At 41.3% G+C, this 106,489-nt stretch overlaps 7 protein-coding genes, 2 long non-coding RNA genes and 1 pseudogene across 21 annotated transcripts; 5 read left to right on the top strand and 5 right to left on the bottom strand.

The window, feature by feature from the left end:
* Positions 1 to 2,128: 2,128 nt before the first annotated feature.
* On the bottom strand, positions 2,129 to 43,802 carry nup93 (nucleoporin 93). Of its 5 annotated transcripts, none has more exons than XM_046352069.1 (21): positions 43,691 to 43,802; positions 42,356 to 42,542; positions 40,989 to 41,106; positions 29,677 to 29,739; positions 28,750 to 28,878; positions 16,133 to 16,207; positions 15,163 to 15,255; positions 14,898 to 15,037; positions 14,643 to 14,775; positions 14,096 to 14,253; positions 13,693 to 13,858; positions 13,255 to 13,348; positions 11,612 to 11,803; positions 11,243 to 11,369; positions 10,459 to 10,576; positions 10,165 to 10,281; positions 9,904 to 10,022; positions 9,582 to 9,699; positions 8,014 to 8,097; positions 2,630 to 2,758; positions 2,129 to 2,395 (listed from the first exon to the last, which is right to left on the bottom strand). In XM_046352069.1, the coding sequence occupies exons 1-21, from the start codon at positions 43,752 to 43,754 to the stop codon at positions 2,285 to 2,287; spliced, it is 2,535 nt and encodes an 844-aa protein (XP_046208025.1). In that variant the 5' UTR covers positions 43,755 to 43,802; the 3' UTR covers positions 2,129 to 2,284. The 5 variants fall into 5 exon arrangements, with proteins under 5 accessions (XP_046208025.1, XP_046208031.1, XP_046208050.1 ...); XM_046352075.1 differs by having other exon boundaries at positions 2,129 to 2,392; XM_046352094.1 differs by having other exon boundaries at positions 42,356 to 42,557; positions 43,691 to 43,796.
* Positions 43,803 to 45,459: 1,657 nt separating this feature from the next.
* LOC124006964 (metallothionein B) lies at positions 45,460 to 46,651 on the bottom strand. The gene is made up of 3 exons (XM_046317206.1): positions 46,490 to 46,651; positions 46,316 to 46,381; positions 45,460 to 45,677 (listed from the first exon to the last, which is right to left on the bottom strand). Exons 1-3 carry the CDS (start codon positions 46,512 to 46,514, stop codon positions 45,586 to 45,588), a joined length of 183 nt encoding a protein of 60 aa, XP_046173162.1. The 5' UTR covers positions 46,515 to 46,651; the 3' UTR covers positions 45,460 to 45,585.
* Positions 46,652 to 47,818: 1,167 nt separating this feature from the next.
* Positions 47,819 to 52,039, top strand: LOC124006791 (Bardet-Biedl syndrome 2 protein homolog). Of its 3 annotated transcripts, XR_006833847.1 has the most exons (5): positions 47,819 to 48,197; positions 48,461 to 48,548; positions 51,107 to 51,331; positions 51,442 to 51,728; positions 51,901 to 52,039. XR_006833847.1 is itself a non-coding variant. In XM_046316988.1 (4 exons), exons 2-4 carry the CDS (start codon positions 48,510 to 48,512, stop codon positions 51,595 to 51,597), a joined length of 420 nt encoding a protein of 139 aa, XP_046172944.1. In that variant the 5' UTR covers positions 47,819 to 48,197; positions 48,461 to 48,509; the 3' UTR covers positions 51,598 to 51,998. The 3 variants fall into 3 exon arrangements, 2 of the variants coding, with proteins under 2 accessions (XP_046172944.1, XP_046173017.1); XM_046316988.1 differs by having other exon boundaries at positions 51,442 to 51,998; XM_046317061.1 differs by lacking the exon at positions 47,819 to 48,197 and having other exon boundaries at positions 48,359 to 48,548; positions 51,442 to 51,998.
* A 3,303-nt stretch (positions 52,040 to 55,342) lies between these two features.
* Positions 55,343 to 56,516, bottom strand: LOC124006715 (metallothionein B). The gene is made up of 3 exons (XM_046316867.1): positions 56,356 to 56,516; positions 56,182 to 56,247; positions 55,343 to 55,550 (listed from the first exon to the last, which is right to left on the bottom strand). The coding sequence occupies exons 1-3, from the start codon at positions 56,378 to 56,380 to the stop codon at positions 55,459 to 55,461; spliced, it is 183 nt and encodes a 60-aa protein (XP_046172823.1). The 5' UTR covers positions 56,381 to 56,516; the 3' UTR covers positions 55,343 to 55,458.
* A 1,161-nt stretch (positions 56,517 to 57,677) lies between these two features.
* Positions 57,678 to 80,871, top strand: LOC124037338 (annotated as a pseudogene).
* LOC124037328 (metallothionein B) lies at positions 65,212 to 66,384 on the bottom strand. Its single transcript, XM_046352044.1, has 3 exons — positions 66,225 to 66,384; positions 66,051 to 66,116; positions 65,212 to 65,419 (listed from the first exon to the last, which is right to left on the bottom strand). Exons 1-3 carry the CDS (start codon positions 66,247 to 66,249, stop codon positions 65,328 to 65,330), a joined length of 183 nt encoding a protein of 60 aa, XP_046208000.1. The 5' UTR covers positions 66,250 to 66,384; the 3' UTR covers positions 65,212 to 65,327.
* On the top strand, positions 67,820 to 70,888 carry LOC124037354. Its single transcript, XR_006839172.1, has 3 exons — positions 67,820 to 67,904; positions 68,082 to 68,169; positions 70,752 to 70,888. It is a non-coding gene; the product is annotated as an uncharacterized LOC124037354 (long non-coding RNA).
* Positions 71,102 to 71,614, top strand: LOC124037348. The gene is made up of 3 exons (XR_006839171.1): positions 71,102 to 71,213; positions 71,329 to 71,374; positions 71,547 to 71,614. It is a non-coding gene; the product is annotated as an uncharacterized LOC124037348 (long non-coding RNA).
* Positions 80,872 to 80,877: 6 nt separating the features above from the next.
* On the top strand, positions 80,878 to 85,330 carry b3gnt9 (UDP-GlcNAc:betaGal beta-1,3-N-acetylglucosaminyltransferase 9). Of its 3 annotated transcripts, XM_046351976.1 has the most exons (3): positions 80,878 to 81,397; positions 81,946 to 82,003; positions 82,208 to 85,330. In XM_046351976.1, the coding sequence occupies exon 3, from the start codon at positions 82,525 to 82,527 to the stop codon at positions 83,890 to 83,892; it is 1,368 nt and encodes a 455-aa protein (XP_046207932.1). In that variant the 5' UTR covers positions 80,878 to 81,397; positions 81,946 to 82,003; positions 82,208 to 82,524; the 3' UTR covers positions 83,893 to 85,330. The 3 variants fall into 3 exon arrangements, with proteins under 3 accessions (XP_046207932.1, XP_046207940.1, XP_046207946.1); XM_046351984.1 differs by lacking the exon at positions 81,946 to 82,003; XM_046351990.1 differs by lacking the exon at positions 80,878 to 81,397 and having other exon boundaries at positions 81,669 to 82,003.
* Positions 85,331 to 85,851: 521 nt separating this feature from the next.
* On the bottom strand, positions 85,852 to 95,631 carry phaf1 (phagosome assembly factor 1). Of its 5 annotated transcripts, none has more exons than XM_046352010.1 (17): positions 95,291 to 95,631; positions 94,611 to 94,776; positions 94,368 to 94,450; positions 94,172 to 94,255; positions 94,038 to 94,081; positions 93,099 to 93,178; positions 92,913 to 93,007; positions 92,296 to 92,393; positions 91,928 to 92,040; positions 91,174 to 91,307; positions 90,973 to 91,056; positions 90,761 to 90,843; positions 90,509 to 90,552; positions 89,795 to 89,844; positions 89,600 to 89,658; positions 89,409 to 89,481; positions 85,852 to 89,289 (listed from the first exon to the last, which is right to left on the bottom strand). In XM_046352010.1, the coding sequence occupies exons 2-17, from the start codon at positions 94,672 to 94,674 to the stop codon at positions 89,200 to 89,202; spliced, it is 1,278 nt and encodes a 425-aa protein (XP_046207966.1). In that variant the 5' UTR covers positions 94,675 to 94,776; positions 95,291 to 95,631; the 3' UTR covers positions 85,852 to 89,199. The 5 variants fall into 5 exon arrangements, with proteins under 5 accessions (XP_046207966.1, XP_046207975.1, XP_046207958.1 ...); XM_046352019.1 differs by having other exon boundaries at positions 95,499 to 95,625; XM_046352002.1 differs by having other exon boundaries at positions 94,611 to 95,631.
* Positions 95,632 to 106,489: the final 10,858 nt, after the last annotated feature.

Here is a 106,489-nt window from a genome sequence, read left to right as displayed (position 1 = left end):
TTAACCTTCCTCTTATTCCATATTGATTTAAAGGGGCCTCCCAAGGATGGGAGAAATTGAAAATATTTATATTGAATACATGGAAAGGCAACAAGTTTGGGAGACAGCTCCGTCACCTTAAAAACCTACATTTAAACAATTCCTGTCTTCTCCTTTAGCCAGCCATTCAGTATTAAACCAAACAGTATAACATATAAGTATTCAATTATCTTGATAAAGTTGCCACTAAGGAATAACTTTCAGGTGACCTCATTCTTGCTATGTAAAAGCCATCCCCAAAACAGTCATGCTTGGAATGTTTTGGTGTGTGTTTACCACTTCACTGCCTCAGTTAAAGGATGACCTTGGTATCAGTTGGTCATGTTGTGTAAAACAGCATGGTAAATGACTGTTACAGTCTCAGCTGAGCAACCATGTTGTGCCAGCAGCAGTATGTGTTCCCTTTCATTGAGTTTCCATTAAACCGCTGACCCTGGAGACAATTCTTGGTAAAGAAGCCTTACTTTTCAAAACTGTTGATCCCCCTGACTGCATTTGGGCCAAAATGTAACTTTGTTTTATTACTTACTGTATATCCGGAAAATATAACTTTTTAACAAAGCATTTCCTCCTGGAATACAAATAAATTAGTTTATTTGCCTCCTTGGGGCATAATTGTCCTCCATTATTAAATAAATTAAGTAAAAACTCACAATATCATGAAAAAACGTTTAATCAAATGCTTTTACACGACATTGAATTTAAAATCACAGCAGACATTTCATCAGGTGAACCGTAGGAAGTCTTCCGCTCCTCAAAGCTGCTTGTTGCTTGCCCATTGGCATCTCGTTGGCAGTGGTGCAGTGCCACCCTGGTGTTGTGAAATAGCCGGGTTATAGCAGGTGTGTGGCATCGGCCTGATTCACAACACCAGCTGCAGCACACACACCTGAGTGGATCCACCTTGGCAGACGGTCCATGTCTTTTCCACAGAGCTCCAGACTGATCTTCACCAGAGCAGATGTGGTGCGTAGCAAGGGCATTGTCTGCAGAACTCATGATAAGGGCTGTGAGTGAAGTAAAAAAACTGCATTAAAAGAGCCCGCACAGTCAATTTGGTTTTCTCCATAATGAAGACCCCCTGTGGTGACAATGGAATCAGTTTGAGAGGAAAGGCTTCTCGACAATCTAGCGCAGCCAAGCAGACTCCCATCTGTGTTCTCTTAGGGCATTTCCTTCCCTTCTAACCAACTGCCAATAAGTGTAGCAGTGTCATACATGATAGGGCCCATCACAATGTGCTTTCAATACAGTTCCTTTCACCTACTCAAGAGTAGTATTTCTTCAGCTGCTGATAGTGTAGTCATAAAAAGGGGAGATGTTATCCAAAGAAAAAGACCTTTCTAAGCAGATTGGTATATCATCATCATATATCATCATCAATTCCTTATAACCACCAGCAGGGATACACATTTGTATGTGTGGGTGTGCAGTTTGACCAATTTAGATTACACAGTGGGTGCTGAATTGTCGTTCTAGCAACCACAAAATCGTATTAGCTGCCGGTTTCAGTTTGACATGCTACCTTTATAAAATCAATGTATTCTCCAAGTGACATTTTTATCGACTGCAGAGGTGGATTCAATGTAGAACACACATCTTCTGGTGATGACAAAACTTTTTGCAAGATTTAGTTCTTCCTGGACCACTGGATTATGGCTAGTTCAATATGATTCCCAATTTCCTGTTGCTTCTATGACTATAGGCAGGCCATGTCTGAGGAATAGTTGGAGATCCTGGCAATTAAGCAATTCTTTCTATTTACCAAGAGTCAGATTAACTCATAGGTACCATTTTTATGTCTCAGTGTGCAGTTTTAGCAGAAAGAGTTCACCTGAGTCTGGGAAAGTAGAAAAAAGGGCTTAATTGCCAAAATCTTAAAATATGCATTTTACCATATAATAATATCAAAGGGCACAATTGATTTTAAAATCAATAATTCCAAATGATTCTAACAGTACTTCCTTCAGCTTATCCAGGTATGACTCAAACCACTAATAATTGTATAGATGACCATGATGCATAATAATAAAATAAACAAGCAAACTGAAATACTAAATGCAAATTAATCAAATGAATGCGTAAGAAATTAAATTTAACTGACATTTTATTAAATTTTTAGAAAAAAATACAAATATGGAGCAACAAATAAGGACAAAGAAACATAAAATGGGGACGAAGCAAAACTAAATCTGACAGTTGATGAAAAGGGTGGGTATGGCTGGGGCTTGAAGGTATTTTGGGGTCAGTTCATCAGGACCTCCATCTGCACCAGCCGGGCATTGGTGTCGCCTGCCATGCGGTACGGGATAATCCCAGCAAACGTGATCAGTGCACGGGCTTGGCTGCGCAGCTGCTGTTGACACACAGAAAAGACATCTTAGAGCTGACAGAGAAATCAATCATGTGTCAAAACAGATAAAAACAAGACAGCACAGTACTCATTATTCAATGAAATATCACATAATGGAGCAGAGGCATGTCTTTACTGCCCAGTTCATCACAATGCACAGCCCCCAAAAGTCTTGAGAAAGTTCCTCAGGTTTTATCCCAAGGCCAGTATTGCCCTGAGAAATCACCATCTCCTCACCGAGTCTCTGTCCTCGATGGACCTCTGTGGTCGACCTGGGGTTCCTGCTGCGGCCCCCTTCAGGCGCTTGCACTGCGTGAACAGGATATTCATGGTGGCCAGGAGTACCTCCGACAGATTATGCCTGACCTGGAAGAAGATGCAAATGAGAATAAGACAAGAGACCGTAGGAAAAAAAGGGCAAGAGAAGATTACATGTACACTTTGGAAGTGTTGTGTTGCATACTGACTATAATTATATATACACATGAATATATTATATACACACACAACCGGTCAAAAGTTTTAGAACATCTACTCATTCAACGGTTTTTCTTTGTTTATTTTTTAAACTATTTTCTACATTGTAGAATAATAGTTAAGACATCAAAACTATGAAATAACACAAAATATATTTCGATTTGTTTAACACCTTTTGGTTACTTCAAAGTAACCAAAAAGTGTTAAACAAATCGAAATATATTTTATAGTTGAGATTCTTCAAATAGCCACCTTTGCCTTGATGACAGCACACTCTTGGCATTCGCTCAACCAGCTTAATCTAGGTAGTCACCTAGAATTCATTTCAATTAACAGGTATGCCTTGTTAAAAGTTAATTTGTGGAATTTCTTTCCTTCTTAATGAGTTTGAGCCAATCAGTTGTGTTGTGACAAGGCAGGGGGCTATACAAAAGATAGCCCTATTTGGTAAAAGACCAAGTCCATATTATGACAAGAACAGCTCAAATAAGCAAAGAGAAACGACATTCCATCATTACTTTAAGAAATGAAGGTCAGTCAATACAGAACATTTCAAGAACTTTGAAAGTACAGTCGCAAAAACCATGAAGCACTATGGTGAAACTGGCTCTCATGAGGACTGACACAGGAATGGAAGACCCCAGAGTTACCTCTGCTGCAGTGGATAAGTTCCTTAGAGTTACCAGCCTCAGAAAATGCAGGCCAAATAAATGCTTCACAGAGTTCAAGTAACAGACACATTGCTGCAAAGAAACCACTACTAAAGGACACAAATAATAAGAAGAGACTTGCTTGGGCCAAGAAACACGAGCAATGGACATTAGACCAGCGGAAATCTGTCCTTTGGTCGGATGAGTCCAAATTTGAGATTTCTGATTTCAACCGCCGTGTCTTTGTGAGACGCAGAGGAGGTGAACAGATGATCTCTGCATGTGTGGTTCCCACCGTGAAGCATGGAGGAGGTGTGATGGTGCTTTGCTGGTGACACGGTCTGTGATTTATTTATAATTCAACGCACACTTAACCAGCATGGCTAACACAGCATTCTGTAGCGATACACCATCCAATCTGGTTTGAACACTTAGTGGGACAATCATTTGTTTTTCAACAGGATAATGGCACAGCACACCTCCAGGCTGTGTAAAGGCTATTTGACCAAGAAGGAGAGCGATGGAGTGCTTGCATCAGATGACCTGGCCTCCACAATCACCTGACCTCAAACCAATTGAGATGCTTTGGGGTGAGTTGGACCGTAGAGTGAAGGAAAAGCAGCCAACAAGTGCTCAGCAAATGTGGAAACTCCTTCAAGACAGTTGGAAAAACATTCCAGGTGAAGCTGGTTGAGAGAATGCCAAGCGTGTGCAAAGCTGTCATCAAGGCAACGGGTGGCTACTTTGAAGAATCTAAACTATAAAATATATTTGGATTTGTTTAACTTTTTTGGTTATTACAAGATTCTTCAATGTGTTATTTCATAGTTTTGATATCTTCACCATTATTTTACAATGAAGAAAATAGTAAAACAAAGAAAGAAAAACCCTTGAATGAGTAGGTGTTAACATTTTTTACCAGTAGTGGCGGAAGTGTTGCCAACATTTACGATAGCTCATTTCAATTTACAAAAACAACATCAACAAAATCAAGTCTTTTGAGATTCTAGTCATGAAATCTATGCAGCCTACTCAATCACTTTTATAGCTACTGTTTACAGGCCTCCTGGGCCATATACAGTGTTCCCCGAATTCCTTTCGGACCTTGTAGTCATGGCAGATAGAATATTCTAATTTTTGGTGACTTTAATATTCACATGGACAAGTCCACAGACCCACTCCAAAAGGCTTTCGGAACCATCATCGACTCAGTGGGTTTTGTCCAACATGTCTCCGGACCTACTCACTGCCACAGTCATACTCTGGACCTAGTTTTGTCCCGTGGAATGTTTTTCCTCATAATCTTGGACTAATCGGACCACCATTTTATTACGTTTGCAATTGCAACAAATAATCTGCTCAGACCCCAACCAAGGATCATCAAAAGTCGTGCTATAAATTCTCTGACAACCCAAAGCTTCCTAGATGCCCTTCCAGACTCCCTCTACCTACCCAAGGACATCAGAGTACAAAAATCAGTTAACCACCTAACTGATGAACTCAATTTAACCATGCACAATACCCTAGGAAGCAGCTGCACCCCTAAAAACAAAAAACATTTGTCATAAGAAACTAGCTCCTTGGTATACAGAAAATACCTGAGCTTTGAAGCAAGGTTCCAGACAATTGGAACAGAAATGGAGCTCCACCAAACTGGAAGTCTTCTAACTAGCTTGGAAAGACAGTACCATGCAATATCGAAGAGCCCTCACTGCTGCTCGATCAACCTATTTCTCCAACTTAATTGAGGAAAATAAGAACAATCCAAAATGTATTTTTGATACTGTCGCAAAGCTAACTAACTAAAAAGCATAATTCCCCAAGAGAGGATGGCTTTCACTTCAGCAGTGATAAATTCATGAACCTCTGAGGAAAAGATCAAAAAGATCATTAGAAAGCAAATTAAGAACTCTTTAAATCTGCGTATTCCTCCAAAGCTCAGTTGTCCTGAGTCTGCACAACTCTACTGGGACCTAGGATCAAGGGAGATACTCAAGTGTTTTAGTACTACATCTCTTGACACGATGAAAATAATCATGGCCTCTAAACCTTCAAGCTGCATACTGGACCCTATTCCAACTAAACTACTGAAAGACCGCTTCCTGTGCTTGGCCCTCCTATGTTGAACATAATAAATGGCTCCCTATCCACCGGATGTGTACCAAACTCACTAAAACTGGCAGTAATAAAGCCTCTCTAGAAAAAGCCAAACTTTGACCCAGAAAATATAAAAAACTTTCGGCCTATATCGAATCTCACATACCTCTAAAAAAAAATGAAAAGGCTGTTGCGCAGCAACTCACACCCTTCCTGAAGACAAACAATGTATACGAAACGCTTCAATCTGGTTTTAGACCCCATCATTGCACAGACTGCACTTGTGATGGTGGTAAAATACCTTTTAATGGCCCCAGACCGTGGCTCTGCATCTGTCCTCGTGCTCCTAGACCTTAGTGCTGCTTTTGATACCATCGATCACCACATTCTTTTGGAGAGATTGGAAACTCAAATTGGTCTACACGGACAAGTACTGGCCTAGTTTAGGTCTTATCTATCAGAAAGTTATCAGTTTGGCTCTGTGGGTGGTTTGTCCTCTGACAAATCAATTGTACATTTTGGTGTTCATCAAGGCTACGTTTTAGGACCACTATTGTTTTCACTCTACATTTTACCTCTTGGTGATGTCATTCGGAAACATAATGTTAACTTTCACTGAAAAGCGGATGACACACAGCTGTACATTTTGATGAAACATGGTGAAGCCCCAAAATTGCCCTCCCTGGAAGCCTGTGTTTCAGAAGTGGATGGCGGCAAATGTTCTACTTTTAAACTCGGACAAAACAGAGATGCTTGTTCTAGGTCCTAAGATACAAAGAGATCTTCTGTTGAATCTGACAATCTTGATGGTTGTACATTCGACTCAAATAAAGCTGAAGGACCTCGGCGTTATTCTGGACCCTGATCTCTCTATTGATGAACATATCAAGACTGTTTCAAGGAAAGCGTTTTTCCATCTACGTAACATTGCAAAAATCAGAAACTTTCTGTCCAAAGATTATGCAGAAAAATTAATCCATGATTTTGTCACTTCTAGATTAGACTACTGCAATGCTCTACTTTCCGGCTACCCGGATAAAGCACAAAATAAACTTCAGTTCGTGCTAAACACGGCTGATAGAATCTTGACTAGAACACCCCAAAATTTGATCATATTACTCCAGTGCTAGCCTCTCTATACTGGCTTCCTGTTAAGGCAAGGGTTGATTAAGGTTTTACTGCTAACCTACAAACATTACATGGGCTTGCTCCTACTTATTTTTCCGATTTGGTCCTGCCGTACATACCTACACGTACGCTACGGTTACAAGACTCAGACCTCCTTCCTGTCCCTAGAATTTCTAAGCAAACAGCTGGGGGCAGGGCTTCTCCTGTAGAGCTCAATTTTTATGGAATGCTCTGCCTATCCATGTGAGAGACACAGACTCGATCTCAACCTTTAAGTCTTTATTGAAGACATCTCTTCAGTAGGTCCTATGATTGAGTGTAGTCTGTCCCAGGAGTGTGTGAAGGTGAACGGAGAGGCACTGGAGCAACGAACCGCCCTTGCCGCCTCTGCCTGGCCGGTTCCCCTCTCTCCACTGGGATTCTCTGCGTCTAACCCTATTACAGGGGCTGAGACACTGGCTTACTGGTACTCTTCCATGCCGTCCCTAGGAGGGGTGCGTCACTTGAGTGGGTTGAGTCACTGACGTGATCTTCCTGTCCTGGTTGGCGCCCCCCTTGGGTTGTGCCGTGGTGGAGATCTTTGTGGGCTATACTCGGCCTTGTCTCAGGATGGGCTTTCTCCTGTGGTTGAAGATGTCCCTCTAGTTGTGTAGGGGCTGTGCTTTGGCAAAGTGGGTGGGGTTATATCCTGCCTGGTTGGCCCTGTCCGGCGGTATCGTCGGATGGGGCCACAGTGTCTCCTGATCCCTCCTGTCTCAGCCTCCAGTATTTATGCTGCAGTGGTTTATGTGTCAGGGGGCTAGGGTCAGTCTGTTATATCTGGAGTATTTATCCTGTCTTATCCGGTGTCCTGTGTGAATTTAAGTCTCTCTCTATTTGTCTTTTTCTTTCTTTCGCTCTCTCTCGGAGGACCTGAGCCCTAGGACCATGCCTCAGGACTACCTGGCCTGATGAATCCTTGCTGTCCTCAGTCCACCTGGCCGTGCTGCTGCTCCAAGTTTCAACTGTTCTGCCTGCGGCTATGGAACCCTGACCTGTTCACTGGACGTGCTACCTGTCCCAGACCTGCTGTTTTCAACTGTCTAGAGACAGCAAGAGCGGTAGAGATACTCTGAATGATCGGCTATGAAAAGCCAACTGACATTTAATCCTGAGGTGCTTAAGAAGGGCTTTATAAATACATTTGATTGATTGCTTGTGTATATATATACACAGTACCAGTCAAAAGTTTGGACACACCTACTTATAATATATATATATATATCTCACCTCATCACTGAAATTGCGAAATGCAGCAACCCTTTCCTCCACACTGTCTTGACTCAGAGGGACCAGCTTCAGTCTCTCCATCACCTAACAGAGAGACAAAGAGAGAGTTGGAGGGGAGGAGTTAGGGACAGTTAAAGATTTACCCATTTTAAACGTTATATCGTTTTTGTGCATCTAAACACACAAAAACGATATAACATGGAAAAAGGGTGACTTTCCTTTATCTCCTAGAGTCGGTGCTTCAATCGAAGTTACATACCAAAAAATTCTCATCAAAATCCATCAGTTTAAAACTAGAGATTTTTTTTGCATTGGATACGTCTCATTCCACCACTGTCGAACTTCAGCATCTGCAGTGAAATGTGGCAGAGGTAGAACGAACGGTGTTTGTCAGACCATGAGACACGCCGAAAATCAACCTTTTCAGGAAAACGTTCGTAGGGTCCGAATGGTTTGCCTTAAAAACTATTATGGAAAGGGGAGACTCTCACATTGGCATTCTCCGTTTTGGTCTACAACCCCCACAAGTGTCAAGGGACTCATCTGAAGGTAACCGGTACCGTTTTTAAAAACAAATGGAAGTATGAAGGTAGCTTTGTGCTTACCCCAAAAAAGGGGATAAATATGTATTTAAAAAAAAATATATATATATATATTTTTTAAATATCTTCTAGATTTAGGACAGATACATTTTTTGACTGGCCTTTTTGCCATTTATGAATGTGTATGCAATGTGTTTCTATGGGCTTTAGTTGTGAAGGCCAAAATCAATATTTCATCAAATAAAATATGAAAAATCATATATAATTGTTTTCCATTCAAAAAAGTGGGGCAATAGGGAAATTACAGAAATTTTAAAATAGTTCCAATAAAATTATAAACAATTTACTATAAGATTTTAGAATTTCTTATAACTGTAAAATAAAAATGATCAAACTTTTTCAGACAGTACAAAATTGGAATTATTTCATAACTGCAGAAAGAATTTTCTCTTAAAATGTCCACTAAGAGGCGCAGAGACACCATTCAAATGTGTGCAGACTTCTTACAACTTCAAGTACAAAGTGATTTTGTCCGTCTGTGACCAAGATAAAGTGGTCTTAGTTTAATTATACACAATTATTTAGTATATTTTCATGTTGAGCGCTCTAAATCCGGCTGACAATATACTACTGTTGCATCCACTAAATTATCCTGTTTCATGTGCGCTATTGCAAGCACAGATGTGAGTTTCCCCAGACACAGGAAATTGTTCCTTGTCTGGATGGGCAAGAAAATGTGACACGTCACTCCCTATGTAAATGTGGGGTCTGAAACCTGACATTTCAAGTCAGCTCTGCTGGGAGAGTGGGAGCAGAGAGCAGAGATGGGGATTTCTGGCACTGTAAGACACGGACCCTATGATGTTCACAGAGAGCTTTGTACACCAAAATGTTATTCAGAACCAGTCTCCAAATAGGGGTCTTAACATCTAAGAGGAGAGGAGGCTATCATAAATCTTCTCAATGCCATCTGAATAAACAGCATTGCAAGTCATCAGGCAGGAAGCCCTGGGTGATAAGACTCACATCGTAGGCCCGGTCTATGTTTCCAGCATGGTACTCATCAAAGAAGGTCATGAGGTCCAGCAGCAGGTAGAAGGTGCTGTCTGCAGACTTCTCACCAGCAACACCCTGGGTCCGGTACCTGAGTCAGAAAACAAGACCACACACTAAAGTTAGAACTGGGCTTAAATGGTCCACTTTTGATGAGGTCCACTCGTCTTTTTAACAATTGCTTTCAGTAAGCCTATATGATGCAACATCAAACATGATCTAATTTCAGTGGCAATGCAGAATGTAAATGATGCACAGTAAGTATGTGAGTGAGAGTAGATGGCAAGGATAGTACCGCTCAGCGATGGCAACAGCAGTGTTCTTCAGTCTCTCCTTGTTGGACTGGGCAGCGCTGACTTGGGCGATAACAGGACTCAGCAGCCTGTTCATCAGCTCTAAGACCTTGTCTGGATTCTAAAGATCAGAGGAGAAAAACAGAGGAATGTTCAGGAGACATTTCACTATTTCCTACTCTTCCTCTACCCAGCCTGTAGCTCCACCTTCAGTAAACCCACTAGCACAGCTTGACCGCAACCTTTCCCAGAGCCCTGCTCACCTTGGCCAGCTCATACAGTCTTACTGCTTCCTCAAACAGGCCCTTGTTCTCAGCCTCCAGCGCCACTTTTGTGATAATGGCTCGAGTGTCTCCGGCAAATTTATCAATCACTCCAGGCTGGGGGAGAAGCACAACTCACAATCAGCTCTTTGAACGGCCTGAATAGAAATGTTCTGGGGTTCCATGAGTACAATGGAAAAATCAGCAGGACCACAAATGCTTTCACGAAAGGGATCATATTTAACTGAGTTAAATAATAATTAACAAAATTGAAAATGAAGGCGTGACCATTACCTTTCTGCTGCCATCTTTTTCCAGTCTTCCTAGAAGCATGTCAAACTCTCGACTCTCAATCACCAGCTCACTAACACAGCACATGAACATGTTCTCTCCTTGGTTGTTCTTTTCATTCCTGTGTCCAAAAGGAAGAGAGGATACACATTCACATATTTGATTAACAAACTGAATGATTATATACACATGACATCTTTTAAATAATGATAGAGGTCTGAAAGCTCTCATCAAAATGAACCTGAATAGAAAGAGTAAACCAACCAAAGGCATGTGTGAAAGCCTCTGTATCATTCATGGCCCACTGGGTTATTCATATGCATTGGGATTACATATTTTGATATTACTGCAATTTGAAGTTCCAAACATATTGCTAACCATATATCTGCAAGACAAGAGAGAGCATGAGAAAACAAGGCTTTGATCAGTCATGGAAATAAGTGCTGAAAACAAGTTGGCACCCTATTTAAAAAGAAGAGAGAGAACAAGCTTTAGGATGAAAAATACTGGGAGTTTTGGCGCAGGTACAGCAGAGTAATGCTAGATAAAGCTACCTACAGTGGCAATAAATAAATAATCAAATAGATACTTGGGAGTCAAATAGCAAAAGAATACTGAGATATGCAGCTGTATCGACTCCCCCCATGACTAAGCTTAACGTACCGTAGGAAGTCTACAGCCATGCCTCCAATTCCTATTCACATTCAGTGGACTGGTGGAGAGAAGAGGTTCCCTCACCTGAGAACAGCATCTGTTAGAAGGATGGCCGCAACGTAGCGTAACGTACCGTAGGAAGTAGAAGTACTGTAGAGCCTCCCGGGGGTCTGTGGACTCAAACTTGCGCGTGTAGAGCATGAGTAGCCGGATGAAGTTGAGCCGACGCACCATAGGGGGGTCCCCAGCTTCCTGACTCACTGAAAGGTAGAAAACATTCACTAAGTATCGGCTTCAAAACTACAATGATGTTTACCTAGAAATTAAGCCCCCTTTTTAAAAAGGAATCAAGCTTTGCATCCCTAATGATCAAGACCACATACTTCATGCAACAGTAAGTCAAGTCTCCTTCCAATATCTGCGAACTAAGACATCCTTTGTAGAACATGACTGATTGTCAATGTAGAGAAAAGTCACAGGTAGGTATCCTGACAGGACGTACACAGTTGTGCGCTCTGCCCTGATGACTTGAGCAGCAGCCGTAGCTCGTAGAGAACCAGAGCCACGTGAACTGCATGACTGCGTAGACGCTCCACCCGGAACAGGAAGGCCACAGCAGCCTCAAACTGGGCCGTGAGGAACAGCACCTGGAAGTACAGGAACGGCTGTTGGCTGGCTGAGAAGTGGGACTCTCCTGCAGATTGGAAAGGAACAGAAATAAACTAAATCATTAGGATCACATTCACAACAAGAAAATGGAATATAGAACATGTTAATTCAATATAGATAAAGTCAGCAATTTACTGCCAAAACAACTTAATCACTTTCGTAAATGAGGGATAAAAAGTATATTGAAAGCAGGTATATTAAGCAATTAACATCCCATCATGCTTAGGGTCATGTATAAAAATGCTGAGCAGGCCATTATTTTGGCTACCATTGCTATGCCTCCATGGGATGACAATGCCCCTATCCACAGGGCACGACGGTCATCGAATGGTTTGATGAGGATGAAAAAGATGTAAACCATATGCCATGGCCTTCTCAGTCACCAGATCTCAACCCAATTGAAAGACTCCAGTGCGGTGCTTGAGACAGCGTTTTCCACCACCATCAACAAAACACCAAATTATGGAATTACTCGTGGAAGAATGGTGTCGCATCCCTCCAACAAAGTTCCAGACACTGGTAGAATCCATACCACGGTCCATTGAAGCAGTTCTGGCTCGTGGTGGCCCAATGCCCTCTTATGACACTGTATGTTGGGGTTTCCTTTATTTTGGCAGTCACCTGTAGTTGCTCAGTATTACAAATATTAAAACATTTTCAAACACACTATTCCACATCAACTTGCATTAATCCCTCTCAGTGAAGTTCATGTTCAACTGAATAGGAAGAAAACATGAATACCTCAGCCATTTTGAAAGGCAGCAGGCTTATCTATGAGTCACAGTCACCTTTTAATACACTGTGTTAAAATGAGAGAGATAACAAGCCATGACTCATCCTCCAGTTGGGAGAGCTTTGCCTCCCTCTGGGATAAAACTAAAGAAAAGTTGAACCTCTAAGAGTGAACAATGAAGCACTTCTTTATCCGAACAGATCAGATCCCAGGGAGGACTGAGAAGTGGTGCCATTACACAACTCTACTTTAAAAGTCGAGGCTTGGACGGTATACCGTCTATCGGGGTATTTTGAAATACAGACAATATGATTTTCAATACCACGATGCCCCTGCTTATAACTATCTAAAATGTGCCTCATAATGCATCTCCATCTCAGGGCTCCAGCTACGCAGGTATGGTTTGCTAACTTGATAGCTAAGAGGCTAGCTTGGTTACAGCAGAGACAAACAATCCCCTCCTGGATTAAGATCCCTTCTGCCTAATTTGTTATGTGCGTCAAAATAAATCAAATACATGTTTTAACGTTTGGAAAGAAATAGTGCTCGTATGCACTGCTGGTAATATTGTATACCCCAGTACGGTACAGGAACGGTAATAAAGTACTCAAATCTGAATACCGCCCAAACCTAAGAGTCCTCCAGTCCTAGCCAGTATTCTCTCTTAGAACAGAATTAGTATCCAGGTCTATTTTCACTTCAGTAGTCTGGCTGTCATGTATCCTGCAGTGTTCTGAACTCACCGTAGTCCTCTAGAAGCTGTTTCTGTAGCTGGGCCAATGTCAGTCTATCCTGAGGAGCACTGCTGCCGTCGTCATCGAAGCACACCTGGTTGAGCTGTGGGCAGGGTGGACAGAACAGGTCTACATTAATGTCAGGGAGTATTGACAAGAGGCAAACCTATTGTACCTGATCCTCCCTAACTGGGCGGTAGTGCAGCAGTTAAGAGCGTTGGGCCAGCATTTGAAAGGTCGCTGGTTCGAATTCCAGAGCCAACTAGGTGACAAATCTGTCGAGGTGCCCTTGAGCAAGGCACTTAACTCTAATTGTTCCTTTACGTCACTGCATAAGAGCATCTGCTAAATGACTAAAATGTAAATGGAGTATTGCTGTGTTTAAGGCACTATGTATCATGAACACTGGTAATATTAACATATATGCTACAGACTGGTATTCAGCACCTTAAGCCACAGGTAGTCCTCGGTCTTGTCGGCCACCTCTCCATGGTTGTCTGCGATGTCACACTTCCCGATGAGGCAGTAGACAGCCCTCTTGTAGGGGTCAGCACAGTTCCTCAGCACTCTGCGGTAGTGGAGACGCAGCTTGTTCTCTGTGGCGGGGGCCAGGCTGAGGAGAGGACACAGCATAGGTCAAACAGAGCTTAAGACAGAGAGACAAAGGGTTGGAGAGAGGAGTACTAAGCAGATTAGTTTCTATTCATATGAGAAAAGCAAATCACACTGGTGGTTTGGTGTTCTGAGCCATGGTGTTACAGCACTTCAAGTTGCAGGAGAAAGTGAATCAGAGAACCTAGACCAGATGACTACACACAGTGGAGGTACACAGTATGAGTGAGGTTCCTACCGTCTGTCAGGGCTGTTCATGTACTCCTGGAACCAGGTCTTGAAGTCCCCCAGCTGGTGCTGAGCCCGGTTCACCACCTGCATGGCAGCGCCCAGGTCCCCACAGCGCAGGCAGTAGTAGATCAGAGCCCAGACTGGGTGACCCTCCACCTCACCATCCTGTTATAACACACACGGCTGAGTTTAGCTGTGAGTATCGTTTTTTATTTAACTAGGTAAGTCAGTTAAGAACAAATTAATATTTACAATGACGGCCTATCCCGGCCAAACCCTATCCTAGACGAAGCTGGGCCAATTGTGCGCCACCCTATGGGACTCCCAATCACAGTCGGGTGTGATACAGCCTGGAATCGAACCAGGGTCTGTAGTGACACCTCTAGCACTGAGATGCAGTGCCTTAGACTGCTGCAACACTCGGGAGCCCTACACGGATCTACACTACACTTAGTAAAAACACCATCTTGAATAATACAGTGCTATGTAAGGCTGTGCACAGCGCTGATGTTGTCTCTAGCAGGATGTGCTGCAGTGTGGGGGCAGTACAGTACCTGCATGCCTGGCAGAGGCCCTGGCAGTTTGATGTTGAGGAAGCTGCGCACCAGCTGATAGGTGCCAGGGACTCCTCCGAGCTGGGCCTGGTGCAGGTTCCCAAACACCGTCACCATGGTGTAGTTCTTATAGCTACCGTAGTGGAAACACAAAGAGAAATGTTAGTGGGGGGTGGTTAACTACACAAGTGTAGTTTTATAATACATTAAGGGAGTGTTCATTCTAATTTGATGGTTCTGTCCTCCTCCTCCGACCTGTTCTGCAGGAACTGCAGGGCCTGCGTGACGAAAGCCATCTGCATGTCCAAGGCCGTGCGGCTCTTCAGCGTGTCTTTGGCTGGGACCAGCAGCACGTCTGTCATCTGCTTCACCATTAACCACATGTCCGACACATTCTGGAGACACAAATACATTCATAAAAATGCCATAACTAGCCATTGAAGGGGAAGAAGAACCAACTAACGTCTGCAGATGGGGGGATAATAATGTGGAATGGAGACGTGGATCAGCTGGGACTTACCTTGTCATCCAGGCTGTCTGCCACTGAGGCACAGAGGTCTCCCAGGTTGGGCTGGACATGTCCATTCACTATCTTCTCATTAAAAACGTAGATCTGAGGGACAATAAAAGGAGAGAAAACACTGATGGAGCAGAGGAGACTGATCAGTGCTGACAGACTGAATGGCGACTGTTTCAGCACTAATGCCACCCGATCACCACAATCCAGTCACCCGGGGGGGCTACGATCGCATAGTAATGTGATGGATGACGAAAAATAGAACAAAAAGGACAAAAACATTCAGGAGGTCATCAAAGGAGATCACAAAGACCTGTGGAAGATGACACTGCAGGCGATGTGGCGACACATTATTTTCTCTTTTACCAGCAGACGCTTTCCTCTTTCACCCAGAATGTACAGACTGGAGAAGACGAGACAGACTATCCTACACCTGTGCAGTGGGGCAGAGAAATTACCCAGCATGCCCTGGCTCTTTCAGCGAATCAATTTATCTGATCTGTTGCTGCCTTGCTTAGCATGACCCCATTACTATGAAGTGGACTAGAGTGCAGCTGCATCTTGACTGAGGCTGTGCTTCCATTCAGCTCACAAGGTCAAATAAAATACAATTTTATTGGTCACATACACATAGTGTAGCGAAATGCTTGTGCTTCTAGTTCCGACAGTGCAGTAATATCTAACAAGAAATCTAACAATTCCACAACAACTACTTTATACACACAAAAGTAAGGTCCCAGGGAACTTAGCTCCAGGCTGACTGGATGTATTATAGCCTATTGAAGTCTAAAATCATAACATAGGGAAATATGTAAAATACACAAGAGAGGATGGGTTTTGGTGATTCAAATCTTTGAACACTTGAAATTAGATTAATTGAGGACTGCACTTCCCTTTTGGGCCATTTAGGTATCTCAGGCTAATCGTTCTAAGCGGTATTGCAGCGCAATCAGCGTCAAGCCAAATTACTGACCTGTCGTCCATAGGCCACCTCCACGCTGTCAAGAGCACTCCGTCCAGGAACTCCTGCGTCACTCACAAAGCTGGGCTGCAACACAGACACACAGGGAGATAAATAATGACTACCGTATGTACGTGAATGTAAAAATACAGAAGTGATTTCTGACTAAATAGAAAAAGGTAAAGGAAATGAAAAACCTAAGAAGAGTGAAGAGTGTTCGCTTGGTTGCTCATAATTGTAAAGTCATGACCAATGTAGCGTGAAAGCCATTGTGAACAAAGTTCACGCTTGAATGCAGACACATTCTAAATGCGAGCAAGCACACACACAAACAGTTATCCAGATCGACCTTGCATTCTTCAGAACAAAAAGGGACACACCCATACAATGTATGTTCAACGTAGAGGGTTGTCTAGGTAAGGGATAATCAACGAGGGGCATTGCGTTCTATGGAAAGCACGAACGACATGGAAGGTGTGTGAGTGGAACTGACTTTCCACGGAGTTGCATTATTTTCCAGAGAACCCCGAGTTGAGTTGCCAACTAAAATGTGTTCATTTGCCAGTGGAAATGTGTTCATTTGCCAGTGGAAATGTGTTCATTTGCCAGTGGAAATGTGTTAATTTGCCACTGGAAATGTGTTCATTTGCCAACTAGAAATGTGTTCATTTGCCAACTAGAAATTCACTTGCCTGTAGAAATGTGTTCATTTGCTCATTTGCCAGTGGAAATGTGTTCATTTGCCACTAGAAATGTGTTCATTTGCTTCATTTGCCACTAGAAATGTGTTCATTTGCCAACTAGAAATGTGTTCATTTGCCAACTAGAAATGTGTTCATTTGCCAACTAGAAATGTGTTCATTTGCCAACTAGAAATGTGTTCATTTGCCAACTAGAAATGTGTTCATTTGCCAACTAGAAATGTGTTCATTTGCCAGTAGAAATGTGTTCATTTGCCAGTGGAAATGTGTTCATTTGCCAGTGGAAATGTGTTCATTTGCTCATTTGCCACTAGAAATGTGTTCATTTGCCAACTAGAAATATGTTCATTTTCCAACTAGAAATATGTTCATTTGCCAACTAGAAATGTGTTCATTTGCCAACTAGAAATTAATTTGCCTGTAGAAATGTGTTCATTTGCTTATTTGCCACTAGACATGTGTTCACTTGCCTGTAGAAATGTGTTCATTTGCCAGTAGAAATGTGTTCATTTGCTTATTTGCCAACTAGAAATGTGTTCATTTGCCAACTAGAAATGTGTTCATTTGCCAACTAGAAATGTGTTCATTTGCCACTAGAAATGTGTTCATTTGCCACTAGAAATGTGTTCATTTGCCACTAGAAATGTGTTCATTTTGCTAGAAATGTGTTCATTTGCCAACTAGAAATGTGTTCATTTGCTCATTTGCCAACTAGAAATGTGTTCATTTGCCACTAGAAATGTGTTCATTTGCCAACTAGAAATGTGTTCATTTGCCAACTAGAAATGTGTTCATTTGCCAACTAGAAATGTGTTCATTTGCCAACTAGAAATGTGTTCATTTGCCAACTAGAAATGTGTTCATTTGCCAACTAGAAATGTGTTCATTTGCCAACTAGAAATGTGTTCATTTGCCAACTAGAAATGTGTTCATTTGCCACTAGAAATGTGTTCATTTGCCACTAGAAATGTGTTCATTTGCCACTAGAAATGTGTTCATTTGCTCATTTGCCAACTAGGAATGTGTTCATTTGGTCATTTGCCAAGTAGAAATGTGTTCATTTGCCAACTAGAAATGTGTTCATTTGCTGCCACTAGGAATGTGTTCATTTGGTCATTTGCCACTAGAAATGTGTTCATTTGCCAACTAGAAATGTGTTCATTTGTTGCCACTAGAAATGTGTTCATTTGCTGCCACTAGAAATGTGTTCTGCCACTAGAAATGTGTTCATTTGCTGCCACTAGAAATGTGTTCATTTGCTGCCACTAGAAATGTGTTCATTTGCTCATTTGCCAACTAGAAATGTGTTCATTTGCCCATTTGCCAACTAGAAATGTGTTCATTTGCCAACTAGAAATGTGTTCATTTGCCAACTAGAAATGTGTTCATTTGCATATTTGCCAGTGGAATGAAATGTGTTCATTTGCATATTTGCCAGTGGAATGAAATGTGTTCATTTGCATATTTGCCAGTGGAATGAAATGTGTTCATTTGCATATTTGCCAGTGGAATGAAATGTGTTCATTTGCCAGTGGAATGAAATGTGTTCATTTGCCAGTGGAATGAAATGTGTTCATTTGCCAGTGGAATGAAATGTGTTCATTTGCCAGTGGAAATGTGTTCATTTGCCAGTGGAAATGTGTTCATTTGCCAGTGGAAATGTGTTCATTTGCCAGTAGAAATGTGTTCATTTGCCAACTAGAAATGTGTTCATTTGCCAGTAGAAAATAGAAATGTGTTCATTTGCTCATTTGCCAGTGGAAATGTGTTCATTTGCCAGTAGAAATGTGTTCATTTGCTCATTTGCCAACTAGAAATGTGTTCATTTGCCAACTAGAAATGTGTTCATTTGCCAACTAGAAATGTGTTCATTTGCCAACTAGAAATGTGTTCATTTGCCAACTAGAAATGTGTTAATTTGCCAACTAGAAATGTGTTCATTTGCCACAAGTAGAAATGTGTTCATTTGCCAACTAGAAATGTGTTCATTTGCCAACTAGAAATGTGTTCATTTTGCCACTAGAAATGTGTTCATTTTGCCAGTAGAAATGTGTTCATTTGCCACTAGAAATGTGTTCATTTGCCACTAGAAATGTGTTCATTTGCCAACTAGAAATGTGTTCATTTTCCTAGAAACATTTAGAAATATGTTCATTTGCCAACTAGAAATGTGTTCATTTGCCAACTAGAAATTCATTTGCCTGTAGAAATGTGTTCATTTGCCATTTGCCAATAGAAATGTGTTCATTTGCCAGTGTAGAAATGTGTTCATTTGCCAGTAGAAATGTGTTCATTTGCCACTAGAAATGTGTTCATTTGCCACTAGAAATGTGTTCATTTGCCAACTAGAAATGTGTTCATTTGCCACTAGAAATGTGTTCATTTGCCACTAGAAATGTGTTCATTTGCCACTAGAAATGTGTTCATTTGCCACTAGAAATGTGTTCATTTGCTCATTTGCCAACTAGAAATGTGTTCATTTGCCAACTAGAAATGTGTTCATTTGCTTATTTGCCACTAGACATGTGTTCACTTGCCTGTAGAAATGTGTTCATTTGCCATTTGCCAGTGGAAATGTGTTCATAGAAATGTGTTCATTTGCCACTAGAAATGTGTTCACTAGAAATGTGTTCATTTGCCAACTAGAAATGTGTTCATTTGCCACTAGAAATGTGTTCATTTGCCACTAGAAATGTGTTCATTTGCCACTAGAAATGTGTTCATTTGCCTGTAGAAATGTGTTCATTTGCTCATTTGCCAGTGGAAATGTGTTCATTTGCCAACTAGAAATGTGTTCATTTGCCAACTAGAAATGTGTTCATTTGCCAACTAGAAATGTGTTCATTTGCCAGTAGAAATGTGTTCATTTGCTGCCACTAGAAATGTGTTCATTTGCTCATTTGCCAACTAGAAATGTGTTTCATTTGCCAACTAGAAATGTGTTCATTTGCCCATTTGCCAACTAGAAATGTGTTCATTTGCCAACTAGAAATGTGTTCATTTGCATATTTGCCAGTGGAATGAAATGTGTTCATTTGCATATTTGCCAGTGGAATGAAATGTGTTCATTTGCATATTTGCCAGTGGAATGAAATGTGTTCATTTGCATATTTGCCAGTGGAATGAAATGTGTTCATTTGCCAGTGGAATGAAATGTGTTCATTTGCCAGTGGAATGAAATGTGTTCATTTGCCAGTGGAATGAAATGTGTTCATTTGCCAGTGGAATGAAATGTGTTCATTTGCCAGTGGAATGAAATGTGTTCATTTGCCAGTGGAAATGTGTTCATTTGCCAGTGGAAATGTGTTAATTTGCCACTGGAAATGTGTTCATTTGCCACTAGAAATGTGTTCATTTGCCAACTAGAAATGTGTTCATTTGCCAACTAGAAATTCATTTGCCTGTAGAAATGTGTTCATTTGCTCATTTGCCAGTGGAAATGTGTTCATTTGCCAGTAGAAATGTGTTCATTTGCCAGTAGAAATGTGTTCATTTGCCACTAGAAATGTGTTCATTTGCCAACTAGAAATGTGTTCATTTGCCAACTAGAAATGTGTTCATTTGCCAACTAGAAATGTGTTCATTTGCCACTAGAAATGTGTTCATTTGCCAAAGAAATGTGTTCATTTGCCTATTTGCCAGTGGAAATGTGTTCATTTGCCAGTGGAAATGTGTTCATTTGCTCATTTGCCACTAGAAATGTGTTCATTTGCCAACTAGAAATATGTTCATTTGCCAGTAGAAATGTGTTCATTTGCCAGTAGAAATGTGTTCATTTGCCAACTAGAAATTCATTTGCCTGTAGAAATGTGTTCATTTGCTTATTTGCCACTAGAAATGTGTTCATTTGCCTGTAGAAATGTGTTCATTTGCCAGTAGAAATGTGTTCATTTGCTTATTTGCCAACTAGAAATGTGTTCATTTGCCAACTAGAAATGTGTTCATTTGCCAACTAGAAATGTGTTCATTTGCCACTAGAAATGTGTTCATTTGCCACTAGAAATGTGTTCATTTGTTCATTTGCCAACTAGAAATGTGTTCATTTGCCACTAGAAATGTGTTCATTTGCCAGTAGAAATGTGTTCATTTGCCAACTAGAAATGTGTTCATTTGCCAACTAGAAATGTGTTCATTTGCCTAGAAATGTGTTCATTTGCCAACTAGAAATGTGTTCATTTGCCAACTAGAAATGTGTTCATTTGCCAACTAGAAATGTGTTCATTTGCCAACTAGAAATGTGTTCATTTGCCAACTAGAAATGTGTTCATTTGCCACTAGAAATGTGTTCATTTGCCTAGAAATGTGTTCACTAGAAATGTGTTCATTTGCCACTAGAAATGTGTTCATTTGCTCATTTGCCAACTAGGAAATGTGTTCATTTGGTCATTTGCCAGTAGAAATGTGTTCATTTGCCAACTAGAAATGTGTTCATTTTGCCACTAGGAAATGTGTTCATTTGGTTCATTTGCCACTAGAAATGTGTTCATTTGCATTTGCCACTAGAAATGTGTTCATGCCACTAGAAATGTGTTCATTTGCCACTAGAAATGTGTTCATTTGCATTTGCTTATTTGCCAGTGGAAATGTGTTATTTGCCACTAGAAATGTGTTCATTTGCCAGTGCCACTAGAAATGTGTTCATTTGCTGCCACTAGAAATGTGTTCATTTGCCTATTTGCCAACTAGAAATGTGTTCATTTGCCTATTTGCCAACTAGAAATGTGTTCATTTGCCAACTAGAAATGTGTTCATTTGCCAACTAGAAATGTGTTCATTTGCATATTTGCCAGTGGAATGAAATGTGTTCATTTGCATATTTGCCAGTGTTCATTTGAATGAAATGTGTTCATTTGCCACTAGAAATGTGTTCATTTGGAATGAAATGTGTTCATTTGCATATTTGCCAGTGGAAATGTGTTCATTTGCCAGTGGAAATGTGTTCATTTGCCAGTGGAAATGTGTTCATTTGCCAGTGGAAATGTGTTCATTTGCCAGTGGAAATGTGTTCATTTGCCAGTGGAAATGTGTTCATTTGCCAGTGGAAATGTGTTCATTTGCCAGTGGAAATGTGTTCATTTGCCACTAGAAATGTGTTCATTTGCCAACTAGAAATGTGTTCATTTGCCAACTAGAAATGTGTTCATTTGCCTGTAGAAATGTGTTCATTTGCCAGTAGAAATGTGTTCATTTGCCAGTGGAAATGTGTTCATTTGCCAGTAGAAAATTTGCCAGTGAAATGTGTTCATTTCATTTGCCAACTAGAAATGTGTTCATTTGCCACTAGAAATGTGTTCATTTGTGCAACTAGAAATGTGTTCATTTGCCAACTAGAAATGTGTTCATTTGCCAACTAGAAATGTGTTCATTTGCCAACTAGAAATGTGTTCATTTGCCAACTAGAAATGTGTTCATTTGCCACTAGAAATGTGTTCATTTGCCAACTAGAAATGTGTTCATTTGCCAGTGGAAATGTGTTCATTTGCCAGTGGAAATGTGTTCATTTGCTCATTTGCCACTAGAAATGTGTTCATTTGCCAACTAGAAATATGTTCATTTGCCAACTAGAAATGTGTTCATTTGCCAACTAGAAATGTGTTCATTTGCCAACTAGAAATTAATTTGCTGTAGAAATGTGTTCATTTCATTTGCCACTAGAAATGTGTTCATTTGCCTGTAGAAATGTGTTCATTTGCCACTAGAAATGTGTTCATTTGCCAACTAGAAATGTGTTCATTTGCCAACTAGAAATGTGTTCATTTGCCAACTAGAAATGTGTTCATTTGCCAACTAGAAATGTGTTCATTTGCCAACTAGAAATGTGTTCATTTGCCAACTAGAAATGTGTTCATTTGCCAACTAGAAATGTGTTCATTTGCCAACTAGAAATGTGTTCATTTGCCAGTGGAAATGTGTTCATTTGCCAGTGGAAATGTGTTCATTTGCTCATTTGCCACTAGAAATGTGTTCATTTGCCAACTAGAAATGTGTTCATTTGCCAACTAGAAATGTGTTCATTTGCCAACTAGAAATGTGTTCATTTGCTTATTTGCCACTAGAAATGTGTTCATTTGCCTGTAGAAATGTGTTCATTTGCTAGAAATGTGTTCATTTGCCAGTAGAAATGTGTTCATTTGCCAACTAGAAATGTGTTCATTTGCCAACTAGAAATGTGTTCATTTGCCAACTAGAAATGTGTTCATTTCTAGAAATGTGTTCATTTGCCACTAGAAATGTGTTCATTTGCCACTAGAAATGTGTTCATTTGCCACTAGAAATGTGTTCATTTGCCTGTAGAAATGTGTTCATTTGCTCATTTGCCAGTGGAAATGTGTTCATTTGCCAACTAGAAATGTGTTCATTTGCCAACTAGAAATGTGTTCATTTGCCAGTAGAAATGTGTTCATTTGCCAGTAGAAATGTGTTCATTTGCCACTAGAAATGTGTTCATTTTCATTTGCCACTAGAAATGTGTTCATTTCATTTGCCAACTAGAAATGTGTTCATTTGCCAACTAGAAATGTGTTCATTTGCCAAGTAGAAATGTGTTCATTTCATCATTTGCCAGTGGAATGAAATGTGTTCATTTGCATATTTGCCAGTGGAATGAAATGTGTTCATTTGCATATTTGCCAGTGGAATGAAATGTGTTCATTTCATTTGCCAGTGGAAGAAATGTGTTCATTTGCATATTTGCCAGTGGAATGAAATGTGTTCATTTGCATATTTGCCAGTGGAATGAAATGTGTTCATTTGCCAGTGGAATGAAATGTGTTCAGTGGAAATTGTTCATTTGCCAGTGGAATGAAATGTGTTCATTTGCCAGTGGAATGAAATGTGTTCATTTGCCAGTGGAAATGTGTTCATTTGCCAAGTGGAAATGTGTTCATTTGCCAACTAGAAATGTGTTCATTTGCCACTAGAAATGTGCCACTAGAAATGTGTTCATTTCATTTAGAAAACTAGAAATTCATTTGCCTGTAGAAATGTGTTCATTTGCTCATTTGCCAGTGGAAATGTGTTCATTTGCCAGTAGAAATGTGTTCATTTGCTTATTTGCCACTAGAAATGTGTTCATTTGCCAACTAGAAATGTGTTCATTTGCCACTAGAAATGTGTTCATTTGCCACTAGAAATGTGTTCATTTGCCAACTAGAAATGTGTTCATTTGCCAACTAGAAATGTGTTCATTTGCCAACTAGAAATGTGTTCATTTGCCACTAGAAATGTGTTCATTTGCCAACTAGAAATGTGTTCATTTGCCAACTAGAAATGTGTTCATTTGCCAGTGGAAATGTGTTCATGTGGAAATGTGTTCATTTCATGGAGAAATGTGCATTTCATTTGCCACTAGAAATGTGTTCATTTGCCAACTAGAAATATGTTCATTTGCCAACTAGAAATGTGTTCATTTGCCAACTAGAAATGTGTTCATTTGCCAACTAGAAATTCATTTGCCTGTAGAAATGTCATTTCATTTGCCACTAGAAATGTGTTCATTTGCCAACTAGAAATGTGTTCATTTGCCAGTAGAAATGTGTTCATTTGCTTATTTGCCAACTAGAAATGTGTTCATTTGCCAACTAGAAATGTGTTCATTTGCCAACTAGAAATGTGTTCATTTGCCAACTAGAAATGTGTTCATTTGCCAAGTAGAAATGTGTTCATTTGCCACTAGAAATGTGTTCATTTGCCAGTAGAAATGTGTTCATTTGCCATTTGCCACTAGAAATGTGTTCATTTGGTCATTTGCCAAGTAGAAATGTGTTCATTTGCCAAGTAGAAATGTGTTCATTTGCTGCCACTAGAAATGTGTTCATTTGGTCATTTGCCACTAGAAATGTGTTCATTTGCCAACTAGAAATGTGTTCATTTGTTCATTTGCCACTAGAAATGTGTTCATTTTTGCCACTAGAAATGTGTTCATTTGCCATTTGCCAACTAGAAATGTGTTCATTTCATTTGCCAACTAGAAATGTGTTCATTTGCCCATTTGCCAACTAGAAATGTGTTCATTTGCCAACTAGAAATGTGTTCATTTCATTTGCAAATTTGTTCATTTGGAATGAAATGTGTTCATTTCATTTGCCAGTGGAAATGTGTTCATTTGCCAGTGGAAATGTGTTCATTTGCCAGTGGAATGAAATGTGTTCATTTGCCAGTGGAAGAAATGTGTTCATTTGCCAGTGGAAGAAATGTGTTCATTTGCCAGTAGAAATGTGTCATTTGCCAATGTGTTCATTTGCCAGTGAAATGTGTTCATTTGTTCATTTGCCAGTGGTGAAATGTGTTCATTTGCCAGTGGAAAATGAAATGTGTTCATTTGCCAGTGGAATGAAATGTGTTCATTTGCCAGTGGGATGAAATGTGTTCATTTGCCAGTGGGAAGAAATGTGTTCATTTGCCAGTGGAATGAAATGTGTTCATTTGCCAGTGGAATGAAATGTGTTCATTTGCCAACTAGAAATGTGTTCATTTGCCAACTAGAAATGTGTTCATTTGCCAACTAGAAATGTGTTCATTTGCCACTAGAAATGTGTTCATTTGCCACTAGAAATGTGTTCATTTGCTCATTTGCCACTAGAAATGTGTTCATTTGCCAACTAGAAATGTGTTCATTTTGCCACTAGAAATGTGTTCATTTGCTGCCACTAGAAATGTGTTCATTTGGTCATTTGCCAACTAGAAATGTGTTCATTTGGTCATTTGCCAGTGGAATGAAATGTGTTCATTTGCCAGTGGAATGAAATGTGTTCATTTGCCAGTGGAATGAAATGTGTTCATTTGCCAGTGGAATGAAATGTGTTCATTTGCATATTTGCCAGTGGAATGAAATGTGTTCATTTGCCAGTGGAAATGTGTTCATTTGCTCATTTGCCACTAGAAATGTGTTTTCAGTTGCCTATTTGCCACTAGAAATGTGTTCATTTGCCAACTAGAAATGTGTTCATTTGCCAACTAGAAATGTGTTCATTTGCCAACTAGAAATGTGTTCATTTGCCAACTAGAAATGTGTTCATTTGCCAGTGGAAATGTGTTCATTTGCCAACTAGAAATGTGTTCATTTGCCTGTAGAAATGTGTTCATTTGCTTATTTGCCAGTGGAAATGTGTTCATTTGCCAGTGGAAATGTGTTCATTTGCCAGTAGAAATGTGTTCATTTGCCAACTAGAAATTCATTTGCCTGTAGAAATGTGTTCATTTGCTTATTTGCCAGTGGAAATGTGCTTATTTGCCAGTTTGCCAGTGGAAATGTCAGTGGAAATTCATTTGCCAGTAGAAATGTGTTCATTTGCTCATTTGCCACTAGAAATGTGTTCATTTGCCAACTAGAAATATGTTCATTTGCCAGTAGAAATGTGTTCATTTGCCAACTAGAAATGTGTTCATTTGCCAACTAGAAATGTGTTCATTTGCCAACTAGAAATGTGTTCATTTGCCGATAGAAATGTGTTCATTTGCCAGTAGAAATGTGTTCATTTGCCAGTGGAATGAAATGTGTTCATTTGCCACTATGAAATGTGTTCATTTGCCAGTGGAATGAAATGTGTTCATTTGCCAGTGGAATGAAATGTGTTCATTTGCCAGAAATGGAATGAAATGTGTTCATTTGCCAGTGGAATAGAAATGTGTTCATTTGCCAGTGGAATGAAATGTGTTCATTTGTTCATTTCAGTAGAAATGTGTTCATTTGCCACTAGAAATGTGTTCATTTGCCAGTGGATTTGCCAGTGGAAATGTGTTCATTTGCCAGTGTTCATTTGAACTAGAAATGTGTTCATTTGCCAGTATGAAATGTGTTCATTTGCCAGTGACTAGAAATGTGTTCATTTGCCTATTTGCCAGTAGAAATGTGTTCATTTGCCAGTGGAAATGTGTTCATTTGCCAGTGGAAATGTGTTCATTTGCCAACTAGAAATGTGTTCATTTGCCAACTAGAAATGTGTTCATTTGCCAACTAGAAATGTGTTCATTTGCCACTAGAAATGTGTTCATTTGCCACTAGAAATGTGTTCATTTGCTCATTTGCCAGTGGAAATGTGTTCATTTGCCAACTAGAAATGTGTTCATTTGCCACTAGAAATGTGTTCATTTGCCACTAGAAATGTGTTCATTTGCCAGTAGAAATGTGTTCATTTGCCAGTAGAAATGTGTTCATTTGCCAACTAGAAATGTGTTCATTTTCATTTGAAAGTGTTCATTTGCCAGTGGAAATGTGTTCATTTGCCAGTGGAAATGTGTTCATTTGCCAGTGGAAATGTGTTCATTTGCCAGTGGAAATGTGTTCATTTGCCAGTGGAAATTTGCCAGTGCCAATGAAATGTGTTCATTTGCCAGTGGAAATGTGTTCATTTGCCAGTAGAAATGTGTTTTCATTTGCCTAGAAATTTGCCAGTGGAAATGTGTTCATTTGCCAACTAGAAATGTGTTCATTTGCCAACTAGAAATGTGTTCATTTGCCAACTAAAATGTGTTCATTTGCCAGTGGAAATGTGTTCATTTGCCAGTGGAAATTCATTTGCCTGTAGAAATGTGTTCATTTGCTGGATTTGTCATTTGGAAATGTGTTCATTTGCCAGTGGAAATGTGTTCATTTGCCAGTGGAAATGTGTTCATTTGCCAACTAGAAATTCATTTGCCTGTAGAAATGTGTTCATTTGCTTATTTGCCAGTGGAAATGTGGTTCATTTGCCAGTTTGCCAGTGGAAATGTGTTAATTTGCTGCCAGTAGAAATGTGTTCATTTGCCAGTAGAAATGTGTTCATTTGCCAACTAGAAATGTGTTCATTTGCCAACTAGAAATGTGTTCATTTGCCAACTAGAAATGTGTTCATTTGCCAACTTGAAATGTGTTCATTTGCCAGTAGAAATGTGTTCATTTGCCAGTAGAAATGTGTTCATTTGCCAGTAGAAATGTGTTCATTTGCCAGTAGAAATGTGTTCATTTGCTTATTTGCCAGTAGAAATGCGTTCATTTGCTTATTTGACAGTAGAAATCTGTTCATTTGCCAGTAGAAATGTGCATTTTCCACTAAAAATGTGTTCAAAATCCACCGAAGTAGCTGGCAAGTTTGCTAGATAGCTGCAGTAGTTGCCGTGATAACCAAACAGACTTGCTTGTTTAGCTAAACAAACCATCAGTCCTAGCTTGCCATTATGAAAATCTAATTCAACAATGCCAATGTTTTTAATTAGACTTTTGCTTTCAAAAGCAGCTCAAACATAGAACATGTAAGAACTATAGCCATTGAATTCTACCATGCAATATATACAGCACGTTACAAGGAAATAATGCACACTCTAGAATGCCCATCAAGCCAATCAGAAACAAGTATTCAAGAATGCCATGGTATAATGCAGTATAAGGCTGTATGAGACATGGCATTATAAGAGGGGAGCATATGAGCAAGAACTGAACACAGTAGAGGGTGTGTTTCTGACATAGGGAGTGAACAGCAGGTCAGACATGGACAATTGAACTGTTGGATAATAATGGAATAAGCACAGAGAAGGACAAAATCCCCCCAAAATCCAGGTGTCAACTCCACCACACACTGGAGAATGTGCCAGAGCTACAGTTTAGGAAAGCAATGTAGCTACTGTGCTAAATACAGTAGATGGAGCCCTGAAGGTTTTCATAAACAAAGCTGTCTGCATAAAACCAAGCTTGCTTTGGTAAAGACCGATAACATGTTGGAAAACCAAAGCCGCATGTGGCTTTTCTTCATTCATTATTAAAAACAGGAGTACTTTCAATATCTTTTATTTTTTGGAAACGTATCCATTTTTTATGGAAATTCTTGCAAATTGGAGGCGGTTATTGAATTTCGCAACATCCATGTAGGTTAGTATCTGTTTTGGACAAGTGTGTATTTTTCTAAATGTCTACAAATCATATATTAAGTATAAAAATGATATCTGGAGACTAACCTCTATGTCTTGGCTGAAGTCCAGAGCATCTTCCCCTGCTCCCAACAGGGTGTGCAATACTCTCTGCTTCACCTGCTCCCACTGAACCAGCATGGACTCGCGGTGGTACTCCTCTGCCAAGAGGAACGTCTGACAGAAAACAAGAACATGTGAGAGAGAAAAATACAAATGTAACTTGGACAGAACAATTTGAAAGAATTTGAGAGAACCAGGCTAGGTTGCATAAATGGGATAGAGACCGTGTGATTTGTTCAAAATAGCTAACACTGCAAAACCTCTCGTCATGAGAGATATCTATGCACAATAAACACCTCCAATCACCACAGTCACCCATGCAGGTATCCTGGGGCCCCACACAGTGAAAGTGAGATCTGGGACTTGGGCGGGCTCTTCAAACTGGGTCACGCCCTGTGATGCCTGGGTGTGTGGAGGGATGGGATTGTGAAGCTAAATGGGTCTGCATTCATGGCTGGTCCAGATTTAGCCAAGAACAGATTAGACAAGAAATAGACAAGGTCTCTGGATTCTATCTCATTCCCACCGGGACAGAAGATGATAATTGGAACGGTTCCTAATTAAAGCCGCTCTGAAGTCATGCAGAGGAAACCATTTTAGAAAGATAATAGGCTAAGGGTTTAATCGGAACAAGGTGAGCAAATCATGATTGGCAACCGAGGGTATGGGTTTATTATTTTTATTCAAAAGTGTGAGACTGATTGAAAATATAGCGTACGTATTTGAAAATTAGGTATGCCAAGCTGTCAGAGAAAAGTTAGGAGATACAATCTATGACCGAAAGATATCTGTCCCAACTATTCATCGGGTATGTAAAAGAAAATGTAAAACAAATGGGATTATTAGATGTGGACATGGGGTGCAATGAGGGTGTGGTCATGGCAACTAGTCAGAGGAGAGTGCACCACCTACCCTGCGACGTGACTCCTCGATGGCAGAGAGCAGCGCATTGTCCCTCTCATTCTTCAGAAAGCCCTGGAAGGAGAGAAATGGCTGGAGGTTAGACCGAATCTAGCCTACTTTCCACTTGACCACACACACATACACGGCTCCTGCAAGACGCTAGCTGCAAGGGCTCCTAAGGAGAAGAAAGAACTATCATTATCATGATCGCTGTGCTAAAAATGGGAGAAGCTAACAATCAGGGCGTAGCCCGTAGAAGCCTCCTCCAGACCTGACATTCTAAACATTCAGAAATAACTTCTGTTACATATCTTCTCAAGCGTTAAGACATTTTCATGCTCATTCTATACAGCTCCAGCCCATCTACCAATCCCAAACAGTTCAACAGAGCAAAAACCCAGAGCCCATCAAGGCATTTTACAGTTATTTCAACAGCCTGACTGATAAGCACCAGCCGATTAGACTCACAGCACCTGGCCCTTTGTCCCCATATCATCCCATTTTCAATTTCCTTAGGGAATAAACTCCAGTGGGCTGACATTCATCAGCATCTACATTCAACTGGCTAACATCATATACAAGAGATGGAGGATGGATGCATCTTAAAGACTAAAATGTACAATGTCCGTCTGCGGTCAAAATTGTGATATAGCAAGCTTACCATTCAGTACCCCCCAAAAATGGCAGTACTATTGCGGTTACAATACCTACACACCTAAAAGTGACCTCTTGTTTTCTCAAGTTAACAGCATAATGAGGTTAATGAGCAAATATGTAAACTGTAGACTGTGCTCATCCCTTACAGAGTAAGCTAATTAATGTACACTTTGGAGGGCAGAGAAACAGCCTCCGCTCCCTTCGATGCACGAAGAGAAAACATTTTGTACCCAGAACAGGCAGAACCGCCCTCAGAGTAGAGCTGTAGGCTTGCACCAGGCAACCAGAGTGGCAGGGGGAATGAAACTCACACACCCACACATACAGCAAAGATGTAGAACAGGGCGGTGGTGGAGGGGTCAATGCATCTTAAATCAGAGTGGGGTTGGCTATGGGCAAGAATAAGAGCTAGCTTACTGTATGCCAAATGGTGGTGATGAAATCATCCACAGATCCATTGTGGATCGTGAGTAACCAAAGCCAAGCCCATGACTTTGACGCATAGTGGCCACCAGCCTGCCACAATGACACAGATACCCTGATAAGACACTGACAGTCATCACAATGGATGTCACTATCACTAAGCCCATCCTCTGTGATACTGGACAATGTCTTAATATAATCTAGGCTAAACACCGGCCACACCCTTCCAATGTGAGGACACTAACTTGCCCTAAAAATCAGATAATTTAGCCTATAGTTGCTTTCCATATTCCATAAGAGTCGGTTAAATAAGAGACAGTCTCATGCCTTTTAGAGAGGAATGACCTTTTATGCAGACGTGACATTTTCAAAGCCGAATAGGGTAAAGTCATACTTGAGTCTGCGATTAAAGGGGCAATCCAGTGCAAAAAGTGATTTAACTTCTTTAATGTGTTATTTTATTTTCACACTAGGTGGTTGAAATAACACTGAAATTGTAGAAATGATAATTCCCTTTTAGAGTTTTTTGAATAAATAAAAAACGCCTGTTGAGGGGGAATAAAGTTTTTGGCCCAAAGCACATCACAATCTGATCTAATTAGTCTGACCAATGACCAGTAATATTTTATTTGCATATGTGTGCTGCTACTTTGAAAGGGTAAGCAGTGTAGGCTCTAGACGATTAGACGATACTATACTCCAATCAGGGATGAGTATGTAAATATATTTACATGTGTATCAACACGATCAGACTGAGCATTTCAATAGCCAAAGGGAACTCATGAAAATAAATGGTCAAATCTATATTTGGAGCTATTTTCATGAAAAAAGTGATACATTTGACATAGTGATTTTAAAATATGACATGGGGGCTAAGGCCTGCAGGCACACATGTACACTTCCTCGTCTAACATTAGGAGATACTATAGAAATGTGAACATTCAGAAACGGCAGACTAGGCAACAAAAAAAAGAGCAAAACTAAGCCTACAACAGGATATATAATAATATATAGCAGCCTATGCATTCTTTCAGATAATGGGCCTTTTCCTGCAAACCGTCTCGGTCTTGGCGCCAGTCATCTCCAGGACGGACGGAGCAGCATCTCCCTTCCCCCTCACAGCTGCTTCAGCACCACAGCCCTCCCCCTTGCCACAGGCTCAAACCCTCGCCCCTGTCTGTCCACTCCATCGCATCACCAGACATCAGAGTGGCAGCCGTCCGCGTCTTGACTGACAGCTATAAATTATCATTGACTTATTACTTCTTCAGCAGCCGACCGTCAAATGACAAGAGTAAATGCACAGTGCGGAGAGAGCCGAGGGAGGGGGGGGGCTTTTCAATATCACAAGAGCAGTAACTACCCTCTATTCAATAGATAAATCAAAAGGATGATTTCCTGCTGTATCTTGCCAATTACATTTCTTGCTCAGTCATTGTGCTGGGTCCTCCCATCCTCCTGTCGTCTGTGGCAGAGAGGAGCGCCCCCCTCAGGAGATTCTGCTCTCCATATGAAACAGGTTCTACCCAGTTTGCACCCTAGGAGCTGACAATGGAGCTATTTATATACCAGGAGAGCTCAGGTCATGTCTCCACACACAGCAAGACATACAAAGAGGAGAAATCTGAATAAATGTATACATTCCTAATGATGTGGCACTGTGTGAAGAATAAAACGGATAATGCGTTTCAGTCTATGGTTTCCAGGAAGCGAAGGGTCCAAAAGGGAGGGGGAACTTATCCGCATTTTCACCAATTAATGCATTTCCAAATAAACCTTAATTGAAATCATACAATGTAGGCCATCATTTCATATTTAGGCAACAATAGAAGCTGTAAACTCCATGAGTAACACACAAAGAAGCTGTAAACTCCCTGGATCTTATATTAATGGCATTTATCCAGGGAAATATACATATGCAGTATGTAACACAATATAGCCAGCGTGTCTGAATCTCTGGAACCTTCTAGATAATTGCATTGTCCCTCACAATTTGTATAGTGTATACTGCTTAGGTTTTGCAAGAACAGAAAACATTCACTATTGTTTACTAAAGTAGAACTCGAGAAAATAAAAAGGTACTGCATAGGAACAAATACACACGTTACGTTACACATGCTCCATAACACGATGCCGATACGTGTCACATACATGCGCACATACATGGCATGGCGCGGTCAAACGAGCAGTCTAAAGCAATCTACGGGTTCAAAAATGATGCATTTTTAATTCACAAATTATCGTAATTGTACTGTCTGCACATGATTACACCACCACAAACAGAAAGCATTCTATAACATCTTAAAATAAATGATCTGTCATCTGGATTCGTTCAATTCTGTTTCAATATTTTCCCTTAGTGTAATGCTGCTCAGCAGTTCCACAGAGATAATAAAAAAACTACGTGTGACAGGTCAGTAGCTAAAAACCTGCAGCTCATCTTCATTTACTCTGAGACAATGAGTGGAGTACGGGAGGTGAAACCCCACCCTTGTGCCACCACTTCCTGTGTAGAGAATAAGCATTCATTTAAGTGAACACCACCATAATCATCGTTATCATCACCATAGTCACAGACAGAGTGACAGGAAGCAAGGAAAAGTAAAAAGAAGGTGACAGACAGATCTTCACACAGACAGAGCAGATGTATGAGCGCAGTGGGTCTGTGTGTGGAGGTAATACTTACTCATGCTGTGGCTCTGCCTGCTAGGCAGGGAGAGAGAAGAGGCGCAGGTAGCCAGACGTAGACAGACCTTTGCCTGACACTAAACACACTGCCCCATCTCTCCAGCTGAAGAATTGAGCCGGAGCCATTCTGGGGCGTTTTCGGACCCTCCGACGGGCTGGCATCGCAGATGCTGCACCTTCCTCACGCAATGTGGGCCACGGGTGTGAACCCAGATATGTACCACACGAAGTGTTACTGTAGGCTGTTTTATTGTTGGAGGACTGTACCAAGTCATCCCTCAGACACAGGGGGGAGATCAAGGAGGAGTGATCACTCAACCTCACAGGTCTTCCCTCTCCATCAGTAGATCCTTCCCCGCCGCCTGCTTCTTTCCAGCATCCCTGCTGTCCTCTTCTCTCAGTACCACTCATTTCTTCCTTTTATACATATGCATCATACTCTTTTTCCCTCCTCCCCCAGCGCAATGCAATTAATGTAATGGATTTTCTCTCCCTCTGCTGATGGCTTCCGACATCCTGTCCAGAAAGTGGGCTAATAATCCTCTTAAGAGTCATGTTTAGTTAATGAGAAGGGTGCAGTGGCTTCTCAGGGGGGTATACACCGAGTCCACGGCTGCACAGACCAAGACACAGGCTGCACATGTGAAGCTATTTTCCCAAAGTCTGCTATAGCAGCAGCTGCGCTTATCAGACTCTGTCAAGAGAATGAATGCCATCACTATAGCTGTTCTCAGAGAAAGAGGGGGAGGGAGAGACAGGAGGAGCAGAAAAAGATGGAATAGAGAAACAGAGCAGGAGAGAAATACTTCTCTGCCATTTTATCATTCCACTCTTTTTCCTCGCTCTCACCCCTATTCTATTTTCCTTTGGGTTTTATTCTGTCCATCGTTTCTCTTATTTCTTCCTCTTTCTCTCCATCCTTCCCTTGGTTATTTCTATCACCCCTTTCTCACCCTCAAATAGTTTTCTTTTGTCTCCATCCTCACTGATGCGACCCACATCAACACATACAGATATAACAAATGGCCAAAAATGCAGAGTAGGCTACATAAATTATATGCATTCGCAACCATGTATACTACAGACATCATTCACACCTCAATTCCTCTCTCTGAGCCACCCACATAGAGATAGAGGCTACGCCTCATCAGCATCCAGCTTTTCCTTTGTGTTAGCCAAGCTAACCCTTCGGCACATGAACATACAGTAAGTACTACACAGTGCAATCACGCTCAATGTAAAAAACACCACACAATATTATCACCAGTGCCTAGGCTACTGAAGAGACCAAGCCATGGATGCAGTGCAGACAATGGGGAGAATGTCAAATCAGTACCACCTCATATACTACATACAAGTATAATTTCCTGGCCTAATTGTCGTGATCAATGAATAGCTCAAAGGTTGGCCATACATAGGCTAGGTCGACAGATAGATTACTTAGCAATCAAGGAACACACAGGTTGTATTGTAACATAGGCTATTTGAGAAAAGTGAATTTCATTGTCCCCCAGTTTGAGAACAATCAATCTAATAGCTTTTCTGTACCTTGACTAAACTTTACAAAGGCTCCCTGCCCTTGAGGTTAACACATGAGCCACCAGTAATGTGAGAGTAATTGTGGCTTTATACAGTAAGGCCACATAGGTTTCCAAAACGCATGTCCCATTAATTGCCTATGAAAACTATCATGTGTAAAATAGACAGAAATACAACTATGCATAGTGGATAGGGAGTACAGTACAGTAGAAGGCCAGCCACTTCCCACTGTGTCTGGCCCAAGCACTCAACTGAGTCCAGCTAAAAGGGCCTGGTTAAATCCTGCCAAGAGGCTAAGTGCACTTCCAGTAAAACCAAGGCTCCACCCGGCCGGCCCACCACACGTCAGGTTGAAGATTATGGAGAGGGAGCACTGGGGTCATCAGAAAATGAGGAGATCAATACAACACCCCACTCATTCCTCGACTGTCTGTGGCCTTCCCATCCCCGCTCAGAGACCCACTCAGCCCATGTTAAAGGCCTAATTGGAATCATAATTTTCTTATGGTGTGGATGCAACCTCATCTAGAACAGGATAATCAATGCATTTGATTTTGCAATATTATCAACACTGCTAAAATAAATATTGTAGTGTCAATGCCTTTTTACCCAGTTTAGAGCAAGAGAGAACATTGTATGTTATAGTTTGACGGTCTGGGAGTGGCCAGAGGATGGCAGACTCTTCTAGGGCCGGAACGATACCAGTATCGTGATACCCGTTAGTATCCCGGCAAGGAAACAGAATACAAAATTGATTTAACTTCTTTCGGAAAACAGCCCTAATGTTGGAAACAAACATTATGTTGTCATCCAGTCACATGCATTTATTTTCAAAGCTATAACACACAATATTTTACATATAGCAGGTTTTTAAAGGACCAAAGAGTGTTTTCATGGAAAAAACATTGTAATACTAGTATCGTCCCGGCCCTACAATCTGAAGGTCACTAACACAATGGAATAACTGTTTAGTAATGGTGCTAAACATCTTTTTCTTATTATATTTCAACATACTGTATACTGACTGGAGATTATTCCCCTCTTCTATTCCTCATCTGAGACTGTTCCCACTAAATAGCTTCAGATTTGCAGAAACATCATCCGTTGATGTAACACAATTGTCGTCAGGAAATGTACAAGAGACGTTGTACCCACTGCAACTTTTAAACCTACCCAAACCAGAAACTGTGGATAGATGGCAGCATTTGCGGGTAAACTGAAAGCGTGAACCACCGTATTTAACCATGGCAAGGTGACTGGGAATATGGCCAAATACAAACAGTGTAGTTAATACCTCCATAAGGCAATCAAACAGGCAAAACGTCAGTGCAGAGACAAAGTGAAGTCGCAATTCAGCGGCTCAGACACAAGACCTATGTGGCAAAGTCTACAGACGGACGACAAAGGGAAAACCAGACACACTGACATCGTCCTCCCGGACAAACTAAAAACCTACTTTGCCTGCATTGATGATAAAGTGCCACCGATGCGGCCCGCTTCCAAGGACAGTGGGCTCTCCTTCTCCGTGGCCGACGTAAGTAAGACATTTAAGGGTGTTAACCCTCGCAAGGCTGGCAGCCCAGAGGGCATCCCTTGCCCGTCCTCAGAGCATGTGCAGACCAGCTGGCTGGAGTGCTTACAGACATATTCAATCTCTCCCTATCCCAGTGTGCTGTCCCCACATGCTTCAAGATGGCCACCATTGTTCCTGTACTCAAGAAAGAAAAGGTAACTGAACTAAACGACTATCGCCCCGTAGCACTCACTTCTGTCATCATGAAGTGCTTGGAGGGGCTAGTTAAGGATCATATCACCTCTACCTTACCTGACACTTCAATTTGCTTACTGACCCAATAGTCACAGATGATACAATCGCCATTGCACTGCACACTACCCTATCCCATCTGAAAAAGAGGAATACCTATGTAAGAATGCTGATCATTGACTATACCTCAACATTCAACACCATATTATCCTCCAAGCTCATCATTAAGCTTGGGGCCCTGGGTCTGAACCCCACCCTGTGCAACTGGGTCCTGAACTTCCTGACGGGCCGCCCCCAGGTGGTGAAGGTAGGAAACAACACCTCTACTTCGCTGATCCTCAACACAGGGGCTCCACAGGGGTGCGTGCTCAACCCCCTCCTGTACTGTACTCCGTTCACCCATGACTACATGGCCACGCACACTCCCAACTCAATCATCAAGTTTTCAGACTCCACAACGGTAGTAGGCCTGATTACCTACAACAACGAGACAGCCTACAGGGAGGAGGTGATGACCCCGGGAGAGCAGTGCCAGGAAAATAACCTCTCACACAACGTCAACAGAAAAAAGGAGCTGATCGCAGACTTCAGGAAACAGCAGAGGGAGCACGCCCCTATCCACATTGATGGGACCACAGTGGAGAAGTTCCTGACCTCATCCAGAAGGCGAGGTCAGTACAGGTGCATCAAAGCTGGAACCAAGAGACTGAAAAACAGCTTCTATCACAAGGCCATCAGACCATTAAATAGCCATCGCTAGCCGGCTTCCACCAGGTTAACCAACCCTGCACCTTAGAGGCTGCTGCCCTTGGAATCACTGGCCACTTTAATAATGGAACACTAGTCACTAGGTTTGCACATTTTAGGGAATATTCAGAGGTGGAAACTTTCCGTGGGAATTAACAGGAATATATGGGAATTAACGGGATTATATGCAAATTAATATTAATACTACATAAACATAGATGTTTTTGCATTGGATATATTTCCCATATCATCTGGAGACTGAAACATAAACCTTTTACCTTATCTTAAAGTAGACAATTGCAAATGATTAAATCCTTCCAATTGAAAAGAAATACAAATTAGTTACGAATTGAACTTTAATTAAATGAGTTGACTCTTCACATGGGACAATTTCACTCAACAACAAAAGAAAGGGAATATTGAATGATCCCCAATGATCCATCGCATCCCCCAAAAACATTTTCAATATACATCTGTAAAATGATAGTCTAGAAACTAAAGTTAAGGTTGTCTTCCTCTCAGGCTTCCATGTCTTCTCCCTGGACCTCCTCAATGTCTACCCCTTGAACATCAGACTGGGGCCTCATCGTCACTGTCACTGTCACTGTCACTTTCCAACCTCTGAGGATGGCTCATTATAAGGAGCAAAAAGCCAAAAATTTGCCCAGATGGCCACCAATTGTTCCCATCTTGTATTGGTCAGAAACTGTTAACAAGTTAGAAATGATTTAAACACACTTTGCTGTAGGCTACTCTTTACTAGTTAACAACAAATCATGTCATATAAAATATATTCACCCCACCCAGTATTGTAATCATAAATTACCAGAAAGCATGTAAACCTCGGCTCAGACAGTGTAGTAGTGTGGGTTCAATAGCATCTCATTAGTGTGCAAGATCTTGAGAATCAGCTGTACATGTGATGTAAGCGAGCACTGTGCATGCAGAGGGTTACAATTCCATTGAATTGAGAATAGTTTAATCAAAATATGCCAAAAGACCTAGAATTGCCGTATGTGTATCCCACAAAAACATTTCACTGTTATAAGCTAACTTTTTTTGATGAATTTAAGCAAAATTCCCCAAATTCCAGTTCTTAACTTCCCATGGAAAATTTACGGAAAAATTACAGAAATTTACCTGAAAGTTTCTGATCCTTTGCAACCCTACCAGTCACTTTAATAATGTTTACATACTTCTTTTTTTAATCTTATATGTACAGTTTAAGTCTGAAGTTTACATACACCTTAGCCAAATACATTTAAACTCAGTTTTTCACAATTCCTGCCATTTAAAAATTCCCTGTCTTAGGTCAGTTAGGATCACCACTTTATTTTAAGAATGTGAAATGTCAGTAATATTAGAGAATGATTTATTTCAGCTTTTAATTATTTCATCACATTCCCAGTGGGCCAGAAATGTACATAACATACACTCAATTAGTATTTGGTAGCATTGCCTTTAAATTGTTTAACTTGGATCAAACGTTTCAGGTAGCCTTCCACAAGCTTCCCACAGTAAGTTGGGTGGATTTTGGCCCATTCCTCCTGACAGAGCTGGTGTAACTGAGTCAGGTTTGTAGAACTCCTTGCTCGCACACAATTTTTCAGTTCTGCCCACAAATTTCAATAGGATTGAGGTCAGAGCTTTGTGATGGCCACTCCAATACCTTGACTTTGTTGTCCTTGAGCCATTTTGCCACAACTTTGGAAGTACGCTTGGGTTCACTGTCCATTTGGAAGACCCATTTGCGAACAAGCTTTAACTTCCTGACTGATGTCTTGCGATGTTGCTTCAATATATGCACATAATTTTTCTCCCTCATGAAGACATCTATTTTGTGAAGTGCACCATTCCCTCCTGCAGCAAAGCACTCCTACAACATGATGCTGCCACCCCCGTGCTTCATGGTTGATATTCTTCGGCTTGCAAGCCTCCCCCTTTTTCCTCCAAACATAACCATGGCCATGATGGCCAAACAGTTCTATTGTTATTTCATCAGACCAGAGGATCTTTGTCCCCATGTGCAGTTGCAAACTGTAGTCTGTCTTTTTTATGCCGGTTTTGGAGCAGTGGCTTCTTCCTTGCTGAGCGGCCTTTCAGGTCATGTCGACATAGGACTCATTTTACTGTGGATATACAGTGGGGCAAAAAAGAATTTAGTCAGCCACCAATTGTGCAAGTTCTCCCACTTAAAAAGATGAGAGAGGCCTGTAATTTTCATCATAGGTACACTTCAACTATGACAGACAAAATGAGAAAATAATTCCAGAAAATCACATTGTAGGATTTTTTATGAATTTATTTGCAAATTATTGCCCCACTGTAGATACTTTTGTACCCGTTTCCTCCAGCATCCTCACAAGGTCCTTTGCTGTTGTTCTGGGATTGATTTGCACTTTTCGCACCAAAGTACGTTATCTCTAGGAGACAGAACGCGTCTCCTTCCTGAGCAGTTTGACGGCTGTGTGGTCTCATGGTCTCTATAACAGTCACAGATCAAGAGAACACTGGACAGGGTTTGAAACCCACTAATATGCCATGTATTTGGTTCTGAACAGATCACATCAATGGGTAATTCCATAATATGAAACCAGTAAAAGTATGGTTGTTTCTGACCTCTGATTATTATGACAATGTCCACAAATATTTGTCCATGTTTTTTTTGTTGTTTTTTTCAAATCGCTAGTCATGAGTCTGAGGGCTTAGAGCCCAAATTCGTGTGACAGACGGTGGTAAGCAATAACTATCTTTATCCGCAATTTGGAATACCATCATTCCTACTAAAAATGTTCTGAGAAATTAGCCCTATTCACATTTGACCTATTTCAACTCTAAATATATTAACATGTGGTAGTTATGAATCTTATTAATGCTCTATTTAATGAATTTTTTATCAGTTGAGGCAGAGCAATTAATCCAATTCTGATGCAAGCAAAATTCCTCCGTTGGACGATTAAGAATCAGGAATCCTCCAACCAGGATTTCTGGAAATTTTACAACCCTACATCGTCACCAATTTGAATCAAATAGGCAGAAGATAATTAAGATCAAAGGATGTTGTGTTAACTTTTGTGAATGCATTTAAACATCAAACTCAGCATTTCAGGCAGTGGGTTTGATATAGGCTACAGAACGATGAGTAGAGATTTGGACACTATACACGTATCAGACATCTTTCCCCCGACAGAAAACATTTCTAATCCTCCCACCAGCAAGAGACTGCAATGATCCTCCAACAGAATCCATCAGCCATTTGCTTATTAGCATAAAAATCTTTACACAGTAAACCTCAGCTGTGACATTAACAGAACCAGATATGAATCCGCCAGTTTGACTAAAAGCATAATCTAAAAACCATTAATTACCATCACCTGCCTGGCTGCCCTTGACTCTGAAAAACACAAAAGTGAAGGTCCTGACATACAACAGGACAGGTGTGGATGGAAAAAGTAGCCCAAAAGCTCAAACAGCCCCACAATCGTAAAGAGAGTGTGAATACCTGGATGTCAGTGTCCTTCACTGGCTCTAGAGGTTCAAAGGTGGTGGCAGCACTCAGGCTCTCCAGACGCTGGGAGATGTGGAAGATGTCCAGGCCTCTGGACCCAAGGAGGATGGACCTACAGGGAACAGAGGAAACAGAGGCAAATTCCATTTGTTTTAGACTATCCTCTAGAGCCCCCCATACTCAACGGACGAACTGAGGTCTGGTTGGGCTTCGACCCCTGGTATCATATAAACACACATAAGACATGGAAAGATTTGTAGAATTGCAGGAAAGTATCTTAAAACTGCTACATTTTCTCTCCGGCAAAAAGAGGGGTGTGAACAGTTTGGGGTCGCATTGGTTGCGAGGGTTGGGTTCGTTACTACGCCGAGAAATCAATTTCTATCTGAACCTTCGCCATCTAGGACATTTGTGTGACTGGACCTCCTCAAATAGCACTTGAGGACCCCTGCTCTATAGGGCATGAAGTAAGTTGAATGCAATGCAGAACATAACACAGAGCTACACATCTCTAACATAAGATAGCTCCCATAAACTTGATGTCCCAGAGTACAAATACAGATGACAATGTAAGATGAAACATCTGCCCACTATCTCACACAATAGTGACAAGATCACGTAATTGCAAGCAGTCATATGTATTGTCATCTGAATAATAGCCAGTCATAATGATGAGCTTTGTGCAGGTAACATCAAAATCTTACTACCCTCAGACTCATTCGTGACAGGGGAAATCATAAAATAATAAAAGAGACGTTTATTAGAAAAGGACCAAGCTTCAAATCTGATTTGAAATAATATCAGACTATGAAGATCATCTCTACAATGAGTGTGTTTACATGCACATAATTGGATATTAAACTGATTATAGCATTAGTCATGTAAACGCCTTACTCTGCTTATCTTAAATAGTCGTACGGTAATAATCAAAGTAAGCATAAGCCGATTTAAAACACCTGATTTTCTGCACATTCTTTTCGAAATTATTAGGACATGATAACAGTTTAATCTGCGTTCCAGTGGTGTATTTGATCTGCACATGTGCCAGCACCAGGCAGAGCAGGCTTCCTCTTATGCACAAGTGAAGTGAGTTTGGAAAAACTGAAAGTATGCATCTTAGAAATAGTAAACATACAAAGTTTATATGTCCAAACTCAGAATCAAATAGTCTTCACAAAATAACAAGTCCCATTAGTAGCCTGACTTCAGATGTGTCCATATAAAAATGATTATTAGAGAAATTGTGCTTCTTGCAACTTTTAAACAAACTATTATATTAACCTGACTATGCACAATCATTATTGTGTGCATGTAAGTGACCAATAAGAAAATATCAGTGACTGATACCCAAGAGAACTTACGCTTTCACGTCAGCTGCGTCTTGTGATGTTCGAGTTAAGGTGCGGGAGCGTAGCCTCTCTCCAGCCTGCTGGATCTCCTGAAGGTTCCTCTCAACATGAGGAAGCTCAGACACGGCCTCAGTCTCTGCTGCAAGCTGCTCTGCCTGCTGCAGGAGTTCTCCAAAGCCCTCCGCTTCCATGGCAACCACTGGGAGTCAAGAGGCTGGATTAAAACAAATATCACTATAATGGGTTAAATGGCATGCAGTCTTCGTGACTCTAGCCTAACTATTAGAAATACTACCTAGTCAAACCATTACTCTGTTCCAGCTGGCTGATAGGAGTTATTAGATCGGTTCAGTTTGGCATAGCACAGAGAACAATGAGAAAATATTTTAAATAGACAATATGGCAGCCTACACATTGTTGGATGACTTCATGGAGCAATGTTTTGTTTTTTAACTTTATTGACAGAGCGTTTTCTAAAGCATTTGTTGTCTTCTTTCAAGTTGGGAATTGAGGAAGTAGGCTATTGCCAAGTTAAGGTTGGTCGAAAATTCTCTATAATACACCAACAAGTACCTAACCTGTAAGTAAGGCTGAGTTAGCCTGTAACAATCTGACTGCTAGCTATCCTAATCCTAGCTGGGAACATGTCATTTAAAGAAATCAGTGACTGTCTGCTGTTTAGGCCTAATATGACTGATTCCAGATATCAATCATACCAGATACCACAAAACATTCTTGATGAAAACTTTTTTTTACTTAAAAATAATTAAAGGCTGTATGTAATGTGTATGTACTTATGTTGTCCGGACCAGGAGTGATCACTGGACTGGTTCTATATAAATCAGTGTTTATTAATCTGTCACGGGCCACACCATGTACAAACTAATCTTACCCTTTTCCCCAGTCGTCAGAAAATCGAACCCAACGCGCGCATGCCCCCTTAGCACGATTAGCTATTAGGCTAGCTTGCTATCGTGGTGAGCCTCTTACTACGAATAGATTTTGATATGACTGTCTACAAAAACTTAAATACGAATTACACATTTTATGCCATCAACATTAAAATAAGTCATTAATTTAGCTAACGTTAGACAGGTACAACGGAAAGCACGGTAGCAAACTGGCTAGTGTCATGCTTGGCAAGGACAGACCGCGTACTGATGAATGGTGCTAGTATCAGCTTGCAGGATAACTACAATAACTAGTATCATTCCTTGCTAGTTATAAAGCGTATTAGCTGGGAAACTTACAAGAAGCCTATGCAAATGATCCTTTCCCTTGTTCCACAACTAATAGTTATAACAATTATTTTGCGCTTATTTCATTTTTCACCCCCGTCGTACATACATTTTACCCCGGCACTTCTGAGGTCTACGGTGATTGGATGATGTCTCGTTTTCCAAAACGACATCGCGCTTTTTACTTGTGGGCAGCTCTCTGCCGCCACCTGCTGCGCCGGAGTGTAATGGAGGTGGTAGATCGAGAAGTCACGCAACCTTGTGCCTATACCGTCATCATGAAGGAGTGGGATCTCAGCCTCCAACCCAACCCCCCTTTTGGTTGAGTCTGCCTCATCCTCATTAGGGATGGGGACAAAATTATCATGTATTGCAATTGTCATTTTTCAATCCCTTCATGTGCTGGCATAACTGACTTGCCTAGTTAAATAAAGGTTAAATAAATGAATACAATATGCCTTTTTTATAAAGCGTGACAGGCCTGCTATGCCTAATTGGTAACTAAACACCCCAAAAGTAAAACACTCCTCAACCTAATCTACTATTAATCACTCATCTCAAAGCAGTGTTGACATGCAGATTGAACGGTGTTAGAACAGTTTATTCACGCGTTACTCCTCGCTACAATGCGTGCGCATCATTTTCGTGATGTTGGCCAACCCATCTATACATAAACAAAAAAGTAGTGGAAAAAGGACAATTAGGCACTTAAACTTATGCATGACAGACCTGTGTGTAGTATTTAGATTTGCATTGAAGATTAGATACCAGCAGGTAGCAGACACTTGGTCAAGGACAGGTAAGAGCTTAGATTTGCAGGAACCATTGAGTCAGGACGGTGTGACCTTCACATTAACCACACAATTACGCTGCAACAGTCTACTTGAGGGCCAGACTTTGGTCCCCAGCAGCAATTGGTTCCCATTTGTCTCCTATTCTAGCCTTCATTGTTAGGGAGACACAGTATAGCATATTGTGGATACATTTACTCAGGCCATTTAACAATAAAATGAGGGTTGTCCGAGGTGGCTGTCCATCCTGGTCTCAGACTAGACATAACTACAGGACACAAAATCAGTATAATATGTAACTTACCTAAGAGGGTAACCAGAATTACAGACAACTCGCATTTTAACTTGATAGCAAGTTGGCTAAACCCCTTCCCAAACCCAACTAGCTAAATATTAACCACAAACTGCTTGGAGTAACTCTGGATTGTAACTTGTCATGGTCAGTGAGACAGTAGCGAAGATAGCGAGAAGTCTGTCCATAAAGCACTGCTCTACCTGATCACTAACAAGGCAGGTCCTACCGGCCCTAGTTGTCACAGCTGGACTACTGTTCAGTCCTGTGGTCAGGTGCCACAAAGACTTAAGAAAATTACAATTTGCTCAGAACAGGGCGGCATGTCAATCGTTCATGGGTCAAAGTGAGAGGTTGACAAGCTGAATGCTCAGAGCTCTGTATAAACTACCAGCACACAGCTGACACCCATGCACACCACAAGACATGCTAAAAGGCCTTCAATCACAAAGACTATGGGAGATCAGATTGCAAACTAATAAGTCACCTTACGGAACAGCAGGTAAAGTGAAGACATTCTAACACACACTGTTTAGTGTTAAACATTTTGTATGTGTTACGCTATTTACGGTCCTCTTTGATATAAGAGCCTTAGTGTTTGGACCCCAAGAACAGCTAATGGGGATCTGTTAATTAAATTTCATATTTAGACAAATTACCAGTACAGAAATTAAATGGAAACTGATGGTTAACTAAGCGAATCACCCACTTAATTTGGGAGGGAATCAAGAAACATGTAGACACCAGGTTACTAAACATTGTGTTGTTACCCACCCCCAGTAACCCAAATGAAAGTCAAACTTGTAAGTTTAATGGAATTTATTTTCTTACATTTAACAGACAAAGTACTAAGTCTAGGCTCAAGATGGTACAACCAATTGCGTAGGGAATGACTGCATTGTCACGGTAATGGACCAGGCCTCACTGACAACAGCTGGTGTCACAGGTCTTGCCCTTGCACACACAGCCTGAAGCACATTTACTGCAGTCGGAAGGACAGCAGGGGCAGCAACCTGATGGGACAAAAACAATTGATTAGTGATGACCAATGAGACTATTACAAAACCTATTAATAAGGCTCTAGGATGAGTTGTCAACTTGTCTCCCCAGTTGTGGTCAACTTAATTAAAGCCTTCCTAGTTCAGAGTCCTCTTGAAGAGCCTAATTAGGCTACCAGGTGTTCATAACTAAGTGGGAAGATGGTATTGACCAGTTGGTCAATATCATCTTTGAACTCAATGAGAGAAACCGTTTCTAATGGCCAACTGTGTCAACCATCATGCTGGTAAACATGTGTTAAAAATTACAACCTCTTTTCATAAAAGTTGTGCAGTTGAATTTCTGCCAAAATTGCAGTTATCAAATAATTTCCTTCGGTGAAGTCAGCATGAAGGAGAAGTCGGCGCTCAGGACATAAGACGAGTTTTCCCCACTAGTAATTACCAGTTGGGGGAAGTTTACGTGGATTTCTCTCCAGTTGTATGTGGTAAGTTACCTTCCCACTTGATTATCACATAGGGTGCCCAGCCCGTCCATTTAACGTGCCACCAGACCCAATTGAGAAGAGATTGGGTAAATATACCTACATGGGCAATCTGAAATGGTATTTAGAATGCAACCCCCCCCCCCCCCTAAAAAAAACGCTACTTACTTTTCTTACAACTGGTGCATGCGCAGTTTGAGCACTTGCAGGATCCACCGCAGTTGCAAGAGCCAGCTACAAATAGACAGTTGCGTTAATAGATGATCAAAATGACAGGTAGTTGGTTTTCGAATAAATAGGCCTACATTCTGATTATATTAATCAATATACATGAAAACGTACTTTTAGAGCATTCACAAGGATCCATTTTTTCAGTTTTGATCGCGCTTCTTTAGTCAAATGAAGTATTTCAGCTTAATTTCACCGTTGAGTTGCAAGCTTTAAATTTCTCTTTGGCGAAGCACCGTTTTTATAGCGTCAGGGAAGCACCGTTTTTATAGCGTCAGGGACAGACGGGTGCCGTGTGCAAAACAGTCTCGCGTTCAGACGATCAGGGTTTGCACCCGGGTTATTTCATTATACTGCGCGAAAATAATCAAGGAAGAGTTTCCTATTGTTTCCAAATTCCATAGCCTGTTACATAAACCTGATTACCACGTTGATCATCGATTAATTAAGGCTACACCTATATTTATTTAACTATACAAACATTTATTGGGATATTTTTTTGGTTTTAGGAATGCCTTCAATAACCCCAGGGTCTGGAGTGTTGTAATCAATCAAGCCATTATATTGTTATTTTACAGGCACGATCTAATTGTAATGTTCAAATTCATGATGATTTAATTTGTTATATACTATAATCTAATCTGGTCATAGGCCTATAGATTAGAATGCGATAAAGTTAATATAATTATATTACTTGTTGGGAAGAATTTGAATAGGCCTAGTGTTTATGGAAATATATATTAAAACGACGATTTACAAATCACTACATTGTTGACTGGTTTTGGGTTGAACAGTCATCGTTACCGTGCACAGTGCACACGGTACGCAAATTATTAAACGGTTCAGTTGTCACTTTTTCGGGAGTGGTGTTGTCATTGGTGCTGTGTTGAGAGCTTCCAGTCCCGTGCGTCCTTTATCTGCACACGAGCTGTGCTTATGAGCAACATTCGAATGTGAATGAATCACTTTGCGCATGTCGACTGAGTGTTAGTATTTTTCTAGAATATCTTGCCTGAGTAAATGAGCTGTGTCATACCACAAGCATTGTGCTACGTAATAAGAATAGTCACCGCCAGCAGCCAGACCTACAATTAATTACAAATGACAGTTAAGAAAACAAAAACAATGATGCATTCAGAACTATTCTACATGCCTTTCATAAATACTTTCATATTTCATCATATATATAAAACACATTTACCCTAATAAGAATCATGATCAAATACAGAAATATTTTCTAAACTCCATACAAATGAGTTATGAAAAAAAAAAAATGATGCATTCAGAACTATTCTACATGCCTATTATAAATACTTTAATCTTTCATCATGTATATGAAACGGATGTGAAACGGCAAGCTGAGTTAGCAGTGGTACGCGCTAAATAGCGTTTCAATCGGTGACGTCACTTGCTCTGAGACCTTGAAGTAGTGATTCCACTTGCTCTGTGGAGCGATGGATAACGATGCTTCGAGGATGACTGTTGTTGATGTGTGCAGAGGGTTTCTGGTTCGCGCCCCGCTATGGGCGAGGGGACGGTCTAAATATTTACTGTTACATATATAATAAAACAAATTTACCCGAATAAGAATCATCAACAATACAGAAATCTATTCTAAACTCCATGAACGATGATGACTTCAAAGCACTTATTTGGTACTGTGGAATAATGTGTTCGCGACAAAGTAACTTGAGCAGCTTTGAGTGACAAGTGAAGTCATTTGCATTATATATATATATTTTTTAAATAACTGCCTTTGCATGGTTATAGCTAGCTAGCTAGCTAACCTAGAAACATTGACAGTTAAAGATCGAGGACTTCGGTAAGATATCGTCTCGCTTTATCAAATGGGCTAACTATATGAAATGCGTTGTATGTTCTGTCGGCATATCTCATGTCGTGTTGCATATGGAAATGGGGGAATAAATGTACCTAGCTATAGTAAGTAGTGAACGTTGTTATCCGTGATGAGTTACAATCGCTGACTGTCTTGTGGATGTGTTCATTTGGGAAAGATAATTACTGAAATGTTGCACTCTATTATTAACAATATTTTAATTAGTCATAGATATGCCATCTATCTAGGTATCTGTTTATCTTTGTTGGCTATTTTGGAAGACTTGGAGCCAATGCAATGAACATGGAACGCCGGGACACCCAGCGGGCGCCTGGAGTAAGCCGTTTCAAAATCAAATGTTATTTGTCACATGTGCCGAGTACAACAGGTGTAGTAGACCTTATCGTGAAATGTTGACTTACAAGCTCTTAACCAACAATTCAGTTCAATAAATATAGTTAAGAAATTTTTTACGAAATAAACTAAAGTAAAAAATAAAAAGTAACACAATAACAAAGAGGCTATGTACAGGGGGTACTAGTACCTAGTCAATGTGCAGGGGTACAGGTTAGTCGATGTAATTTGTACATGTAGGTAGGGGTAAAGTGACTATGCATAGATAGTCAACAGTGAGTAGCAGCAGTGTAAAAACAAAGTTTATGAGGGTCGTTTTCAAGTGGATGCAACATGCATGTGAAACGGATAGTTAGCGGTGCGCTAAATAGCGTTTCAATCGGTGACGTCACTTGCTCTGAGACCTTGAAGTAGTGGTTCCCCTTGCTCTGTGGATCGATGGGTAACGATGTTTCGTGGGTGTCAGTTGTTGATGTGTGCAGAGGGTCCCTGGTGCGATCCCGGGTATGGGCGAGGGGACGGACGTGAAGTTGTATTGTTACATTGATGCCTTTGACCCGGATCACTGGTTGCTGTGGAAAAGGAGCTAGCGTTGGTGCGCGCTAAATAGCGTTTCAATCGGTGATGGCACCGGGTATGGGCGAGGGGACGGTCTTAGGTTATACTGCTTTACATGCATCTCCAGCAGTGATGATTAGATTTCATACTCATCTCAGAATAAGCATCCAGTAGAACAAACTCACAATATGTACTGTGATTGGTTATTTTCGTTTTAGTATTGTGCCACCATTTTGGTGTCTACAGTGCCGTCGCAAATAATTCAGACCCCTTGACTTTTTCCACATTTTATTAGGTTACAGCCTTATTCTAAAATAGATTCAATTGTTTTTCATCCATAATGACAAAGCAAAAACAGGTTTAGAAAGTTTAGCTAATTTATACAAATTTAAAAACGGAAATATCACATTTACATTAATATTCAAACCCTTTACTCAGTACATTGTTGAAGCACCTTTGGCTGCGATTGCAGCCTTGAGTCTTCTTGGGTATGACGCTACAAGCTTGGCACACCTGTATTTGGGGAGTTTCTCCCATTCTTCTCTGCAGATCCTCTCACGGTCTGTCAGGTTGGATGGGGAGTGTTGCTGCACAGCTATTTTCAGGTCTCTCCAGAGATGTCCGATCAGGTTCAAGTCCGGGTTCTGGCAGGGCCACTCAAGGATATTCAGAGACTTGTCCTGAAGTTGTCTTGGCTGCGTGCTTAGGGTCGTTGTCCTGTTGGAAGGTGAACCTTCACCCCAGTCTGAGGTCCCGAGCACTGAGCAGGTTTTCATCAATGATCTCTCTGTACTTTGCTCTGTTCATCTTTGCCTCAATCCTGACTGGTCTCCCAGTTCTTGCCGCTGAAAACATCCCCACAGCGTGATGCTACCACCACCATGCTTCACCATAGGGATGGTGCCAGGTTCCCTCCAGACGCGACACTTGGCATTCAGGCTAAAGAGTTCAATCTTGGTTTCATCAGACAAGATCATCTTGTTTCTCATGGTCTGAGAGTGTTTAGGTGCCTTTTGGCAAACTCCAAGTGGGCTGTCATGTGCTTTTTTACTGAGGAGTGGCTTCCATCTAGCCACTCTAGCACAAAGGTCTGATTGGTGGAGTGCTGCAGAGAGGGTTGTCTTTCTGGAAGTTTCTGCCATCTCCACAGAGGAACTCTGGAGCTCTGTCAGAGTGACCATCAGGTTCTTGGTCACCTCCCAGACCAAGGCACTTCTCCCACGATTGCTCAGTTTGGCCGGGCGGTCAGCTCTAAGAAGAGTCTTGGTGGTTCCAAACTTCTTCCATTTAAGAATGATTTTTGGTACCCTTCTCCAGATCTGTGCCTCGACACAATCCTGTCTCGGAGCTCTACTGACAATTCCTTCACCCCCATGGCTTGTTTTTTTTGTTCTGACATGCACTGTCAACTGTGAGACCTTATATAGACAGGTGTGTGCCTTTCCAAATCATGTCATATCAATTGAATTTACAACAGGTGGACTCCAATCAAGTTGTGGAAACATCTCAGGAATATCAATGGAAACAGGATGCACCTGAGCTCAATTTCAAGTCTCATTGCAAAGGGTCTGAGTAGTTATCTAAATGAGGTATTTCAGTTGTTTTTTTAAATACATTTTCAAAAATGTCTAAACCTGTTTTCAGTTTTCGTTATCGGCTATTGTGTGTAGATGGCTGAGGATTAAAAAATATATATATTCTAGAATAAGGCTGTAACATAACAACATTTGGAAAAAGTCAAGGGGCCTGAATACATTCCGAAGGCAATCACCCTCAAGATGAACCATAAAATAAGCCCTTGCATGGTTACAATGGGCAAGTTTAAAGGGATCCACCCATGTCTCACTGCAGTCACACAATCAGGGAATGTAAGGCCTCGCCCAGTTCCCTTTGGTAGTTTCCATTTACATATATGCATGAAGCTTGATGCATCGTAATATAGCACTCCAGCTCAAGTAATTCAATCTTCTCTCTTCTATCAGGTGTTCATCTATAACCCTCACATGCGTGGCCAGTGGCAGGCAGCCTACCGTCTGAGCCAGAGTGCCCAGGACTCAGACATCTCTTTGCTCAACATCAACCAGGCATTGAGCTGCTTGACAGCTGGTACTCGACGACCCAACACCACTGGAGACACGCTCCTCGTGGGCACCCAGACAAACCTGGCCTATGATGTACACAAAATTGCTGACATCTTCAACAGAGAGGTGAGCCAAGAACTGGATAGGAAGCAATGATACAACATAATCATGCTTCTGTTGTAGTATTACATAATAATACAGTTTTGCAAATAATGATGCTATTTCCTTTCCTCTAGGTGACAGATGGGGACAATGCCATCGCTTTAGGGAAATTGGCAAACATTGAGTCCCCCCTCACCATCATCGGAGGAAACTGTGCCCTACAAGGATTTGACTGTGAGGGGAATGACCAGTTCTGGACAGTATGGATTGTGTTCCTCTTTATCATATGAACTGTTGTCTAACATTGAAATAGGAATAGTTTTACCACAATTGAGGAAATTATTTGTTTGTTTGTTTGTCTGTGTTCCTTTTCAGGACACGGGGGATAATGTCTGGTCATTGGTTATCTGTGCTTTTACTGGTAATTGAAAAAATTAGGTGACATTTTATTTAGAAGAAGTTTTATCCAAAGGTGAAAGCAAGTACTTTGCAATGTACAGCTAGACGACTTGAAATGTTGTTATTACATAAATATACGAGATCCTAAAATGGGTCATATACTGTGTATATTTTATTTTGTCTGGTCTTTGCAGCTTCTTGTCAGATCAGAGGACTTTGACATTAGGGTATACAGATGCACAATTGAGTGCATCCTGTCGGGCTTGTATGACCGCCTGGTACGGCAACTGCACCACCCACAACCGTAAAGCTTTCCAGTGGATGGTGTGGTATGCCCAACGCATTACCGGGGAAAACTTCCTGCCCTCCTGGACACCTACAGCACCCGATGCCATAGGAAGGCCAAAAAGATCATCAAGGACATCAACCACACTGCCTGTTCACGCCACATTTATCCAGAAGGCGAGGTCAGTACAGGTGCATCAAAGCTGGGACCGAGAGACTAAAAAACATCTATCTCAAGGCCATCAGACTGCTAAACAGCCATTACTAGCACATCAGAGGCAGATGCCTATAGACATAGATTAGGAATCACTGGCCACTTTTAGAAATGGATCAGTAGCCACTGTAATAAAGTTCTGTATCTAGCATTACTTATCTCATATGTATAAACTGCACTCCACACTGTTCTACAGTATCTTAGTCACTTAAATTGTGTTAAAATATTGCATCATCCATTTCAGCTGATAGGAGTTATTAGATCGGTTCAGTTTGGCATAGCACAGAGAACAATGAGAGAACAATGAGAAAATATTTTAAATAGACAATATGGCAGCCTACACATTGTTGGATGACTTCATGGAGCAATGTTTTGTTTTTTAACTTTATTGACAGAGCGTTTTCTAAAGCATTTGTTGTCTTCTTCCAAGTTGGGAATTGAGGAAGTAGGCTATTGCCAAGTCAAGGTTGGTCGAAAATTCTCTATAATACACCAACAAGTACCTAACCTGTAAGTAAGGCTGAGTTAGCCTGTAACAATCTGACTGCTAGCTATCCTAATCCTAGATGGGAACATGTCATTTAAACAAATCAGTGACTGTCTGCTGTTTAGGCCTAATGACTGATTCCAGACATAAATCATTCCAGATACCACAAAACATTCTTGATGAAAACTTTTTTTTACTTAAAAATAATTAAAGGCTGTATGTAATGTGTATGTACTTATGTTGTCCGGACCAGGAGTGATCACTGGACTGGTTCTATATAAATCAGTGTTTATTAATCTGTCACGGGCCACACCATGTACAAACTAATCTTACCCTTTTCCCCAGTCGTCAGAAAATCGAACCCAACGCGCGCATGCCCCCTTAGCACGATTAGCTATTAGGCTAGCTTGCTATCGTGGTGAGCCTCTTACTACGAATATATTTTGATATGACTGTCTACAAAAACTTAAATACGAATTACACATTTTATGCCATCAACATTAAAATAAGTCATTAATTTAGCTAACGTTAGACAGGTACAGCGGAAAGCACGGTAGCAAACTGGCTAGTGTCATGCTTGGCAAGGACAGACCGCGTACTGATGAATGGTGCTAGTATCAGCTTGCAGGATAACTACAATAACTAGTATCATTCCTTGCTAGTTATAAAGCGTATTAGCTGGGAAACTTACAAGAAGCCTAGATAGCAAATGATCCTTTCCCTTGTTCCACAACTAATAGTTATAACAATTATTTTGCGCTTATTTCATTTTTCACCCCCGTCGTACATACATTTTACCCCGGCACTTCTGAGGTCTACGGTGATTGGATGATGTCTCGTTTTCCAAAACGACATCGCGCTTTTTACTTGTGGGCAGCTCTCTGCCGCCACCTGCTGCGCCGGAGTGTAATGGAGGTGGTAGATCGAGAAGTCACGCAACCTTGTGCCTATACCGTCATCATGAAGGAGTGGGATCTCAGCCTCCAACCCAACCCCCCTTTTGGTTGAGTCTGCCTCATCATTAGGGATGGGGACAAAATTATGTATTGCAATTGTCATTTTTCAATCCCTTCATGTGCTGGCATAACTGACTTGCCTAGTTAAATAAAGGTTAAATAAATGAATACAATATGCCTTTATAAAAAAGTGTGACAGGCCTGCTATGCCTAATTGGTAACTAAACACCCCAAAAGTAAAACACTCCTCAACCTAATCTACTATTAATCACTCATCTCAAAGCAGTGTTGACATGCAGATTGAACGGTGTTAGAACAGCTTACATTTACATTACATTTAAGTCATTTAGCAGACGCTCTTATCCAGAGCGACTTACAAATTGGTGCATTCACCTTATGACATCCAGTGGGACAGTCACTTAACAATAGTGCATCTAAAACTTAGGGGGGGTGGGGTGAGAGGGATTACTTAACCTATCCTAGGTATTCCTTAAACTTATGCATGACAGACCTGTGTGTAGTATTTAGATTTGCATTGAAGATTATACCAGCAGGTAGCAGACACTTGGTCAAGGACAGGTAAGAGCTTAGATTTGCAGGAACCATTGAGTCAGGACTGTGACTTTCACATTAACCCCACAATTACACTGCAACAGTCTACTTGAGGGCCAGACTTTGGTCCCCAGCAGCAATTGGTTCCAATGTGTCTCCCATCCAAATACTTACAAGCCTATTCTAGCCTTCATTGTTAGAGAGACACAGTATAGCATATTGTGGATACATTTACTCAGGCCATTTAACAATAAAATGAGGGTTGTCTGAGGTGGCTGTCCATCCTGGTCTCAGACTAGACATAACTACAGGACACAAAATCAGTATATGTAACTTAACCTAAGAGGGTAACCAGAATCACAGACAACTAGCATTTTAACTTGATAGCAAGTTAGCTAACCCCTTCTCAAACCCAACTAGCTAAATATTAACCACAAACTGCTTGGAGTAACTCTGGATTGTAACTTGTCATGGTCAGTGAGACAGTAGCGAAGATAGCGAGAAGTCTGTCCATAAAGCACTGCTCTACCTTATCACTAACTAGGCAGGTCCTACCGGCCCTAGTTGTCACAGCTGGACTACTGTTCAGTCGTGTGGTCAGGTGCCACAAAGACTTAAGAAAATTACAATTTGCTCAGAACAGGGCGGCATGTCAATCGTTCATGGGTCAAAGTGAGAGGTTGACAAGCTGAATGCTCCGAGCTCTGTATAAACTACCAGCACACAGCTCGGACACCCATGCACACCACAAGACATGCTAAAAGGCCTTCAATCACAAAGACTATGGGAGGTCAGATTGCAAACTAATAATTCACCTTACGGAACGGAACAGCAGGTAAAGTGAAGACATTCTAGCACACACTGTTTAGTGTTAAATATTTTGTATGTGTTACGCTATTTACGGTCCTCTTTGATGTAAGAGCCTTAGTGTTTGGTCCCCAAGAACAGCTAATGGGGATCTGTTAAGAATTAAATTTCGTATTTAGACAAATTACCAGTACAAATATTAAATGGAAACTGATGGTTAACTAAGCGAATCACCCACTTAATTTGGGAGGGAATCAAGAAACATGTAGACACCAGGTTACTAAACATTGTGTTGTTACCCACCCCCAGTAACCCAAATGAAAGTCAAACTTGGGAAGTTTAATGGAATTTATTTTCTTACATTTAACAGACAAAGTACTAAGTCTAGGCTCAAGATGGTACAACCAATTGCGTAGGGAATGACTGCATTGTCACGGTAATGCACCAGGCCTCACTGACAACAGCTGGTGTCACAGGTCTTGCCCTTGCACACACAGCCTGAAGCACATTTACTGCAGTCGGAAGGACAGCAGGGGCAGCAACCTGATGGGACAAAAACAATTGATTAGTGATGACCAATGAGACTATTACAAAACCTATTAATAAGGCTCTAGGATGAGTTGTCAACTTGTCTCCCCAGTTGTGGTCAACTTAATTAAAGCCTTCCTAGTTCAGAGTCCTCTTGAAGAGCCTAATTAGGCTACCAGGTGTTCATAACTAAGTGGGAAGATGGTATTGACCAGTTGGTCAATATCATCTTTGAACTCAATGAGAGAAACCGTTTCTAATGGCCAACTGTGTCAACCATCATGCTGGTAAACATGTGTTAAAAATTACAACCTCTTTTCATAAAAGTTGTGCAGTTGAATTTCTGCCAAAATTGCAGTTATCAAATAATTTCCTTCGGTGAAGTCAGCATGAAGGAGAAGTCGGCGCTCAGGACATAAGACGAGTTTTCCCCACTAGTAATTACCAGTTGGGGGAAGTTTACGTGGATTTCTCTCCAGTTGTATGTGGTAAGTTACCTTCCCACTTGATTATCACATAGGGTGCCCAGCCCGTCCATTTAACGTGCCACCAGACCCAATTGAGAAGAGATTGGGTAAATATACCTACATGGGCAATCTGAAATGGTATTTAGAATGCAACCCCCCTAAAAAAAAACGCTACTTACTTTTCTTACAACTGGTGCATGCGCAGTTTGAGCACTTGCAGGATCCACCGCAGTTGCAAGAGCCAGCTACAAATAGACAGTTGCGTTAATAGATGATCAAAATGACAGGTAGTTGGTTTTCGAATAAATAGGCCTACATTCTGATTATATTAATCAATATACATGAAAACGTACTTTTAGAGCATTCACAAGGATCCATTTTTTCAGTTTTGATCGCGCTTCTTTAGTCAAATGAAGTATTTCAGCTTAATTTCACCGTTGAGTTGCAAGCTTTAAATTTCTCTTTGGCGAAGCACCGTTTTTATAGCGTCAGGGAAGCACCGTTTTTATAGCGTCAGGGACAGACGGGTGCCGTGTGCAAAACAGTCTCGCGTTCAGACGATCAGGGTTTGCACCCGGGTTATTTCATTATACTGCGCGAAAATAATCAAGGAAGAGTTTCCTATTGTTTCCAAATTCCATAGCCTGTTACATAAACCTGATTACCACGTTGATCATCGATTAATTAAGGCTACACCTATATTTATTTAACTATACAAACATTTATTGGGATATTTTTTTGGTTTTAGGAATGCCTTCAATAACCCCAGGGTCTGGAGTGTTGTAATCAATCAAGCCATTATATTGTTATTTTACAGGCACGATCTAATTGTAATGTTCAAATTCATGATGATTTAATTTGTTATATACTATAATCTAATCTGGTCATAGGCCTATAGATTAGAATGCGATAAAGTTAATATAATTATATTACTTGTTGGGAAGAATTTGAATAGGCCTAGTGTTTATGGAAATATATATTAAAACGACGATTTACAAATCACTACATTGTTGACTGGTTTTGGGTTGAACAGTCATCGTTACCGTGCACAGTGCACACGGTACGCAAATTATTAAACGGTTCAGTTGTCACTTTTTCGGGAGTGGTGTTGTCATTGGTGCTGTGTTGAGAGCTTCCAGTCCCGTGCGTCCTTTATCTGCACACGAGCTGTGCTTATGAGCAACATTCGAATGTGAATGAATCACTTTGCGCATGTCGACTGAGTGTTAGTATTTTTCTAGAATATCTTGCCTGAGTAAATGAGCTGTGTCATACCACAAGCATTGTGCTACGTAATAAGAATAGTCACCGCCAGCAGCCAGACCTACAATTAATTACAAATGACAGTTAAGAAAACAAAAACAATGATGCATTCAGAACTATTCTACATGCCTTTCATAAATACTTTCATATTTCATCATATATATAAAACACATTTACCCTAATAAGAATCATGATCAAATACAGAAATATTTTCTAAACTCCATACAAATGAGTTATGAAAATAAAAAAAATGATGCATTCAGAACTATTCTACATGCCTATTATAAATACTTTAATCTTTCATCATGTATATGAAACGGATGTGAAACGGCAAGCTGAGTTAGCAGTGGTACGCGCTAAATAGCGTTTCAATCGGTGACGTCACTTGCTCTGAGACCTTGAAGTAGTGATTCCACTTGCTCTGTGGAGCGATGGATAACGATGCTTCGAGGATGACTGTTGTTGATGTGTGCAGAGGGTTTCTGGTTCGCGCCCCGCTATGGGCGAGGGGACGGTCTAAATATTTACTGTTACATATATAATAAAACAAATTTACCCGAATAAGAATCATCAACAATACAGAAATCTATTCTAAACTCCATGAACGATGATGACTTCAAAGCACTTATTTGGTACTGTGGAATAATGTGTTCGCGACAAAGTAACTTGAGCAGCTTTGAGTGACAAGTGAAGTCATTTGCATTATATATATATATTTTTTAAATAACTGCCTTTGCATGGTTATAGCTAGCTAGCTAGCTAACCTAGAAACATTGACAGTTAAAGATCGAGGACTTCGGTAAGATATCGTCTCGCTTTATCAAATGGGCTAACTATATGAAATGCGTTGTATGTTCTGTCGGCATATCTCATGTCGTGTTGCATATGGAAATGGGGGAATAAATGTACCTAGCTATAGTAAGTAGTGAACGTTGTTATCCGTGATGAGTTACAATCGCTGACTGTCTTGTGGATGTGTTCATTTGGGAAAGATAATTACTGAAATGTTGCACTCTATTATTAACAATATTTTAATTAGTCATAGATATGCCATCTATCTAGGTATCTGTTTATCTTTGTTGGCTATTTTGGAAGACTTGGAGCCAATGCAATGAACATGGAACGCCGGGACACCCAGCGGGCGCCTGGAGTAAGCCGTTTCAAAATCAAATGTTATTTGTCACATGTGCCGAGTACAACAGGTGTAGTAGACCTTATCGTGAAATGTTGACTTACAAGCTCTTAACCAACAATTCAGTTCAATAAATATAGTTAAGAAATTTTTTACGAAATAAACTAAAGTAAAAAATAAAAAGTAACACAATAACAAAGAGGCTATGTACAGGGGGTACTAGTACCTAGTCAATGTGCAGGGGTACAGGTTAGTCGATGTAATTTGTACATGTAGGTAGGGGTAAAGTGACTATGCATAGATAGTCAACAGTGAGTAGCAGCAGTGTAAAAACAAAGTTTATGAGGGTCGTTTTCAAGTGGATGCAACATGCATGTGAAACGGATAGTTAGCGGTGCGCTAAATAGCGTTTCAATCGGTGACGTCACTTGCTCTGAGACCTTGAAGTAGTGGTTCCCCTTGCTCTGTGGATCGATGGGTAACGATGTTTCGTGGGTGTCAGTTGTTGATGTGTGCAGAGGGTCCCTGGTGCGATCCCGGGTATGGGCGAGGGGACGGACGTGAAGTTGTATTGTTACATTGATGCCTTTGACCCGGATCACTGGTTGCTGTGGAAAAGGAGCTAGCGTTGGTGCGCGCTAAATAGCGTTTCAATCGGTGATGGCACCGGGTATGGGCGAGGGGACGGTCTTAGGTTATACTGCTTTACATGCATCTCCAGCAGTGATGATTAGATTTCATACTCATCTCAGAATAAGCATCCAGTAGAACAAACTCACAATATGTACTGTGATTGGTTATTTTCGTTTTAGTATTGTGCCACCATTTTGGTGTCTACAGTGCCGTCGCAAATAATTCAGACCCCTTGACTTTTTCCACATTTTATTAGGTTACAGCCTTATTCTAAAATAGATTCAATTGTTTTTCATCCATAATGAAAAGCAAAAACAGGTTTAGAAAGTTTAGCTAATTTATACAAATTTAAAAACGGAAATATCACATTTACATTAATATTCAAACCCTTTACTCAGTACATTGTTGAAGCACCTTTGGCTGCGATTGCAGCCTTGAGTCTTCTTGGGTATGACGCTACAAGCTTGGCACACCTGTATTTGGGGAGTTTCTCCCATTCTTCTCTGCAGATCCTCTCACGGTCTGTCAGGTTGGATGGGGAGTGTTGCTGCACAGCTATTTTCAGGTCTCTCCAGAGATGTCCGATCAGGTTCAAGTCCGGGTTCTGGCAGGGCCACTCAAGGATATTCAGAGACTTGTCCTGAAGTTGTCTTGGCTGCGTGCTTAGGGTCGTTGTCCTGTTGGAAGGTGAACCTTCACCCCAGTCTGAGGTCCCGAGCACTGAGCAGGTTTTCATCAATGATCTCTCTGTACTTTGCTCTGTTCATCTTTGCCTCAATCCTGACTGGTCTCCCAGTTCTTGCCGCTGAAAACATCCCCACAGCGTGATGCTACCACCACCATGCTTCACCATAGGGATGGTGCCAGGTTCCCTCCAGACGCGACACTTGGCATTCAGGCTAAAGAGTTCAATCTTGGTTTCATCAGACAAGATCATCTTGTTTCTCATGGTCTGAGAGTGTTTAGGTGCCTTTTGGCAAACTCCAAGTGGGCTGTCATGTGCTTTTTTACTGAGGAGTGGCTTCCATCTAGCCACTCTAGCACAAAGGTCTGATTGGTGGAGTGCTGCAGAGAGGGTTGTCTTTCTGGAAGTTTCTGCCATCTCCACAGAGGAACTCTGGAGCTCTGTCAGAGTGACCATCAGGTTCTTGGTCACCTCCCAGACCAAGGCACTTCTCCCACGATTGCTCAGTTTGGCCGGGCGGTCAGCTCTAAGAAGAGTCTTGGTGGTTCCAAACTTCTTCCATTTAAGAATGATTTTTGGTACCCTTCTCCAGATCTGTGCCTCGACACAATCCTGTCTCGGAGCTCTACTGACAATTCCTTCACCCCCATGGCTTGTTTTATTTGTTCTGACATGCACTGTCAACTGTGAGACCTTATATAGACAGGTGTGTGCCTTTCCAAATCATGTCATATCAATTGAATTTACAACAGGTGGACTCCAATCAAGTTGTGGAAACATCTCAGGAATATCAATGGAAACAGGATGCACCTGAGCTCAATTTCAAGTCTCATTGCAAAGGGTCTGAGTAGTTATCTAAATGAGGTATTTCAGTTGTTTTTTTAAATACATTTTCAAAAATGTCTAAAAACCTGTTTTCAGTTTTCGTTATCGGCTATTGTGTGTAGATGGCTGAGGATTAAAAAATATATATATTCTAGAATAAGGCTGTAACATAACAACATTTGGAAAAAGTCAAGGGGCCTGAATACATTCCGAAGGCAATCACCCTCAAGATGAACCATAAAATAAGCCCTTGCATGGTTACAATGGGCAAGTTTAAAGGGATCCACCCATGTCTCACTGCAGTCACACAATCAGGGAATGTAAGGCCTCGCCCAGTTCCCTTTGGTAGTTTCCATTTACATATATGCATGAAGCTTGATGCATCGTAATATAGCACTCCAGCTCAAGTAATTCAATCTTCTCTCTTCTATCAGGTGTTCATCTATAACCCTCACATGCGTGGCCAGTGGCAGGCAGCCTACCGTCTGAGCCAGAGTGCCCAGGACTCAGACATCTCTTTGCTCAACATCAACCAGGCATTGAGCTGCTTGACAGCTGGTACTCGACGACCCAACACCACTGGAGACACGCTCCTCGTGGGCACCCAGACAAACCTGGCCTATGATGTACACAAAATTGCTGACATCTTCAACAGAGAGGTGAGCCAAGAACTGGATAGGAAGCAATGATACAACATAATCATGCTTCTGTTGTAGTATTACATAATAATACAGTTTTGCAAATAATGATGCTATTTCCTTTCCTCTAGGTGACAGATGGGGACAATGCCATCGCTTTAGGGAAATTGGCAAACATTGAGTCCCCCCTCACCATCATCGGAGGAAACTGTGCCCTACAAGGATTTGACTGTGAGGGGAATGACCAGTTCTGGACAGTATGGATTGTGTTCCTCTTTATCATATGAACTGTTGTCTAACATTGAAATAGGAATAGTTTTACCACAATTGAGGAAATTATTTGTTTGTTTGTTTGTCTGTGTTCCTTTTCAGGACACGGGGGATAATGTCTGGTCATTGGTTATCTGTGCTTTTACTGGTAATTGAAAAAATTAGGTGACATTTTATTTAGAAGAAGTTTTATCCAAAGGTGAAAGCAAGTACTTTGCAATGTACAGCTAGACGACTTGAAATGTTGTTATTACATAAATATACGAGATCCTAAAATGGGTCATATACTGTGTATATTTTATTTTGTCTGGTCTTTGCAGCTTCTTGTCAGATCAGAGGACTTTGACATTAGGGTATACAGATGCACAATTGAGTGCATCCTGTCGGGCTTGTATGACCGCCTGGTACGGCAACTGCACCACCCACAACCGTAAAGCTTTCCAGTGGATGGTGTGGTATGCCCAACGCATTACCGGGGGAAAACTTCCTGCCCTCCTGGACACCTACAGCACCCGATGCCATAGGAAGGCCAAAAAGATCATCAAGGACATCAACCACACTGCCTGTTCACGCCACATTTATCCAGAAGGCGAGGTCAGTACAGGTGCATCAAAGCTGGGACCGAGAGACTAAAAAACATCTATCTCAAGGCCATCAGACTGCTAAACAGCCATTACTAGCACATCAGAGGCAGATGCCTATAGACATAGATTAGGAATCACTGGCCACTTTTAGAAATGGATCAGTAGCCACTGTAATAAAGTTCTGTATCTAGCATTACTTATCTCATATGTATAAACTGCACTCCACACTGTTCTACAGTATCTTAGTCACTTAAATTGTGTTAAAATATTGCATCATCCATTTCAGCTGATAGGAGTTATTAGATCGGTTCAGTTTGGCATAGCACAGAGAACAATGAGAGAACAATGAGAAAATATTTTAAATAGACAATATGGCAGCCTACACATTGTTGGATGACTTCATGGAGCAATGTTTTGTTTTTTAACTTTATTGACAGAGCGTTTTCTAAAGCATTTGTTGTCTTCTTCCAAGTTGGGAATTGAGGAAGTAGGCTATTGCCAAGTCAAGGTTGGTCGAAAATTCTCTATAATACACCAACAAGTACCTAACCTGTAAGTAAGGCTGAGTTAGCCTGTAACAATCTGACTGCTAGCTATCCTAATCCTAGCTGGGAACATGTCATTTAAACAAATCAGTGACTGTCTGCTGTTTAGGCCTAATGACTGATTCCAGACATAAATCATTCCAGATACCACAAAACATTCTTGATGAAAACTTTTTTTTACTTAAAAATAATTAAAGGCTGTATGTAATGTGTATGTACTTATGTTGTCCGGACCAGGAGTGATCACTGGACTGGTTCTATATAAATCAGTGTTTATTAATCTGTCACGGGCCACACCATGTACAAACTAATCTTACCCTTTTCCCCAGTCGTCAGAAAATCGAACCCAACGCGCGCATGCCCCCTTAGCACGATTAGCTATTAGGCTAGCTTGCTATCGTGGTGAGCCTCTTACTACGAATATATTTTGATATGACTGTCTACAAAAACTTAAATACGAATTACACATTTTATGCCATCAACATTAAAATAAGTCATTAATTTAGCTAACGTTAGACAGGTACAGCGGAAAGCACGGTAGCAAACTGGCTAGTGTCATGCTTGGCAAGGACAGACCGCGTACTGATGAATGGTGCTAGTATCAGCTTGCAGGATAACTACAATAACTAGTATCATTCCTTGCTAGTTATAAAGCGTATTAGCTGGGAAACTTACAAGAAGCCTAGATAGCAAATGATCCTTTCCCTTGTTCCACAACTAATAGTTATAACAATTATTTTGCGCTTATTTCATTTTTCACCCCCGTCGTACATACATTTTACCCCGGCACTTCTGAGGTCTACGGTGATTGGATGATGTCTCGTTTTCCAAAACGACATCGCGCTTTTTACTTGTGGGCAGCTCTCTGCCGCCACCTGCTGCGCCGGAGTGTAATGGAGGTGGTAGATCGAGAAGTCACGCAACCTTGTGCCTATACCGTCATCATGAAGGAGTGGGATCTCAGCCTCCAACCCAACCCCCCTTTTGGTTGAGTCTGCCTCATCATTAGGGATGGGGACAAAATTATGTATTGCAATTGTCATTTTTCAATCCCTTCATGTGCTGGCATAACTGACTTGCCTAGTTAAATAAAGGTTAAATAAATGAATACAATATGCCTTTATAAAAAAAGTGTGACAGGCCTGCTATGCCTAATTGGTAACTAAACACCCCAAAAGTAAAACACTCCTCAACCTAATCTACTATTAATCACTCATCTCAAAGCAGTGTTGACATGCAGATTGAACGGTGTTAGAACAGCTTACATTTACATTACATTTAAGTCATTTAGCAGACGCTCTTATCCAGAGCGACTTACAAATTGGTGCATTCACCTTATGACATCCAGTGGGACAGTCACTTAACAATAGTGCATCTAAAACTTAGGGGGGGTGGGGTGAGAGGGATTACTTAACCTATCCTAGGTATTCCTTAAACTTATGCATGACAGACCTGTGTGTAGTATTTAGATTTGCATTGAAGATTATACCAGCAGGTAGCAGACACTTGGTCAAGGACAGGTAAGAGCTTAGATTTGCAGGAACCATTGAGTCAGGACTGTGACTTTCACATTAACCCCACAATTACACTGCAACAGTCTACTTGAGGGCCAGACTTTGGTCCCCAGCAGCAATTGGTTCCAATGTGTCTCCCATCCAAATACTTACAAGCCTATTCTAGCCTTCATTGTTAGGGAGACACAGTATAGCATATTGTGGATACATTTACTCAGGCCATTTAACAATAAAATGAGGGTTGTCTGAGGTGGCTGTCCATCCTGGTCTCAGACTAGACATAACTACAGGACACAAAATCAGTATATGTAACTTAACCTAAGAGGGTAACCAGAATCACAGACAACTAGCATTTTAACTTGATAGCAAGTTAGCTAACCCCTTCTCAAACCCAACTAGCTAAATATTAACCACAAACTGCTTGGAGTAACTCTGGATTGTAACTTGTCATGGTCAGTGAGACAGTAGCGAAGATAGCGAGAAGTCTGTCCATAAAGCACTGCTCTACCTTATCACTAACTAGGCAGGTCCTACCGGCCCTAGTTGTCACAGCTGGACTACTGTTCAGTCGTGTGGTCAGGTGCCACAAAGACTTAAGAAAATTACAATTTGCTCAGAACAGGGCGGCATGTCAATCGTTCATGGGTCAAAGTGAGAGGTTGACAAGCTGAATGCTCCGAGCTCTGTATAAACTACCAGCACACAGCTCGGACACCCATGCACACCACAAGACATGCTAAAAGGCCTTCAATCACAAAGACTATGGGAGGTCAGATTGCAAACTAATAATTCACCTTACGGAACGGAACAGCAGGTAAAGTGAAGACATTCTAGCACACACTGTTTAGTGTTAAATATTTTGTATGTGTTACGCTATTTACGGTCCTCTTTGATGTAAGAGCCTTAGTGTTTGGTCCCCAAGAACAGCTAATGGGGATCTGTTAAGAATTAAATTTCGTATTTAGACAAATTACCAGTACAAATATTAAATGGAAACTGATGGTTAACTAAGCGAATCACCCACTTAATTTGGGAGGGAATCAAGAAACATGTAGACACCAGGTTACTAAACATTGTGTTGTTACCCACCCCAGTAACCCAAATGAAAGTCAAACTTGGGAAGTTTAATGGAATTTATTTTCTTACATTTAACAGACAAAGTACTAAGTCTAGGCTCAAGATGGTACAACCAATTGCGTAGGGAATGACTGCATTGTCACGGTAATGCACCAGGCCTCACTGACAACAGCTGGTGTCACAGGTCTTGCCCTTGCACACACAGCCTGAAGCACATTTACTGCAGTCGGAAGGACAGCAGGGGCAGCAACCTGATGGGACAAAAACAATTGATTAGTGATGACCAATGAGACTATTACAAAACCTATTAATAAGGCTCTAGGATGAGTTGTCAACTTGTCTCCCCAGTTGTGGTCAACTTAATTAAAGCCTTCCTAGTTCAGAGTCCTCTTGAAGAGCCTAATTAGGCTACCAGGTGTTCATAACTAAGTGGGAAGATGGTATTGACCAGTTGGTCAATATCTTTGAACTCAATGAGAGAAACCGTTTCTAATGGCCAACAGTGTCAACCATCATGCTGGTAAACATGCGTTAAAAATTACATTGCTTTTCATAAAAGTTGTGCAGTTGAATTTTTTGCCAAAATTGCAGTTATCAAATCATTTCCTTCGGTGAAGTCAGCATGAAGGAGAAGTCGGCGCTCAGGACATAAGACGAGTTTTCCCCACTAGTAATTACCAGTTGGGGGAAGTTTACGTGGATTTCTCTCCAGTTGTATGTGGTAAGTTACCTTCCCACTTGATTATCACATAGGGTGCCCAGCCCGTCCATTTAACGTGCCACCAGACCCAATTGAGAAGAGATTGGGTAAATATACCTACATGGGCAATCTGAAATGGTATTTAGAATGCAAACCCCCCCCCCCAAAAAAACACTACTTACTTTTCTTACAACTGGTGCATGCGCAGTTTGAGCACTTGCAGGATCCACCGCAGTTGCAAGAGCCAGCTACAAATAGACAGTTGCGTTAATAGATGATCAAAATGACAGATAGTTGGTTTTCGAATAAATAGGCCTACATTCTGATTATATTAATCAATATACATGAACACGTACTTTTAGAGCATTCACAAGGATCCATTTTTCAGTTTTTGATCGCGCTTCTTTAGTCAAATGAAGTATTTCAGCTTAATTTCACCGTTGAGTTGCAAGCTTTAAATTTCTCTTTGGCGAAGCACCGGTTTTATAGCGTCAGGGACAGACGGGTGCCGTGTGCAAAACAGTCTCGCGTTCAGACGATCAGGGTTTGCACCCGGGTTATTTCATTATACTGCGCGAAAATAATCAAGGAAGAGTTTCCTATTGTTTCCTAATTCCATAGCCTGTTACATAAACCTGATTACCACGTTGATCATCGATTAATTAAGGCTACACCTATATTTATTTAACTATACAAACATTTATTGGGATATTTTTTTGGTTTTAGGAATGCCTTCAATAACCCCAGGGTCTGGAGTGTTGTAATCAATCAAGCCATTATATTGTTATTTTACAGGCACGATCTAATTGTAATGTTCAAATTCATGATGATTTAACTTGTTATATACTATAATATAATCTGGTCATAGGCCTATAGATTAGAATGCGATAAAGTTAATATAATTATATTACTTGTTGGGAAGAATTTGAATAGGCCTAGTGTTTATGGAAATATATATTAAAACGACGATTTACAAATCACTACATTGTTGACTGGTTTTGGGTTGAACAGTCATCGTTACCGTGCACAGTGCACACGGTACGCAAATTATTAAACGGTTCAGTTGTCACTTTTTCGGGAGTGGTGTTGTCATTGGTGCTGTGTTGAGAGCTTCCAGTCCCGTGCGTCCTTTATCTGCACACGAGCTGTGCTTATGAGCAACATTCGAATGTGAATGAATCACTTTGCGCATGTCGACTGAGTGTTAGTATTTTTCTAGAATATCTTGCCTGAGTAAATGAGCTGTGTCATACCACAAGCATTGTGCTACGTAATAAGAATAGTCACCGCCAGCAGCCAGACCTACAATTAATTACAAATGACAGTTAAGAAAACAAAAACAATGATGCATTCAGAACTATTCTACATGCCTTTCATAAATACTTTCATATTTCATCATATATATAAAACACATTTACCCTAATAAGAATCATGATCAAATACAGAAATATTTTCTAAACTCCATACAAATGAGTTATGAAAATAAAAAAATGATGCATTCAGAACTATTCTACATGCCTATTATAAATACTTTAATCTTTCATCATGTATATGAAACGGCAAGCTGAGTTAGCGGTGGTACGCGCTAAATAGCGTTTCAATCGGTGACGTCACTTGCTCTGAGACCTTGAAGTAGTGGTTCCACTTGCTCCGTGGAGTGATGGATAACGATGCTTCGAGGATGACTGTTGTTGATGTGTGCAGAGGGTTTCTGGTTCGCGCCCGGCTATGGGCGAGGGGACGGTCTAAATATTTATTGTTACATATATATATAAAACAAATTTACCCGAATAAGAATCATGAACGATACAGAAATCTATTCTAAACTCCATGAACGATGATGACTTCAAAGCACTTATTTGGTACTGTGGAATAATGTGTTCGCGACAAAGTAACTTGAGCAGCTTTGAGTGACAAGTGAAGTCATTTGCAATATATATATATAGATATATTTTTTTAAATAACTGCCTTTGCATGGTTATAGCTAGCTAGCTAGCTAACCTAGAAACATTGACAGTTAAAGATCGAGGACTTCGGTAAGATATCGTCTCGCTTTATCAAATGGGCTAACTATATGAAATGCTTTGTATGTTCTGTCGGCATATCTCATGTCTTGTTGCATATGGAAATGGGGGAATAACTGATAATTACTGAAATGTTACACTCTATTATTAACAATATTTTAATTAGTCATAGATATGCCATCTATCTAGGTATCTGTTTATCTTTGTTGGCTATTTTGGAAGACTTGGAGCCAATGCAATGAACATGGAACGCCGGGACACCCAGCGGGCGCCTGGAGTAAGCCGTTTCAAAATCAAATGTTATTTGTCACATGTGCCGAGTACAACAGGTGTAGTAGACCTTATCGTGAAATGTTGACTTACAAGCTCTTAACCAACAATTCAGTTCAATAAATATAGTTAAGAAAATTTTTACGAAATAAACTAAAGTAAAAAATAAAAAGTAACACAATAACAAAGAGGCTATGTACAGGGGGTACTAGTACCTAGTCAATGTGCAGGGGTACAGGTTAGTCGATGTAATTTGTACATGTAGGTAGGGGTAAAGTGACTATGCATAGATAGTCAACAGTGAGTAGCAGCAGTGTAAAAACAAAGTTTATGAGGGTCGTTTTCAAGTGGATGCAACATGCATGTGAAACGGATAGTTAGCGGTGCGCTAAATAGCGTTTCAATCGGTGACGTCACTTGCTCTGAGACCTTGAAGTAGTGGTTCCCCTTGCTCTGTGGATCGATGGGTAACGATGTTTCGTGGGTGTCAGTTGTTGATGTGTGCAGAGGGTCCCTGGTGCGATCCCGGGTATGGGCGAGGGGACGGACGTGAAGTTGTATTGTTACATTGATGCTGTTGACCATGATCACTGGTTGCTGTGGAAAAGGAGCTAGCGGTGGTGCGCGCTAAATAGCGTTTCAATCGGTGACGGCACCGGGTATGGGCGAGGGGACGGTCTTAGGTTATACTGTTTTACATGCATCTCCAGCAGTGATTATTAGATTTCATACTCATCTCAGAATAAGCATCCAGTAGAACAAACTCACAATATGTACTGTGATTGGTTATTTTAATTTTAGTATTGTGCCACCATTTTGGTGTCTACAGTGCCTTCGCAAATAATTCAGACCCCTTGACTTTTTCCACATTTTATTAGGTTACAGCCTTATTCTAAAATAGATTCAATTGTTTTTTCATCCTCAATCTACACACAATACCTCATAATGACAAAGCAAAAACAGGTTTAGAAAGTTTAGCTAATTTATACAAATTTAAAAACGGAAATATCACATTTACATTAATATTCAAACCCTTTACTCAGTACATTGTTGAAGCACCTTTGGCTGCGATTGCAGCCTTGAGTCGTCTTGGGTATGACGCTACAAGCTTGGCACACCTGTATTTGGGGAGTTTCTCCCATTCTTCTCTGCAGATCCTCTCACGGTCTGTCAGGTTGGATGGGGAGTGTTGCTGCACAGCTATTTTTAGGTCTCTTCAGAGATGTCCGATCAGGTTCAAGTCCGGGTTCTGGCAGGGCCACTCAAGGACATTCAGAGACTTGTCCTGAAGTTGTCTTGGCTGCGTGCTTAGAGTCGTTGTCCTGTTGGAAGGTGAACCTTCACCCCAGTCTGAGGTCCTGAGCACTCTGGAGCAGGTTTTCATCAATGATCTCTCTGTACTTTGCTCTGTTCATCTTTGCCTCAATCCTGACTGGTCTCCCAGTTCTTGCCGCTGAAAACATCCCCACAGCGTGATGCTACCACCACCATGCTTCACCATAGGGATGGTGCCAGGTTCCCTCCAGACACGACGCTTGGCATTCAGGCTAAAGAGTTCAATCTTGGTTTCATCAGACAAGATCATCTTGTTTCTCATGGTCTGAGAGTGTTTAGGTGCCTTTTGGCAAACTCCAAGTGGGCTGTCATATGCTTTTTTACTGAGGAGTGGCTTCCATCTAGCCACTCTAGCACAAAGGTCTGATTGGTGGAGTGCTGCAGAGAGGGTTGTCTTTCTGGAAGTTTCTGCCATCTCCACAGAGGAACTCTGGAGCTCTGTCAGAGTGACCATCAGGTTCTTGGTCACCTCCCTGACCAAGGCACTTCTCCCACGATTGCTCAGTTTGGCCGGGCGGTCAGCTCTAAGAAGAGTCTTGGTGGTTCCAAACTTCTTCCATTTAAGAATGATTTTTGGTACCCTTCTCCAGATCTGTGCCTCGACACAATCCTGTCTCGGAGCTCTACTGACAATTCCTTCACCCCCATGGCTTGGTTTTTTTTCTGACATGCACTGTCAACTGTGAGACCTTATATAGACAGGTGTGTGCCTTTCCAAATCATGTCATATCAATTGAATTTACAACAGGTGGACTCCAATCAAGTTGTGGAAACATCTCAGGAATATCAATGGAAACAGGATGCACCTGAGCTCAATTTCAAGTCTCATTGCAAAGGGTCTGAGTAGTTATCTAAATGAGGTATTTCAGTTGTTTTTTTAAATACATATTCAAAAATGTCTAAAAACCTGTTTTCAGTTTTCGTTATCGGCTATTGTGTGTAGATGGCTGAGGATTAAAAAAATATATATTCTAGAATAAGGCTGTAACATAACAACATTTGGAAAAAGTCAAGGGGCCTGAATACATTCCGAAGGCAATCACCCTCAAGATGAACCATAAAATAAGCCCTTGCATGGTTACAATGGGCAAGTTTAAAGGGATCCACCCATGTCTCACTGCAGTCACACAATCAGGGAATGTAAGGCCTCGCCCAGTTCCCTTTGGTATTTTCCATTTACATATATGCATGAAGCTTGATGCATCGTAATATAGCACTCCAGCTCAAGTAATTCAATCTTCTCTCTCCTATCAGGTGTTCATCTATAACCCTCACATGCGTGGCCAGTGGCAGGCAGCCTACCGTCTGAGCCAGTGCCCAGGACTCAGACATCTCTTTGCTCAACATCAACTAGGCATTGAGCTGCTTGACAGCTGGTACTCGACGACCCAACACCACTGGAGACACGCTCCTCGTGGGCACCCAGACAAACCTGGCCTATGATGTACACAAAATTGCTGACATCTTCAACAGAGAGGTGAGCCAAGAACTGGATAGGAAGCAATGATACAACATAATCATGCTTCTGTTGTAGTAGTATTACATAATAATACAGTTTTGCAAATAATGATGCTATTTCCATTCCTCTAGGTGACAGATGGGGACAATGCCATCGCTTTAGGGAAATTGGCGAACATTGAGTCCCCCCTCACCATCATCGGAGGAAACTGTGCCCTACAAGGATTTGACTGTGAGGGGAACGACCAGTTCTGGACAGTATGGATTGTGTTCCTCTTTATCATATGAACTGTTGTCTAACATTGAAATAGGAATAGTTTTACCACAATTGAGGAAATTATTTGTTTGTTTGTTTGTCTGTGTTCCTTTTCAGGACACGGGGGATAATGTCTGGTCATTGGTTATCTGTGCTTTTACTGGTAATTGAAAAAATTAGGTGACATTTTATTTAGCAGAAGTTTTATCCAAAGATGAAAGCAAGTACTTTGCAATGTACAGCTAGAAGACTTTAAATGTTGTTATTACATAAATATACGAGATCCTAAAATGGGTCATATACTGTGTATATTTTATTTTGTCTGGTCTTTGCAGCTTCTTGTCAGATCAGAGGACTTTGACATTAGGGTATACAGATGCACAATTGAGTGCATCCTGTCGGGCTGTATGACCGCCTGGTACGGCAACTGCACCACCCACAACCGCAAAGCTTTCCAGTGGATGGTGTGGTATGCCCAACGCATTACCGGGGGAAAACTTCCCGCCCTCCTGGACACCTACAGCACCCGATGACATAGGAAGGCCAAAAAGATCATCAAGGACATCAACCACACTGCCTGTTCACCCCACATTTATCCAGAAGGCGAGGTCAGTACAGGTGCATCAAAGCTGGGACAGAGAGACTAAAAAACATCTATCTCAAGGCCATCAGACTGCTAAACAGCCATTACTAGCACATCAGAGGCAGATGCCTATAGACATAGATTAGGAATCACTGGCCACTTTTAGAAATGGATCAGTAGCCACTGTAATAAAGTTCTGTATCTAGCATTACTCATCTCATATTTATAAACTGCACTCCACACTGTTCTACAGTATCTTAGTCACTTAAATTGTGTTAAAATATTGCATCATCCATTTCATATGTATATACTGTATTGTATTCTATACTACACCACTGACTGTTAAACAGCCATCTCTAGCATATCAGAGGCTGCTGCCTATAGACATAGATTAGGAATCACAGGCCACTTTCATGAAATGAAACACTAGCCCTTTAATAATGTTAGATATTACTTGTTAGATATTTCTCCACTGTCGGGGCTAGAAGCACAAGCAATTCTCTACACCCGCAATAACTATCTGCTAAACACGTGTGACCAACAAATTTGATTTTGATTAAAGAAGATGAACTTGTGAAAATGAGGTATAGCTCATATTACATACCCAGAGTTGTGTTTCTGCAGCTATTTGATGTTTTAAAACTTTAAAAAATCTTGCTGTGTATAGTACAGAAAATGTCAGCAAAGAGAGGACATGTGCTGATTGTTCTCTCTTTGTATCTTTCAGAAGGTTACCTCCCTCTGTCATAAGCATGGCAGCAGGTTTGCTTATGCACTTGCCAATGGAACAGTGGGAGTTTATGACCACACTGCCCACTACTGGATAATCAAGGTATTGCATGTTTTGAATGGGTGGAATATTAGTTTTCCTTCTTAATGCATCCCTGTCACTTTACACAAAATGTATTGAATTTGAACCATCATTATGTTTAAAGATGTGCCAATAACTGTCCCTCTTTCCCTCTGCAGTCTAAGAACCATGCAATGAGCATCCATGTATCTGACCTTAAGGCTGACGGTGTTGTAGAACTCATCAAGGGCTAGTCCAATGGAAAGGTAAACCACCTTGATCCGTCAGTCAACAATCAATTTAGGGCAATTGAGAAGACCTATTTGTTAAAATGAGTACAGAACCAATCAAAGAGAGTCTTCAAAGTCCTCTAATCCTTCACTTTGTCACATTGTCTAGGACTGGTTGACACTTGGCACCAACCTTTGCTCCAAGTGTAAGGAATGTTGTAAGGCCCCTTGAAGAAGTCATCTTTGAAGTCATCTTCAAAGACAGCTTCTTGTCCTCTGTGGCTGGAGTGGTGGAGAGGGACTATCGCATGGATGGACAGATCCAGCTCATCTGTACCTCTGTGGAGGGAGAAGGTAAAGACATGAGTAACACTACTACTACTTCGAATAGGCCTAGTTTATTTGTGTGTATTCTCTCAGAATTTGTCTTTGACATCCAATGTGTTGTATGCTTGTTGTCAGTGCGTGGCTACCTGCCTGCCAGTAAGGAGATGAAGGGGAACCTGATGGACTCCAGTGTGGAGTCTGATCCGAGAGCTGAGCCAACTCAGGCAGAACCTGCTACTGGAACTATGCAACTATAAGGAGAATGCCAAGGTTTCTAAGAACTAGGGCTGACCCCATTTAGTCCACTGGTCGATAGGCTGTTGGTTGACCGAGATTTTGTTAGTCAAGCTGTTGCAAATATATTTTTAAAATGTATGGCATACGAGACACCTGTCTGATTCACGCCTTTCTGGGCAGACTAATCCATTGCAGAGGCCTCAGGAAGGGTACACCGGTATCACCAGTGGTACATTTAGCCTACTATTCATTTCCATAATTTCTCCTCTACATTGTTTGTTTAATTACGGTAACTTCTGTTGTCATTGTAGGAGTGGAAATGTTGTCTGCAGAGCGCCCAACGTAGGCTACACTTGTGAGAAAAGGGTTTGGGTTTATTTAATTACATTTATGAGTTGTCAATGTATTAATTTTCTTGTTTGGATCGCTTCTGTTAATCTTGAGTAAAGACACACGCCAGATTACACATAGAAGTAGGCCTAGGATACCTGGCCTGCGTGCAAATATAGGCCTATGTGCCCATTTGGGGATCTGATACTATTGATATATTTATGATAGTCTTAACTCACCATTACTGTGGAGATTCTCAAAGTCACTTTTTTCCCGCCTCAAACAGAAAGTAAATTAAGTCTGTTTTTTACATCCATTGAGAAGGACATCGTTCCTCAACGTATCCTATTAGAAATATCTTTCCAGCTCTCTCCCTTTCCATAACTACTCAGCATGAAAGAGGAAAAAATGTCATGCTCTAATCCAGTGAAAACATCATTAAATATGCCTACCTGATTCATTATTATCCATTACGCAAATAGCCTACAGCCGTGTCTGTCCGGAGCTCACTGGAGCAGGAAACTCTGAGGGCCCAGAATATTTTACACAATGTTGCAAGTTTTCTCACCTCATGCTGGATCAAGTTAATAGTTGACACAATGTGTCAAGTTCCTTGCGACAGGCCATGCGTAGCCAATGTGATTCATAGGATATTTATTTTTATCAGGATATTTTCTACCTCCGGGCTGCAATGTTTTTATTTGTTGGCTTTATGTAGGCTACTTCTACATATTGGCAATAGAAGTTACCTTTAGATTTGTATCATTTTCATAGAATTTTGATTAACCACATGATATTGATTCACTATAAACGAAATGAAACTGTTCTGGTTAGGTGAAATTGATCTCTGGCTCCCTCTTTAGTCATTTTATGTCTTCATTTTTAATTGCATTGCTTTAAGCATCAGACAGGCTCAGTAGTCTATATATAGTTGATTTTATTCAAACATAGGGTGTGTCTATATATACAGTGGGGCAAAAAAGTATTTAGTCAGACACCAATTGTGCAAGTTCTCCCACTTAAAAAGATGAGAGAGGCCTGTAATTTTCATCATAGGTACACTTCAACTATGACAGACAAAATGAGAAAAAAAATCCAGAAAATCACTTTGTAGGATTTTAAATTTATTTATTTGCAAATTATGGTGGAAAATAAGTATTTGGTCACCTACAAACAAGCAAGATTTCTGTCTCTCACAGACCTGTAACTTCTTCTTTAAGAGGCTCCTCTGTCCTCCACTCGTTACCTGTATTAATGGCACCTGTTTGAACTTGTTATCAGTATAAAAGACACCTGTCCACAACCTCAAACAGTCACACTCCAAACTCCACTATGGCCAAGACCAAAGAGCTGTCAAAGGACACCAGAAACAAAATTGTAGACCTGCACCAGGCTGGGAAGACTGAATCTGCAATAGGTAAGCAGCTTGGTTTGAAGAAATCAACTGAGGGAGAAATTATTAGGAAATGGAAGACATACAAGACCACCGATAATCTCCCTCGATCTGGGGCTCCACGCAAGATCTCACCCCGTGGGGTCAAAATGATCACAAGAACGGTGAGCAAAAATCCCAGAACCACATGGGGGGACCTAGTGAATGACCTGCAGAGAGCTGGGACCAAAGAAACAAAGCCTTCCATCAGTAACACACTACGCCGCCAGGGACTCAAATCCTGCAGTGCCAGACGTGTCCCCCTGCTTAAGCCAGTACATGTCCGGGCCCGTCTGAAGTTTGCTAGAGAGCATTTGGATGATCCAGAAGAAGATTGGGAGAATGTCATATGGTCAGATGAAACCAAAATATAACTTTTTGGTAAAAACTCAACTCGTCATGTTTGGAGGACAAAGAATGCTGAGTTGCATCCAAAGAACACCATACCTACTGTGAAGCATGGGGGTGGAAACATCATGCTTTGGGGCTGTTTTTCTGCAAAGGGACCAGGACGACTGATCCATGTAAAGGAAAGAATGAATGGGGCCAAGTATCGTGAGATTTTGAGTGAAAACGTCATTCCATCAGCAAGGGCATTGAAGATGAAACGTGGCTGGGTCTTTCAGCATGACAATGATCCCAAACACACCGCCCGGGCAACGAAGGAGGGGCTTTGTAAGAAGCTTTTCAAGGTCCTGGAGTGGCCTAGCCAGTCTCTCCAGATCTCAACCCCATAGAAAATCTTTGGAGGGAGTTGAAAGTCCGTGTTGCCCAGCAACAGCCCCAAAACATCACTGTCTAGAGGAGATCTGCATGGAGGAATGGGCCAAAATACCAGCAACAGTGTGTGAAAACCTTGTGAAGACTTACAGAAAACATTTGACCTCTGTCTTTGCCAACAAAGGGTATATAACAAAGTATTGAGATAAACATTTGTTATTAACCAAATACTTATTTTCCACCATAATTTGCAAATAAATTCATAAAAAATCCTACAATGTGATTTTCTGGATTTTTTTTCTACTCATTTTGTCTGTCATATTTGAAGTGTACCTATGATGAAAATTACAGGCCTCTCATCTTTTTAAGTGGGAGAACGTGCACAATTGGTGGCTGACTAAATACTTTTTGCCTCACTGTATTTTAACATTTTGACCAATAGATTGGTCGAAACAACAGACGACTCTCCGTCGACCAACATTTTCTTTAGTTGGGGAAAAGCCCTACTAAGAACAGACACTGACAAACACGTTCACACAATCAACTATGAGGATAAACCTACAACCAAACACACGTTGACATTTATATATACACACTGAAACTCTCTGAAGTAACTCATATTAGAGGAAAATGCTAAAGCCCACATGTACAATCAAACACCCACACCTCAGATAAACATTCCCTGACCTATCAGTTACTCTGAGAACATGATCCTCCCACTCTATGTACAAACATACACATGCATAGTGTTTGTACCTTAGTGTAAAGGACTGTGTGTCTTGTGTAGCAGGCTGTCCCAGGGACTTCAGAAGGTGATACCCAGATGGGGGTGATACCAGCCAATACCCAGCTCTAGACTGCCCTCTGTCAGAGCTGCCACGGAGTCTCAGAGGGCACACAGAGCTCAGCATCTCCACGCCCAATGGTAAACACCATCACTCCAAACAGATACCCTCCCTACTAACCACCAACACATTCATGCACTGTCATCAAAACACAGTAAGCAGCTCACTTACACAGTCCTAAAACCACACAGAAACTCACCATGCTGACCAAACTTCAGCCCGTCCCACATTGAACCCAATCACTCTCTCCACTCACCATGCTATAATCCAGAATGTGCAGCCTCATGTGGCTTGCTGTGGTAACTGAGTGGGCTGAGTACTGTCCTCTTGGATTTCCCCCTACAGAGACCATCATTAGAGCCATGCTGATTTTCGCTGAGGGAATCTTCGAGAGTGAAAGTCATGTGGTACACCCCAGTGCCCAGAATTGGTCTGGTTGTATCCGTGTTCCCATTATCCCTCCTCGTGGATCTATACATCAAAGCTTTTGTTTGCGGCAAGAGCAGGTACACATATTTTAATTATCAAAGAGACAGCTGAGTCCTTTGCATAGATGTGTTAGTGAAGTGATTTCCCAGTGAAATTCACACTTTTAAACAACCAATCATTGATTTTGACTATCAATTACTTTCCGACTTTGTAAGTTTAGCAGTACTTTAGCTCTGTCTAATGACAACAATAAATAATTTTGTAATTTGAATGTGCTTATTCTTTCTCTTCCCTTTCCTCCAGCGTTCAGTTCCACGTCTTTAAGAATATGCGTCAGCTGCGTTAGCTGCCTGGCTTCTCCATGTATGATCTTAATGTTGATCCTGAGGTATCTCAACCTACTGGGAAAGTCACCTTCGCCAGGCCACAGAGAGTAAGCACATTCATTCTTTGTATTTCACTCTCTGTTACTCTAACTTACACACACACTTCCCTGTGCTGTCACGCTCCTCTACAGACTCTTCCAAGCCCCTCTGGCATTCTGCTTCATAGTAATGTTAACTGTTATTACAGAAAATCTGTATTCTTGTCTTTAGGTCGTCATGTGGCTGAACCAGATCATCCTTCTACCGGAGGGCATTGATACCCCAGTTGTGACGTTCAACTTTCTGCGCTGTGGGCAGAGGTATGTCTACATGTGTTAACACACATCTTCGTGCACAGGAGATCTGTAGTGTTTCAAAATGGCCCCTTCAGTGGTTCTTTGCTTTCCAATCAGATCACACTAATCACAGACAACATAGACCTACAGGCAGAGGCAGACTTCCCCCCACATACTTTTGGAAGCTGCGGACACCATGACTGAGGTGAACAAACCTGTTCCCACACTACCCTCCTCAACCTTCACACCAATGGCATTTCTCTCGTTAACAACCTCACAACATCTTAGTTATTGCTTTATTTTTGTGTAGTGGGCCTAACATTTCTATGTTCTCTTTCAGTCGACTCGGTTCGACGTCTCACTATGGGACACACCATCTTTTACGGGTCATTGGTTGAAGCCTTATTCAATCAAACCTAACAGGCCAATCAGAGCTTTGTGGGTGTATGCCCCTCGTGTCTATATAACACCCTGCACTGCTCTGGTTTCCTATTTCTTTGCATCGTCACAAGTCTATTTGGGTACTAGCTCACTAAGCAGTGTTCTTCAGAAAACTAGCTCTCAACTTAACTTTTCTTTCCTGGTGGGTTACCACCCCACCATGGAGCATTGGGTGGCTTATTTTCTATTTTCAGAAATTCTGAAATCTTCAGCTTAAGTTTACGGAGTGAAGATACCTTAGTTAGCTTGTTAGCAGAACTTTTGTCATTGGCTAGCTACAGTACATATGTTGCCTGGCCTTGTTAGCTAGCTAGCTCCACTGCTTTAGCATCCCGCTAATTGCAGGTTCCCACATATTTAAGCTCCTTATACCTGGGGTCTCTACTCTCTGTCGGATTCCACAGTTCGGAGCTAGCTAGCTGAACCTTTGAATGTCTTGGCTGTGTAGTGTGCTAACGGTTCCACTGGTGTTTTAGCTAGAATCCTTTGGGCTAAACCCACATTTGGTTTGTTTGGCTAGCACGAGCGGTGCTGTTTCTTCAGTGTGTTACCCCACCATTGAAGCACCATCCCTTTTTACCTTCCCCTGTCTGGTCTCCAAATCTCTGTCTGGTCTCCAAGCCACTTTCCTCATCATGGGATTTGGAAATGGTTCTGGATGAACTTACAGGCAATCACTTTGAATCCCTGGAGACAGTGGATCTTAAGACTCTGTCATATAAGACAGCCCAGTTGTTCGCCTTGGCTATGGCCAAGTGTGTTAGCGACCTTCATGTGCTCTCGGTTCTTCCTTCATGCACTCAGTTTCACCCCCGACTACTCCAAGGCTATGATACATCCTTACGCCACGTTCATTTCTAAGGTCATTCCCATGACTTATAGTAGTCAAGCCAGTGACCTTTTTCCCTTCCACCCTCCGCTGTTCTCTTCTCCAGAGCAGCGGCGCCTTAAGTGCGTGCACTGCGCATCTACTGAACATGGACAGCACTAGGCCATTCCGGAGTTGTGACCAACTTTTTATTTGCTTTTCCACCCCTGATCAGGGTAGAGCTTTGTCCAAACAATGCCTCACCCATTGGGTAGTGGAGGCTATCGCCAAGGTGTACAGTTGTCTGGGATTGCAGTCTCCCCTGGGTGTCCGCGCACATTTCACTTGAGGAATTGCCACGTCATGGGCACTGTATAGAGGCATCTCCGTCTTGGAGATTTGTGCGGCTAGTTAGGCTTCCTCTCACACCTTTGTGAGGTTCTATTGCGTGGACGTTACTGCAACCTCCCTGATGCACAGAGTCCTTGGACTGGAGCTGAGTAGGATGGATCAAGTACATTACCAAGTACCACAACAGGCTTCTCAGGAAAGGTACTATTGGCAATCGGGGAGCTTTGCAAGTGTCCCATAGGGAAATGTCCAACTGAGTCGACTGAAAGAGAACTTTGGGTTATGGTATGTAACCCCGGTTCTCTGAAGGAGATCTCACCAGATTGCCCCTCTTGCACGATTTGTGTAAGAGGTAGTTCTTAGAATGAGGAAACCAGAACAGTGAAGGGTGTTATATAGACACACGGGGCATACACCCATAAAGCTCTGATTTGTCTGTTAGGCATGATTGGTTTCAACCAATGACCCACAAAAGAGGGCGTGTCCCATAGTGAGATGTCTTCCTCATCTCCTTCAGAGAAACGGGGTTACATACCGTTACGCAAAGTTACCTATTGTTTGAACAGGTAGATGACTGTCACTCTGTCCACCAAATGCTGATGGAGGCCATTGCAGATCATTCTCATCACATCCGTAACATGCTGGAGCAGGCAGAGGATGCACAACTCATGGGGGACAAGTTAGTGAAGCCACAACAACCACCATGATTTCTCTGCTTGGCTTTTCTTTTCATCCCTTCATCTTTTTGCATGACAGGAGGAACATGAAGAAGCTCTACATTGAGCTCTATGACCTGAAGAGAGACCTGATCAATGAGTAAAAGATTGGATCCAACAATCACAATGCTCTTAAGTCTGTCAACCAAGCCCATTCAGAGGGCAGGGAGACTGAGAGGTGAGTAGGGGTTGACAGGGTGATCAGTGGGGGATAGCAATTGTAGAGGTTTGAATGTGTCTTTCCTAACCTCTACTACTATTTGTCTCTCTCAGTGGGTAAGCCGAAGAATCAGGTTATCACAGCCTGCCAGGACGCTATCAAAAACAACAATGTCAATGCCCTGTTCAAGATCATGAGAGCAGGCACAGCCTCTTCCTGATGGTACCCCCTGTGTGAGAGGATTTATAAGTGTGAAGAAAGTCTAGTTCACTAGTGGCAAGGCCTGAAGAAAAGCACCCCAAGATGTCATATTGGTCAGCAGTGATGTTTTAGAAGAGTCAGTGGGTGGGAGTAACTGTCATATTGTAAATGTGATTTTCTAGCCAAATAAATCTATACTCCTTTAATGTTAAATGGGACCAGCATTGTGTGATACACGTTTACATTTTGTAGGTTGTAAATAGACAGGGAACTTTGTGTGTGCAGAAAATGTAACTCTAAAATGAAATGGTCTTTTGACTTAATATGTCTGTTTTTTGTTTTCATTGTAGTATTTTTATTCAAGTCTTGTTGGTTGAATGAGTGTCTTCAATGTCTCTCAGGACAGATTGCTGTTAAGTGTATCCAACTCCTAAATTGCAGCCATTTAAGACAGCTAGGGGCTAGAAGTGCATATGGTGCTGTATTGCAAGGACATCAATCACCACGATAAAAGTACAAAGTGTCTGACAAAAAAATAAGTCTGCTAGGTCCGGATCATTATGCTCCCCCCTTTCCCCTTCCTTCATATTCTTGGAGAGTCCGCTTCCAGTTGCTGCGCTGGCATCTGGCACACAGCTGGACCAGCGACTCCCACACGTGTCACGTGACCAGTGAAATGAATACCGTTGAAATGCTGTCTTGCCAATTTTGCACGTTTTTCAAAAAGTTAACTTTACCTTACTGAGCCTCCCTCCATACACCATGTAGGTCTGTATTCATTTCATGTATTTTTCTCTCTCCATTTTAAACTTCGTTTTTGTTGGACCCCAGCACTGTCAGAGACTGCAGTTTTCATACAGAAACCAGATGTTCCCGGGTTTGGCAGTTGCGCTATAAATTTATTTGGTGACTTTCATATGTTTTGGTAAGTATGATGACTGATGCGTAAATATAATACTTTGTACACATATACTGATACAATACAAACGATGTCATTCAATATAGGGCTCCCTGTATTATGCAAATATGCAACAGTCTGGCAATTATATGTAAATCTAATGCGTCATGGTCGGTTTTTTTCTTTTTTTACATGCGACAAAAGCTTTCATTTGAGTTAACGCATGCATGTCCGAAAAATGATGCATTTTAAGATGCATTTTTTGCCAATTATAAACTGCATGGTGAACCAATAAATAGTTACATGAGTGAAGGAGATTAAGATAGGGACATTGAGTTAGGAACACAATGTTCTAACGCACACAATAAATACTTTTCTATTTAGAAATCTTATGTAGAGTTTACATAAGGTCCGACACGCCCTCATAATAGACGAATTGACCAGATATTTTCTATAGGAGAGGGTGGCAATGAAGTCGTTCTTCAAAATCTTTTGGAACATTTTGGTCTGGCTTAACATTTGCTTCTGATGTGTCATTTGAACGCTAACTTGGAAACCGTGGTCAATTTCTGTAGACTACTGGGAGATGATCTGTTCTGTTCCGTTGAGGGGGCGTGTCTGCTATAGGAAAAGGTAGGAACATTCTTGCATTAGTTCTGGAAACTTGGGGAAATGAGTTTGAACTGCAGATAATTTATGAATAATAAAGTCAAAGAAAAATAAGAACAAAGTAACTGCAAGTATAAAAGTAACAACAAAAAAACTTTTGTCAAATATATTTTGTTAGTTTCCTTGTTTGTATACAATGTAATTCTCGTAATTTATTTTCATATCTAGGATTACAGCCTGCTGAAGAGATGGAATGGAATGAATTTTGCGGACTAAAGGGAAAACCCCTCTGAGATACTGGAGTAGAAACATAAGGACTGCAGAGTGTTGGGTTACGGAGCATTATCCAGCAGGACCTAAGGGTCCCCCAGAAAAACACTCAGGAATTGCTCTTGCATGCGTGATCAGTATTGTGAACTCCTCACAGGATGCTGTATGGCTCTTTCTGATCTCAGAGATCCTGAGGAAGAGGAAAATACAAATTAATGGGAAAAGAGTTGTAAATTAAATCAGCCTTTGAAGGGAAATAGGTTCAGTGGGACACAATGAGGAGAATTCACATAAAAGGAGATGTTCTGTGCACCCTGATCATGTTGGGGCTACTCTGTCTGCTGTTGTATGCCCACCAATGCTTCACTCCCACCTGGGACACTTGGCACTTAGAGCAGGGCTCTACAAGCTCCCGTGCTCTTCTAGGGGCTCTACCAGAGAGCCATGTGACTAAACTGGTCCCCTCTACGCACCCAGATAAGACAAAGTGCCAGTTTGAGCCTCAGTCACATCCGAAGTCCAAACTTCAGTCTAAATCCAAACCTAAGACCAAGACCAAATCTAGATCCAAGTCAAAGAAAGATGAGGGGACAAAGAAGGTTGCTCCAACAAAGGCTGCTCCTGTTTTACCCACACAACCACCTTTTGACTTTGAAGGTTACCTAAGAGATAAGGACAACCGGGACTTCAGACTGCTGATAGACCAGCCAGGGAAGTGCTCAGGTGAGCTCTACATGCTCATTACTATCAAGTCCGTAGCAGCAGACTTTGAAAGGAGGCAGGTAGTGCGGCACACCTGGGGAAGAGAGGGTGTTCTCCAGGATGGGCAGACAGTGAAGACTGTATTCCTCCTTGGGGTACCCAGGAACAAGACAGCCCTGCCTTTATGGGACCGGCTTCTTGCCTATGAGAGCCACACCTTTGGGGACATTCTCCTCTGGGACTTTGATGACACATTTTTCAATTTGACACTTAAAGAGACCCACTTCCTCCAGTGGGTGAATGGCAGCTGCTCCAATGTCCAGTTTATCTTCAAAGGTGATGCGGATGTCTACGTGAATATAGACAACATTTTGCAGATGCTGAAGGGTCAGAAGCCTGACAAGGACCTCTTTGTGGGTGACATCATCCACCACGCCCGCCCCATCCGCCGGCGCAGCAGCAAGTACTTTGTGCCTGAGTTTGTGTACGGCCAGACGATGTATCCGTCATATGCAGGAGGGGGAGGCTTTGTGATGTCCGGTCACACCGCCAGGCGGCTGAGTGGAGCGTGTCAGCAGGTAGAATTATTCCCCATCGACGATGTGTTCTTAGGCATGTGCTTAAAGAGAATCGGAGTCAAACCATCACGCCATGAAGGTTTCCGTACATTTGGAATTGTGCGCCCCTCTGCTGCTCCCCACCTCCAGGTGTTTGACCCTTGTTTCTACAGGGAGCTGATGGTGGTACACAGCCTGACAGTGCCACAGATCTGGCTCATGTGGAACCTGCTGCATGACCCCCAACTAAGCTGTCACAGTAACCTGGCCCCCACCCCATGGCCCTTTAAGTGGAGGGGCAAGGTACTCGGGACAACAGGACAGAAGGACTCCGAGACTACAGTGGAACAGGACTATGAAGTTACCGTGTTTGTAAAGCATTGAGGGCTTTGTGTTATGTCGATTAGAGGGACTACACTGTGAAAGAGCCATTGGGATATGGAAGCTGTGATTGAATGTTTGGTACAGTTATTTTTAGGTAACACAGTGGTTTTTGCTTAACGGTTTACAGCCATGGTAAATGTGCATTGTCTCTAGGTATTTTTTCTTATATTTTTCTTGGAAAAATCCTGGATGTAAAACCAGTTGGTAAATTTACTGTGGTGGTAACGTTTTAAAAACACCCCTGCTCAATTTAGGTACAGTATGACTTACTTTGTTTATTTTATTGCACAGAGCCTCAATAAGGTCAATATAGATTGAAACATGTGCCAGGTTGATTTTGTGCAGTAGAATATACAGTTCAGCGTTGTAAATGAAGTATCTTTGGGTGCGTTCGTAAATTCACTCTGGCTATCTACTCCGAATTCAGAGCACTCTTGTCTGAGTGTGTCAGAGCGCAGAATAACTGGTGAATTTACGAACACTCAACACCCGTTGAATATGGCCGGCGTCAGTAAACGTCGGCAAAAAATGTAATTAGATTGTTTCCAGCGGCACAGTTACAGTCACCTACACTCTGGATAGTTCTGCCAGGGCGAGTAAAATGGTTAGAGTGAGGTGTTCTCTAATTTGTGTCTGAAAGTAGCTAGCAAGCTCTGAAGCGCAACGCTCTGAATTTGCGAACGGACAATCTGACAACGCTCTGAATTTACGAATCCAGATTGAATTTACGAACACACCCTTTGTGTGCGATTACACATCAGATGATACATGTAGGTAGACTTGAATCTGAAATGAAGGGAGACAAAGTTCAGTGCATCAACTGTAGCTGTGGCAGGAAGTCCCCAATGGATCTCATTATATATATACTGAAGAAAAATATAAATGCAACAATTTCAAAGAAATGTTTTCCCACTCCTCTTCAATGGCTGTGCGAAGTTGCTGGTATCTTTGCATTCAAATTGCCATTGATAAAATGCAATTGTGTTTGTTGTCTGTAGCTTATGCCTGCCCATATCATAACCCCATCGCCACCATGGGGCACTCTGTTTACAATGTTGACATCAGCAAACCACTCACCAACACAACGCCATAAATGTGGTCTGCGATTGTAAGGCCGGTTGGACGTACTGCCAAATTCTCTAAAATGACGTTGGAGACGGCTTATGGTAGAGAAATTAACATTCAATTATCTGGCAACAGCTCTGGTGGACATTCCTGCAGTCAGCATGCCAATTGCGCAATCCCTCAAAACTTGAGACATCTGTGGCATTGTGTTGTGTGGCAAAACTTTACACTGGCCTTTTTATTGGCACCAGCACAAGGTGCACCTGTGTAATGATCATGCTGTTTAATCAGCTTCTTGATGTGCCACACCTGTCAGGTGGATGGATTATCTTGGCAAAGGAGAAATGCTCACTAACAGGGGTACAAACAAATCTGTGCACAACATTTTAGAGAAATAAGCTTTTTCTGCATATGGAACATTTCTGGGATCTTATATTTCAGCTCATGAAACATGGGACCAACACTTTACATGTTGCATTTATATTTTTGTTCAGTGTAGTTCCAGAAATCTTTCTTAGAAACTTTCCAACAGAGGTAGAGTTTACATATTCATGAATGTTATGTGCACAGCACCTACTTTTTTAGTTCACAATTAGCTACACTGAAGATGACAATCACCAAGCAACAAACCAAAGCCCAGAGTAAACCCTGAACAGTTGAGTGTGGTGTGCTTTCATTTACAATACTTCTGATAATCAGAATCCTTACATGCTGTTTCTTTTTAAACTTGTTATGTTCAGCTATACCTCCAACTGTAGTCCAAATGCTGTAAGTAGACGACATGCTGTTGATATCAAAATGTAAAGCAATCAGTTAACACTGAAATTGTCCCTGGTGGAAAACATGTGCATGTACTGCTTTTTTGTTCTTTAAAATGAAAAAAATACAGCTCAAGACTTTTGTCATATTTATTACATCAACATTTTCATATCCTTTTTGTACACACATTAACAGGATTTTTTTTTAAATGAACAAAATTCAGAATGAGCAATTTTATCAAATTCAAATGTTGAGTTTGACAGTAGATTTTATGAGGAGCTCATCTTAATCACAGCATTCTTGCATCATTCAGGAGCATTGTGCAAGCTTTAAGCAGACCATTCTGATTCACCTAACAACGGTTATTGCTTTTTATGACATGCTTGATAATGTTGATCTACATATTCTTTATTGTACAGAAGTAAAGTTATCCAAAATATGACACCAGATTCCAATTAATTTGATTCACATGTTGAATTAAGGATAACTCCCATTTCCAGAACTGGGTTAAATTGACTGAATCCACCTAAAATGACTACTTTGGGGAATGGGGATAAAACATACAATATAAAGGGAGACAATACATAGCATTAAACTCAACTGAAGTTGTTAATTTATAATTACAGTCTTAATTACAGTCATTAATTCAATCCAATGCAAAAATAGGATCAATTGAGAGGAAATAAAACAGGCAAAGCCAACAGCTGAAAAGGAAGCATCCCCTTTCTCCTGGCATTTAAAACAAGATCTATGTCCACCTGAGATTGGGCTAACACAGCCCAGCTCATGCTCAGCAGTAACATTCCAGTAACGTTACCACAACATCAGTTGAGTTGCATTTGTTTGCTTGCTAATATAAATGCAAACTCATCTACAGTGAGTTATATCAGATGCAACAAATGTACCTGGCCGGGATTGCATTGCATTGGAACTCCAACAACCAGTGTGTGTAGCTCAGGTCATGAAGGGTTGGCCGGTGGTGACGGTCAGACTGATGTTAAAACCATAGTCTTGCTGTGAGATGTTCAGTGATATACATGTTTCTGTGTCCAGCAACTAGAACAAAGCAAAACAATGTATTGTGTATTGTGCAAATCTTCCAATCAGAACACCAGGGGTTGATGAGATGAGGATTAGCCCTTCATGCCTGAGCTCAGGACCTGCACTGTACATCAAGTCTTTATTCTACAATTTGTCATTGTTTTTTTGGAGCAAGAGGGAAATGATGGCCTATGGGTGAGTCAGTCAATCATGTTAGCTCTTCATGCTCAGTCATACTCAATGCTGTTCAATAGTTTCATTTACAGAAAGAAGTCAAGACAGGCTTGGTGGGAAATGAGGCACAACATTAACAAAAAATTTAGCTTTTTTGTTGTCGTATACTACTTGAACAAAGCAAAGGGGTATACTTTTAACATCAACAGCAGCACAGGCTTTTTTCATCGCAACTCATGAAACAAGTCAATGTAACAGAACAAACAATGCCCATGTAATACGCCTGCATCACACGCTGCAAAGCTGAGGGCTGGTCTGAGTGGGGCTGACAGGCAAACCAGCCACCTGTGACAGAACAACATGAACAATACCTCTGTTCTAGCACCACTACATGATCAACCCACTAGAACAGGGCGACTGACCACACACACATCCGGGGGTTCTAAACAGAGTGTACAGGGCTACCTTCCCTATCCATCTTTGTCTCTGATATCCCATCTTCAGCATCGGTCTCTAATACTAATAGTGGTTAAAGCTGAGCTATAGAGATGAAGGACCCATTCAGGCCCAGGGTTAAGGAGCCAGACAGTGTTCTCTCCACTAGGGGGGAGAGATATCAAACAGAATTCCTATGTAATAGAAGTGTCGCGTCTGGGGTGTGCTTTGACCTTAAAACAATTCAGGCCCACATCGTACCATTATCTTAAAATGACAAGCCAAAAGAAAAGGGCACACTATTTACAAATCTGTACAAACATCGAACACCAGAAGAGCCTGCTACACATATTACATTTAAGACATCTTGGTTAGAGTAAAAACTGAATGATAAAATAACTGCACTAAAAAGCACAAAGCAATTATAAAGAACATATATTCAAGAAGTACTAAGATGAGATCAAGATTATGGTTCTGGGGCCTGCAATAAAAAATAATATTGTTTTAGGAGGGAATGTCAGCTCTTCTAGGCAAGAGGTCAAGTTGACAACAAACTAAAATGACAACTTAAAACATGCTAAAACAGCTTTGGCTAAAATGTTGGCAAATTAACAAAACAAATGATAATGAATGACAGCAATGATGAAGTACATCTAAGGGGTTTAGCTGGACTCATTTAGATATATATTGTGAATAGAAAAATAGATCAGGGAAATGGATGGAGAAAGGGAGCAATGATGAGAGCGCATGAGGGGGGAAGGTTGTAAAGGACCGTGGTAGCAGTGGATGTTGGAGGAGATGGTGTACATCTGGAAGGAAAGAAGCATGGCTTTTCAGGTGACAGAGGAGCACGAGCCTTTCCTCAGTCATCACTAATCGAAACAAAATACACAATCCGCAGTGGATAGGAGACAAGAATCAAGTAAATATGGTGTATCTTAGTGCAAATGTCAAAACCAATGTTTTTATCGTTCCATTCAAAAACACAAAATAAACTATAAATGTATTTGGTGCTTCACTGCCTTGCAATAGGAGGTGGCTTATTCTGTGGACTTGGTCATGGCATGAGTGTATGAATGTGTGTGTGTGGGCCAGTATGTGTGTGTTTGTTCATGTACCAAGACAGTACCCCTCACAGCATGCAAAGCACTAGGACACTCCAAGGTGTGGCCAGTTTGTGCTTGTAATCTTAAAAATAAAAACTATGTTCATGCAATTGTTTGTTTGTGTGTGCATGCATTGGTTTAGGTCGATGTGCATGCATGGCTGTTTCTGTATGTGTATATGTCTGTGTATGAAATGATGTACGTAATGTGTTAGTGCTGCAGATGAGCCTGCATCCATATGCATGTGTTTTAAAATCGGTAATATGAACATATAGTGGAGAAAGGATTGAAATGGTTTTGGTGTCTGTGGCAGGCTTTTGGTATCCGTTTCTGATGTATGTTAATCATGTATTAAAATGTCAATTTTAAAAAAACTACAGCATGCATGCAGGTGAGCATTTGTTTCTGCTCACAGGCATACAAATGTACACTGTCAACACATCTAGCAAGTGTTCTGATGATGAAGAGCATTGGGACAGGGTCAGTCAGAGGGAGAAGGGATGATGGCTGCCGTAAGGCTCCTAGCAGGACCCTGCATGAGGCGTCCGTCACACAAGGGCAGATGGGTCCAGAGGAGCTTCCAGCGGGCCTCTCTGGTGTGAAGATGGCAGTGGCTGAGACAGAGAGTACACTGCTGATCAGCCCAGGGCTGGTGTGGAGCAGACTGGAGCGGTGGGGAGACAGCCCTCAGGCCGGGTATGGGTTGGGGGCGCCAGTGGGATGCTGTTCAGTGGCCGATGGCCTCGGCTCTGGCCCTGCTGCTGGGTCTGGGGGCTCCGTACAGGGTCACTGAAGCTATGTGGTTGTTCTGCATCACCTGGGATGACAAGTTGGCCCAGTTCAGACACATAACTTACATCGTTTACATACATCCAGGCCTTTGTACTTCTCAAGCTAATACCGTCATCACGCGACCCACACACCAAATGTTCTTACCTCAAAGATCATTCGCTGTAGTCCAAAACAGAATGTAGAGCCGAAGGGATTGGTGTTATTTGCCGAGGATGACCTGTGAAACACATTGTTTTTTACACCTTTTTGTTAACTGCAGGGCCAGCAGTCAGATGTCCAGTGAAAATGTTTCAACTGACAGAAGTCATGTAAATTATAACCCAGGCATCTCTTACCTGTGGAGCACGACAGGCTTCTCCATGGGGTGTCCAAGCAGCTCCTGAATCTGATCCCACTATGGGAGAAACAACCATAGTCAGTCAGAAGAACACAAACCTCATCTGAAGTAGCTATAACATTCACCCATAGTTGCTCTTTTCACTACTCTTGAGTGAGCTAGGCAAAGACTGAGCAGTGTAGGCATGTCTGACCTTGCTGTAGGTAGTGAGGGTGCAGTCCTCCCCCTGAGCGGCAGCACCTTCTGAAAGGCAGACAGGGATACGTGAGGAGACAGACAGGGATACGTGAGGAGACAGACAGGGATACGTGAGGAGACAGACAGGGATACGTGAGGAGACAGACAGGGATACGTGAGGAGACAGACAGGGATACGTGAGGAGACAGACAGGGATACGTGAGGAGACAGACAGGGATACGTGAGGAGACAGACAGGGATACGTGAGGAGACAGACAGGGATACGTGAGGAGACAGACAGGGATACGTGAAGAGACAGACAGGGATACGTGAAGAGACAGACAGGGATACGTGAGGAGACAGACAGGGATACGTGAGGAGACAGACAGGGATACGTGAGGAGACAGACAGGGATACGTGAGGAGACAGACAGGGATACGTGAGGAGACAGACAGGGATACGTGAGGAGACAGACGTGAGGAGACAGACAGGGATACGTGAGGAGACAGACAGGGATACGTGAGGAGACAGACAGGGATACGTGAGGAGACAGACAGGGATACGTGAGGAGACAGACAGGGATACGTGAGGAGACAGACAGGGATACGTGAGGAGACAGACAGGGATACGTGAGGAGACAGACAGGGATACGTGAGGAGACAGACAGGGATACGTGAGGAGACAGACAGAGTTCACCAAATACAATGAAAATGCTGATTAGAAAACTCACCTTTCTTGATGACAAGTGGAATCTTGAAATCACATCGATGATATCTATTGTTGAGAGAGACAGTTACATGTTACTGAGTGTAGTGAACAGCACTTCTGTGACTAAATTACTTCACCACTAAGGAGTTTAATAGCCTCTTTAGGCTCTACAGGAAATAATTTATTCAAATGGATCATATGTCTGAAAATGGTATACTTCAGCCAAGGACCAAAGAGGTGCCAGCTGTCTTAACTGAAGCAGAGAGAGGCTTACATGTTGAAATTGTAATGGCCGGGGAAGTTAGTATGAAGGACAAACTTCTTCACCAGGTGTGTGCTAGAATCAAAGAGTAAGTCCTGGAAAAAAACAAAAAGGGACCAATCAAACAGTGTTAAGAAACAAGCAACATCTTACATTGAGCTTTAATGTCAACATAATTAAGGCAAGCCCTCTCTAACAACCCCCCATGTGACACCAATACCCACCACCCCCAGGGTGAAGTAGTTGAAGAAGTAGTCATTGCATTTGGACGGGACCTGCTTGTGAGGTGACGGAGAGTGGATCTTCATCTGAAACAGGAAACCCAAACATGAAGAGAGCTTGTTTATCAACATAGAGAGGACCATATGCTGAAAGGAGCAGGTCAAGGGAAAGAAAGAGACAGGAAACAGAGTAGAGGGCCAAACCTTGTCTTCAGACTTGTAGAATACTTTGTGTGGTGAGCCCAGAGCGCTCAGCACATCCTGACAGGAGTCTCCAAAGTAAATGTTCCTCTCCACGGCACGCACCTTGGCATCAGCCATCACCCCGGGCCCACATCCTGAGGATAGGAAGACCACTCATTACGCAAGCTTAATATGACCTGCTGTTGCAAAATTGTTGGAGCACATCTTCCTCTCAGGTGTTTCATTAGGACTGTATATCATACATCAAAACAACAGGGACAAACAAAACAGCTGGTCTAAGGAGACACGTCTAAACACTTAGAGATTGATGAGGGCCTATTTTGATAGACCTCCTCCCCATATAATAACGGGTGTAGTAGGTCATTTGTTTAGCTCAGCCTCCCTAGAGGAGGGGCATGTCAGAGGTGATATATGGTGACGAGATTAACGGGCTAATGTGTGGACTGAAGAGAGCATGGAATGTGATAGACCTGAGGGACTGGCAGGAAAGCATTATATTGTAGCTCCAGACCATGAGGCTCTATTAATTCATTAATTAAAGGGAGGAAGAGAAGAGTAGCCTGATCCAATTAGAATTGAGGACTGATTGCGCTACAGGAGGAAAATACCTACTTCCTCCAGTCCCTTCAGTGGCATGTACTCAGGAAGCCTCAAAAGGAATACCAACCTGAACTGATTTAGCTTGAATTCCACAGTTCTGATGGTGTTGTACTCATGGGACACGAGTGGGTTCAAATGTCCCCTTGCTAAGTACCTGCAGTGAGGAGGCGAAGTCTCAGACCAAGTGGCCCCACCCCATCCCTCAGCACATCCACACACTCTGCATAAACGTTGCCAAGGAAACAGGCAAGGGGCATCACTGGGGCCCTGAGGAACGACAGAGTGAGTCATAGTCAGGTCATTACAAATGAATGTTTTTCTCTCAATACTTAATAATAAGTATTTAGATAACTCAAATGCATCAGTTTTAAACCTAATCATATTCGAAGGAGATTTACATCTGAGTAAACAAGCTCACCAAACACACTGTATCTTCCCCTTCACCCTATCCTCCATCTCCCCATAAACTTGCTATGCTCAACCATTATTCCAAGTGTGCTTGTGAATACATTGTGTCCTTACTTGGTGTCCTGTAGGTTGTTCCCAGCGGAGATGTACATCCGTTTCACTGTGGCCCCGTGTGGAATCTGCAGGGAGGCCAAGCCATGGGCAAAGTTAGGCTGTCAAAGCAAAACAACTGGGAGTAGACTGGCGTGTGCATTTCAACAGATCATATTCAATACATGGATATACAAGTACTCACATCAAAAGCTTTATAACAACGTATTTTCATAATAAAGACATAGTGAGTCATTTTCGGGGCCAATTTGTTTTGTATTCCAGCATTACCAAATTCTTCAAAACCAAATACTCATGCTGTATTGGTAATGAAGTATGTACATTTGTTTGTTCATTGCCAAGGTGTCGAAAAGAGGTACGGGGGTTCTCATTATCGCTAACAGAAATAATTTTCTAAGGCAAAAAGACTAGTTCTTTATCTGGTAAACAAGGTCTATGAGGGGTTGTCGGCCAGGTAACGTAATGCACAGAAAATCAGCGAGGGAAACCAGAAAGGTTTGAACAAGAAGAGCAAGTTATGGAAGCACGACAGCAGCTATGTCAAACAGGGTTAACCATAAAGCCAGTCAGAAAAACAGCACACTAGGGATAAATATAGCAGGGTAAGGTAATAGTCTCACCTCATACTTGGGAGCTTCATTCCATGAGTCAAGCTGGAAGGAGAAGGAGAGTCCTCGAAAGTTCAGGTGGAACAGTTGCTCTGCAGCATTGTATACTGGGGAGTGAGGAAAACATGGTCAAACACAACAAGCCTTGCAGCATTCCACAGTACTATCAATAAGACAAAAAGTTCTATCTTCCCTTACCTCCAGGGTGGGTGGCGCCAAAGGACTGATCAATCTGCTCTATGGTGGGTGCTATAGCCTGAGTGTTGAAATGTACTCCACTGCAAGACAATGACAATTTAGGCCTAGATACTATAACAGTATATGTAGTAGCACGAAATCCCACATCCAACACAAGCTGAACAATTTGCAAAACAAGTTATTCTCATGGACTACAACAAACTATTCCAGTCTGACAAACTGTCAGATACACTACATGACCAAAAGTATGTGGAAACATGCTCGTCAAACATCTCATTCCAAAATCATGGGCATTAATATGGAGTTGGTCCCCCCTTTGCTGCTTTAACAGCGTCCCCTCTTCTGGGAAGGCTTTCCACTAGATGTTGGAACATTGCTGCGGGGACTTGCTTTCCGTCAGCCACAAGAGCATTAGTGAGGTGAGCACTAGATGTTGGAACATTGCTGCGGGGACTTGCTTTCTGTCAGCCACAAGAGCATTAGTGAGGTGAGGTGATTAGGCTTGCCTCGCAGTCAGTATTCAAACTCATCCCAAAGGTGTTTGATGGGGTTGAGGTCAGGGCTCTGTGCAGGCCAGTCAAGTTATTCCACACCGATCTTGACAAACCATTTCTAACAACACGTACAGTTGACCGGGGCAGCTCTAGCAGGACAGAAATTTTGACTAACGGATTGTTGGAAAGGTGGCATCCTATGACGGTGCCAGATCACTGAGTCACTGAGCTCTTCAGTAAGGCCATTCTACTGCCAATGTTTGTATATAGAGATTGCATGGCTGTGTGCTCGATATTATACACCTGTCTGCAACGGATATGGCTGAAATAGCCAAATCCACTCATTTGAAGGGGTGTCCACATAATTTTGTATATATAGTGAATACATTTGCTATGACAACTCCAGTCACACTGGTGTTAGCACAAGGAACTAGAGATCACTCACCAGTATTTCAATTTAACTTTGCTCAAGTCGTATACTTCAATCACCTAAACATGAGTAATGAGAGACTTGATAAGTCAACATAGACAGCCTTATTGTCTGTAGCGCCATGATCAACCAGAGCATGTCTCCCTCACCTTCAGTCTCTGGTTACAGGCACCAAACAGCAGTTTAATTCCATCCTGAGTCAAGTTGAGTATGAGGTCATGACTAAGTGGTGTCTAGAAGCACAGAAACATACCATTTCAATGGACAGTCAATCAAAAAACAGTCAAATTAATCTGACAGCCCACACCCTATATCACACACAATAGTAGTTAACTAATCTCTTACTTGTTCACTGTAAAGAACCTGGACATTCTTGATGATGCGGCAGTGTTTCTGTAAAATGGAAATGGCCTGGGCCAATGGCATCCCTATGACAAGAACATGGACAATATATTAAGAGATTTCTTTAGTTCTCATTTACAAATGACAAACAACCATTAAAAACAACTTACTGGGAAAACATGCATATTAGTTGAGGTGTGTGGTAGGTTGAAGAAATACCCAATAGTCTCTTTAGGAGTCACTTACCTAACGCGAATTCCCATTGTTCATTTCCTAAAGATCTTTCAGGAACAACTTCCAGATCCAGCATTGGCGAGTAGGGAGAAGGATTTTCAACAAGGTTCTCTGCCTGAACTGGACCTTTCTTTAATACTAAACTGCCCAATCCTCTTCTTAAACACTCCTATTGTTTCTATACAACATGAAGTTAACACAATAAATACTTAATTCATAAACAATAAGGCTTTACATAAAACACCATGAAATATATTGACAGCGGGACAAATGGTACGTTCTCAAAGACCAAGACACAAAATATTTAGCGACGAGCGATTACTGTTAGCATATGAAGTGACCCTTGCTGACAAGTAGCTAGCATACAGGAATTGCGCAACCAACTTGCTACGTTACACACAAAGCCAACTGAGACTTAGGTTGGTGGCTGACATGTACGTTAACTAGTTCTACCAACAGGTCGCAGATGAGCTGACTGAGTGATGCGCAAATGACGACCACACAACAACTAGACTGAAGTCTTTCCACACTCGTCACTATCTAAAGATCTCAGCTGTCTCGTTTATGATCAGACTATACAGGACATCTCAGCGGCTTGACAACAATTGTCGGTAACTTGTAGTTATGCTAGCTAGCTATCGTTAACATTATTTAGCTCCCATGTAACGTTATTGTAATCGATATTCACTCACAATTATAAACAAATATAAAACGATCTTCAAAAAGACGAAACCAAACACTGCAGCTTTGTCTGGCACAACATAAACAAAGAACGTCTCAAAGCGTTGACTAACGTCAGCTACATTGCTATTTTCTTCATTATGGAGAACTCAATAGCAATACAGGCAGCTATGAATTGAAATTACAACCGTGTCACTTAGCTAATATTAAAAACCTCACTATTAGTTCAAAGTCCACCGAATTCCTTTTATCGTTTGATGTGTCTTTATAATGAATTGAAGAGAAGGAATAAAAACTCTCCACAAACAACAGCAACTTCCATCAAAACACCTCCAGTATCAGCTGATTATCCAACTTCCTGTGCATCGCGAAGAAACACCCACTTCCTGGTCAGCTGACCAAGTGGGAGGTTCTGCCGAATTTTGTTCAATATACACTACATTACCAAAAGTATGTGGAGACCTTGAAGTAGTAGTTCCCCTTGCTCTGCAAGGGCCGCGCTTTTGTGGAGCGATGGTAACGATGCTTCGTGGGTGACTGTTGTTGATGTGTGCAGAGGGTCCCTGGTTCGGGCGAGGGGACGGTCTAAAGTTATACTGTTACACAAAGTCATCGGTATTAAGGAGTTGGTCACACCTTTGCTGCTATAACAGCCTCCACTCTTCTGGGAAGTCTTTCCACTAGAAGTCGGAACATTTCTCCTGGAACTTGTTAATTTTTTGTATTTAAATAGGCAAGTCAGTTAAGGACAAGTTCTTATTTACAATGACGGCCTACCCCGGACGACGCTGGGCCAATTGTGCACTGCCCTATGGGACATCACGCCCGGATGTGATTCCGGCCTGGATTCAGACCTGGTACTGCAGTGACTCCTCTTGTACTGAGATGCAGTGTCTTTGACCACTGCGCCATAGGGACCATTCTCAAACTGTTGCCACAAAGTTGGAAGCACAGAATCGTATAGAATGTCATTGTATGCTATAGCGTTAAGATTTCCCTTCACTGGAACTAAGCTGCCTGAACAATGAAAAACAGCCCCAGACCATTATTCCTCCACTACTAAACTTTACAGTTGGCACTATGTATTGGGGCAGGTAGCATTCTCCTGGCATCCGCCAAACTCAGATTCATCCGTCGGCCTGCCAGATGGTGAAGCGTGATTTATCACTCCAGAGATGGCGTTTCCACTGCTCCAGAGTCCAATGGCGGCAAGCTTTACACCACTCCAGACGATGCTTGACATCGCATATAATCTTAGGCTTAATAATCTTGTGCAGCTGCTCGGCCATGGATACCCATTTCATGAAGCACCCGAAAAACAGTTATTGTGCTGAAGTTGCTTCCAGAGGCAGTTTGGAACTCGGTAGTGAGTATTGCATCCGAGGACAGACGTTTTTTATGCTCCATGCTCTTCAGCACTCTGCGGTACCATTCTGTGACCTTATGTGACCTACCACTTTGCGGCTGAGCCGTTGTTGATCCAATTCACAATAACAGTACTTACAGTTGACCGGGTCAGCTCTAGTAAGGCAGAAATTTGATGAACTGACTTGTTTTCCAGCATCCTATGACGATGCCACATTGAAAGTCACTGAGCTTTTCAGTAATGGCCATTCTACTGCCAATGTTTTGTATATGGAGATTGCATGGTTGTGTGCTAGATTGTATATATCTGTCAGCAACAGGTATGCTGAAAAAAACAAATCCACTCATTTGAAGGGGTGTCCACATACTTTTGTAACTACAGAAGAAAAAAATATATATATACAGTACCAGTCAAAAGTTTGGACACACCGACTCAAAGGTTTTTCTTTATTTTTACTATTTTCTACATTGTAGAATAATAGTGAAGACATCAAAACTATGAAACACCACATATGGAATCATGTAGTAACCAAAAAAGTGTTAAACAAATCAACATATATTTTAGATTCTTCAAAGTATCACCCTTTTGCCTTGATGACAGCTTTGCACACTCTTGGCATTCTCTCAACCAGCTTCACCTGGAATGCTTTTCCAACTGTCTTGAAGGAGTTCTAACATATGCTGAGCACTTGTTGGCTGCTTTTCCATCACTTTGCGCTCCCACTCATCCAAAACCATCTCAATTGGGTTGAAGTCGGGTATTGTGGAGGCCAGGTCTTCTGATGCAGCACTCCATCTCTCTCCTTCTTGGTCAAATAGCCTTTACGCAGCCTGGAGGTGTGTTATGCCATTGTCCTGTTGAAAAACAAATGATAGTCCCACTAAGTGTGCAAACCATATTGGATGGAGCATTGCTGCAGAATGCTGTGGTAACCATCCTGGTTAAGTGTGCCTTGAATTATAAATAAATCACAGACAGTGTCACCAGCAAAGCACCCCTACACCATTACACCTCCTCCTCCATGCTTCACGGTGGGAACCACACATGCAGAGATCATCTGTTCACCTACTCTGCGTCTCACAAAGACACGGCGGTTGGAATCAGAAATCTCAAATTTGGACTCATCAGACCAAAGGACAGATTTCCACTGGTTTAATGTCCATTGCTCGTGTTTCTTGCCCAAGCAAGTCTCTTCTTCTTATTGGTGTTCTTTAGTTGTGGTTTCTTTGCAGCAATTCAACAATGAAGGCCTGATTTACGCAGTCTCTGAACAGTTGATGTTGAGATGTGTCTGTTACTTGAACTCTGTGAAGCATTTATTTGGGCTGCAATTTCTGAGGCTCTAATGAACTTATGAACATATCCTCTGCAACAGAGATAACTCTGGGTCATCCTTTCCTGTAGCTGTCCACATGAGAGCCAGTTTCATCATAGCGCTTGATGGTTTTTGCGACTGCACTTGAAGAAACTTTCAAAGTTCTTCAAATGTTCCGTATTGACTGACTTTCATCTCTTAAAGTAATGATGGACTGTCGTTTCTCTTTGCTTATTTGAGCTGTTCTTGCCATAATATGACCTTGGTCTTTTACCAAATAAGGTTATCTTCTGTATACCACCCCTAACTTGACACAGCACAACTGATAGGCTCAAACGTATTAAGAAGGAAAGAAATTCCACAAATGAACTTTTAAGAAGGCACACCTGTTAATTGAAATGCATTCCAGGTAACTACCTCATAAAAGTGGTTGAGAGAATGCCAAGAGTGTGCAAAGCTGTCATCAAGGCAAAGGGTGGCTACTTTGAAGAATCTCAAATCTCAAATATATTTTTGGTTACTACATAATTCCATTATTCATACAGTGTAGAAAATAATAAAAATAAAGAAAAACCCTTGAATTGTATTTATTTTATTTGACCTTTATTTAACCGTGTAGGCTAGTGGAGAACAAGTTCTCATTTGCAACTGTGACCTGGCCAAGATAAAGCAAAGCAGTGTGACACAGACAACAAGACAGAGTTACACATGGAGTAAACAATAAACAAGCCAAAAACACAAACAAGTCAATGACACAGTAAAGAAAATAAAGTCTATATACATTGTGTACAAAAGGCATGAGGAGGTAGGCAATAAATAGGCCATAGGAGCGAATAATTACAATTTAGCAGATTAACACTGGAGTGATAAATGAGCAGATGATGATGTGCAAGTAGAGATACTGGTGTGCAAAAGAGCAGAAAAGTAAATAAAATAAAAACAGTATGGGGATGAGGTAGGTAGATTGTGTGGGCTATTTACAGATGGACTATGTACAGCTGCAGTGATCGTTTAGCTGCTCAGATAGTTGATGTTTAAAGTTGGTGAGGGAAATTTAAGTCTCCAACTTCAGCGATTTTTGCAATTCGTTCCAGTCACTGGCAGCAGAGAACTGGAAGGAAAGGCGGCCAAATGTGTTGGCTTTGGGGATGATCAGTGGGATCTACCTGCTGGAACGTGTGCTACGGGTGAGTGTTGTTATCGTGACCAGTGAACTGAGATAAGGCGGAGCTTTACCTAGCATAGACTTATAGATGACCTGGAGCCAGTGGGTCTGGGGACGAATATGTAGCGAGGGCCAGCCGAATAGAGCATACAGGTTGCTGTGTTGGGTGGTATATGTGATTTGGTAACAAAACGGATGGCACTGTGATAGACTGCATCCAGTTTGCTGAGTAGAGTGTTGGAAGCTATTTTGTAGATGACATCGCCGAAGTCGAGGATCGGTAGGATAGTCAGTTTTACTAGGGTAAGTTTAGCGGCGTGAGTGAAGGAGGCTTTGTTGCGAAATAGGAAGCAGATTCTAGATTTGATTTTGGATTTGAGATGTTTAATATGAGTAGAGATACTGGTGTGCAAAAGAGCAGTAAAGTAAATAAAATAAAAACAGTATGGGGGTGAGGTAGGTAGATTGGGTGATTTGCAAATCAATTTGTAACATTTTTACCATGCGTTTTTCTGTATTTTTTAAAATGTCATTTTGTCTCTCACTGTTCAAATAAACCTACCATTAAAATTATAGACTGATCATTTCTTTGTCAGTGGGCAAAAGTACAAAATCAGCAGGGGATCAAATACTGTTTTCCCTCACTGTAGGTCTTCTTTATTCAAATAAAAAATCACATTTATTCCATTTTCCATGTGGTCTATATTAAAGGGAACTTCATTTAATATAATAGTCTTCTCAAATGCAATATTGGTGCACAATTTCAACTTAAAATATCAAAGAGACACAAAAGGTAATCTCCAGTTCTGTTTACCAACTCATGTGTTTACATACTTCAGAGTCTTGTGACTGAATGATGCAATACTTCTTCTGAGCACACATAGAACTGGCTAGACCGGAGACTAGCAACTTGTTGAGCACAGTAACTATTCATAGCACCATCAAATAATTTCCTTCCACAAGCCTTCCACAAGCTTCCCACAATAAGTTGGGTGAATTTTGTCCTATTCCTCCTGACATAGCTGGTGTTACTGAGTCAGGTTTGTAGGCCTGCTTGCTCGCACACGGTTTTTCAGTTCTGCCCACAAATTTTCTATCGGATTGAGGTCAGGGCTTTGTGATGGCCACTCCAATACCTTGACTTTGTTGTCCTTAAGCCAATATGCCACAACTTTGGAAGTATGCTTGGGGTCATTGTCCATTTGGAAGACCCATTTGCGACCAAGCTTTAATTTCCTGACTGATGTCTTGAGATGTTGCTTCAATATATCCACATAATTGTGTTTCCTCATGATGCCATCTATTTTGTGAAGTCCCCCAGTCCCTCCTGCAGCAAAGCACCCCCACAACAGGATGCTGTCACCCCTGTGCTTCACGGTTGGGATGGTGTTCTTCGGCTTGCAAGCATCCCCCTTTTCCTTCCAAACATAACAATGGTCATTATGGCCAAACAGTTCTATTTCATCAGACCAGAGGACATTTTTCCAAAAAGTACGATATTTGTCCCCATGTGCAGTTGCAAAGCATAGTCTGGCTTTTTTATGGCGTGTTGGTAGCAGTGGCTTCTTTCTTGCTGAGTGGCCTTTCAGGTTATGTCAATATTGGACTCATTTTACTGTGGATATAAATACTTTTGTACCTATTTCATTCAGCATCTTCACAAGGTCTTTTGCTGTTGTTCTGGGATTGATTTGCACTTTTCGCACCAAAGTAAGTTCATCTCTAGGAGACAGAACGCATCTCCTTCCTGAGCGGTATGATGGCTGCGTGGTCCCATGGTGTTTATACTTGCTTACTATTGTTTGTACAGATGAACGTGGTACCGTCAGGTGTTTGGAAATTACTCCCAAGGATGAACCAGACTTGTGGAGATCTACAATCTTTTTTTTTGAGGTCCTGGCTGATTTCTTTTGATTTTCCCACAATGTCAAGCAAAGAGGCACTGAGTTTGAAGGTAGGCTTTGAAATACATCCACAGGTACATCTCCAATTGACTCAAATTATGTCAATTGGCCTATCAGAAGCTTCTAAAGCCATAACATAATTTCTGGAATTTTCCAAGCTGTTTAAAGGCACAGTTAACTTAGTGTATGTTAACTTCAGACCCACTGGAATTGTGACAATCTGTAAACAATTGTTGGAAAAATTACTTGTGTCATGCACAAAGTAGATGTCTTAACCAACTTGCCAAAACTATAGTTTGTTAATATGAAATTTGTGGAGTTGTTGAAAATCGAGTTTTAATGACTCCAACCTAAGTGTATGTAAACTTCCGACTTCAACTGTACAATACCAGTCAAAAGTGTGCGCTATAGACAGTTTTAAAGTCAGTAATAAATGAGTGTTATTGGTAAGAGTGATTCTTAAAAAGGCAGAAGACCAAGTACAACGATTGTTACAAATTTATTACGAAACATGTTAAATTCAACAATTCATATTTAAGTTTCCCCTTAACAAAACAAGCCATACAAGCTAAACCATAAAACAGAGAGAAAGAAACCTAAATTATTCAGTAAAATGTTAAAAGATAGGCCATTAAACACAGAAATACACAGTTCTTCATTGCGTAACCTGAACTAAACAAAGGTCAACCTGTATCAATAACTTAAAACAAATAATAAAATAAACAATTTATAAAAAATAACTAGGACAGTCTCTGGTGTTATTGCCAGCATTAATGCCAGCATTAAAGTGACGGGAGAAGCTCAGACAGGGGTACCAGCTAGCTGGGGCTCTGGGGAGTAGGCCTACACATGAAGGGAGAGACGAGAGGAGGGTCTGTTCTCCAGGGATTGTAATCAGTTATGTTGGAAATCTAGGCTGGGACACCATCACTAGGTAGGGTATATCATAACTCCAGTGTTTTGGACATTCCTGACCTCATGCACACAGATCACACTATTTACAGATGTAGGATCTTCATTTGATCGCCCTGTTGCAGGATAACTTTCCTGCAATGCACAACATTTAAAACGTGTTGTGTATTTGAGATGTATTTCCACTTTGACATTTCAGATTTTCCCTTAAGAAACATTTATCAACCCCTACAAAAATGTCCATTCATTAAAATCCACATAGTAATTCACATTTCCTGTTGCTGCAGGATTATTTTCCTGCTGTAGCAAACTGGTTCAAATGATGATCCTACATCTGTAACAAACATTTAAATGAAATAAATATTCACAAAATTGTGAAGTAAAAAATACCCAAGATTTCTATTTGTTTTTGGTTGCAGCTGGAGGTAGGCCAGTTAGTTTCTGAGTGTCCAACATGTTTTGTACACTGACACTTTTATCAGGTAATTTATACACTGGAGTAGATATCAAACAAACCACTTGAAATAGAGCTCCCAGAATATTGTGAAATACTGTACACATTGTTTAAACATCACAAAGGTCTATGGAAGATAACGTAAACATGTTCGTTCCTGTTACCCACATTGGTATGCTACCTTGAGATGACTGACTGTGTAAATCTTTGATACACTAAAGCAACTAGCTAAGGCCTTACACATTGTTTTTATGAGATGTAAATGCAAAAGAATGGCATCATTAGTGGGATGTGAAACATTATGCAAATATGTGTTATAGAAGTATTTGGGATAAAAACATAAGAACCTAACTCAAGGAAATACAATCCCATGCAGTATGAAATTAGAACTTGCTTCGATAGCAAAGTGTGACAACCCACTGCCTCTCCCTCTGTCCACCTAAACCCCATTATTTCTGACCTGCACAACAACATCTTACAACTTGCTGTCTAACGTTTGTCCCTTTACAAAACATAGGCTTCTTCCTCCACCTTTCCTCTTTCTTCAAATGAAAGCAAATTAACTTTGAATAAAATACTGAGCTGATGCATTAGAAATTAATGGAATAAAACCACAGGTTCATCACTGCTGCTAGACTTGACCATAGAGCTCTCCTTTAATTTCATATGCAGTTTATTGAGCCCCAGACTGACTCTTGGTCTATTTCATCCCAATATTTCATGACTGGTTGAAACAGTGCTGGATTGCAATCAATGGTTTATATAAACCCTGGATTGCTGATTCTATGTATTGGCCATTGAGAGCCTTTGAAGCCACCGGTCAACCATATTGGCACTACCCAGTAGGAGCAGTCCTCCATAGACGTGTTAAAGGAGTCAATGGAATGCAGACATTCCATATGCCAGATAAGGGCACAGTCAACAAATCTGATCTAACAAAGTGAGTATTCATCAAATCCGTCATTATATACGTATTGTAGTAGGTACTCAATGTGGTTTCTTAAGTCAGATTATGGATATATTTGTCTGTAGAAGTTGACCCTTTTCAGGTTTAGAAGATGTGACTGCTATATGCTAACTCCTGTTCGTATAAGCTGGTGAGCATAGCTAGCATACAGAACTATAGCTAGCATACAGAACTATAGCTAGCATACAGAATTATAGCTAGCATACAGAACTATAGCTAGCATACAGAACTATAGCTAGCATACAGAACTATAGCTAGCATACAGAAATCGTTGGTGGTAGTCAAATTCGTTTTTAACTGTAATGCAATGTATAGGTAAAGATGACATGAACGTGTGTTGGGGTTGACATCCATAAAAGCCTTATACTGCGATTTTCACCTCAACATAGTGTGAAATACACATATAAACAATAGCCTAAATGTAGGCTCTTTTTCCCCCATGGCCCTTTCCCCCACACGTTTCCATGGCAATTCCATTGTTTTGGTCAAGTTCGATTGACCTCTTTACCGCATCTATAGGAATGAATGATTCTACAGTATTTGGAGAGAAAAAAATGTATGGTCAAAATGACATGTATTTGAGTATTTTTTTGTTGTAGTGGGGACAGTAACATTAGTACTCTCTAAAAAAAGTTTTTAGAGATGATTCATTTAAAAAAATTTTTTAACTCGCATATAATTTAAAAGTATGCGTTAATGTGTCTGTAATAAAATAAATGTGTAAAAAAAAACAAATGTAGGCATTAATAAATGCATTTCTATACCTTCCTAAATCTTTTACAACGGAGAAGTACCAAGATGGCTGCATGGTGGCTTCAATACAGCGCCCTGTGTTAGCCATTCAGGGTTTACACACATCATTTATTGCAATAGAGAGTCTTCAATCTCTTTAAAGATGTTGTTCTCTCTAAATCCCCAGTACAGACAAATTCATATGAATGAACTGTTAAAACTGTATTCCCGTAAAGAGGAAGAAACACTGACAACAGCACAATAGTTGATGAAACTCAAAGATATTCAGATTACCTGAAACATACCAAACAAAACTGGAGGGTAAGTTAGTGAGATAATGTTGCTGTGTCCTTGCATAATTTTCAGGGAGATTAGATCCCAGAGCTGGATCAAAATGTGCGACAAACCTCTGGAATGAAGCCGCAATGGATCAAAAAAAGAGAAAGTTACTGCTTAGACGTTACAAACTCTGATCTGGATGAAACGTGAAATAAAGAGAATAATAAAAAAACAATGCAGAGGAGAAATCCTCTTTGCCTCGACTTCCAAAGAGCGAGCTCAGAGACACTGACCTCATTGTGCGCTATGTGCTGCTAGAGTCATGTTCAAAGACTGTTAAAATATGCTGCTAACATGGAGGAGACAGGAAGACAGAAAGCGCTGAGGTTGATAGACCTTCCTCATCCGGCAAATCAACAGTCTCTTTGAAAAAGTAACTTTTCTTGAACACAACTTTACATATTCTACTGATATCCCTTACGATAGCATAAAGACATACAAATACAGTATTTATATATAGAGAAAAGAAATTAAAAAAGTAAACATCATGACTTTCACACAAAACATGAATAAAATAATAAAAAATACAATTTCATTAAAATAGTGCTATAATATGATAAATTATAGCTGTTAAGCAATCTTTTATAGTCCTTTATAAATACAAAATATATAGGTGATTGATTGGTAACTATTTGTACTTGAAGGTGCTATCTGGAACATAAGAGGGTTATTTTGGCTGTCCCCATAAGAAAACCCTTTCTGGAACTAGATAGAACGCTTTTGGTAGAACCCTTCCCACAGAGGGTTCTACATGAAATCAAAAATGGTTCTTCTACCTGGAACCAAAAAAGGCCTATTTCCAAAGTATGTGGACACCCCTTCATAATAGTGGATGTGCAATCTTCATAGACAAACATTGGTAACAGAACGGCCCGTACTGAAGAGCTCAGTGACTTTCAACATGGAACTGTCATAGGATGCCAACTTCCCAACAAGTCAGTTCGTAAAATTTCTAAAGCTGCCTCAGTCAACTGCAAGTGCTGTTATTGTGATGTGGAAACTTCTAGGAGCAACAACGGCTCAGGCACGAAGTGGTAGGCCACACAAGCTCACAGAACGGGACCAGCGAGTGCTGAATCACACTTCACCGTCTGGGAGTCCGAAGGACAAATCTGGGTTTGGTGGATGCCAGGAGAACGCTACCTTCCCGAATGAATAGTTCCAGGAATAATGGTCTGGGGCTGTTCATGGGTCAGGCTAGGCCCCTTAGTTCCAGTGAAGGGAAATCTTAACACTACAGCGTACAATGACATTCTAGACGATTCTGTGCATCCAACTTTGTGGCAACAGTTTGTGGAAGGCCCTTATCTGTTTCAGCATGACAATGCCCTCGTGCACAAAGCGAGGTCCATATATAAATGGTTTGTTGAGATCGGTGTGGAAGAACTTGACTGGCCTGCACAGAACCCTGACCTCAACCTCATCGAACACCTTTGGGATGAATTAGAACGCCGACTGCAAGCCAGGCCTAATCGCCCAATATCAGTGCCCGACCTCACTACTCACTAATGCTTTTGTGGCTGAGTGGAAACAAAGTCCCCGCAGCAATGTTCCAACATCTAGTGGAAAGCCTTCCCAGAAGAGTGGAGATTGTTATAGCAGCAAAGGGGGGACCAACTCCATATTAATGCCCATGATGTTGGAATGAGATGTTTGATAAGCAGGTGTCCAGATACTTTTTGTCATGTAGTGAAAATTAATGATACATACCCATTGATTCTTGAAGAATGTAATTTATAAATGCCTCATAAGCTTAGTTCAACTGTCTTGCCGCATCAGAACCCAAAATATAACCCACTGGGCACAGACGTCAATTCAAAGTCTATTCCACGTTGGTTCAACGTAATTTAATTGAATTATGTTGAAACAACATTGATTTAATCAGTGTGTGTCCAGTGGGAAGCTTGTTTTACCCCAATGTTTCGAAACAAAATAAATACATTTTGAGACTATACCGCCTCAAAACATGGTTAAAACTATAATTTTGATATTATGGATAGTCAGTCCTTGCATCCATAGCTCTGTCTATGAATTTGTGAGTGGTTACATTTTTCTA

This window comes from Oncorhynchus gorbuscha, linkage group LG01, assembly GCF_021184085.1.
Source record: "Oncorhynchus gorbuscha isolate QuinsamMale2020 ecotype Even-year linkage group LG01, OgorEven_v1.0, whole genome shotgun sequence".
NCBI classification, from domain to species: domain Eukaryota; kingdom Metazoa; phylum Chordata; class Actinopteri; order Salmoniformes; family Salmonidae; genus Oncorhynchus; species Oncorhynchus gorbuscha.
The sequence above is the reverse complement of the archived record's forward strand: the minus strand, read 5'-3'. Positions and strand labels throughout refer to the sequence as shown.

Coding starts and splice junctions, on each gene's coding strand:
- nup93 (XM_046352069.1), bottom strand. CDS start 43,754: ATGTCGTTTTGGAAAACGAGACATCATCCAATCACCGTAGACCTCAGA. Junction 42,543..43,690: donor CAGAAGTGCCGGGGTAAAAT/GTATGTACGACG, acceptor CTTGACTCCCAG/TGGTTGCCATGGAAGCGGAG. Junction 11,370..11,611: donor AGGGCAGAGCGCACAACTGT/GTACGTCCTGTC, acceptor TCTACCTTTCAG/TGAGTCAGGAAGCTGGGGAC.
- LOC124006964 (XM_046317206.1), bottom strand. CDS start 46,514: ATGGATCCTTGTGAATGCTCTAAAA. Junction 46,382..46,489: donor TCCTTGTGAATGCTCTAAAA/GTACGTTTTCAT, acceptor GTCTATTTGTAG/CTGGCTCTTGCAACTGCGGT. Junction 45,678..46,315: donor ATGCACCAGTTGTAAGAAAA/GTAAGTAGCGTT, acceptor TTGTCCCATCAG/GTTGCTGCCCCTGCTGTCCT.
- LOC124006791 (XM_046316988.1), top strand. CDS start 48,510: ATGAACATGGAACGCCGGGACACCCAGCGGGCGCCTGGA. Junction 48,549..51,106: donor ACACCCAGCGGGCGCCTGGA/GTAAGCCGTTTC, acceptor CTCTTCTATCAG/GTGTTCATCTATAACCCTCA. Junction 51,332..51,441: donor CTGACATCTTCAACAGAGAG/GTGAGCCAAGAA, acceptor CCTTTCCTCTAG/GTGACAGATGGGGACAATGC.
- LOC124006715 (XM_046316867.1), bottom strand. CDS start 56,380: ATGGATCCTTGTGAATGCTCTAAAA. Junction 56,248..56,355: donor TCCTTGTGAATGCTCTAAAA/GTACGTTTTCAT, acceptor GTCTATTTGTAG/CTGGCTCTTGCAACTGCGGT. Junction 55,551..56,181: donor ATGCACCAGTTGTAAGAAAA/GTAAGTAGCGTT, acceptor TTGTCCCATCAG/GTTGCTGCCCCTGCTGTCCT.
- LOC124037328 (XM_046352044.1), bottom strand. CDS start 66,249: ATGGATCCTTGTGAATGCTCTAAAA. Junction 66,117..66,224: donor TCCTTGTGAATGCTCTAAAA/GTACGTGTTCAT, acceptor GTCTATTTGTAG/CTGGCTCTTGCAACTGCGGT. Junction 65,420..66,050: donor ATGCACCAGTTGTAAGAAAA/GTAAGTAGTGTT, acceptor TTGTCCCATCAG/GTTGCTGCCCCTGCTGTCCT.
- b3gnt9 (XM_046351984.1), top strand. CDS start 82,525: ATGAGGAGAATTCACATAAAAGGAGATGTTCTGTGCACCCTGATCATG.
- phaf1 (XM_046352002.1), bottom strand. CDS start 94,674: ATGCTGGATCTGGAAGTTGTTCCTGAAAGATCTTTAGGAAATGAACAA. Junction 90,844..90,972: donor ACTACTTCACCCTGGGGGTG/GTGGGTATTGGT, acceptor GTTTTTTTCCAG/GACTTACTCTTTGATTCTAG. Junction 89,482..89,599: donor AAGCCTGTCGTGCTCCACAG/GTAAGAGATGCC, acceptor TGTGTTTCACAG/GTCATCCTCGGCAAATAACA.